The 125,942-nt window shown below is 31.7% G+C and overlaps 7 protein-coding genes across 7 annotated transcripts; 4 read left to right on the top strand and 3 right to left on the bottom strand.

Annotated features, from left to right (window-relative positions):
- The first annotated feature begins 5,144 nt into the window (after nucleotides 1-5,144).
- LOC116767271 (ubiquitin-protein ligase E3B) lies at nucleotides 5,145-17,543 on the top strand. The gene is made up of 19 exons (XM_061527225.1): nucleotides 5,145-5,568; nucleotides 5,713-5,952; nucleotides 6,391-6,643; nucleotides 6,743-6,931; nucleotides 7,034-7,225; nucleotides 7,688-8,004; nucleotides 8,422-8,546; nucleotides 9,014-9,185; nucleotides 9,431-9,549; nucleotides 9,883-10,055; nucleotides 10,857-10,937; nucleotides 11,208-11,406; nucleotides 11,720-11,883; nucleotides 12,562-12,708; nucleotides 13,025-13,140; nucleotides 13,507-13,636; nucleotides 14,011-14,175; nucleotides 15,150-15,261; nucleotides 15,915-17,543. The coding sequence occupies exons 1-19, from the start codon at nucleotides 5,408-5,410 to the stop codon at nucleotides 16,085-16,087; spliced, it is 3,228 nt and encodes a 1,075-aa protein (XP_061383209.1). The 5' UTR covers nucleotides 5,145-5,407; the 3' UTR covers nucleotides 16,088-17,543.
- An 857-nt stretch (nucleotides 17,544-18,400) lies between these two features.
- On the top strand, nucleotides 18,401-77,295 carry LOC116767189 (serine/threonine-protein kinase NLK). The gene is given in 11 exon segments (XM_032657386.2): nucleotides 18,401-18,969; nucleotides 51,229-51,358; nucleotides 51,879-51,934; nucleotides 63,955-64,061; nucleotides 68,368-68,536; nucleotides 69,749-69,875; nucleotides 70,222-70,392; nucleotides 71,364-71,583; nucleotides 72,203-72,296; nucleotides 73,832-73,860; nucleotides 73,863-77,295. Coding segments are annotated over 11 exon segments (1,344 nt in total). The 5' UTR covers nucleotides 18,401-18,772; the 3' UTR covers nucleotides 73,907-77,295.
- Nucleotides 77,296-80,891: 3,596 nt separating this feature from the next.
- LOC116767569 (integrin alpha-4-like) lies at nucleotides 80,892-91,534 on the top strand. The gene is made up of 25 exons (XM_061527186.1): nucleotides 80,892-81,025; nucleotides 81,360-81,498; nucleotides 81,835-81,935; nucleotides 82,196-82,251; nucleotides 82,549-82,567; nucleotides 82,672-82,779; nucleotides 83,667-83,753; nucleotides 84,149-84,223; nucleotides 85,142-85,230; nucleotides 85,384-85,584; nucleotides 85,759-85,858; nucleotides 85,942-86,115; nucleotides 86,228-86,325; nucleotides 86,573-86,651; nucleotides 87,295-87,419; nucleotides 87,837-88,036; nucleotides 88,517-88,718; nucleotides 89,051-89,214; nucleotides 89,285-89,363; nucleotides 89,690-89,776; nucleotides 90,033-90,171; nucleotides 90,317-90,395; nucleotides 90,697-90,808; nucleotides 91,108-91,173; nucleotides 91,296-91,534. Exons 1-25 carry the CDS (start codon nucleotides 81,013-81,015, stop codon nucleotides 91,335-91,337), a joined length of 2,634 nt encoding a protein of 877 aa, XP_061383170.1. The 5' UTR covers nucleotides 80,892-81,012; the 3' UTR covers nucleotides 91,338-91,534.
- A 47-nt stretch (nucleotides 91,535-91,581) lies between these two features.
- LOC116767570 (versican core protein) lies at nucleotides 91,582-93,746 on the bottom strand. Its single transcript, XM_061527188.1, has 5 exons — nucleotides 93,630-93,746; nucleotides 93,140-93,412; nucleotides 92,568-92,741; nucleotides 91,940-92,215; nucleotides 91,582-91,755 (listed from the first exon to the last, which is right to left on the bottom strand). The coding sequence occupies exons 1-5, from the start codon at nucleotides 93,673-93,675 to the stop codon at nucleotides 91,586-91,588; spliced, it is 939 nt and encodes a 312-aa protein (XP_061383172.1). The 5' UTR covers nucleotides 93,676-93,746; the 3' UTR covers nucleotides 91,582-91,585.
- Nucleotides 93,747-94,864: 1,118 nt separating this feature from the next.
- Nucleotides 94,865-102,498, bottom strand: LOC116767733 (integrin alpha-PS5-like). Its single transcript, XM_032658192.2, has 25 exons — nucleotides 102,343-102,498; nucleotides 102,118-102,262; nucleotides 101,906-102,015; nucleotides 101,323-101,387; nucleotides 101,185-101,230; nucleotides 100,828-100,956; nucleotides 100,617-100,700; nucleotides 100,379-100,471; nucleotides 100,232-100,308; nucleotides 99,954-100,157; nucleotides 99,626-99,725; nucleotides 99,365-99,535; nucleotides 99,198-99,292; nucleotides 98,845-98,917; nucleotides 98,629-98,774; nucleotides 97,935-98,128; nucleotides 97,665-97,863; nucleotides 97,297-97,454; nucleotides 96,983-97,061; nucleotides 96,534-96,629; nucleotides 96,120-96,270; nucleotides 95,976-96,054; nucleotides 95,577-95,688; nucleotides 95,198-95,269; nucleotides 94,865-95,119 (listed from the first exon to the last, which is right to left on the bottom strand). Exons 1-25 carry the CDS (start codon nucleotides 102,350-102,352, stop codon nucleotides 95,015-95,017), a joined length of 2,793 nt encoding a protein of 930 aa, XP_032514083.2. The 5' UTR covers nucleotides 102,353-102,498; the 3' UTR covers nucleotides 94,865-95,014.
- Nucleotides 102,499-102,752: 254 nt separating this feature from the next.
- LOC116767669 (integrin alpha-9-like) lies at nucleotides 102,753-112,196 on the top strand. Its single transcript, XM_032658099.2, has 25 exons — nucleotides 102,753-102,901; nucleotides 102,991-103,143; nucleotides 103,259-103,399; nucleotides 103,707-103,777; nucleotides 104,128-104,287; nucleotides 104,374-104,550; nucleotides 104,616-104,701; nucleotides 104,784-105,020; nucleotides 105,307-105,412; nucleotides 105,707-105,907; nucleotides 105,983-106,080; nucleotides 106,351-106,435; nucleotides 107,041-107,162; nucleotides 107,456-107,543; nucleotides 107,625-107,751; nucleotides 107,902-108,019; nucleotides 108,145-108,219; nucleotides 109,178-109,347; nucleotides 109,696-109,780; nucleotides 109,859-109,942; nucleotides 110,070-110,199; nucleotides 110,349-110,433; nucleotides 110,678-110,801; nucleotides 111,157-111,228; nucleotides 111,624-112,196. The coding sequence occupies exons 1-25, from the start codon at nucleotides 102,895-102,897 to the stop codon at nucleotides 111,693-111,695; spliced, it is 2,874 nt and encodes a 957-aa protein (XP_032513990.2). The 5' UTR covers nucleotides 102,753-102,894; the 3' UTR covers nucleotides 111,696-112,196.
- An 11-nt stretch (nucleotides 112,197-112,207) lies between these two features.
- On the bottom strand, nucleotides 112,208-116,026 carry LOC116767670 (zinc carboxypeptidase-like). The gene is made up of 9 exons (XM_061527187.1): nucleotides 115,821-116,026; nucleotides 115,454-115,584; nucleotides 115,249-115,327; nucleotides 114,636-114,798; nucleotides 114,310-114,470; nucleotides 113,707-113,794; nucleotides 113,079-113,281; nucleotides 112,670-112,757; nucleotides 112,208-112,564 (listed from the first exon to the last, which is right to left on the bottom strand). The coding sequence occupies exons 1-9, from the start codon at nucleotides 115,980-115,982 to the stop codon at nucleotides 112,380-112,382; spliced, it is 1,260 nt and encodes a 419-aa protein (XP_061383171.1). The 5' UTR covers nucleotides 115,983-116,026; the 3' UTR covers nucleotides 112,208-112,379.
- Between the last annotated feature and the right edge of the window lie 9,916 nt (nucleotides 116,027-125,942).

The raw sequence follows: 125,942 nt of genomic DNA, 5'->3' as shown, positions 1-125,942 counted from the left end.
TAAATGAATGCTCGCGAAAGTTTTCGATATCATTAGGTATATTTATTTAGAAATGTATACATCTTGAATGTAAAGCAAAATATTATTGAAGTTAAAAAATAAGGCAGTCCTAGTTGATTTAATGCTTAAATCTAAAAAAACCATATAATGCGAATCTTTTTTTCTGGGATAATTAACATTCGGCTTGGAGTAGGCTTTAAGTATTCTTCTTTACATCCGTCCTTGGGCCTTGTAGCTGATGCCGTCATATTATTGATACGGCTCAGTTGGTAGTAACCATGATCCTCACAAATACCTATATGTAGCAGGAGTTTAAGTTTTGTAACTAGACAGTTTCCAATTTGTCCTTCACAAAACTCTCCACGATCAGTATCAAAATTACAAAGAAATTTAGAAAGAAAAAACAGAAACCGTCTAAACTTAGTCTGACGATATAGACCCATGTTAATTTAACAATACATAAATAGAAGCAGGTTAAGTTATCCAATAAATCGAAAATAATCAAACAACACGAAGTTCACCGCGTCAGAAACAAAAAATAAATAAAATACTTTTATTAATTTTTGACCTTTTTCACAAAATTTCATTTTTGGGCCATATCTTAAATAATGTAGTAAGTCACACGAAACATCTCATCGTTCCATGGATTCGCCGTGCGGGTGCCGGGTCCATCGCGTTGCAGCTTTTACAGTGCCTGGGATTTGCGACCCAGGTGTAGTTATAACTATTATTTAAGAAACAAGAAATAAATGACCAATATAATAAAACTATTTGTTATAAGAATAAATAAATTATAGTTACTGATTAAAAAAATTACTCAGACATTATCATTACATGACAGCAATTAAAGACACATTTCCCTATATGCAAAATTGACGCTGTAATATATAGTAATAAATTTTGTAGCAATAGGTGTATGATTAAGGAATAAGTTAAATTTTAAAACATTATTAATTATATTATGTATTTAATAATAATGACTATATTTTTCTTGTAACTAAACTTTGAATGAGCTTCTTTCTTATATTTTTAATACAAGTAATTTAACTAGTTAAAAAAATATATATGAGAATGTTTCTAACTATCATTTTTTATTACAACATTATAAGATATCTATCTATCTATCTATCTATCTATCTATCTATCTATCTATCTATCTATCTAGATATCTAAAAAGATGAAATGACACATTTTTAGTAACTAACGGAGCAATGCAAACTACTTGATATATTAAAAAAAGTGATACTTAAGCACGTATTAAGAAAATATATAATCTAAATATTTTTTTGCACTCCACAGTCAAGACCTGTTAATATATCAGACAACCAGACAAAGTCGTGAATATCAATATGTTATTATATAGAATAAATTTTAATGCTTTATTTAGAAATCTTTAATTATGACAAATATAACTACTAAAAGCTTTGAATGAACATTGGAATGTGAACAGGTTATAAGGGTGAAAGATAATAAAAAAAAAATGCAGTGAAAAAAAAACTTGTAACAAAATAGTTCTTGATCAAAAACACTTAGAGTTGAAGTTACAAATTTCATATCGAATTAGTTGTTAATCAATTTCTATTTTCTTAGGCTTACATTTGTAGCTCTCTGTTTTCAGTACATATATAATAGGTATACATAAGGCCATAGCCTTGGGAAATTTTATATAAAACAGCCGTACAGAGCATGAATAGTGCATCAAGAGAAGTTTTCAATATACCGCAAAGAAAACTACGTTTATCAAACTTATTACATTGTTGTGTGTAAAATAAAATATAGTTAGTATCATTTAAATTGAATATTTGCTTAATGAAATGTCTTGTATCTTTACCACTTCAACTTACGAATATAGCATCTTGTACTGGTGCAAAATAATAATTATCCCATGTATATATATATATATATATATAAAATGGTATATATATATATATACATGGGATATATATAAAATGGTATATATATATATATATATATACCATTTTATGTATGTGTACACATTTCCATACTCACAAGAATACACAGACGCATTCTATGTTATACAATTGTAATCGTAAAATTATTTGAAATTATCGTAAACAACGTATTTTATAGCTTACATTTCATACATATTATTTATAAGTAACTAATGTCTAAACTGCAAACCAAACAACTTTTTTTTACTTTTAGACCGCTATTGTTTTAACTACAGGATTAAATGACTTCGACGTTGACCCAACCTTTTACAGATGCAATTTTTTTTCTTTATTTCCTCAAGACCTTTTTCGATATCAGTACAGTTTAAATAAAAAAAAATTCAAGGCAAAGTGAGTAAAGTAATATCATGTTATGTATAACTTAAAGTAATATGTAACAAATCTTTGAAGTTTTATACTTACAAAGGTAGGTACAAAATCGATCAGTAGCAAAAGGGTTAAAATATCGAAATTATGTTTTTGTGTTCTACGGGAAACGGTTCCTATTTCTCATGTAGTAAAATCCAAGGAAGCCATAAATACAATCAGTATATTCAGTAGAAAACCTTAATCCGGTTGTACACTAATTAAATAACGAGAATCACAGCTTATATCTTTAATAAAATGTGTGGGAGTCGTAGAACAAATGTACGTATAGATGACATATAATTTAAAAAAAAATGAATATAAGCAAAACGGCATCTCAAAAATCAAACACAGTTGTTGTGGAATGATTATTATCTCAATAACGTAGTTGTAGTTTTAAAATTTAAAAATTTCAAACATGTGTTAATGCATGCATGGTTTTTTAAATTTCGGCTTCAAATTTTAATAATTTCCGATGGTCCGCATTTATCACGCAAATAATGTTTTCCAATTCTGACTTTATTGCAAAATAATGTTTTAATATACCTACGTATAATATTCATATAAGACAGCTTCACATCGCAGACCCGTCGGAGCTTAATAGACGGTTAAATTTAAAAATATTAATTAATGTTTTTAAAATACTTTTATTTAGAGCGTCATGTTTGAGACTCATAATGGAATAATGCTGTGTGTATCACGCTTGAAGAGGTGGACAAGAGTGATACACACAACACTCAACAGACTGTCAAATTTTTACGTAACTTTGTATCGCAGCTTCGTAAGTTATATAAAAGTACCCGAAAATTCTACGAGATGGCGCTTTAATTTTTCTAACCATAATGTGCTGTTTTGATTTTTATTACCTATGTTTGTACATAAATTCCCATTCAATATTGTCGGTTTCTGTATTCGATGCATATTTATGGAACGTATTCTACCCCTCAAAGAAGCAGCTTTAAATGAAAAAGTTACAGATAAAATTATATTCCAGTGATATATTTTTATATGTTAACAATATATGAACATATAATAATTCATATATATATATATATATATATATATATATATATATATATATATATGTATATATTTCATTCTATCAAAAATTTACATTTATGTAGACTTCATTTCCGGCTTTTATATCTTCGAAATTCACTTTAATTGTAAATTCATATTAATATTTCTTCCGTGTTCTAAGGCTAGCGCAGATTTCGCGTACACTATAATAACCAATGTGAGACTTTACGTCATAATCATAAAATATTATGACTACTTCCCTTTATATTCCATCTCCTTTCAATTAAGAATGGGTTAAAGCTTATTAAAATTACTGGGAGTTAGGGCTCATAACTACAAGTAATCGAAAATCCGTTAGCCTTTCACTTCTTTCGGCCAGACAGATAAATTTTACTCAGCTTTTACCTCATTACTATAAATAATACAAGTATTATATTAAAGTTAAATATCCGTTATCTCTTAGAATAATTTAAAATTAATTCTTCTATAAACACAGAAAAAACTGAGAAATTTGTCACTTTAAATACCATTATGGTTAGCACAGTTTTGTAATAGTACGTACATAATATGTTCTGTGTGCAATAATTAAATAACCGCTTCTTAATAAATTCACTGGATGTATACTCTGTAATCTTTATAGCATTTTTTATACTTTCTGACCAACAAATTCTCTGTTTGTGTTTTTTTTTGCGATCATAACCATTTATATTCTAATTATTACAAGAATTTCTTTTGTCTTGTATGAAAATATTCAAATAACATTTTTATTAAATTTATCCTTATAAAAAGTTATATTTTACATTTCATACCCAATATTATTCCGTACCTTTTCAATATTTAATTTTAGTTATAAAAATTCAGTGAGACAAAAATATCAGCCAACGCTTTAAATATATTTAACCGGGCGTATTTAAGCTATTTCATTCCTAAAAGATAAATTTATAGGAAACGTTGATTAATATTACATAAGTATTTTAATGTTTACGTTAAAAATATCGTAGGTACACAATCAAAAACATATATTAATTAATAAAAAGTCCTTAAAACTAAAAATTTATATCTCCCTTTATATTTATTTAAATATGGATATGATGAAAATTAGAATACCTACTAATATTAATTTTATATTTTTTACAACAAAGTAAATTCAACAGAATATAAATATTGTGAATGTAGAATTAGCATTTGGTTTTTTTTTTTATTTGTTAAAAAAAAAATTATAAAATTAAAAGTATAAATTGATCCGTCTAAAAATAATTCTAATTAAAATTATTTATTTTTAAAGAAAAGAACTTTTTTTTATAACTATATAAATTTGACATAGGTAGCGACATCTTTACAAGTTAATTTTATACAACTAAGTTAAAAGCGGCGACGAGCTTTTCTTGATTGAAATGTATAGATGGCAGTACCAATCCGAAAATATTTAAAAACCAAACATTCCAAGTAAGACAATAATGGATTTTATGCAATACTACTTCAAAAATGTTCGTGAGCTTGAAGTTTGAATCCTATTGAACTTTTTATTGAATTTTAGGTTTTAATTCAGCTTATTATTTTCTTAAATGTTGAGCTGTAATTGTTAACTATTCATAAAAAATATTTAAAAGTCAAGAAGAATCTTGCATATTTCTAGAACCATAATTCCAATAATGCAGATATTTAAATAATATTACTGGTATTGTAAAAAAATATTTTATCTTCAAAGAGAAAAGACAATTTCTTCAATTGCAATTTAATCTGTAATCAGTTTGGATTTTTTTTACAATGGCAAGAACTAGATGTTATGTTATTAAATATGATATGTCAAATTAGAACTTAAATTTCTAATTTTGTCAAAACTGATATCAAAAAGTGAACATAAATGAATTATTTCACGATATGAAATAGCTAAACAGTAGTTTTTTCATTCCAGAAGTATATTAAACAATTTTCCCGGCAAAAATGGTTCCCGTACTTAGATAATTGTAATATTCCTAACATGTATTGGGATGCCTTTATATCGTGACAGCTTTAGAAAAAGGAAAACAAAATTATATTTTGCGTGCCATACATGAGACTTAGCGAAAATGTTTTCTAAGACCATAACCAGTAAAGATTCGTTTTTGGAACAAACAAAGGCTGCAAGGGAAGAACGTGCACTTGAAAAGAAACGGGAACAGTCAGCAATTAAAATTCAGTCTATGATACGTGGTTGGCTCGCTAAACAAAGATTTAATAAAATTATTCTGTAAGTATTAAGTTTTATTATCTTACAGTAACACATAATAATGGCAGATCAGTGACTTTACTGCATCATCATTGAAATTGTTATTGACGTCAAATAGTCTAGTTAGACAAAATTTATTGATATAAGTATGACTCCTTGTTTTAGATACGATTTTGATCAGCTATTGCCCGAATACGCAAGCCAGGGTTCCCAAGATGAACCCCAGCAACCAGAGTTGATCCAGGCTTTGGATGTATTTAGATTAGCTTGTCGCCTTTTTCTTGTTTTTAAACAACAGAGGGATAAGAAGAGGTTTGAAAAGCTATGCAAATATATCGTTCAAAGCCTACACTCCGAATCAGTCAAGATATCATATGTTGGCGTTTTTCTCAATAAAGAGTACAGGTAATTATTTAAAAAAAATATGACTAGTTCATTTTTGTTTCTCAGTTATATAGGAAAATTTCTAATAAAAAGTATGGATATAAATATATATATTTTGAAAAATAATTGGCTTTAGGTTTTGGATACATATATATATATAAGCTAAGAATTGTCATATATATAACAATTTATTGTTTGTTTACTCTAACTTCTTATTTCATTATCAACTTTCAATTACTGTCTGTAATGTAAAGTGAATTATTGTTCCTACATTTTTTTGTTTTTTACAACTTGTTACTGTTTTGTTACAACTTTTGGTTCTAATTAATTTTAGAATTTATAATGAGAATTCTTGTAATATATTTTTAGTTTTTAATATTATTGCTTCAAAACAGTATTTATTTTTCTGTATAGAGAATGAAAATTTTAATTAAAACAACCTGTTCACTGATATTTCAGTTTTCGTTGGATAGCTCACATAAAGGATTTGTTATACAAATGCTGTCAATATCTTGAGGAACTGAAACCAGAATCACCTCTGGACATGCAAAGCATTTTGATACACCTTCACACATTGCTAGCATTCACAGCTACAAATACTTGGGCTTTGACGAGGCTAAAAAACTTTGAGAAACTTCGAGGAGGGATGACACAGTTGTGTGCTAATGTTATGGGTTCATTGTTTCACAGAGGATATTATTTAACACTTAAGGTATACAATTAATATTTGTTTTTTTGAGAATAAATTTAAATATAGAATATTGTCCAATAATAATGTACAATGGTACTAATTTATGATCGAATTTTACAGTCATTACTTCTTCGTGGACTCTGCAGGGAAAAGGTGGCCCTAAAAAATATAGCTCTGACAGCAATAGTGACATTGGCCTTACGACCATTAGTATCTGCTCAGTTCTCAGAAAAGCTACTCACTATGTATATAATTCAAATACTATCTGTACCTACACTGGTTTTTCACATGCAACAGATATCACCTGAGGTTTGTATATATATAATATTCATATGAATATTCTTTATTTTTCATATAAATTTTTGTTTGACAATTCACCAGAAATACTATCTAAATAAAAGTATTTTTTAGTCTATGGCAGCATTCCGAACACATTCTATGTTTGACAAGTGCATTGAGTTTCTAAGCGCAGATCAGAACATGAGAATTGTATTTAATACATTGGAGGGGAACTATGCTTTGTGTTTGTTGGCCAACTTGACACAGCTGGCCTATACAGAGAGGGATTACGCTCAGCCTTCAACATACTATCCAACTTTTGTGGTAAGAATATTTTTTAATAGTCGCTTTGTCATTTAAGAGCTCCTATGTCTATAAAAATTTAAGGAATCCTTTTAATATTAAAAAATCAAAGGCATTTGTCCAATGTATACATGTGTCTTTTTCTAAGAATAAAAAAAAAAAATAATAAGTTACCTTATGTGCCTTTTGGAGTGTAATATTTTCTAACATGTGGTAGTTAGTATATTGAATTAATTGTTATAATCAGTCCATTACATAGAAATAAGAAGGTTCAATGACATTAGTAACTACACCACTGGATCTCCATGTTTCTAGACAAATAAATGAAAAGATTATCTAAATGTTTTAATTTTATTAAAATTATATTAATGAATATATATATATACATGCCTATACTAGGAAGTACATTGATTTGGGCTCATTGTTAAAAATAAATAAAAATATATAGTTAGTATACACTAATAGAAATGTTTTCTTTCACAGTTGGTAGTGTCACGTTTTCTAGATAGCTGTCAGCAATACGTCGTCTGCAAGAAGAGCAATCTCAGTAAATGGCATCCCATACTGGGCTGGTTTTCACAGAGTTTTGATATGTATTTACCTCTCGCTATGGGGAATTTAAGGACACAGTTGTCATTGTTATGGGGCGTACCAATGTTGAAGAAGTTACTTGGGGTCCCGTTGAAGGAGATGTTGGAGGCCGGTGTGTCGGATGAGGCTGGACCTTCGAATCCATCCACACCGTTACAGAGCAACCCCGCATCGTTTATAAGGAGGGCGATTGAGGCTAGGACTAACAGGTATATATACCTTGTAGTATTACAAATGAACATTACTTAGAGCTGAAACTGGTCAAAACTACCCTTCAAAAATTTTTCATAGTAGATATAGTGATAAGTATAGGTAATCTTTCCATCTTATTTTAAGCAACTAAGGAGCACTACTTAATACAATTAATAAAATTCAAATTAATATATTGTGTAATGTCAAGACACACACTCGGGTATGCTGAATGTGTTATATAAATTGTACAGACTTAAACTGTCCACTGATTCTATAAACATTTTAAGAGGATTCTAAAGTAATACAAACATCTGCTAGTATAGAGAAAACGTTAAATATCTGTTATAATATTTTCTAAGTATGACATGTCATTTTCCAAAGATTGTTGGTTGAGAGATATTTGTAATTATGTTTTTATTTTCTCTATTTTCCAGATCTAATTCGAATAAAAACTTCAGGAAGCTGGGATCTCCGGATTGCACTAAAATTGCTCTCATATGCTCTATGTACCACACGGCTCTTCATACAATGACTCAAGTTAAATTGGATATTTTGACTGGTGAGACGCTTATTTGAAGTTCCACTGAGCAGTTTTGGGATTTTTTTTGCGTTTTTTTTTAACTAATCATGATTTTTTTTTATTACTGTTTTTTAATTCATTTCGGTTCAATGACTGTACCTACTGGAAGTTCTGATCTCTATTAGATAAACGGTTTCCAAAACACAACTATGATATCAAAGTATACTATTCATTTAGAAAGTTATCTTCTGCGCCTGTGATCACAGACTATACAGAAATATTCATAAAACCTTATAGTTTAAAAGTAAAGTTTATTATTATTTTAAACTACATACACCCGACGTTTCGGTTACTTTGCAGCAACCGTGATCACGGGCGGACGAGATGAGAATTGTATCGCGTAGTGAATCCGAAAATATTAGTTTGATTTAAATGAATACTCGCGAAAGTCTTAGACATCATTAGTTATAAAGTACTTTCCAATAATATAATACAATATTTTCCAGGTCTTTGCAACCAGGACGAGATCCTGTACTCCCTGTGGCTGTTCCTGTGCACTCTGGGTCCGAACTGCGGTTTAAAGGCCTTCATCGACCTCCTGACCCTCAACACCAAGGCCACAGCACCGGAGTTCCAAATGCTCGTCCTATTCGCTGATTGTATGACGCACTATGTGACGTAAGTTGGTTAATAAGCCCATGATACTGATATAAAACTAATAACAATATATTTACATATTTTGCTATAACAAGGTGAATATTTTTATAAATAATTTGTATTAAATATAAATTTCCTACCTATATTATTATTTTTTTACATATAAATTAGCATTTTGATGTATTTTTTTTATATATGCCTGAAAACATTAATATTTTTATGTAATAAATCCGTATATTATAATGTGTGTTTGTAATTAATTTCAGAATTTTAGACGACCTGGAAATGTATGAGAAGCAAGATCCGTTTAAGCTGCAGGACTTCGTGAACATGTCGCAATTCCTGAACATGTTCATATACAAGTCGATCACGGGCCAGTTGTTTGGTGAGCATGTATCACTTGTTATCATCGGGAAATGTTTAAATAACTGTTTAGTCAATTATTATATGAGATCATTAAATTTGTTCCCCGAATATTATTTATAATTATATTTAAATATAAAGTAACATACAAAAACAGCTCTAGTTTATAACAACGCAAAGATATATAAATTTTTGTTAACATTATATATTAATACCACATCAATTTAAACTAACAAGCACTTCTTGAGCACAAACAAAGACAACCGATATAAGGATACGTCGACTGAGACAACTAGAGACAGCAAAAAAAATGACATCTAAAATTATATTAAATAATTAAATATATATGTTGCAGATCTCAAAACTATCCAGAACAACGAGGTTTTTACGTCGCTCCATACATTATTACTGGCGCTGTATAGACGCGACTGTCGCCGACCGTACGCTCCGCCCCACCACTGGCTGGTCAAGGAGATTAGGGACACGCACTTCATGGCTGACTTGGAGAAGGGGAAGAAACCTCAACAGGTCATAGAAATTTGCATAGAATTGGGCATTCGCATGAAAATGAATTTGCGAATAAAGTTCAGTTTATAAATTATTTGATGCGCATAAAATACATAAGTAAGATTGAAATTTAATTTTTACAAATAATTGTTAAATAAATAAAAGTGGTCCGATACGATACAAACATCACGTGATGTGAAACGTCAGGTGTGACGTCACTGTGCATATTATGGGAGTGTTTATAAAAACATTCAGTGAGAGGATCGGCGCGAACAAATTTGAATGGAATATGCACAATGACGTCACATACGCTAGAAGGAGCTACCTGTTGGTTAATTTTTTTTTATTGTTAAATTGTTTAAATGTTTATGATAAAATAAAAATAAAAAATCTTAAATAAAAAAAAATGAAAACCATGAAACGTAACTATTTAATGGATTGAAAAATCATGGAAAAACCCAATTGTCTAGCGTAGTAGATCTATTAGATAGATACATCTATTTTAAGTTTCTCTTCATATTGTGCAGAATTCAGTATCGTGCAGGGAATATAGCATGCTTCACTGTAGCTTCTATATAAGAAACACATTTTTAATCATCATAGAAATAATTAATGTTAAAAAATACAAAAAATTGTTTATTTTCAATATTAAAAATATATTTTGGATAATACAACATCGTATACAGGCATAAACAGTCTCCCGTGGTTATCTTAGAAATATAATATTATAGAATGATTATTTAGATATTTTTTTCCACTGCATGCGGAGACTGGCTGCTCGCCGTCTTGATCACTGTTTATATATTTTAATGATGTTGTCAGGTCCTGGTACAAAAAACGCCGCATATGATAGCTCACGGTGAACGAGTCCGGCTGTTTAGGAGAGCCGTTGCTGATGAGAAGGTGCCATACTTCTAGCATTATAACTTAATATGACAGGAAGTCTTAATGAGTCCTATCATTAGTATAGTTTTATTTAAATGTTTTATGACTTAAAGAAAAATAATTATTATATGTCATTTGATATTTCCATACAGAATAAAGTGAAAAAAAAAATGGACTAAAAAATTCTTCGAGAAGACATAGTTCGAACCTTGTTCTACCAGAAATTGGTTATCAATTCAGTTCGCTAACTGAGCTGTCGGGCCTGGCTCAAATTTCAATAATTCCCAGGTGGTGCTAGGTCTGACGGAGCGTGCGTGCGGAGGTCGATCTACGCTGGTCACGGTCCGTCGGACGCGTCTCGTTGAGGACGGATATAGACAGCTGGCAGCTCTGCCCAGCCGAGCTCTGAGAGCTGTGGTCAGGGTGAGGTTCATCAACGAGCAGGGGCTGGACGAGGCCGGCATAGACCAAGATGGCGTCTTTAAAGGTGTGCGACAAGAATATATTGACACCCGTTATTGTGATGATTCGTTATATCGCCTTCTCGTTTGTAACCATCATAGCTTCCAACTTCTATCACACTAGCAAGGAATTATTGGTATTTATTTGGCATTGTTGCGAACTAAAAATCATTTTGCTTATTATACTTTTCTAGAACATTTTTGGTTAGGACCATAACATGTTCAGTTACGACTAAAATAAACACTTTAAAAGTCTAGGTCGGTTTAACTTCAAATTATTTAAAATTGCATGTAGTTCTATATAATAATTGCTATGAAACATTCCATATAATATTGCAGAGTTCCTCGAGGAGACCATAAAGCGTGTATTTGATCCGTCATTGAATCTGTTCCGCGTGACGAGCGAGGAGCGTCTCTATCCCTCACCGACGTCATGCTTACAAGAAAACCACCTGCAACTGTTCGAGTTCATTGGCAGGATGTTGGGGAAAGCCGTCTATGAGGTTATTGATACTTAATGAGGTCTTAGACTCTAGCGAGCATTCATATACATGGATATTATATTTTCGGATTACAACGCGTTTATTAAAATTTTAAACTACATACACCCTTAGTTTTTATGAGAGATGAGAATTTAAAAAATAATAAAAAAACGCGTGCTCATCCGAAAATATTAGTTCCATTACAATAAATACATGCTCTGTTATATGAACTCGATTGTTATATCTAAAGTTGAATTATAATGCGAACTGATGGAAGCTAGTTCCACCCGCAGTCACTACAGATTCGGTTCGCTTATCACATTATAAGACCGATCTTGTATATAAATGAATTTACATACAACGAAAAGACAAAAAACTGAATATTCCAAACACAAGAGTTAAAGTTCTCACATAACACTAAATATTAGACACAAAAGTCTCAGTACTCCATGGGTTCGCCGTGCGGGTGCCGGGTCCATCGTTGCAGGGAGAGGAGCTTCAACAATTCCTGGGACTAGCGACCCAGGTGTAGGTTTAAGGGGAACCTAACTAACGCGCGTTAAATGCTCACCTCCACTGTCCAAGTTCCTTTCTCTGCCTAACCAAATTTGAAACGAGTCTGCTAGGGTTGCCTTCGAAGAATGTCCTTGTTAAAATCGATAAATTCATGTAAATTTTAAATTTCCTATTAATCATCAGGGTATAGTGGTGGATGTGCCGTTCGCTTCGTTCTTCCTGAGCCAGGTTTTAGGTCAGACGACTCAAGCTCTGTACAGCTGGATCGATGAGCTGCCATCGCTTGACAAAGACCTGTACAGAAGCCTCACATATATAAAACATTTCCAGGTGTTTATTTCTTCATGTTTAGTATAGACCTAGAATCATCTGTCCAGGTGTATTAAAAGATCTGTTGAGATGGAAAAATTTTCATCTGAACGGAAGACTTAAAAACTGTAGACGATAATTTTGAATTTTATTTCATTTTATTAAATTTTTTTTATCAATTATCTCTGAATTATTAGAAATAATCTATTTTGTTAATTTAAATCCATATAACTATTTTGATTTTCCTGTTTAAATTAATTTGTGACATTAATACTATTTCTTGTATATCATACTGTATGTATATATCCTTATAAGTGTTACAATGACTGTGTTTCAGGGTGACATATCGTCCTTGGAACTAACGTTTTCTGTGGACGAAGAGAGGCTAGGGGAGATCGTGACTCACGAACTGGTGCCAGGAGGGAAGTGTATACCGGTTACTAATGAGAACAAGTGAGTTAACCGACTCCACAAGTAGCCTTCCTGATCACCCCGCATCAGCTTGCTGTATTAGATATATGGAGAATGTTTTTTTTTTATTATAACTCCATATATATATATATATATATATATATATTGAGTAATAATTATTGTAATTCTTTTTTAAATAGATTTATATCTGAAATTTTACTAATTTATCAAAATACAACACCTTTATAACAAATAAAAGCACTCACCGAAATCCTAATAGAACAGACATGAGGCTAGAAGTGAATGAAATATTTATTCCATTAATAACTAGTAGCACAATATTTCGCACGAGCCTTATCTACATAGAAACGGAACATTCATTGAACATTATAATTTACTTTGTTACAGAATAAACTACATACACCTGATGGCTCACTTCAGGATGCACACGCAGATAAAGGATCAGACCAACGCTTTCATTGTGGGCTTTAGGACGATCATTAACCCGGAGTGGCTCTCGCTGTTCTCTACCCCGGAGGTAACTTAATAAACAGTATATTATGTTTATATATACATGTGTGTGTGTGTGAGTATAGGAGTGTATTAGTGTGCGTGCGTGCAAGCGTCTGTGCGTGTGCGTGTGTGTGTGTGTGTGTGTCTAGTACAGCGTCAACAATCATTACTGTTATAACAAAGTCGCATCATTACGAAATACGCAGTGCTTTCAGCTTTTAATGTTACGTGAGTAGATTTGTGAATGATAACCTGAAAGGGCTCCGTGTGTTGTAACACATTGTGTGAGGGCGCGCCGATTTAATTATTCTGTTCATTAAATCTCAATCGGTGTTTATTTTTTATCTGTATTCTATTGACGCTATCTTTCACCCGCGCGCGTCTGTCCGCGTGTTACAGCTGCAGCGCCTCATCAGCGGCGACAACGTGCCCTTGGACCTGCGCGACCTGCGGCGGCACACGCAGTACTACGGCGGCTTCCACGACTCGCACCGCGTCGTGTGTTGGCTGTGGGACGTGCTGCAGAGAGACTTCACAGAGAACGAACGAGCAATGTTCCTTAAGGTACTGAATAAAATGTTAGAAGCTAAAGAGATCTGAGACTTTCGCGATTACTACGCGTATTTTATTACTTAAAAACTACATATTCCTGACGTTTAGGTTATTTTGCAGCAACCGTGATCACGCGCAGACGAGGTGTTATAAAAATAATAAAGAGCACTATTGACTTCCGGTTAACATTCGCGTCATAGCCTATTAAAGTCACTCATTTGTTTAAGAAGAACAGCGTCAATTAAAAATATTACGGCTGAGAAATATAAGCTATACAAAACCTCCAGCCGATCACTGTCCGCCGTACAGCCGACTCAACATTTTAAAACCGATTGCTAAACAGTACAAGCAGATTGTTACACGTGTATTCTATGTCGCGTTATAACTGACCCTTATCATGAGTTCCATCGTCAAACTGAACACGAGCCGTTTCCAAGTTTGATAAATAAATTGTCTCCCGTAATAGTATCACGGCAGGGCTGTGATATATTGGCTTCACAACTTATTTAAAATTGCATAATATTTTTTTTCATATTTTATTCAGTTACGGCACAGACGGTATACGCCCCGTCGGTCAGTCAACACATCCACTGTTTCAACAGACTATATTCTCTTAGTCCAAACGAAGTCACTACCAAAAACTAGTATTTAACAATAGCCATAGCCAATAAGATAATTTCTTAATATATCATCGGTTTATAATGTATATGATTTAAATGTGACTAATGTTTTCCGATTACTACCCATTGCTTTATTATTGTAAAGACTACATCCTCCCGACGTTTCGGTTACTCCGAGAATCTCATCACATCTCGTCCGCCCGTGATAACGGTTGCTGCAAAGTAACCGAAAAATCGGGTGTATGTAGTTTAAATTGTAACAAACGCGTAGTAATCGGAAAATATTAGTTTCATTTAAATAAATACTCGCCAGTCTAAGATCTCATAATGTATATGATATACATATATATGTGTATTTGTTTATAGTTCGTGACGTCATGCTCCAAGCCCCCAGTGTTGGGCTTCGCTCATCTGAAGCCGCCGTTTTCTATCCGCTGCGTCGAGGTCGGTGACGACGAGGACACGGGGGATACTATTGGTGACTGTCACACTATTTTATTCATAAATTAATAATATTCTATTGTAAGAGAATTATATAGTAGACGTCGTGGTGGCCGAGAGGTTAGAGATCCGCCTCTCATACATGAGGGCGCAGGTTCGAAACCAGGCAAGTACCAATGTGACTTTTTAACAGTATTTAGACATAACTGATAGACGGTGAAGGAAAACATCAAAGGAAACCTGGACTTATAATTTCAAATTGTTAGTTTGAAATCGCCAACTCGTCTTGAGCGAGCGTTGTGATTAATGCTCTAACCTTCTCCATGTGAGAAGAGGCCTATACTCAGCAGTGAGCTCCAATAGGCTGGTGATGATGAAGTGAATAATATATAAGCTATTTTGTTGAAGTCATTCAAGATGTGTATTGAGCTATTCTCGACTCACACTAAGCAGTATATAACATAGGTTCATAACAACTAGTACAGCTTTCTTAAAGCAATTTATTTAATTTTATTGTTATATTGTCTTTATTTGTGTATTTAAAAATATTGCCGATAAAATATCTCCTTTTCCTTCGTTTAAATAAAATAAAATTTCCATTAATTTGTTGGAAATTTCTCATTATAATAAATTATTATTGGCCATTTCAATATATAAGTGATCATAATCTGTGTTGTATTTTAATTTCAGGGAGCGTTATACGAGGCTTCTTCACAATAAGGAAGAAGGACCCCCTGAACAGACTACCGACGTCGTCGACGTGTTTCAATCTACTTAAACTACCGAACTACCAAAAGAGAAGTACACTGCGAGATAAACTGCGGTACGCGGTTAATTGTAACACAGGTTTCGAACTATCTTAAAATATTAAAAAGATGCAAATGCACGAATTTATGTAAAATAAAAACATGAAGTATAGTCGCCACAAATGTAACATAGATGGCGCTGAACTTGTAACAATTTTAAGTTTTCAACGAAGATCTTCATTTTATGCCAAAACATATTTTTAAAAGCTCCAAATGTTCTCGGGGACTTGAGACAAACACATCACGGTTAGTCTTGTGTATATATTTTAAAAGGAACTTGTAATTGTACTGTTTTAAAATTTTACTTGTATTTTTAGTTTTTCTGTTCACGATGTGTTTGTAAGTCATAATACATGCATCTGTTTTTCTACACAATATTTTTATATATACTTGAAAAAAAATATATAACATTGATTAAGATGAATAATATAAAGTAAAAGTAAGATCAGAATTTATGTATGTATATAAATTGAATAGTTAAATTTGGACTGTCATTTACCATATTCAATGAAAGTGAATCCGTGAACTCGATGTTAGTCTTAATAATATATATTTTTTAATTTATTTAATGGCCAGTATGTGATGTACGCACTATACATAATTTTTAATATCTCTATATATAATGTATGTCGCTTTGTAAACAATGTATCATTTACCAAACGCTAGTATAAAATTCAAAGCTGTCACATTTCCAGTCCCAAAATAAATAGGTATATAGAAAATAAAATGTTATCTAAAGCTGATATTGTGTGTGAAAAATAAATTATTCTTATAATAAACGGTCGGTCACCTTTGAAATGATATCAGTTGTTAACAATTTTCTATATATCTTATACACACACACACATATATATATATGTGTGTGTGTGTCTAGTGGGCCTTTGGTGTTGTCAGCTACATATTAGCACATTTCGCTGTGTAATTGCAAAAATCGTAAAGTTTTTAATGACTCATGTTATATGTATATATGAATGTATTGTGTAATAGTTTTATAGAGCTTCAACAATGCGCATGGACCCTGTGTCGTGTCTTCAACTGATTATATCGGTTTCGAGATAAAGTTAGTTTCATATTAAAAGAAAAACAGGGAATCATTAGTAAATGTATCGAAAAGATGTCTCTCACTGTACAGGGAGGAGAATTATACGTCATTTTAGTGTGTTTTTTTTCTTTAATTTTGGTAAAACTTGTCTCAATCGATACGAATTATTTAATTCACTCGACATTGTAAAAATATATATTAATTTTTTTTTTTTTGAGAAATGTTTATTATTGTAGTAAAGTTTACGTTTTGTTGTTATTTTTAGTTAAATTTATTTCCTGATCTGTAATGTACTGTATATAGACGTGGGGGGAGGTGTTTTGTAGTGGTGTTCCCATTTTCACTTGTATCTTAAGTGTTTATTAATCTATACATATTTAGAACATTGTAAGATATATTTTGTACTAGCCACGTAAATATGTTGTATAACACAATGTGATTCTCTGTGATAAAATAATTCGTATTTATAAACGGCTATTTTATTTATCGACACCTATTAAAATAATATTATTGAGCTAAAAGTTTTAATTGAAAAAATTAATTCCGTTTCGTGACGATAGTTGATAAAATCAAGTTGGCTTTAAGTTTTTAAATGAAATGAGTATAATGACTAAGACCTAAAACATTTTCTTACCTCGGCTATTGTCACAGTTGGTAAAGTTTATCAAATACATATCATCTGAAAGTTATTTCGAAAATGGAAAACAATTTTTCATCTATAATTTAGTATTTTTAAGAAACCGAAATATACGAACATTCATAGTGTTTTTCCTTATTTTAAGCAATAAACACCAGTAAGTTTATATTTAAGAGGAGTTTTACAAATATGGTGGTTATTAATTTAAATTTACGGTTATCTGAAGGATTTTGCGTTTGAAATGATTAAAGACACGAAACTATTTTCAAACGCAATCGTGTTGTACGTTTTTGGAACAAAAGTTCAATAACTTTTTAATAGTTTAGAAAAAGAGTATTTAAGAATTATATTGTATCGTCTGCACATTTTTCAGGGTAGTGTTTATGTGAAGTAAAGTTTGATATAAAGTTTTAATTTTAAATGTTGTTAGTTTCGCTGCTACTCAACTAGCGTTTACTGCAATATAATAATAAACATTCTTCAAATTTATCTTTATTTATTATTCATTTTAAATAGAAGGAGGGATATAATGTTTAGAAAAAAATGGGTGGCGCAGAATTCTACGTATTGAGTTGAACACAAGGCATGCGAAGCAAGCCAAAGCCAACATCAAGCCGAGCAGCTGTTCTTTGCGTCGTCGCCATTGTTATTTCCTATCTCATTCTCTCACCGCTTCCTCCCCCTACCGAACCGAGACGAGCCAGTCTCGCTCGATTTTCAAAGCGTGCGGACGGTCGAGTTAGACTCGAGAATAATAATAATTTATTACGGTCCATCCTTTGTCCTGAAACACTTTAAACTTATAACCTAACTACCTCCACGCTGCAGGCCTTAGAAAACGATCTAGTATAACGTGCAATTAACGGGTGTATTTGACAGGTGTCCCGTTTTACCGTGTAGTGCATTGAGTGATTCCCGCATAGTCGTTCGAGCATGAATAATGAAGAAGTAAGAAGTGCTAGCGTCGCGTGTCAAGCTGGAGCGGTCTGGTGATCAGAGCTGGGGGCGCAGTGCGTGGGACGTGTGATGAGTCCGCGGTGACGGCTCGCCGTACAGCGGGTGGATGGCGGCTGTAAGCGGCCCCGCGCGGCACTCTCGCGTCTCCATGAGTGTGTCCATGTCGCTGATGCAGGGCGGTACGCAGAGCGCGCCGCAGGGCGCCATCCTGGCGGCGGCGGCGCCCTACTACCAGACGCCGGCCATACCCACAGACGTGCAGCCCGATCGCCCTATAGGCTACGGCGCCTTCGGAGTAGTATGGTGAGTCATGCTCGGTGAAACACTTCTTCTATAACATAACATTTCTTTATTTTTTGTCCTCAATCTGTAAAACAATAGGTAACACAAATGTAAACCTGAAAAGGTGGTCTGATAAATATTTATATCATCCCTTGGCCCAAGAATTATTCCTCTATATTAAGTAAATTCAATATTAGTTTTAAAGTTAGGCTTAACTGTTGCAAAACTTGCTTCCTTTCGGTGAGGTCTTTATTATTTGAGATCAAATAAATGAACTATATATTAAATATAACTATATAATAAATTTGCCAAAAACTTTACAATTATCACATAAATTTTGAGTAAAACAAGTTTGACATTAGTATTTTTATGAATATTCTTATTCTTGATTTCTTAGTATAACTGTATGTTCAAAGTTATGTATAATAAAAAAATTCAGGTCCCGCCACACCATGCTCTAGTCATCTGTCTGATGTCAAAAAAAAGTTAAAAGTTTGTATTTAAAAAAATAATTTTGTATATGAAGAGAATATATGAAAATCAATCAATTTCTTTATTGTTATATAACATGAGAAATGTCGCTTATGGTTATGACCCACAGGAATAACAGTGGCCATTGTCAGTTGTCACAATGCAATATGCATAGCACGACCAGGCATTCAAACACAATTGCTTATTAGCATTGCACCCATATAAATAAAATTCATTGTGGGGCTGCAAAAAAAATTTTATATATTTATTTGTTATTTGTATTTAAACTGGTATTCCAAAACGAAAAATATTCATTTATACATAGACTCCATATATTTTTTAATCTGTAGTCCAATTTAAATTGGTCATTTTACATAGGGGATATCAAAAGACGGTGTAAAAATCTAGTTCCAGATGACAATAAACTTGTCAAACTCTTTGATGTCAATTTAGAATTATGTCAACTGTACTGCAGCAATTGTATGACAGTCAGAGGAAACAAATTGAAATTTTAATCATCCCTAAAATTTTATTTCTCTGTTAATCAGAAATGGTTATACTGAAAATGAAATTATGCTCGGTTTTATTTTTGGTTGTATACATCTGTTTTAAGGGTCCAGGTGTTTGGTAGCCCTAGGGACTATTGGAATTATAAAGGAAAGAAAACGAACCATTTTGATTAGGGCTTCCGCACTCCTACTTATCGAAACAGCTGTAATGGCTTTACGCGATTCGATCTTTGTTGAGATCGGTATTCGAATGCGACATCCAAAATATAAGCTGGAGTTGGTGACCACTTCTGGGGTCCGCCACGTCGGAAATAGCTTAGAAAATTATAGTAATAATAGTATGGCTTACCTATAGAACATTAAACAATTGTAATGAAACGAGGTTGTGAAGGATTTATGTCTTGTAACTTCTTTGTCTTACAAATGTTTATACACAGATTGTTTATATCAATAGTTAACTAATTAGAAACCAACTATCCTTCTTATCGATTGACTTTTGTATGTAAATAAGCCATTGATAAATTCATTAATTGCGACAGATCTAGTTATTTAATTATGCCATTATTATGGAAAGTAATTAAAGATTGTGAAAAATTCAGTTGTAGTTCTCGTTAATTAAGGTAAAAACACGAAACTCCACCGCGGAAGAGAAAGCCTGCTGGCCTGTTACAGTTTTTAATCTATATCTTCGAACTGTACAGTGTCCGCAAAACTTTTACCGCCGCTTCATAAATATATAAATAACGGCGCGGAATATAAAAGTTTAAAGTTTGAAACATGTGCGCGGAATTAGGAACTTCAGTATTTCTAATCTGCACTAACTAGTGCCCTCTGTAAACACGTGGCGTTTGTTTGTGAGCCCGTCGAACTGTATTCGATTTAGTGTCAAAAGACATAAGGGTGATTTTCAATATTCATGCTCATTGCAATCGGATGCACATCGCGTCCTACGACAGCGACCCGACTCTGGCCGATTCTGCGCTTTATTGCTCCACATTTGTCTTGTTTTTGATTCGCTGGAGCAAGTTTCCGTTATAGAAATGGATGCAACGGCTGTGTGCAATGTAATAGTTAAAATTGTTCTTAGGTATGTCAGTGTTAAGGTCGATTTTGGCTTATCTGTGTTATGCACAAGTAGTGCGTCCTGTGAGGGTTGTTAGGTATGGGTGGATGCTTTGTGTGTGGACTCGACATGCGTAGGTAGGCCCCTCACGAAGTTAGGCGCTTCGATTGTGTGTGAACGACCGCAACGAGGGGAGGCACGCTTGATTATTCCGAGATCGCGTCGATCGTGGGTCGTGGCCCTAAAAACTCAACCCTGATTCTGGTCGGACCAAGGAGATCTACACGCATAGAATGCAAATAAGGATTTTTTTATTTACAAGATTATATTCTTTCGTACCGTTACTTTAATATATTCTAAGATCTTATTTTATATTTTGTATGTGGTTGTATGACCTTTTGTGCAGCAGTTCATTTCGTTTGCATTCCCACCGTTGTCTTGCTTTCTGCCAGTAACAAGATCACGTTCGAGTGGCATATAATGATATGCCTGTCGCTTAACTTAACTTCAGATTCAGCTAACATTCAGAGGTCCTCGTCACGATGGAAGTAGCTGGAGTATGAATAAGTAGTTTTGGAGATGAATTTGCGTGTGTTGAGTCAATATCGCTTCGGTATCGTCAGAGTTTCGCACGTATCTGGCTGTAAAGTTTTAGATCGTTCCTATAAATTAATTACATTGAGTGCGGTCCGTCCTGATTGATCGGGACCGGGGAGTGGCGGCCTCGCCTCGGGTTCCGCCCGTGTCTTCTCTAATTGTTTCGGAAAAATCCATGCTCCTAGCTTTATAGGTGTTGAAGAGTAGGGTTAGCGTTTACAGCTGGCTAACACTTACATATATGCAATACTGTTATATTTAAATTTACTAGTTTTACTATTAAGGGAATTGGAAAAACTTAAAATGTAAGAATAAGCATTTTATACGGACAAAATGTCTAGAATGAAACGCAATCCTACTCAAAATTAGGTAAATTGTCTATCGGTGAAACGTAAGATTCGTTAAATTTCGGTTTTACAAAGGTTCTCCCAAGAGTCTTACAGTGCGATATCTTCGTAGGCTTCACATTGTTGCTGGCATACCTGTGCTATATATTACCTGAGTTTCGATTGCTGATCTGCATATTATACCTACCTACGCAAACATCCCGAACAATAAACCACGGTTAAGCCGTGAAATCGTTCTCAGAATCACGACATCACTTAATACAAGGTTTCACCGTAGCCGACAGATATTGTATTGTATCTGTGTTTGAATTTACATTGCCATTCTAAATAATTTGTCTTAAAATACAAATGAGACGAATAATGATCTCTAAATAAGGAATGGACAAACGGTTTAGCCAAAAATAAGATTCAACTTAAATAATAGTAAATAAGCATATCATTTTATTTTCAAATACCCTCGTTTTTTACTTAAAAATACCCTCAGTATAATACTTTTTAATTAAGTTGTAAATTTTTTATAAAGTCCGTGAAATGTCGAATTTAAATATCCTTGTCAAATATTTCAATTAATACCCGGATTCATTTTAATTACAACACTTGTTCATCTATTAGGGTACATGGACGATTTGTCGGGCCAATATAAATTTATCTCATGTATATTTTTATGGACGAAAAATATTCTTTCTTTTGTCATATATTCGACAGTACATACTTTATCTGTTTCCTGAATATAAATTAATTAATTATTATAGATTTATGAAAAAAATCATATTAATATATACACGTAGGGTTGTTATTTTTCATTTATTGATTAATTAAGCATTATCTCATTTCAATAGACAATTAAAGGTTTTGTGCTGAAGGATGTTGGATTAATGTTATTTATGTTAGAAATTGTTAGAGAAGAATTAAGTAATTTTTTAAGCTTTTCGTTTATAAAGTGAAATAGGTTATATGTGCTATATACGCTATCAGCTTATCAGTAGTAATAGAACGTAAAAAAGGAGAGCTCACAGCGCTTATTCAATCAGGTCATGGAAACCACCTTACGTGGCGTGACATAATTTAATACAATTTGCATCTTATCTTCAAGCAATACGGTCTAAAATAACACGTTAGTCGTTTGGATAACTTAAAAAAAGTTTTTTTTTATTTCATTAAGTCACTTGTCTGAATTCGTCATTATTGAGTAATGTCTTTTAATGAGGTCTAAGATATTCGCTAGTATTTATTAAAATAAAACAAATATTTTTCGCGTATTAAATCCGGAAAAATATTAATTTTATTTTAATGTCTCTCAAGTTTTAGGTCCTTAGTATATTATTGAAAAAAAAAAAATCTTTTTTATCACAGAAGATATGAGCAGAAGGTACAAATTCAACGTCCTAATTCTGTTATCTAAGACACATATTTAATGAAGTCCACGGTATTTCTGGTTGGATTTCAACATTGATCAGGAATTTTTGTCATTTCTTTCAATTGGCTTCTGCTCTACGAAAGATTCAGTTGTATCAGTTTTTTTCTATTCTTAGTTACTATGAGGTGCCGGTTAGTTTTTTCTGCGGAGATGACGTTTTCTATTGCCGAGATTTTTTCTAAGGTTATTTTCATAAAGTTTTTATTATTTCTTTATATAATTCTAGATATATTATTAAGTGGCTATATAACTTTATGATTTAAGAGCTTTTTATTTTATTTATTTCATAGATGCAATTTCATAGTTTTTTTTTATTGCTGTTTCTTTGTCTTGGATGTTTTTTTTTTTATTTTCATAGATTGATGCTCATGTTTTACTTATCATATTAAAATAACTATCTAACATATTAAATTATTTACTATAAGTACATCCAGTTTGACATTATATATATTATTTTTACATCCCCCTTATGACGAAACTCGTACAAACCTAAAGATTTTAATTTCTTTATGACGCCAAAACAAATAAAATATTGCCTAAAATAAAAAAAGAAATATCTTTATAATTATTTCGCTAAGAAACTGGAATGTGATAAAAACTTTTATGTTTTAGACATGAGCACGTGTTCAGCTTGAAATAAATATTTAAAACGTTGGCTAAGTCACGTTTGTCTTAAGTACAATTTTCACTGTATTGTGCTAGCTTCAAATTGGCTAAATTTTAATTTAACGACAAGAAAATTAAAGATCAGTTATTGAAGCATAATATATTAAATATTAATCGTACTATTTTATGGGAGTATTGGAAAAAATCTATAACTTTTAGGAAATGGTAGTAGGGAAGGCCTGTGTTGGTCACCAGGCTGGCATCATAGAAGGGAATTAACTCACAGAAAAGAAAGGCTTTTAGGGGTCCTGCGGTCGGTATTAATAATAGTTCTAACGATTTAAACATGACATTCTCTCATATATTCGTAAAACATCATAAATATTTCTTAAATCTCTCTCCGTTTTAACTTTTAAGCTTGTCGATATAGAGACAGGAATTCGAAGAGCTTTGTTATTTTGTATAATAGATAGAATATAGAAGACATTATAAGTTAACTTTATAGACAGCTTCACCGTCCATTTTATATATATATGTAAGTATACTTCTAATATTTAATCCACCGCCTCCAGTCGTGACGTACTAGCTTGTTTGCCACAGAAATTGCAACGCGGTGTTATAGGTTCTAATACTCCTCGTATCAAAGAATTTTTTACATTATCTTTATAATTGTATATTTTTCATTAAGTTATGTATCTTTATGTACGAACTTAATTTTAGTGCGATAAAATTAAGATACATACCTTCAGATGATTTTTATATGAAAAGGCAGTTAAGTGTCTCTTCTATTACTACCGGTCTTAGCTTTAGGTTTATGTGAACTTGACGGCATTGGTTCGTATTATAAGTACGTTTTCTCTTATAATACTTAAATTCTTAGAAATATACTTATACTTAGATGAACACTTAATGCATATTTATCCTTCAATATCGGATGCCATGTACACACTACAGACAGTCCATCTGTTTTTTTTTTAATTTGTATAATCTTAAACTCTATCAAACCAGTCAGCACAATTTTTTTATTCTCATGTGCTATCAGCTGTTCTTAAATTGCTAGTAAAATTATATTTATCCATTACAAGTAAATTTATGAATATTTTTGTTACTTTATGCAAAAAATAAAATAAAAAATTGATTATTGTTTGTATTTTTAATAAACCATAAAACAAGCAAACCCCTGTGTTATGCTTAGTTTGACGTCCCAGTCAAATAGTTTCCGTGCCGTTGACATTGGGCATGTCGTTTCGCTTACGATGGAAATAGCGTTCGTCAGAATTGACAGCTTTTATTTAGCCGGTGGAATTCTGATCACTGTTTTTATAACCCACGTCCGAAAAGGAGGTGTAAAATTTATAGAATATATACATTTACTTGATTACTCACATGTTCTAAAGACCTAAAACCAGATGAATTTATAAAAATACGTATTATTTATGTATATAGACCTTTATTTTTAGTTTTATCGTAATGTTTATTTATATAAATAAATATTTGAAATCAAATGAACAGCAACGCTTTATTATAAGTACTATAATGTCAGTAAGGTTATCCTGGTATTATCCTCGCAGCCCCTGGAATAATGAGCTCAAGTTACTAAGCCCATATCTGTCATATGATAACCCGACCTTAGGTCATCTATCTAATAAAATGTAGGAAGGTTGTGTAATGTGATCTTCATCGAGGCGTATTAATAGCTCCACGACTGTCCATACTGTGGTCGTAATAGGTAAACATTGCTGCTATTTGCAATATAATTCCAAGTCAGTTATAAATTAAGTCCAAATATCCCATATAGATTACTATATACAAATATTTATGGAAGTAATTTAAAAACAGCCATAACATACCGTCTGCCAGTATAAAAGTTCAATTTTAGATATTCGTTAGAAATTTAGTTTTATATCCGCAATGACCTATTTGGGAAGTAGCTCACGTGATCCGGTCTATGATATATTTGCAGTGCCACCAGTACCGAGCTATAATTTTGTAATTCTAGTTTTCATATACGATTCATAAGAGTAACTAGCTATAGGTACATGAGGGTAGGGGTGAGTGATGTAGCGAATACAAAAACGAAACATCACCGTCTGAAATGTATTGAAGACAAAAAGTCCCAAAATATCCCCTCTTCCATTCCCTAACTATTGATCAGCCGTCCCGCCCCTGTTGGTAACGCAGGGTCGGCCGGTCCCAGAGCCATCGCCCTACGCCAACCATCAATCACTTCCTAATCGAGTTTATGAACGTTTGAGTGCCGCTTGTAAGGGTACCTAACTTGACCTTTGGGTCCGGCGTCAAATAAACGACGCCAGGTAGACGTGCTGCTTAGGTAGACTATTCGATTTCGATGGACGTTCAGCAACTCGTCCCTCGACACCGAATGCTCAGCCGAAAACTTCCTTTGAAACGTTCCGAATGAATATTTAAATATATTTTTCGTATATAACAGCGTTATATGTTCGCAATATCTACATATTCCACACATGACATATAATCAGCCGACCCCTCACTCTACGTATTGATTTTCCTTAGTCTCTATCCCTCTTAACATAGTATAATTTTTATAATTCATATACACTACATACGAAATTGTGCTAATATTATCTTCATATACATTCAAACACGTCACAACCGGGTATCATAAACGCTTTTCTATAATTTAGTAAAACAACCTTAATGTTAATAGAAAGTGTGATGTACAGGGAAATCTGAATTGAAAAATGGCCGCCTTTGTTTCTGAATTTTTTGTTTCTTTTATTTATGATCGCGGCGCGGAACTGTTTTTCTTCATTGTGTAATTACGTAAGTATTCCACTTTAACTAAACTGCCCGAATGAAGTTAAATAGCATTGTAATCCTGGTTTGTACGGTCGCTGTTCGTTAAACGTCTGTTGTTTGTTAACATTTATTTTATAATCATATTTTTGTAGAAATATGAGGATTTTTAATCATACAATCTAAATTATAATTTATAGGTATAAAGTTTCACTTTGTTACATTTATTTGGCATTAAAAGTCTCAAGTATTTTACCCAAGTGACATAGCTGACGGCCAATGCCAATTTGATATAACTTTGAACTTGAATATTTGGGATGTACTTTTGAAATGCTCGAATGTCGTCTGGATTTGGAACGAGACATTTAAAAAAAAATTATATAATTTTTTAATTCATACGATGTTTTGCATAAATCGTTACTTTCCTTAAGTAAAACGCTCGCAACACGATTGTATCGGACAAACTTCGTGTGTGGTTGGTAACGCAATGTGTTGTGTTGATATACTTTCTTCTTTATTTTTCTCGGGAAATTCAGTATGTGTATTATGCCATTAGATACATATATGATATTGTTATTAGGAGGAGGATATTTTAAAAGCACTCCTTTGGCTTGACCATTACGGTTATTGGACTCGTCTGGTATAGAAGGTCAAATCGTAACACACAATGTTATACTGTGTTAGAATCCAAAATTTTATTACTAAAGATCGTATTATTATTATTTAAATTCCGTGAATTAACGGTTAAAATGACCTGGTGAAGTGAACGGAAAAAAAAGACGTCGACCTCAACAACGTGACATCACGCATAACCAAATTAGATCATTGACCAGGCCCCAGCACCAGTGCGGCAGCTACTTACTAATATAATTAAAAAGAGCTAAGTCTACAAACATTGATAATACAACATTCTTATATTGCTCCAATGCCTTTACTTTTCACTTCCTCTTTGTGTATATATATAACAATAACGTAATTTTAAATTGTTTTATTGTGATTAATATAGAAAAGATATTTTTATACACTTTTCTATAAACTGTATTGTTAATATAAGATGTCTATAAAGTAAATACGTTTCTACCTTTTAATCTTTCTTCTTTTTAACTTCCATACGAATGACGTCAAAGTGCTTAGCCGAATTTGGCTTGAATTTCGCAGTGACGTGGTAAATAATCCAATTTAATATTCTAGGCGAACCTTATGTAGCCACTTTTAAAATGCTGGCTTAGCCGAGATACTTACTTCTGGCTTGACACTTGGTCTTTACAACTGCGAGCAAAAAAAGCGGTTCCTAAATATATCAATTTTTTTAAATAAAGTTATGTAGTACATAGTGGAATGCATGTTTCTATTTGTAATTCAAAGCTGTGTGAAAATTTCTGATTAATTTTATTGTAACTTGTTTGTACTTTTTTGTGCTAGTAAGAATAATCCCATGATAAATTGTAAATTCTCATCATTCTAAATTGTAAGCCTGCTTACTATTAAACCGAACGCTGTTATATGTAGTTGGTTATGAGCTTATACTTTGTAACACGTGCTCAGTGAACCGATAAGAATACTTTTTTATAGCAAGACCACACTCTTATCTACCAACATCAATACTTTGTTGGATAACTTACTATGGATATTCTTATGTTCTATATAAACTGAAACTTATTTACATATAAATATGAAAAGGGAAGTCAATCATTGTTATCAGCCTGATACGGGATTCTCGAATGTATATAGCAGTTATATAGTATATAAGCAATTACCCAAGTTACATGCTCAGTCGGAATTTTCCTCGGTGTAAATGTTCCAATTACTTTCAAGGATAGCACTTTCTGTAACGTATGTATTAACTATACCTTACTATGCTTAAGTGATTATTTATTAATATATTGTCGTGGTCTAAGCAAATGTTCTCGCGAGTGCTAGCATCTATAAGTTATACGCTACGAAATGAGTTCGTCATGTCGACGAGGGTGTAGAAACCTTAATTTATCGCTATCGCCCGGAGATGCAGTCGGAATGAGCTTCCCGACCGTGATTGCATTCGTGCCGCCTCCCGACTCCAAATTAACCGCCTTTGCGATTTATCTAGATTGCAGACTGCAGCTAAGATGCCTAAAAGTATTGATTCCGACGAAGTCTCTTTTGAATTGTATGTAACTAACATACTGAATAATATTCTATGAAAAGATATGAAGGATATTATTTTAAAATTTATTTATTTAATGGATTTTTTATTTACATGTGTTTGTTATTGTTTCAGGTAAGAACGAGTGTCGGTATAAGGAAGTGTTGTCAAAAAATGCGTATGTCGATTTTATAAATTAATATAATTTGATTTCGATTTTCCTGCTGTTCTCATATGTTAGGCTTTATATGAGATATATTATTTTTCTCTTTGAAGTTAGTTTCTTTGTGTAACGCGATTATTCTATCGTAGCAGGTGTTTAATTAATTACGGTGGGTACCGCCCTCAACCGGCCCGACAGCCCTCTAATTATCTCCTATAGACCTTCCGTCGTTATTCCGAATGGTTTCACAGCTACGTAATAAACCTAAAAAATAAATAAATAAGTAAACATCAGCAATTTTTCTTTATAGAGTAACCATTAGTCGTAAGAAAAATATTTTTACCGAAGCTAATAAAATCGGCATAAAAGTTGATAAAAAAATTCGATATAATGAAAGTCATAAGTATACAAGTTCTCTTATTATGGTCCCTCTAATATGGTAACCGTCTAAGATCAGTTAAATCCGGATCTGTCTCTATCTAGTTACTAAGTTAGTGTTGGGTTACACTCACAAAGGAAACTTGCCCTCACAATGTGGTCTTGATGTAACGTACACTCTTGCGCATGGAAAATCTTCGTAACCCATACAAATTGCGTTTACAAGCCAGCCGTATCCTTGGCTATGTGTGAATCCAATTTACATATACATGTAGTATATAAAACGTGTGTTATTTTCCTGTGCCACTTAAAAAGTAAAATCTAAGTGATATTTCATTTATTATAGTGCAAGCCTTTTTGTCCAATTTAATTACTTAAGAGCATAAAAACAATTTTATATTTTATATTGTGTGAATAGTATGATGAAGCATTTTATTAAGTTTTTTAAGATTTTGTTTTACGTTGATGATAATTTTGAAAATGTTTATAAAACGTCTATTTCATTGGATAGCCTAATTAAAATACGCAACGTGAAGAAAGTAGCGGTAAAATCTACCTGTCCTACTTTAGATTTGAGAGTCTACACTGAGCTGCAAGTGTATAGCCAGCTTAACGGCTCAAACGAAGCCAGGTTAGAGAAGTTGCGCGGCAGATGCGACTGGGGTCAGCGCACCCGAAGGCAGCTGGAAATTAAGCTCTACGTACGCTTTTTGTGTTTTATGTATCAAACCAGCCGCAAAACCTTACTCCTTTCAACTGTAATGTGTTTTTCCAAATTACTCTTTTGGTTTTTTTTTTCTTTAAAAGGACGTATAAGTCATTCTATTTCTCGCTTTTTGGGTAGCTTTTTCAGTGCTCAGACCTAATACGTTAATCTAGTTGCACTAATCTTTATTCCCTTACAAATGAATAAGATTTTAAAAACAAAACTAATTATTTACATGAATTTCAGTGTGATATCCGTACCCAGGATCATTTGTTTTGTGTTATGATTTTAACTACGAGATAGTTGAACAATGTGCTCTGTTACCGACAAGAATTTTATGTAATTTAATATCTGTTATGAAATACATGTGATGTTTTTCTTTAACTTTTATCTGTAACCGGAGCTGTTTCGTGACCTGGCCCATCTATTCGGCTTGGTGGTGTAATTTTCCCGTTTCGAGTGGTCATTAGTTGTAAGGGGACGGAGTCTTTGTCGCCGCCCATTAATTTCATATTATATATACCTGCTTGTCTCGAACATTAAGAGATCATTGTTATAAACGATCCACGTTTCAAGTAAATTTTTTATATAAATATAGATTCCTAATTCCGCTTATATAGTTTGGTCTTGTAAAATTTTAATACAATATTGCTCTAAGTAAAGCTTTTAAAGAAAGGGCGAGAAGTATAGAAAATTAATAATAAGAATTACCCTTCGTTGTTCACGCTGGCACTGTTAAGTTTGGGGTGCCTTGCCGCGATCGATGTTGGCTCCCTTGGTGCTAGGACCCGCTTAGAGGGATCTATTCTCCTTTAAAATGTGCTTTCTGTAATTGTTGCAATGTTGCGATTTGTTTTACAAAATAATTTGAATAAGCTTCACTATCTTCACTATAAATATATATAATATAGATTGGAATTAATACTAAAATTATCATTAAAATAACAGGTAATAAATTTGATATGTCCAGAAATATAATGGAACGGATCCAAGTTGAGCTTTGTATGTAGTATCCCATGCAAAATTTAAATATGAAGATTTGAAACTGCATGAGATAACGACTAACTGATTTGTATTTATTTCTTCGAACAGCGGACCGAACAGGTTTTAACAGGTAAGAGATCCAAATTTATAAGTAGACAAAATGGTCTCCACGAATTTAATCGTGGAAATAGACCTTTTTAAAAAGGTGCATTCCTTTGGCGTACGGCCCAACAAAAGGCGGGTCTGAAGTGTATTGTCAAGAGATTATAACGGGGTAGTATGCGAAGTGAGCCCGTAGCTATGGAGAGCGTTTTTGAATTTTTAAACAATGAATGGTACCCAGTCCGTTGGCTATCTACTTAAAAAACGAGGGACTAGTGTGCGCTTCGATGCTTGGAATCGATAATGGTGCTGTCGTGTCTTTTTAGTCACGCTTCGTGTGTATGGTATCGTCTTTGAATGCACTATATCCATCAGATTGTCTTCCTTTGTCCTTATTTATATGGGTTCCTTGGCTCTGCGTTCACCATCGATGTCTATATAGATAGCTCCTGGAATAAACTTGTTTTTATTATACGTATAAACATATAAATTATTCTAGAGAAGCTTTTGTAATGAGGGTTGCTTAGACATTATTCAATCTTATCATGGTGTGCTTTTTCTTTCTAAAGTTATTTGTAATTGCTTTTATGCCTTATTGTAATTTGTTCTCACGGTTCTAAGTCGATATAACGGTCGTTAGTTAAATTGAAGAGCGTTTGAGGTTTTACACGCAGAAAACATCTTGAGTGGCTTTTGTATGGTGATAAATTCGTTTATATTCTTACTTTGAATAAGTTAGGCGATTGATTTGCCACAATGTTTGAAATTTGTCAATACAAGTTTAAAGAAAAACAGGAATAAAATGTTCTTAAGTCTCAAAATTGTTGCTGTATAATTTAATATGCATATATTCATGATTATAATGGTTATTCATACATTTTAGAGAAATCAGTACCTTATCTAACGTACGTACTGTCATCGCTATGCCCGAAGGAAATCGCGTCAGGTAGTCAAGACCGAAATTCTTTTGACGCCCCCGATGTAATCATAGTATGCTATTTATAAATATCCTTTGAAAAAGCATATTTTTACCCTAAATATTATGATCGTTTTAAAATATGTTGACATTATAAAATGTTAAAATAACATTGTTCAAGTGACATTGCCGTTCCTTTTATCTTAATTTTAATTAAGATTGTGTGTAGCTACCTACTGCGAATTCGCATCCTCATTCCAGGGCTTATCTCAAATACGTTTTTGGGGTTGTTGATCTCGGTGGCGAGAAGGAGGGATTGGTAGGAGATGGGTGTGGGGTGAGGGGGGATCGGTAGGAGATGTGTGTGGGGTGAGGGGGGGAGTGGTGGAGTGCCTCGCCCGGGTCTCGAAAGCTGTATTCATCCCTCCGCCCTTAGCGGGTTCGCGACCTTTACGAAGAACCAAGGAAAGGACAAACGACTATTGAACGGAAATTAGGGATCCTAATGGTTTATCTTGCTCTTTTCATCGTCTTACTTTTTTCCTATCGTTTATGATAACTGTTTGAAAACGATAAATTTAGCCAGTCATGTTACCTTGTGATAAAAATCATAAATCATAGGAATTCTATTTGTGGTTCACGAATTTTATGGATACGTAGTTATTTTAGTCGCGTTAAGGTGAATAGCATCCTGTCCCTTAAATAATATATATATATATATATATAAATACATACATACATGTACATAGGTATGTAAACATACGAGATATGTAATTTTTTTGTCAATATGCTTCCTTGTTAGAGATGACTGATCGGTTTGTAATTGAAAAATTATCGAGAAAATATTGTAGAGACTAATACTTGTGATATATATATTTTTTAAATACTTTCCTGTTGGCGTCGCAAAAACTAAAAATCACTGAAAAAAGTGAAATCGTAGTTATCTAATCTTAACCAGTTCCTAATGTCCGTAAATTTGTATTAACTGGCGACTTTGATCTTTGTCTTTTCATCGAAAAAGAATAATAGACGATAAACACAATACAAAACTGAAATAAGGAGGCATTCACACGAACGAAGAAGTTGACAAGTCGACAAAAGCTGGCAACTTATATTAATAAAAACAAAAAACAAAAGAGTTCTGTTAAATACCCTTTATTTTTAATAAAATAATAATACTAAAATATTTTCGACTATCTTAAATGGTGATGATGTATTGTCGAAATATTATATTGTTGTGATCCGTTCAAGTGGAGATTAATCTGGTCCACGTTCACACCCTTAACCATGACGAAATTCATTTTTCTCAGTTATCCAGCATCAGAGTAATGTCCGTGTATCCGATGTGAAATAACGACTTGAAATTATGTACGGTCTGGGGAGCAGTAAAAGTGGTTTTGGTAATTGAGGTGAAATAATTTCTTCCCCGTGACGTGTTCACAGCTAGAAACGTATTAGGAACTCATTTCAGATTTTAAATCTATATTTATATTCATATCTTGTTCGTTTCGTCTTTTAGCCAGCACGTTGTTGCTAACTATATTTTTTGAGTAATTTTTTATGAAATTTTTTTCACAAACATTTGTATGTGTATTATACAATCACAATTTCGAGAATATATTTATTTATTTTTTTCTTAATAGATTTGAAGTTATTGTTTGAATACCATTTACTATTTGAGGACTTAATCTGTTCTTAGTTACATTACGTTAGTTATTAAAAACATTTTTTTATGAATTGTTACGTTTTACGTATGTTTATTAAAATATAATACGGATGAACATTCTTTTTTAACTTAGTTTAGATTACAATTACTAATAAGTCATGTCAGAGATAACTGGATTTAGAAGCCTTCGAAATATTGACATCAATGAGTCAGGGATTGGAGTGCTTGACTGCTCCGTACATACTTATAAGAATGCTGGTTTTGATATTGATCCGAACAAAGCGATAAATTATACTAAGTACAAATATTTTCGTTTTAAAGTGTGCTTGATTCGTCCTACATTAATTTTATGAATTTCTGGGTTTAAATAAAGGACAAGGTAAAAGTAATTACATAGCTTAGATTTGACGATAGTTGTCTTTGGTAGAATATAAGAGTTAAAAATAGGTTAATAGTCAAGCTCTGTTTGGATTAAGTGTCTCTTAGTTGGAACAGACGAGAAATAAAGAAGAAAATTTTCTTATAAAGGAATAAAAAATCATGAATATTAAATGTCTAAAATGAAATTGTTGTGATTAAAAAGAAGGTAAAAGGAACATTTGTAACGATTTAGGATGAATAAGATACAATATGGTTTAATAGGATTACAACTGCCAAATTTACGAAGGTTCTCAGTATATCCTATTTTAAAGTCGGTTGAAAAGAAGATTTATGTTCATGGCGCGTGAGTTTGAAATTTCAGCTTCCTTTGCTTGTATCGTACACAGAGATTGTGCATTATATGATACCGAAAACCGCGCACTCCGGCTCACTTTCTGTTTTCGTTACCGAAGAATGCTTTTGCGGTGCCATTAACATTTTCACTTTAATAGAAAACCGTTCTTAGCTACATAACTACATTTAATATTAGATTTATAAATATAATAACGAAAATTAAATTTATTATCTTCTGAGTGTGAAGAAACGAGTATTATCTATTAATATTTTTTTTATCTACTATGCGACAAGAATAATATTGATTATAGTATATTTTTAAACGTGTATTTTGTTGCGGAGTTAAACAAATATGATATGTTCATGAGATTTCAAATGACCGGCTATGTCAGTCACAATAGTGGATGTAGGTCGGCTTGGTTGGCAACTCCGTTCGACAAGATCGCTCAGCTGATCGAGATATAACAAAGGTCTCTGGGTTAATAGAGCGGTTATACATAGCACTTCCGCTAAATAACTTGCAGTTTTTACTTCAACGTATCAACCCTTAAGATATATTATCTGGATGTTCCAATTTTTTATTTCACGCATTCAACTTACTGTTTCAGAGTTACTGTTTCTGTTTAGTTATCTTTTAGACATTGACATTGTAAGATAATATATCGCCTTGACAGATTCATTCCATATTTTTATAGTGGGGTTCTTTATAGAGCAATAAACGTGACGTACACAATATACTTAAATTATGTACATACATACATGTTAATACATAATTGGACATAATTTCCTATTGATTTGAAACAGTGTACATTTCAATTGGAAAGTGATTTTTCAAGAATCACATCTCGTCTGCCCATGATCACAGTTGTTGCAAAGTAACCGAACCGAAAAGTATGTAGTTTTTAGTTTAATTTAAACGAAATAGCATATTTTCAGTCATTACCATTAAATGGTTAATCGAAATTTTATTGACTTTTGTAATAAAGTAATCTTTAGTTTTCTTTTTTTATTTTGTCAATATATATCCTTTTTTATTTACTTAATTAAATTATCTTAATTGAAAGATTTCAGCTTACTATAATCTATAATACAAGAGCGCTAGACTGCCTTTATTATGCTCACCTTATACATATTTATAAATGCCTGGCATAATTTATTCCTAGGCGTTTAAGTTTGATAAATTGTTAATCTTCTCGGGATGAGAGCGTACAACATATATTATTAGTATTAAACTGTGATGTGACCATCTGCGTTTAGGGAGCCATGGGATATTGCACGGAGAGATGATTGATAGCGTTACCAGAAATGTAACGCGGGTTGTTATACAGTTTTCACGAATGAATTGCTAAGTTACGATCTGAACGCAGATAACGTTCGGATCGTATGTCGTATAAAGAAAGCTTAAAATCTAATAAATTTTCATCGTAACAGTAAACTGTGTTTCTAATTCCGCTTCCCTAAACAAGAATTTCTTATAATTTCTCTTGTTCAATTTGTTCTCGATGTTGCTGAATATCTACGTACGTAATATGTTACTTGTAAAGTTTAGCGACGTATTTAACCTATACATAGATAAAAACTCCATGCGACTGTTTATTTTTGGTAAGATTTTTTTTTTACCGTTGTTCTTACAAGTTATTGATTAAACCTTGCATCTAAATGTACTTATTTTCATATTTCAAACATTACTTCATCGTTTATGAACTGTTCAGTTGTGATCGTTTTATTTAAAAAAAAAAGAAAAAAAAATCTTTTAATAATTAGCTATAATGCTTTTGTAAAATTTTAAGTTAATATTTTCATATTAAAAATATGTTTATTGTGAAGTTGGGTTGTATTTGTCTGTTATTGTGCATGTGTTCACGATTCATGTGAGTGACGAAATTAAAATAATTTCAAACTTTCCAAATACATTGTTATAATTACGCAATAATATTTTTAATGCTATGTGAACTAACCGCAGGCTGTGTTGACTTTTGAAAACTTCTTTTGCCTTTATAGTTGCATGGCAGACTTAATCTAAATGTGACATCATCGTCATCATCATCAGGCTTCACGATGTTTTCCTTCACCGTCCGTCAGTGGTGTCTAAATACTCTTAGAGGACATATGACTCGGAAAGATCACATTGGTACTTGCCAAGTTTCGAACCCGCGCCCTCACGTATGAGAGGCGGGCCTTTAACCTTCAGGCTACCACGATATTTTTTTTCGCTTTCCTTATAAGCATTTAGCATGATAAGTAGTAACTATAAAATATTGTAATAACACACACAATACATAGATAAACATACTTCTAATAAAAAGCCAAAATGCACCAGACTACATTAGTACCTACTTATAAAATATAATAAATTAATGCGATTCTATTTTTGTTTCTCGTCATTACAGTTTTTTTTTTGTGCTTGAACATTATAAGGAGAATATTTAAATGAGAAAATTATTAACTGATGCATTGAATATTCTTAGAAGCCTGTTCTTGCCACTAGGTGATTTATTACAAAAGGTCTCTACCTGAATTGGATCAACTTGCCCTCTGATCGTCACTAGTACGTTGACCTCAAGCAGCACTCCGTGGTCATAATTAATACTATTTAATATTATACGTTATTTACTTGTTACACTGAGACTATGATTGAGTCTAGATAGATTTAATTTTGAGCTGTTTGGACGTTAACACACGTACATAAGGGTAACATAAATGGTTATATAAATTATAAATATAAATATATATAATATATAAGAAATAGTTTGTGAAAGTACCAATAGGTACTATATGAAGTTTCCTTTCGTCTTCATTTTATTTACTTATATCCATTATATATAATGAAAATAATAAGTCCAACATTCAAAATAATTAAATATCGTTTTGGTAATTGCAATAAAATAAGTAACTACGTATAAGTTTTTGGATGAAAATTTAACGAAACAATTATAATAGGTCTCATTATCGAAGTTAATCGACCCGTTTTCAAACTAAAATTCCACAAAACATTAACAAACACACACAGACAGACATACTTAAAGCATTCCTCATTGAGCCGAGACTTGAAAACTGATATACACAAAGCCTATTTATTTAGATGGATTCAGATAATTTATATATGTCTATTTCATTAATCGGTCTCTAGTTATAATATTTAATATTGTAGTGTTTATTAATTTATGTCATGGACAATATAGTAAGTAGATAGGAACATGTTGTACAGCCTAACTTCACCAAAACATTTCATAATCTACTTTATGGTTATCTCATACCCTCCTTTACGATACGATTAGTAATAAAAGTCCAAAGTACTCCTGTCTCTTGTCCCATGTGCGGTTTTAAAGCGATGAAAAATATATATATTTAAGACTAACTTTTGATGCGGTGGCCGTCAGCTGGCGGGGCTACACCTGCCCCAGGCGAAACGACAAAAAACACGCAACTTGAACTAAAATCGTTGCTCAAATGTTAAATATCGTGTTTATGTTAACAGAAGTTTATTAGGTCTCATTGAAAATGCTAGATATATATTATTTACTAGGTTTATTTATAAATGATGCATTTTATTGTAAATGTTTTATTAGTACGCCATGCTTTTCAAGTACGTAATTTAATACCGCAGTTTATGCGATCAGCGATGATACGATAATATTATAACAATTATTATTTCAAATATCATTTTAATTGTACCTACTAGTTTTGACATTGATATGTGTTTGTTGAATCATATAATGTTATTACTTAATTAGTTCGAAATTCATTATATAAATTATATTAGCAGCAAACCTTATAAGCATTACGTTTCACGAATGATCGCTTGATCTCGTATATTTTGAAACTGTTTCGCCATGTTATATGAAACAAGGATCGTTCACACGGCTAATACCTGACTGTTATATGGAGCAAGGAATTACAGTTTATAGCCACAAATTCAGATAGTTGAATCGCAATATAGAAACTCGATCGAGGTGTTTTGTAATCTAGTAACAGTATCTCATGCTAACATTTATTGTCATCTATAATTTTACGTGGGAATTATTTTATTCTGTAATAAAAATATTTATCTAAACACTTCCATTTCATCATTCTGTACCTTAACCGGTTTTTAATGTTGGACGTCATCAAAATCTTGTGGCTCTCGTTTTTCCTACAATTGATACGTTTGAAATTATTTTTCCTTGTCCTTTTGTGTTATACCTATTGGTAAGTTTTTTTTTTTCAAATTTATGCACTCTTACCTAAACCCTGAACCATATGAAAGCATACCTTCTTAGTATATCGTGTGATTACTTCAGTTCCTGTCGCGGCAGCCATATAATATTTGTATGACTCGCTATAAAACGGTTATTTTGCAACGTGACATACGACAGTGGTTCTCACGCTGAACATTTTATGGGTTTGATGAATGGAAATAATTCGAGATGACGTCTATGGGGGTTATAGAGTTCAAATGAGCATTGAACGGACATTCACTTGCGTCAGAGGATTCGTCCGTCTTGAGCAATTATATTTCATCATGAAATTATCGGTATAATTGTATATTAGCTGTGACAAATTTGTTACCGAACTAAACTTTCTACAGAATAGATTACCATTCACTGAATCCTCGGCTTGTTAACTTAGACACTGCTAAGTTGTTGGATCGCGATAAATCAATCAGGGCTCAAGATAATCCCTCAGCTGTCATTAATATATGTATGTATTAACGTAATGGTTCTGCATGAGCTAATCGTGATTGGATTACATTCGGTATCATATAAACATAAAATTAAATAAAAATCTTATCATTTAATGTAAAATTTTCGAATGTCAACGACCGTTTACAGTGGAGGGTTGTGTTAGGGAATTTTCTGGTTTAGTCCATCGATTTTGTTTCCGAGGCGTCGCTACCCCGAAATGCATTTCCCAGCCGGTGCCACGTCGCCCAAGGCACGGCTATGTAAAGCGTGAATCATTAAACACTGAAACCTATTAAGGGAATTGTTTGCTTTAGTTTTATTACTACCAGAGTTATTTGTTTATAATTCTCTATTGCCAGCGCATTATTTTACAAGTTATAGTATATATTTAAAAGTTTCTGTTGGAATCATGTCTTTTTCAATTATTTAAATATTCTATTAATGGAATTTAGATTTTTATTTTTTTTTAGTTTAGTGAATTTCACTGACAAATATGTTGTAGTTTTAATTAACCTTTACTTATATTTGTATACAAATATAATCACGTCGTAACCGGTAGAAAGTGAATTAATTTTTTTACGATTAGTATGTTTTATGCTGTTAAATGTTAATTTAAACTTGATTGTTATATTGTAGGACAATATAAACGTTTGTATTGAAATTTTTTTGCATTAAAAATATATAATTTATTACCCACTTGGAAAGGTACGTGCATTACTAATTAATTGTAATCGATAATATACAAATCATTTAGGCAAATGTGTTTGAATAGCGGTTAATATAATATATAGAAATAGAACGATTGGGTTTAAACATCACAACGAGGCGTGCTATTAAGATACGTGTATCGTGGAGGCCGTTCCTTGAACTTTGACGATTAATTGCTTACCTGTAATCGAATTTGCATCACCGGCATTTACAATGTACGTCATAAATCTTTATTTGCATGATTGAAATCTTATTAAGATGTTTTCTTTGTAGTAAATAAACAATTTGTATGTATAATGTTGGGATAATTTTAATGGTAATATTCTTTGTAAATAACGAAACTGGTGTGATTCGATTATTGGTGTCTGGTGTTATCGCTGTATTTATTAATTGATTTTTATTAAGAGATAACGTCGCCGGTTTGCCGCGCCGAGGTTGCAAATTTCTTAACGCCCAGCCTTGTTTGTGAGGATGTCACGTTGAACACACCTCCCCCCCAAAAAAAAACTCCCACCACAACCTCCGTCGCGCACATCCTAACGTCTAACAGGCCTTAAGCATATTGCCTTATCTTTCTAAACTGATTTTAAATAAGTAAGCAGTAATTTTATTTTAAAGACTACTAGTTTAGTTTAGTTTAGTATAGTTGGTATAAATTGTAGTATTATTCCAACAGTATTTTGTATTTTTCGTATTAATAACACATAGTTATTAGCGTCATGATATATCAATTCTCTTATAACATGCATTTTATATGCATTTGTAATCACTATACTTAGGAGTAATACTTAGGAATTCAATGAAGGTTCTTTGTTACCTTAATTGGTTGCTGATTTAAATTACAAAGAAACGTTGGGACCTTAAAAAAATAACCATACCATACTTATGCTTCTATTAGTTGGCGCTCGAGGAGGGTTTTCCTTTTTTTTATTATATTTATATAGAAAATCTATATTAAACCTGAATTTATTAATATTATTATGAGAAAATAATCAATAATATCTAAAAAAATGTTACCGACATCAATGAAACAAATTTTGTTCAGATTCATTATATGTATTTTCGAAGATGAGAATCCAATGTTTGATAAACAGTACTACTGGAGAATATGTTTTTAAATATCGATAGTAATCAAAATAAGTTTTTTTTTGTTCACGATACTCGTGTAACTTAAGGTTGTTTAAACCAGTTATTTTCTTATATATATATTTTCTTATCAAGATTATTGATTCAATTAAACTTCACGTCACAAATCGTATCAGATTTACTGAAACTTTTTTACAATCTGATCAATTAGTTTTGTGTGTAAATCGTCATCCAGCAGCTGTTGTGTGAAAGTTGATGCAAGAATATATTTACCTAGCAGTGTTCAACACTATGTATTATATCTAAGAGTTCTATTCTGTGGCCTAGCTTAATATTCCTGTATCGTTTTTTTTATATGTAACCGTACCTTCCAACCGCCTCCTATTGTGTATTGCAAGTGGTTTGTACGAAGTCGTCTATTTGTAGGTGAACAATCAAGCGAGACGCAGGTGTTACGTTCTGTGACACGAACAGGTGTTGGAAACAGTTGGTGTGAATTTTTCTAATATATATAATAATACTATAATTGTATGTAAACGTCTGTTTAAATTTAATACGCTCATGCTATTATGTTTTTTACATTAATCCAATGTTCAACTATTATTTGATATCCGGAGGTTGCCGGTTCGACTCCTGCCCGTGCCTATGAACTTTTCATTCTATACTTCAAATTTAAATAAGGGACTAGCTTCCGTCTACGCTTTTTTCCGCTTGGATTTCGCAATTATTAGGGAGAAATTAAAGTTATGCTTAGTTAGTTTAAGATCATTATAGTAAACAAAATGCAACATTCAACGTTTGTCGGCATAAATAATAGTCTATATGTCAATATATTTGTGATGTTTCCGTTAAGAATAACAAAAATTGCTGTATATATTCTCATCGTCTGATTTATAATGATACTAGGGTCGCAAAGAGTTTTCTGTGTCGTAACAATGGTAATAAAATTTTATTAATTTAAGTCTTAGTTTAAAACGCGTTCACTTAAATAGTTTCTAAACTAATAACATCAATATTAAAGTTTCGGTGCTTGTTTGTTCTACACGTCCTGTTTCAGATATATTGCATAGACAGTAGACTGCTTCATACCAAACAGAATTCTCATTATGCTTAACTTTATTAGGATAATTTTTAAAATGTGTATGTGTCTTAGATCAAGACGGATGTCGTTCAACCAATACAAATAATAGTTTATGTTTGTTTGAAATTGTATAAAAATACAGTTACCGCTCCGTTCCTTAGTAACCGGTTAAACAAAGACGGATTTCTAGTTATTCATATTCAATCTCGTACTCCTGGAAGTGTACACGATCACGTTTCGAATCATAGATGTGAGTTGTTCCCTGGTAATTGTTCCCCATTCGCTTCGACGGCTAGTAATAGACACATTACTCATGTGATTGCCGACCGGGAGGCTCGCTGGCTGGATGCTGTGGTCGCACTAATTGATCAAATTTACTTACACACATACATTTGGTTTCGTATTATTCGTAATGACTGCCTATTCATCATCATAATATAAACACATTTTTAACTCACAGTAAAGACAGATGGATTGCTATACATTACTCTCAATAGCTGCTTTTGATGAATTATATTTGTGTAATTTTTAACAGTTAAGCATCTTAATATGATAAAGATTCGGCTAGAAATTCAGGTAGAAAATAATCATTAAAATATTGTCTAATAACTAGTCATGTAGGTGTTATTGATGAGGCAATCTTTAATTATTTTGATGTCACATGCGCTAACGAAAAAAGAATTAGGACAATTTTATAGGCACTGTTTCATAATATGTAAAACCCTATACAAAGTTAGCACATTTCGTCAGACCTACTTCCAACGGCGCGTAACTTCCAGCACATTAGCTGTCATGAGCAAAACAGCTGTTTGACCTAGATAATATAAGTATACACACAAGTCAATGTTTCGTCTCTTTCACTGGCTGGTGTTGACCCCGTTATTAATGACTTAACTGGCGCCATTTTTTCGTCCACTCAATTAAATCGAAAACAACTAACCGGTTTTTGTATCACGTTTTCGCATATTCGTAAAAATGGTTATAAATTAATACCTATACATTACGAGGAGGTTTTTTTTTATAGTTATTTTATTGAATATGCATTTTGTATTGTAATATAAGAATAAATGGTCGGCGTACGAGGCTATTGTCGGTGTTGTGACCACATAATTGGCCGATATTAAATCATTATCGGTTTCAATTGTTCGTTCGTTGATTGATTGATCCTTTTAGGCGGATAAACGTAATTGCGAACGAATATTAAATTTATTTGTGTTCGCAATTAATATAAATTTTTGCTTGTTTTGTACGGCCTGTATCACATAACCGGTTGTTGATGTGTCGGTGAAGCAGATTTGACATCACAGCAGCGTCGCAGAATGAACATGTCTAATGTCTTGTGACATGTTTTCAAACTATGAATATTAAAGCATCCACTAGCGGCGTGGGAGTTTACTATGATTTGTTTACAGCGATCAGCTGGAGTGACGTGTTTCACGACGGCATGACGCGCCTCTATCGCCTACACAGTTTCACTTATCATATAAGTACCGTTGCAATATATATCCTATTTATAATGTAACAAGATGCAATTTAATTTGGCTTCTAGGTTTGTCTAAATCGATCAAACGATTTTCCATCTTAGCTAGTACGTTTCTAGGTCATGTTTTTTGTTATATATTGTTGTTGTGGTGTTTGATTGGAAAATGAGTGAAGCTCGTTCGGTAAGCGTGTTAATAGTGTTTGTATACTGTACGCATTCCCGTCGGTCACGCTGAACTAAAACAATGTTATGTACAAACCGATTGATATCAATCACTTGGTATTTCGTTGTGAAGAATGTTTACAAATATGATATTTTTATGGCAACGTATGCTATTGATTATGAAATAATCTATCTGAATAAATTGATTGAATTGAACAATCCTTTGCTCTTTTTGTTTTGCTTGCATGTATTATGTATCTCGATACTTATTTAGTCGTTTTATAGAAAAATTTGCTTGTATCGTATATATAACGTTTTAATCTCATCGCATGTTCAGATTTCGTGTTCATTGTCTAGATAGTCGAAAACAAGTATATTACATATTTAAATAATCCTGGGATAATTTAAAATTTCCCAAGAGTTTTCTGGTTATTTTTAAAGATAAAGAATCTATTAATTGTTTATATCCGTTGATGTTCTGTAAAAAAAAAACCAGTTCTATAAAGGTCTTAGTTTTTGTTATATTGGTTCAAGTCTTAGCAAAGGCTAATGTATGGTCATTTAATATTAAATAGTCTTATAAGGAAACTTTACCTTTACCTTATAAACAATTATTGATATTCATTCTATCACGTGGTCTTATTAGTGTATAGATAGATATAACGAAAGATCAATCGATTGCAGACAGATGCGCATTCCTTAAAATGTTCTTACATGCTACAACTGAATACATTGTTGAGTTAAAAGAAATGTAACACAAAAATTCTAACCCTTTAAATAATCGTATTTTTGTACAGGCGGTGGTGTTAATCTGAATTTATGGGTTAAACAGAACTGGTGTCGTAATATAGACGAGATATCTAACAGCGTATCGAGACGGATGATTGTCTTTACTAGGCGATGGGAAACGTTGCATAGCGACCTTAGGATAATTATTTTGTGCTAAAAATATCCAAGGTACACCTTGCTATGCCCTTGGTTATACGTTGACCTCGTGTGACTAATATTATTTAAATAAATAAGAATATAACAAAAAAAAAAAACAGTTTTCGACACATCAGCGATAGCTATGTCTATGTCTCGTATTTGTGTTGGTTACTAACTGGTTACAATAGTCTCAAAACTAAAAAAGAAATGTCGGAGAAAAGTATCTGAAATTTAAAATAAACAATGGGACAATGTGTTCATTATTATTCATATAGCAAGGTTAGAACTAGACGGTTCTGTAAATTAGATAACATAGTTAATTTTATCTCCCACATGTTTTAATTACCTTGCACAACTAATTTGTTTTATAACGAGTTGTGCGTGGACGAAATAAGTTTGCAATTCATTTAAATTTAAATAACGTTTATTTTATTATGACTGACATCGTAAATAATAGTTTTCAACATAGCATCCAAGTTTTTCGGTTTTATTTGAAATAAAATGGCACAAAGGTCGTCTTTCTGGTTAACTTAATTATAAGAGTTATGGGATCTGTGAAGATAACAGTGAATATTTGTATTTTATTTACATTAATTAAATGTATTTCGTAATAATTGTTGATTAGACGTAATTTAATTATGATTATTGTGCTGAATATATTAGTTTTCCTGTAACAAAATAGTTTGTATTGTTTTGAAACTGTTTGTCTCGCTCCATGTTAAGATAGATGTTACGGAAATAATGTCAGTTCAATATATTTACGATAAAATATATTTAGTATTTTGATGGTATAAGGAAGTGCGATCCGTTTGACCTGTAACGCTTATTGTATTCTGTTGTGGTCTAAAAAGCGCTTTAGTTTCAGTCATAAATTGTCCACCATCCCTTATGTGGTCAATGCTAATGGACAGGTCTTCCTGTGCCGTCCTCTTTAAATGTTAACTTGAATTGATAGATACGGTTGTTTATTATGTGAACCTTATGTATATATAAATAAGGATTACATTTAAACATGAAGTACACACAGAAGCCCCACGTAGAGGTGAAATGAGGGCGTGCGTTGGTGACGTGCTAGACCTATTTGTGTAGGGTTGCCATATCTGGATTTTGATGTAGGAAATAATTGTAGATATTAAGTTGTTCGGAAGTCATATCAACAACTAGTTCTGGTCGCCCTAGTATTTAGATTCAAAATTTTAATATCAATTGCGTGTTTATACCGTAAAGATTCGTCGTAATGCAAAATAATTATTCTGATGATAATAATATTAAAATATACGGTGTAAAACAAATAATAGACTAGTATTTATACGTTGGTTACATTTATATTTAATTCGGCAACGTTTGACTGTCGTTCAAAACATTGCAACGGTCATGTAATCCTGGCCATTTTTAATCCTTCACCAAACGTGGCACTAAATCAGGGACAAATCCCGTGAAAGCCGGACGGATGGTGAGCCTATGTTAGGGCTAACTTAGATTCAGCGTGGGAGATATAAATAGACAAGTGGTCTTTTCGGTGTCTCGGGTTCGGTATGTTTTTTAACGAGATGGAACCTCCCGAATAAAGGACACCAAAGAATTAATGATGCCACTGAATATAATACTATTTTTGGTCAAAGCTATCTGCGCTACCAACGTTTTTACTGATTATATATTTAATTAATTTCAAAGTTAATTAAACATCATGCAGTTATTTTCTCAATATACTATATTTGGTATATTTCTCCTAACTTAGTTTTTACTAAACAAACTTCAAGTGAAGGTGTAAACACATTTTCACTTTCATTTTTTTCATAAAAATAAGAGCAATCGCGCCGTTTGTGTCACGTCGCAAAGTCGATCAAAGGCCGAATTGGTATAGTGGTTTTACAAAAATGGACTTTAACGGTTATATGTCAAGTTATTTTTTTATTCGTTCAACATCATAAAACTGACGTGGTTATTTAAAATAAAAACGAATGTATTTTGAGTTTATTTTAGTCACCTCCCGAATAAAATTCTATGTATGCAGCTTTTGTTTTTGCGGACACAATTCATAGGCAAATCTTGATTTATTGTAATCCGCTTACTATATAGATTAATTTCTGTTATTTATATTGATTTGTTCTTTTTCATTTAATATTCGGTTATGGTGTTTTAAACTTGCTCAGATCTTCTGAATTTATAAAAAAATCATGATCGATTCTAAATAAGTAATTCTTAATAAAAGTTTGAAGAAAGAAGTAATTGCACGTCGATTGTATCCGAAGTTTCCATACCTAGACATAGTTGCAACAATAAGTGGTGACGTCACATCTGTAATTAATTCCATAATATTAGGTCAAGCTCCGGCGCCGTAACTTCCTGGCGACCAATGATACGTTGCTAAATATAATTGGTATCAGTAACACATTACTCTATTAATACACCATGCCCCTCGTACCATGTATAGTGGAAAAAACGAAATATTCCCAACAAATTATCACTGGCTACGAATGACTTACGACATGCTATAGGCGGAATAGCTTCACTACTAATAACTGGATGACACACATATGTATTATATCGTCATTACTTCTAGAGACGCAGTAGGTCAGGTTCAATGTTAACAATATATCAACTTTCTACTTTTAATATGTAAATTTTCTGAAATTTTGAATGGCATCGACTTGATAGTTTCTATTTAATTTCACAAGTACAAAGCTTTTCGTAGGAAATGAAAATAAAAAAAAAATCTTGTATATTTTACACCACTCTAGTATGAATATTAAGGTTATAATTTCTTTGTGCTTTCTTCTGTCTGCAGTTCCTTAAGGCCGTTATAACAATAGTTTAGTCACTGAACGTAAACCGTTGCTCGTACAATTGATACATTAATACACCACCCAAATACTAACTCGACATTGAGAGCGTTCTAAAAAAAAATGTGTCAAAAACAACAGGCCCGACACAGGTTGACATTGACACAGTTCACCGGACTTCCTGCAGCTTCCATTTACAGATAGCGTTTTTTTTTAGTAATTCAGGTAAAACTTATATTAAATAATTTATCGCATTGCATAGACAGCTATAAAGCGAAGTATTTTATTTAAATATAAAAATTAAACGGGCGCCAGCGCAGAATTATTGAATATTTCATGGTGGTATTTTCCACGATGAATGTTGGGTTGTAACGTGCGAGTCGAGATAAAGCTGGGTTTAGTGCGCGGTCCGACGGGATTTCTATCGACCGCTATAAATACAAGAGATCGTCACGCCCACGGAAATTAGGTCCTCCCTATAAATGTGTATAACCATTGCTTATTACATGTAATTTATATCACGAAATATGCTCATATAAAAATAAATATTGTCAGCCAAATACTGAGTAACAACCATGCATCTATTCGGATACGTCCAACGAATTACGTAACTCTTAATAAAATGTTAATAGTCGTTCCTCATTATTTTACTGATAGCATAAACGCTATGCTACGTAAATATGGCATAATATAACCGAACATATCAACATCGAGACAAGCAATTTTTTATATGACATAAAAAACATTTTAACTTAAACGGTTGCCTAGCGTTGGAAAAATTTCAGAGCGTTTCTCAATTGAAAACTTTAAAGTTAGTCTATGTAGCAAAGTTTTTCCTTGCGATTAACTGAAGAGGCCGTGGTGTAGTGTAATTTGATATGAATAACTCGAAATTAAAGTTCGAGTACAACTTTAATTTCTATCAAAGATATTTTCGTGTAATATAAGTAGTGATGTATGTTATGTTAAAAGTAATAAATGAGGAGAGGAACGTGATAGTAAGTGGCCGTTGTCCACGGTAATCCGCACCTGATACTCAGATGTGTTGTTTCCCTAAAGACTGTTGGACTTATATGTGAAAACGGAAGGTTCAGATGGGATTTGGATAAGAGGAAAGGATGCCTTTCGTATTTCGGAGTTTCCGTTACTCTAATGAGCAGCGAAGATACAAACTAAAAAACCAAAGGCAGTTGTTACGGTTATTTGAAGCTAATCTTGTGTGAGGACAGTACTGCCTCAATCAGGCCAATTCAAACGAGTTACAATTGGCTACATATATTCTACCATCTTCAGCATATTGACTCCTGATAAACATTTAATCGTTTTTTAGTTTAAAGTATAATATGTTGAACTTGATCTGGCGTTCAATAAATAGGTATTTTTGACTCAAGATTTTTTTTTTAAATAAATTTGGGTGCTTGTTAAACATTTCTATTATTTTTGTAGTTTATATGGTGGGATGTATATAGTACCTATACTATATGTAATAAGAGTAACCATAATATATGTCTCCCAATGTTTTATATAACATAGACTGGTTTAAAATATATTGGTTTTTGGAAAAGATTGGTTTAAAATATACTCGTTTTGTTATTACAGTCTTCTGTATCTGGAACTGCCATAGCATCAATTAAAATTAAACAAGCAGTTTGCTTTTATTTCATTGAGAATGTTTAATCACCCTCAACTTATCTGAATGAGATTCAATTCAGTGTTCATAATAATCAATTCATCTTCTATTTAATGTTTAGAAAAAATATTATTTTTTGCAAATTTTATTGTTCGAAATGTATGTTATTTTAATTAAATATATTTAATTCTTTAATAATTTTTGATAAGGTATTTCTATTCGTTGCTATCAATTACGAAAATGTACTGGGGATTTCATGTTATCTACCTCGGATGTCGGTAGCTTGATACGAATTAGGATTAAATTTACAGCTATATATATATATATATATATATAATGAATGTCGTAAAACAAATTAGTGTAGAGTATTTATAAGATTTATTTTTATCTTCGTTTCAAAATTTCATTTCATTTTATTGCTTCAGCTGTGAAATGATTGTATCACAGATAAATTTGCTTTTCTCATTTACAATTTAGTATGTATATCAGATATTCATTAACTTGTAAATATAAGTTACATTAATTCTACTACTTATTTTAATTCTTATCTATAACTTGGGTTAGTAATGTACCGAAAGTTTTAAGCATCATACAAACGGATACAAAAATACTGGTGAGTTATTTCTTAGAAAATAAACTCAGGAAGCGAATTAAATATAAATATTTTCTTTGAGATATAAAAACTTCTCTGTTATTTTGTTCTAAAGCATGACAGAGTTTTAATATACATATATGGAGGAAGTTTTTAAGCTTAGATTGTACAGCATACAATTAATGTTCGACAACAGTCTGTTTAAAATTCAAACTCTGTCAACATTTCTCACTCACCGTGTCCAAATGCCTTAAATTCATTTCGAAATCAATTGTTCGATTTTCGTCATTTATGTTAACAAAAGCCCGTCCACCGCCGGGGGCTGTACAAACAGAAATGTGTACGATCAGCTTACTTTTATTGTTTACAAAAATTTTGTTTTTAAATTCCTCTTAAATTTAGATTGCTCAATCTGTTCCTCAGTAGCATTGGGTTCTACAAAATAAAAAAAGCTTTATTCAACAATAAGTCTGAATATTATTATATTGTATTGTTGCAATTCATGTATGTGTGTGGGTTTGATTAGGCTTTCTTTTGTTTTTAAATATTTTACATTTCAACATACATCCGCTAACAACACAAGGGTCACCACTTTACATATTACATTCTGTATCAAGAGCGATTGGAATATACCTAACGAATTGAAGGGAACCTAAATTTATTATATTGTTTACAAAGATATTGTGGAAATAATAGGAATAGAAATTTTTGTTTTGAAAATTATTTTTTTATAATATCGTTCAATTATGTGGAAGTTCTTCGACCAGCTGTCACGTAATCAGTTTGTTGCATCGTTTCCTGTCTTTGTGTAAAAGGTTTACTCAAAACGGTACTTCAATATTAACTAACTGACATTAACGTACAGTATTTCCAAATAATGTTTTGTATTGTTTTCAGAGAATATAACTGTATGCAATCTAACTAATATATTGATAATATTGTATAAAGTATTATTTTGAAGATCTTTCCAACTACTGCATAGAAGATATGCCTTACAATAACTAACAGTTTGAGTTTCATGAAACGTAGAAAGTATTTTTTGTCATCAAATAAATTTTAATAACACTATAAAGGCAAGAACGTGAATTACATGTCCGTCGTTTATTGTGGTAAATGAGTTAGGCAGTGTTAATTATGATAAAACGTGATTTACATCGATGTATTTGTTACCAAGATTGCGACACATTTTACAATACACGTATAAATCATATAAGAAATCAAAAGCAATCTTACGTTTGATGATGAAGTGTTATTTCAAGTTCAAAAAAAATAATCTAAACGAGATAAAAATGAAGGTGTAAAAGTAAGAAACTCGGTTCAGGAATCGAATGTCAGGTGAACGTTTGCATGTGAATGGTGATTTTAGACTATCTGAAAAGCGATTGTTATCGCCGCCTGAGTCGTTCATTGGAATCGTTTACTTTTTTTTTTCGCTCCGTGAAACGATCAAAAATGTTTCCCTTTCGTGTTTAAAAATAAATTTGGCGATTCGAAGGCCATTTATTTTCGGTTGTTATGTTTTGATTTAGTTATTATTAGTTTGTTTTAAGCACATTTGCATTTGCATCCTTTGTTGTCACGTTATGTGAATTATGTTTGTCTCTAATGTGTTTTATTATTTCCAGGGCAGTGACAGATCCGCGCGATGGCCGCCGCGTGGCTCTCAAGAAGTTGCCGAACGTGTTCCAGTCGCTCGTCTCATCCAAACGCGTCTTCCGTGAGCTTAAAATGCTCTGCTTCTTCAAACATGAAAATGTAAATATACATTCATATAACAAATTTATAATAAAACAAATATTTTGGCGTGTTAATCCTATCTAAGCCGTCTGTTGAGCCCTTCATTATAAATTTTAATTATCGAAGTATTTTAACCTGTTTACTGTCACGAAATAATTACAATGCGGTGTGCGATAGTGATTTATTCATTTTCCCTGTATGTATGGATCCGGGGTATTGTTTGCGTTTTGCATTTGTCGCAAGTCGAATGTTTTAACTATGAAGAATTTCATACGCAGATATCAGAGCAAAACACCAATCGAAATACAAACAAACCAATTGTCAGTTATTGTTCGGATTAAATTCTTACACAGAGAATTTGCCTCGCTTGTATCTCATGGCTTATTTCCTTTCAAATGTTCCATATAAGTTCTCCGTTTATAGTTTTTTGTATTCAATACCTAAGTATTTTATATTCATTCGTGAAACGTCCTTAAAAGTTATTGTATAAAAAGGCTGTGTTCGTGCAAATGGCATACTTGATAATGTTTAATTGCAGGTATTATCGGCGTTAGACATACTGCAGCCGCCAAGCCTCGACTTCTTCCAAGAAATGTATCCTTTTCACAAAATACATTGAATAATTCCAAAGAAATATAATTATTGCCTCGGAGTTTTTATTTTTGGTGGAATTTTTGGTGGAATACGATGTTAAGGAGAATATTGTGACAAAGGAATAAATTGTTTATTGTTCGATATATTCCCATACGATCTTATTTTATGTTACCGGCCATTCTCTAATGAGCGTAGGAGTATTGTACCAACTATATATTGCCAAAGATAGGTGCTAATGACCGCCTTCCAAGGGCACGATATAAGCATCTCGAGGACGATAGCCCTTCTTTGTCGTTACTTCGGATGTAAATTCTTATTTGAATTACTGATATTTGTGTAAATACTGAATAAAAAAAAAAGTGCGCAATCGAACGTCCTTAATCGGAAGCATGGCGATTTTCTAAAGAGCATTAAACCGAATAGGTCAAGGTCGGTTCTGAATGTTTTTCCGATAATATATTATATCAATGGTATTAAAATATCTCGGTGTGAACGACACGATGAATGAAGGACAAATAATCAGAGATGTCGGTCCGTCCGCGAGCTAGCCCCCAGCCCCGCCGTCCCTTTCTCGTCCTAAATACTAAAACCAAGGGAGTTGGGAATTTGATGTTCTTTTTACTTATTGCGCGTTTATTCAGAACGGTTTTAAACATGTACCGGTTAGATTTTTTGTTAATGTTTTATATGCAGCGGTACGTTACGACTGAGGCTAGATGATTTTGTGTACTAGGATGTATTGACTTATAACTACTTAAAGGATTCGTGTGAATTTTAAAAAACTGCATTTCTAATATCTACATAGCACTATTGTTTGCTATATATTTACGCCATACACTATTTTCTGTTGGAATAGCTTAGTAAGTTAATGTATAGTGTTTTGTAACCAATTGCGATGTAAGCGATCTAATGTAGACAAAATTTTAATTCTTCACTAGTTATTTATTTACAAGTTTCAATGATAGCAAAATAATTCTACTCAAAGATCATTGATAACGATAATTTTTCAAAACGAAATATCACTGAAGATCTCATGGTTGTGAGTCGTAGTAGTAAAGGCCGTGTTATCCTTTTAGTGTCACAGTTTATTATAATAATTTAAAGTGAAGCATTTCATTATATTATAATGTTTTCAATTACACACAAAATCGATTTAATAGTATCCAACTATATTTATCTAAGTTGATATAGTACTGTGAGGATGGAAATGTGATATTTACAATCGAAATCACAATGCAGATTTTATAAAATACTATAAATAATATCCTATAAAATACTGTTTATTTTTTATTGTGTAATAAAAGAGGCGTCGGGCGAAACGAAAAGCCATTAATAGCTATTTAATAGGTAGTGGATATAATGAAGCAATAAATTTAAATTCCTTCATACCGTACTCTGTAAGAGAAAACATTCGAAAAGACAATTTTCCGCATCGGAAATTTTAATAAAGGAACATCATCACGGGGAATAAATCAAGTTTTTCGTTCTGTTGTCCCACGGGAATTAGACTCGTCTAGGGAAACTTAGGACGGCAAGGAAAAAACAAGCTGAAACATGGTGACAGGATGAGGTGTTTACAAAGTTTATGTTACAATTGATAATATTAAAGTTGGTTTGTTCATAAACGAAAAGATTCAAGTAATAATTTTATTAACATCGAAGCGATGTGGTGGTAGTACTTAAAAAAAAAATATACACGCGCGATTCTAACCTGCAAACTCCCTCTCTATGTGATACTTTAATTTACTGACTCGAGTATTTCCAGCTCGATTACAGTTGGCATTACAGCTGGATTCGTAAAGCGAATGGAATGCGATATGACTGAGTTTTGCAGATTCGTGTCCTGATCCTGTCGAAGTATTTTTCTATTGTATATTTTCCAACATAAATATTTACCTTATAGTAAACATCTTAAAATTTCCGTAAATTGTAACAAGGATAAAACATTAGTGATTCAACTTTATTTACGTTGGTTCTTTGTTTAGAGCTTTCCGTGTAAGGAATGACAGAAATAGATGAAATGCGTTGCTGATCCATGTTTAGAGATAATGACGGATCAAAGTTATGCTACTGAATATTATTGTGCCGATATCAAGATAACTTTTTTGATCAGGTTCTTATACTGAACATGGAAACTACAAAGAAGTTTTTTTTTTAACTTAAAATTACTCCACACCCAAAGACGATTCAATGAATTTAACAATAACCTTATGTAATATCTTAATCGCTTTCACGACCTTCGGTGCCATTAAAATGTAAGGTGACTTAAAAGAAATCCACCCTTTTGAAATAAAATGTCTTTTCTCATCAATCCGGTCGTTTGAAAACAAAGACGTCGAATTGGCAGCTGGGAGGCACGGCTGAGCGATGATTGCACTAAGTACTTCTGACTTTACGACGCTTTTGTTGAAAAATTCCATTATTAGGGTTCAGCGGGCATTCTCTAGCCCGCATTCGGACCTTACAAACCTATTGTTTACTTCCATGCTTTATATATATTACGGATAATAGAGAGCTGTAAGGTATATAAAGGAGATCGTAAAAGAGATAGCGCGTTCGGAACATCGGGTTTCGCGCGGCCTAATGCTCCTCTGTGTAATAAATATGTTTCTTTAATAGTGTTCCAGCTTCGTAATATTTTGTATGTATTCCTATATGCATATTATTATAAAAATGACGAGACAAGACATTGTATAGAAGTCTATAAACTTGTAAAGCAAACGGGGTAACCGTTCGTATATAGTTTCGGTTTGATCGTGCGTGTGCTACCTAATTAGCGCTGGTTGGCCTGATTTAACCTCGCCTCGACACTGCAATTCGTGTGTTCTATATTGTATTTTAAATGCGTGGGCGTCAAATTCAATGAAATGAAACTCCTCTTGGTCTTGATATTGAAACTGATTCGTTAACATTTTTATAAGGGCCAAGGTAACATCTTTTATTATTAAAATATTCGTATATACATAATACAATAAGACGAAATAAGCCAATGTGCTGTATATAAACGATAACAATAAGTTTATATTCTATAATTTTTGTACATAATTTCTTTTTTTTTTTTTTATTGAATCTTCCCACTATTTATTTTAAGACACATTATAATTTTAATTCTCCCATGTCATTAAAATTTAGATTATCCTATTATTTTCTGAATATATTTGTCTTATGTACGTGCTGAATGCAAATTTTTATTTTAATTTGGTAGCTTGACAGCACATTTATCAACGAATTCTGGACATTTCTGGCACGTCGCTAAAAAGCATAGAAACAAAGATGCATTGTCTTTGTTTTCGCAATAATATTGTTCATATTTCGGCATACTAATTTATTGCGATTTCGGAGAGCTGAATTCAAATTCATCGTCAACAAAGGTGAAACGGTTTCGTAGTAAAATATAACCGAATATTATTTTAAGACACTGACACTCATCTTCCGCGTTTACGTACGATATGATTCATCTTTCTTTGTTCCATACGATACTTGTTAAAAGTTATCATTGACATGACAAACGTCCTTTCTTGAGTACAAATTTTTAAGTTTTGATAGCATTTTATGTCATGAAATTTTAATATCAAAGAATTTTATTTATACTTTAGATTTCTATATACACTAAAACATATTTAAAACAAAATAAATCGTGATAATACCTATAACAGCGTGTTGTGCGTCAGTTTATTACGCTAAGGATAGTTAACCCCGGTAATTGATATAAAAGTACGTAGGATATAATTTTGGATGTTTCTAATAAGATTCTTTTGAATTATTGTCACTGTCGCGTAAATCAGTTGTTTATAGGATAAAAAATCCACAATAGATAAAAGCGATGTTTTGTAATTCCTACCCCCATTTACGTATCCCCCGCAGGACTTGAGGTTTAATTACTAACTGAGCCTATGGGCACAGATTTGGGGGACCTGCGAGTGAAATATTAGTCTGCGAGCCTTTTCATGGTACGGACAACTTTTATATGCGTATATACGGGCAGATGCTCGCTAAACGATAGCGTTTCTGTATTCTGATTCTTTAGTGCTCTCTTTCAGTCGAGCATAATACACGGAAGGTTTATTTTATTTAATTTTTATTTAATACGGCAGTGGTATAATAAAAAATATCGACTTCACAGAATATGCATAAAAATTAAATTGTTGTTTATCCGATGTTTGATAAACAGAAGTTTACAAAATTAATTCACTTATTCGCAATTCATCTACATACCGTAAAACTCTCAAGACAGCCAAGAGCATTACCTCACACTGATTATTATTTTGATTTTTAATTTTAACAAAACCATCACTTTCCGAGTCTTGTATAGATCGAAGAAATTTGTTTAAAAATTAACATATGTTTTGTATTACACTGCTGGGTTTTATGGACATAGTCTTACATACATGGCATAGTCGTTGCAGTTAAAATGAAATCATTATTAATTACTCTTACTGTTTCCACCACTTTGCTCCTAAATTTTCTATTCACTACTGACAGTATTTTGATATAATCAACTTAAATAATAACTTAAAACACATCCTCAAATTATGCAGTTGTTATAATTCCATCTCACACGACTTTAATTTCGGCGGAGGCACTAATTCATTGCAGAACACACAAGCTCTGTAATGTAGGTAACGAAGTTGTTGCTAATAAGTGGCTATAATTAGTCTGTTATAAAACATTTTAAGTTTATATAAAATCAAATTATTATCACAAAGTATATATGTACATATATATCACAGTATATAGAGTAGAAATAGTGGAACCGAAATGAAAATATACATGTGAAAAGATGCGTTGCTTTATGACGAATGTTAAAGCGCACGTAGCCGTGTAGTGACGCATACAAGAAACATGAATTCTTTGAACTAAGTTGTAACTATTTTTTAAACGCATACCGCAGCGATGCTGTGTTACATGCAGGCTGCGTCCATCATAACTCATGTGAGTTTTAAGATGATATAAAAATTATTTATTCATTTAAATTAAAATTAGATTTATGAGATACAATATACAATCTATATTTATTTAAATAGACATCTCCTCTTATTTTTTATTTTTTTATTTATTCTTTGTGTTTTGTCGTCGTGGCAAATACCGAAGGGTGTCTGTATTGCTGAGTGTATCTTTTTCTATTTGTTATAGCCACGTTTTAATTTTCAACATGCAATGTCTCACTAAGTCCTATATACAAATTAAGCAATATAAATATCAAAAAGTATTGTGTTATTATGTACGATCATACATTCTCGGTTTCTTGGTAATTTTAATAACACTGGCGAGTTAAATCTCATTAGCTGACAGCCTACGTACCGTGGTAGAAACCGTAAAAATTTGGCACTAAACCTCATAAAACTGACCGTAAAACGTTTAAGATAGGCAGTAAAATCCGATAGCTGGTTTAGTGTTCGAGGCATGCTGTTGTAGGATCACGCGTTTTTATAAATCATAAAAATCCAATATGGCACAATACTTGTTTGCACTGAAAATAAAGACGATAGAATAGATATGCATTGATTGCGTCACTGTTGCTTTACCATTTGTCTAAGACGTATCCAAAATGGGGATGCTTTGCTATATTAAGAATGCCAATACATATATACTTATGTATTGGCATTCTTAAAATCCTTTCTCTATGTTTTGTTAAGGTTAAAGAATGTTGATCAAATTAACCACCTTTCGTTCCTGTCCTTCAATGTTTGGTATATCTGGTATGTGAAACTAGCATTTTTCTCGAAATGCTTGTATATATTAGTGCGTATATCGAAGGATGTTTTCGTATAATAATATGAATGACGCAATTTCTTCAAAGTAACAAGTAACAACAGACGCAGACTCCGTAAGTTGTCGAGAAGCGTCCCTTTGCTAATGTATTCGTGCAATTTCACAAACGTACACCCCCTCGGGATCCAACTCCCGGCTAGGGCTACATTAGATTCGTGCTTTTCTGTTTGTCGCTTTGGACATAGTTCGGAAGGTCTGAATTTATTTTGATGATATCCTTTTAATATTAATATCTGAAAATTACGTAGAAGTACGTTACTTTCTTTTTGTTGAAATATATTATCAATGGCCTCATTTAAGACGATAATAACTTAATATAAGTTCTATTTTCTACTAAATAAAACTAGTATTATTCGGATTTACTACGCGGATTTTATTATTTAAAAACTACATAATCCCGACGTTTCGGTTACTTTGCAGCAACCGTGATCACGGGCAGACGAGGTGTGAATGAAATTATGTAGTTTTTAAATAATAAAATCCACGTAGTAAATCCGAATAATACTAGTTTCATTTAAATGAATACTCGCGAAAATCTTAGATCTCATTCTATTTTCTACTATTTAAATAACGATAAAAAATATATTAAAAATTTCTTTGTGCGAAGTAGAAGTAGCTTCATATTATTTATTCGACTATTGGAAAATTTTAATCGAAAATATAAAATACATAGATTGGTAACGCTTATCAAAATATATCCAGAGTTTGTCTGTTAATGGTGTTTGAGATTGGATAATTATATTAAGCAACAGTGGGGCTAGGTTAAAACAATTTATGATGTAACAGAATGGGGTTCATAGAACCATATACAATTCCCACAGGGGCAGAGTGCGTCCGGACTCTATTTAGTTACAACTTCCGCTGCCTACTTGATCCTTCACCGCGGAATAAATACATATTATACAAAACATAGCGACGTAACTTGCAACATTTTAAAATTTATGTACATTATAACAACGATCTTTATAGTATTGTAAAGTTGCCGCTTTATGACGCTTCTAAATTTATTTTTGCTACATTCAATGTCGCTATTTATATACTTTTAGGTTTATATTCGTACAGATACGTACGTTTATATATATGAATGTCCTCATCATATACAAAATATAAATTTGTATGTGACGACGAAGTTAGATTTCTAAAATAATTAGAATGTATTAATGTAATTCGTACAGAATCAGTATTACAAATTCCGACATGATTCTCGGAAACGCATAAACTATCTTAGGGTGGTACTTGGCATGAGATGACCGGAGAGGCTTCTTGGCTCTGTGAAGATTTCCGCCCACCCCCGTCACAGAGCCTTGGAAACTTGCCCGATAGGCTTCAGATAAACGCGAGCGTATTGCGACTCCACTCGATTATATGCTACAGACTCCTTCTTATGAGTCATTAGAGATTTCAAGTTCGTTTTCGTTCTTTGTTCAAGTATAATTTTAATATCACATTATAAAGACATAAATTTCGCACGTGACTCATTTTCAGTTACAGTGAGAATAATATTATTTAACTTTAAAGACTAATTTAATGAATGCCTGTTCCGACCTCTTGTAATGACAACAAAATTTATCGCTTTTAATTATAATCTTTGATTCTAATTAAAATTCACATCCATGCTTTGTAAAGCAAAAAAAGTAGATGGCATTTCAAAAGTAAGGACACTTAAAAGAAGTAGTTACAATGAAAAAAAGAGCATGATTATAATATATCTAGGACAAAGTCTAATATTATACTGTGCGTTGTGGGTAAATAAAGCGTCAGTCCTGATGTAAATACCTTGTCAAGTAATGAAGGGGATCACAGGTCTCAATCAGTCGCTTGTGACGTACGCGACCTTTATGTATCCTTTTGCTGTATTCGGCAAAGGAATGTCAGTGGAAAAAATAAAAAATGTAAGTGTACATTTATATGTTGAGTTATATTCGTTGTTTGATTAAATTCATATCGAATACTATATTGAAATTACTTTTTATTGATAGACAGACGTGTCAGCGTCTCTTAGATTTATTATTTAATAGTAATTTAATAAACGCAGCATACTCTCTCATAGTTAGGTATAGATAAATGCGAATAACACTGATAGATTAATTATAAAAGGGACATATGGCAGAGATTGTTTTCTTCATCATTACTTTAAGTGGATTCCTTTGTCTAGATTAACATCCTGCTGATAATTCAACGGATAGACTGACGCCGTCGGAAATTTGTAGCTTTGCCATGCCGGCGCCGAGCGCGCTTACGTTCAAATAAGTTTTAAATTATACCAACGTTCGTCCTTTATAAATGATTTAATCTATATTTTTTTATTGTAATACTTATATTAAGATACTATATTGAAATATTGATAAAGTTTTGGACTCTCGTTTTTTTTTCTGTGTTTGTGACTATCCGGAGTTTATCGTGTAATTTCATGGCCACGTTATCAACGGGGCCGTTTCGACTTTTGTATTATACGACTAATGTTAGGAAGTCATAATTGATTTTTATAGCTAACAATAACACCATTAGGTTATATAAAATATTTCATTTTCTCACACAGTCTGAGTGTGATTCACATTAGCTGGATATATATCGGATTTTTTTTTCTTTGTACGTCATTAGGTTATTTGAAAACCGTTCAAGTTTTATGTAAATTTTATTACAATGCTCAGAACAGGTTTCGCTTCGTCGCTAATGTCTATGATCTATCAATGCCACTTTTCTACTTTATGTATAAAATGTTACCTGGACTGGGGAATTATGAAATGCAAGGAATTGTTCAGTGTCCGTGTTCTCATTATGTTCCCTGGATATTCATGATGCCATGACTAAGTCCGCAGCCGACAAGTTGAAACGGTCTTGTGTAAATACCCGGGTCTCAGTCAATGAGACAATGGCTTGGAACTGACGGTGGAGCTATGCGTGCATTTCAATTTCTCGGTTACTCTATAACAATTAATGTTAAGTAATAATTTCTAGGTAGCGTTCGTAAAGTAAGAGAATAATAGGAATTTGTGTTAATTAGTAATTAATTATATATGTTTATTACATTAGTCCTGATTACAAATAGATAAGGCTATACCCAAAAATAATAAAGAAACGCCTAAATTGTAGTGTATTTTTTATTAACAGTTATAATTTATTATTTCCATAATTAAATAGAAACGCCACGTGACATTATGCCTTAATATTTGAACTATACAAAAAGAAAATGGTGGAACAGGAACGGGTCACAATGATTTATCGGTCACGAATAAGATGTCCGATAAGCATATGTTTTCACTTTAATCGGCATTTAGATAAGGAGTTTTTATTTAACGGCCGGCAGCGAACGGGCCTAAAACTAAACAAAACTGTTCGTTAAAAACCGTTTTAAAATATAGAGCAATTAAATTCTATTGTGTTTCTACATACCTTTATAGTTACGATAGCATTCTGACTACGCTTTTGTAATTCGACTCCCATATTATCTAGATCATAATATTATAATGTTTATTTGACAAATTAAAACCACGACATCACAACAGTGATATTTAATCATTAATACGAAAAAGATAATTGAATCCGTGTAAATGAAATCGTTACAAACAATCCAAGGATTTAAATCAAATTCAATATTGTTCCAGAGTGTAAAAGGTTTTTTTAATGGGATCGTTGGATGCACAGCTGCATCGCATCCGGGCCCGACCCCGGCTGCCTCAACAAATACAAGTGTTCTAGCGTCACGGCCGACGTTAATTTGAGAAGTGTTTATCAGCTTTGTCTGGTATTTAGTATGTGCCTTAACTGAATGTTGAAGATTCTTATTTCTTCACATTGAAACTGATATTCCGTGTCCCTGAGTAGATTCGTGTATCGCTTTATGATAAAAGTTATGTCCAAAATTTACTTAACAATAAAGACCTGGTGATCTGAATTTTTTTTACTGCGCCGCAATAAAACGTGAAACCGTCGAAGACTGCCTGGGGTTTATCGTTCTTGTGAGACGAAACTAACCGGAGTTGTTAATGTGACTTTTCCGCTTCTTCAACTAAAACATGGCTTTGAAATTTATAACTAAGTAAACTTTTAACAAACGCTGATCAAAAGATATCCTGAGGTTTATGTACTGATGTTTGTTGTTGTTTACGACGTTATTTTTTTCTGCTATTCGTGACGCTGTTTCGTTTTATATTCTATATGAATATACGATGTTTACAGACAACTGAATAATTCTGTCGAATCGGTTTTGAGCTGGACGTGAGATTTCACTTTTTATAATATCTTATCTAACAATAATCTTGATAGTTTAAGAGTCTTTTGAGCGTTTGTATAATGGACGAGCCTTTGATTTAAAAATAATAAAAGAAATGTATGCGGCTTTTTAATCATTACTTATATGTATTATATTTCGTCGTTGAGAGCTGAACATCGTTTTAATAAAATTTACGTATTTCAGGTTACGTCCTAGAAATTAAAATACAAAACGTAACACGTTTAGTTTGTAGTATTTTTGTAAGATGGTGCCCCCCAGACCTAATGATATTTAATTGTATTTTGTTTCCTATGTTCATGTAAATAAGACATGCGCTTTGGAATCCTATGATGTTGCATGGGGGATGGAATCTCTGCCCCTCTGTAAATAATTACGTCTGCCCGTTGCGACGCCACAAGGGCTCATTTCAAACTCCCTCGCCATAACGTTTTTATGTTTCCTTTGCAAAGCTCTCCGAGACCCCCAAAATGTGGAGCTCCCATCTATATTCTTTACATTAATTATTCTCATTACTGGATGCACGAATTTTAATTGTCACCAATTGTGTGATCACACAATTGGTGACAATTAAATGATGTTTGATGATGTTAAATTTTCGACTCTAATTATTTGATGCAATTTTAGTTTATGGATATCAGTCATTATTTTATGTCAAATTTTCTAATAAATTTATATCGCTGTTTCCGCACAACGTTCTTAATGTAATCTAGAGAAATAAAATTGAAAGAAATTTTGGAATTGTATAACTTGTGTATTCTTTTCAAAGAGAGACAAAGCTATTCCTAATATCTTTTATATTCTAAACATATTTTTATTAGATGTTTGTAGATTGGTATATTGAATAAAACGTAAAGCTTCCGCTACACAGTACGTGCATTTTGCAGTCTCTTAGGAGCCGCTCCTTCTAGCCTCAGGTATTCTCTCTGTGTCGCAAAAAATAGGTCAAAATCTACCTGACTCCAAGTTATTTATTACTGCATGCAGACCATCTCTAGTAACGGGTCTTGTTCTTATAACCGCGTTCAGCTTTTAAATATACAATAAACTAAAGTTTTTACTGTAAGTTTTTTTATAGAAGTTTGTCTTACTAAAAATTAATCGTTTGTTTAAAAATTATCAATTTTAGTCTATGTGGTAAAATATAGTATTTGTTTATGAACTGCATAATTTTGATTCATATTGTAAAAAACAAGATTTTTATTAAAACGTATTTTGTTGTTGTGGTGTTTATTATTTAAATGAGTATCACTTGATTGATTCTGGAAAGAACAAATTCACAAGAGATGTTTTTGCTACATCGATTTTCAAATGAAACATAAGTATGTTTTATCAGGCGTACAGTTCAAAGAGTAACCGCAACAAGTGCTACGTCTATAATTTAGGTAATGGCCTCCCGCGGGTAGGAGATAAGCAGCGGTATTCGGATCCTGTCCACGGGGAGACATTCCGGACCAGTAGTCGTCAACCCCCTAGCGTGGGTGGTGCGACCCATCTAGAGGTCACCACTCGGTACATACATTAGAAGAACCTTATATAATATATTTGACTTACCATACCAAACATATATGTATATTATTCGGTCGACTTAAATTACTAATTTATTTTACCAATATAAAATTTATACTTTATATTGAATATTAAAATTTCGGTAAATTTGAAAAAAGAAGCATTTAAAAGTAAGGTTTTGTACTCATTAGCGTTTTGGTCGCAACGTGTTTGTTTGCGAAGTCCTATTTGTGTCGTAATGGCCCAAACCGCTGCGAATTAACGCCGAGCGATTATGCAATGTGCGACTGATGGTTGTACATCTATTGCAGAGATTATTATGCTTGCACGCTTTTAAAGTGATTAATACCATTTGTTGATTATGTGTTCATAATTTATTTGCATTTTACATTAAATATTTCAATTTGTTTGTTTTCGTTTTCTGTAATATTTTGTTTGGATAAAGTTGATGAATTTTTTATGAATATTTCAAGTCCAACAAAAACAAAAAATTCCTGAACCGTAACAGCTATGTGATCACGGAGCTCCTGCAGAGTGATCTGCACAAGATTATTGTTTCACCGCAACATCTGTCAGCTGACCACATCAAAGTCTTCCTCTATCAAATACTCAGAGGTAAGTATTTAACACCCCATATAAAATTATAAAAATTATATGAGCTCTAAATTATACTTTCAAAATGCGTTCGAAACTTTGAAATCTGTAAATTGAAGTTTAAAACAAACCAACTCCCCGGAGTCTAGCGTCCATGACCGGCTCGAAGTTAAGGCGGAATCTGCCTTTATACCGGCTTTTTCCATTTCCACCTAGCTTAAATCAATTAAAACTACTAAGAGCCCAAACTCTCCCCAACTAAATTAAATGCAGAAACTTCTCGGCCTCATTCCTACTTCAGTTTTTTTTTTTTTACTTATTACAAGCGGTTAAAATCATTGTAGAAGATAAAAGCGAATCCCTTTTTATCTAACGCCGTCACACGATTTCATATTATTAATTCCAGCAATTATTTCTGCTATGCTAAGAGATTTCCCTGGAGTGGAACGCGCGAAGGGAATCTAGAAAAATGCGGTCGTTAAGCTCCCGTCTCTCGCAGTTTAATTAAAAAGTTTAAAGTTGCTTCACTACTAACGTTCTGGGCTAAAGGACAGGCGTCCTTTGAATGCACCTTCTTCTAAATATCGCGTAACTCATTAAATTCTTCGGTTTATCCTGAAACGATACTATCTTCTTGTTGCATTTGATTTTTAACCAATGACATATTATACTAAGTTTCAAAGTTATAGTACTATAAAATTATAAAACAATTTTTTTAAGTATTTATATAACTATTTTATCTCATGTATATGATTACATTTTTTCGTATATCCTATGCCTATGGCTATCTGTTTCGTCAAAATATACAATTTTTAAGTTCCTATATTAATTAAATTGACAGTAATTATAACAATCTTCCTTTATTTCTATTCTGCGAAGAATACTTTGAAACGACTGAATGGATTTTCTTCTGCATAACAAAGCTTATGTTGTATCTTAGACTTTTGGAGACGCTTAAAATATACAGAACGAAAGTCACGTGCCATGGCTAGTGAATGACATACATATGTGGAGAGGTTTTTAGAATTTTGTAACAGTTGTAGCTGTCAAATAAAAAGTAAAAAAATATATCAACCTTCAAATACCATTTCGAGGCTTTTTCTTATCTGTTTATTAATGTACGGCATGAACATGTGGTAATTATGAATAAATTACCCTGAACGTTTTCAATGAAACCAATATAAAAGAATACGAAATTGCCGATCTAAAAGGAGTTAGGAATTTAGCAGTTCAGTTGATGTAGAATTTGTTTTTAAATTATGAATAGGAAATATAATTTAATAAGTATGTTTGTTTAAAAATACAGGATAACTAGAAAATATATTACGTTACCGGTTTGTTTGAAGTTCAAAACGATTATAAGTTGCGCATATATTTTTTTGTTATTTTGGTAACTTGAAATGTCAGTGTGTCAAATATCAACCAAAATTCAGTATAAATCAGTGTCGTGTACGCGGAAAATTTTACGCATCGATGGATCAAATTGTCAGCAGTGGAATTGGATGCGTAATAGAGAGCATGCTAATGTAGCTAGTATAGCGACTATTTTAATAATGTATGTGATGTCCCGGCTAGGAACCAACTTAACATAATGCACAGGTAGGCACATATACTATATATACCGTCCGCGTTGATCCTTGACATATTTACTGTTATGTATGCCGTCTTGTTTGCTTGATGTTGTTTTGATATGTATTACAGATATATATACAAAAATGTGCACGTTTTTTTGTTAGTTCTCTTTACTTATTCAAAAGAGTAAGCTGAAAGTCGTGCGTATTCCACATATTAAAGTCTATATTGTTACAAGTATTATTATACGAAAGCTTTTAATAATTTGTATAAAGCAAGTCTTTGAATGTTGTTAACTGTCCGAAATTTTAGTAATCTGTTCGTGCACGAGCCTAATCCGTAACGAGGGACGTTTAATCTTCTTAACGACATGTGGTGTGACTTAAATATTTAAGTTCTATAATATTTTCCTTACTAAATAATTAAAAAATAAACGAAGGACATACAAAGTAATTTGGCTTCGTAATAGTGATGTTGAATATTATTACCGTGATCATTATTTAGGTGAAATTTAAACTGTGAAGATAGTAAATGTATTATATACACCAGTGACAAGTTAAACCAACTAACCGGACAACCGCAGTGAGAACGCTGTGTAACCAAATATCTGAGAAAGGATATTGTGAGCGGTCCTCTGCAACGGTCTCTGTGTTAGCGTTAATTTCGAAAGGCTGACAATGTGCGTGAGAATGAATGTTTGCTACCCATGGTACTGTTATATATTTGGACTGCCGTACACTAAATGAAATTTTGTTTGAACGTGTCATATTCACTTCGACTTTATTATTTTTTTAATATACTTCATATTAGAGTATGAATTCATTGAATTGTGTTCAAGTAGAAAGGAACTATTGAATAGGGGTATTACTGTAAATGATGTATTGGATAGGTCGTTTTGTATTTACTATTAATTATGATGTATTTATAAAAAATAAGAATATAGCTGTAGTCCAATATAAGGCCTGCGATTATAGGTGTCGCTGGCTAAGTTTTAGAGGTGTTTAATGTATGTGGAGTTAACCGACGAGTAAAGAGAAGCGTCGGTGCATTGTCCAAGGACTAGCGGATGGTTTGGTCCCGGTTCGTTGCGCACGCGCTACGGACGACGACCCGTTCCATTAATAAGGCTGTGTTTCCACCTGAGACCTTTCAATATACATAGAAAGTCGATTTGCAATTTAAAAAGAATAATGTTTTACTTAGAATTGTCTTTACTATTCGCATACTCATAATTTTTTTGCGTTGTTCTACTCGATTATATGTCTTTATGCCTATAATATGTCTTGCTCAGATTTATGGTAAAGGTTGTTTAAATACGGGACTGCAAAACGTTTCATCCTATGATGGGATTCAAAATATACTTTGATATTAAATAATAAATACGGTTGCTAAATGCAGTACACTCCCGGAAGTGTAGTAGCGATTGCGGCTAGCTTCACATAATACGGTAATATATGGTGCTGTAAAGTTGCCACGTACCGTTAGCCTAATCGCCAGCTTTAGTATCACTGACTTAACTGACGACTGACGCATAGCATGAGATTGAATGTTAACCTCTCGAGGCTAGTTTCAAGGTATTGGAAATAACTGTGAAACTAAGCTAAAATATAACTTTCATGGTTAAAATAGTTCCTTTGTACGTCTGTTGTGTAATTTTTAAGGATGATATATTAGAGTTTGCTAGCAGTTTGTATCTTGGGATGCTAAAAGGTTTTTGTTTAATCATAGTTTTGTGAATTTAGACGGACCGTTTACAGCAAAGTCAGAGAGCCGTCTCGATTTGTGTTTGAAAACTGTACATCCGCTGGGAAATTAAACTCTTGGCCGCTGATGTGTCGTTAATATGTTTTGACGTCCCAACCAGGTAGGAAAGCCTGACTCGAGTTGTTCATCCGTTGAAAGTATATACAGATTTATATTCCACCCTATTCTGTTACCGTCGCGTTGAAAGGTTGGAAATTAATCAGTTTTCATTATTTGTTAATAGATAAATCAAAGTAACTACGCTAAAATCTGACTTCACTGAAATAATGAGCGTTTTTTTCATCTAATAAGTATGATTATAAAATCTGAAATCTGCAAGGAATGTTGGTTTCTACATAAAGAATAAGCCTTAGCGTTTACGAATAAGTTATCTATAGCACTATATAAACGTTATAACTGAAGAAATTATTGCGCATTACTTTTGGTCTTGTATTGAGTCGTAAGAGCGGGACAAAACAGATTTCGATATGACGAAATTAGATTTTTATTTGATCTGCCAGATGCGACCTGAAAGTAGTTCTAGGCGGTTTAATCGTCTCCTACTAAAATCAACACTTAAAATACTCATCGTATATAAATATGAAACAAAACTATCAAAACAATTTTTTCTTATAACTTACGTTGAATTTTTTCAAATACATAATTCTCATTGACTCAATACGTCTTCTATATACGTAGTTACGTCTTTTGAACATAACGTGTAGTTTGAAATGGAGAAAAACCAGCTGTAAATGGTAAACTTGACTATTTTCATGAGAGTATAAGAGATTAAATGATAGAGTATTATGATCACTGGACACGATTTTCTAGGAAATTATTAGGTGTGTTCTATGCACGATTCGCTTTGGAGATGACTAACAAAGGTTGTTATGAAGGTAACTGCCGGTCTCTATAGATATTCATTTCAAGCTACAAATGTTATACGAGAGAAGAACATGTTTAAATTGTGTATATATAAGTTTTTTCCTTTCATACTATTCTTTGTCATCAGGTTTGAAATACCTTCATTCCGCCCGCATTCTTCACCGCGATATCAAGCCGGGGAATCTTCTAGTGAACAGTAATTGTGTTCTCAAGATATGCGATTTCGGTCTAGCCAGAGTCGAGGAACCGGACGTCACCAAGAACATGACACAAGAGGTCGTCACACAGTATTATAGGTAAGCATTGACTAATATTTCTTTTAGAAATATATAGTATCGTATATTTTTTTCGGAGCTCCAATTTGAAATCTATTTAGAAGTTTTCATCCAGGAAGTCACAAAAGGATTCCAATCACGAACCTAATATGCTAATACGTCACAGTCAGCTCAGGTCATTGTCCAAACACGGATGGTCCATTGTCATCGAGGACAGCGAACGGGAGTTGGTCGTAGTTCGACAAACAAAATAATGTCATCCACAAAAAAAATATCGATATGTCATTTTACAGATTGTTTTTCACAAGTATAGAATTGGCCGCTATTTTTTATACTCACACATACCTTACGGATAGTGCAAAGCGAACAATACTTATAGAGTAAACGTATAAGTAATTCGATTTGTTCTCGTTCCAACCGGCACTTTCTTTTTCGCGTGTTCCTCATAAACCTCGTATTATATTAGTATTGTGGATGCGAGGATCGACCTTTATTATATTTGCTTTTATCCGGGAAGCTAATACATAAATTTCAATTTGTTTGGTTATTTTTTTTTTCTGACGCAAGACTGCGAATCATTTGTAACTGTCGTAAAGAATTACCCGTTTGAGTAAATATTCTGTGGTTTATGAAAGTAAATATTTTTTTTTATTATGGTTTGATTTTGGTTAATGTGTAAAATTTTAAAGTTTAGCTTATCTGTGTATCAAATTAAATTTTTTGTACTAGTAGAGAATTATAACTGAACCTTGAAAAAGAAATTTTATTATGCTATGTAATATTTTAATGCAAATTTCCTAATAAGTAGTCATGTAAGGTGAAGTGAAGGTATGCGTGACCTTTACACCGCTGACCACTATTTTGAAAGTGGGCCACGGCTAGCTCATCTAACTTCATATATTTTCGACTTAATATGTTTTCGTGATACCTATCCAAATTACAGTGGAGTGTGTTTGAAATGCGAAACTAGTATTCGCGACTCGCAAATGGATATTGAAATCTTGCCCGTAGAAAACACTTCGAGGCGAATTCGATATCACATGATTTGGCCGTAATCGAAATAAAAATATATATAGCAAAATTTGTACATATATGAATTAAATTGGTATCAGTTAAATTTGTTAAACTTAGAGTTATAAAAAACGATAAATACCGAAGAATTGGTCGTTATAACCGGATTATTTATAATAATTCATATAGAAATCTTCTTCCATGAGAATGTAATATTTTCAGAGCTCCTGAAATTCTAATGGGCGCGAATCATTACACGGCGGCGGTAGACGTATGGTCGGTCGGTTGTATTTTTGGGGAACTTCTAGGACGACGCATTCTGTTCCAAGCGCAGAGTCCCGTGCAACAGGTTCGTGTTATTGTATTATAAAATAATAAATTTGGTAATAAATGTTCCATATTAATAAAATATGTTACTAATATAAAATTAACGATGTCAAAGAGAACATGGCTTTCGCCGGATTTATTGTGACATTTACAGAATGCTTTGCGCGATGTAAATTGAAATTTTATCCAATATTTCAATATAATATTTAGATAAATAAATAGAATTTTTTTTTTGTATTATATTTATGACATTTTAGGTTTAAAAGTATTAAGAATGTCTGCATTTTTATGATTTCGATGAAGTGTTATATTAATTTTATTAATTAATTCATAGGTTTGTCATTCATTTTTCTTGTAACTCATTTCAGCTGGAGCTAATAACCGAATTGCTGGGAACTCCTTCGTTGGAGGACATGCGGTATGCTTGCGCAGGCGCACGTGCCCATATGTTGAGACGAGCGCCGCGGCCTCCAGCGCTTGCAGCGCTTTACACTCTATCCGTACAAGCGACTCACGAGGCTGTACATTTATTAGCGCAGGTAGGATATTTATTAATTAAAACTTTGACAACTTATTTTGTCATATTTTTTGGAATAAAAGCGTATAACTTTGAGAGGTATTTTGTTTGTCTCTAGATGTTTGAATAAATTTAAATATTTTCAGATGAATTAAACTTTACTTATTCATTGAGGGTGAATTGTGGAATGATTTATGCAATTAGTTAAGATACTTATAGATATATATGATTTGAATTTTAACAAAAGGAATAAATATAGTTTTCTGACTAGCAGAATTCTTTAACCAATAACACCGTTATAGTCAAAGTTACAGTATTATAGTCAAAGTTTTGCGAGAGTAAGTGGTTTTCTCTTCAAGTTGCTAGCTGAAGTATTACGTTCAGTTTAGTAATATCGAATATCGGAGATTTGGAATGTTTCCGACCCGTCAGTTACAAAACCACGGATCGCTATAAATATATAAGACTTGTTTCTACGGTTTTAAACAAAAATATAGACCTGTCACAACCTTTTCCCTTATACAGTTTCACTGTTCACATTTTTAATAAGACACATGCGCCCTTACACGTGTATCTTTAAGTCCCACTAAATTGGACACGTATACCCTCCGATGCGGAAAAATTTTAAATCAATCATGTCACGGTTTATTCATGTGGTGTAACATTTTGAATGAAGAAGCAATTATAATTTTCTTTTAATTTTTCCATGTAGTGTCTTATTTGTTATATAACGAATGCTATACATTTTACAAACATGTAATATCATAGGAAGTTACGCTACAGAGGTGTTAATTATATTGTTACAACCGCCTATTTTAGCTGATGTTAAAATTTTGCGTTTATGTCGAGTCTAGTCCAACCTAATTGTCTTAAACGGAAACAGCATAACAGAACGAGAATATAATCCCATCTATCTGATCTGTCGATTTGAAAAGATAGCAAAAACTTCGCTGACAGGATTCAAAGTCACCAACATATATTGAAATGTTCCAGATGCTTGTATTCGATCCGGCTAAGCGTATAACTGTGGTCGACGCGCTAGCGCATCCCTATCTCGAGGAGGGCAGACTTCGTTATCATTCGTGTATGTGCAAGTGTTGCTACAGCGCCCCGCCGGCCGCCAGGCACTACTCGCCTGACCTTGAACCGGTCGCACCACACGCCTTCCACGACGGCTGGGAGAGGAAACTCACTTCTGTACATCAGGTCAAAGGTTAGTCGAGAATCGGACTTATTTTTCAAGTGTTCTTAGGCCTATATAATATAGCTGGCGTTTTCGGATAGCGCTTCGCTGTTAAGATTCTCTTTTTTTGTGGAACCTATATATTTGGGTTCGATTGGGGAAAATGTCATTGAAGATTTTAATCCTTATCAAAGGTGACGCTCTTTGTATTTTTTTCGCGAAGAGGGAAAATAATATTTTACGTTATATAGGTTTTGTAGAAAATAATTTATTTTCTATTATTCTTCAACCACGCAACCTTTAATCACGCAACCTTCTTTAAAATTATTTTTTAGGGTTAATTCAACACAACTTATCACTGAAGTCCTCAGTATTACTCACTGATATAGTTTATGGAATGTTCTCTATAAGGAGATTACTGTACAAATTAAATCTATTTGTATACACGATTTCAAAGTCAACGAAATATACCTAAAAGGTATATCCCACAAAGAAAAAAATCGTGTAAACTGTCACATCTCCAACACTGTCTATAACGATGAAAATTTAGTCACATAAATTTTAATATTCCTACCGAGCCAAAATACTACCGTCGAATATGACATAGGAATACTAAACACAACACGTCAAAACCTGTTAAAAATTCCAGAAGAGATCCACAAGTTCATAGCGGAACAGTTGCAGACGTCACGCGTGCCGCTGTGCATCAACCCACAGTCCGCCGCGTTCAAGAGCTTCGCAAGGTAAGACGACGAGAGCGGAGACAAGCGACACTAGGTGATTTCATTGCATTATAACCTATGCTGAATGCTACGGCCGGTCGATAAATACTGGCTGGCTGGAAACTACCGCCAGGGTAAGGGAGGGAGAGAATTACCCGGTCAAGTTATCTCTAGTAAATATGCATCTATGCATTATTTTACATTAGTTTATTTTTATCGACCGGTCAGAGTGAGTAAGCGCGTTACGCTGAGCTATATAGCGACCACCCGCACTCATATTCGGCCAAGCAAGTTGACGTGTCGACAACACCTTATAATATATATATATATTTACATAAAAAATAATGATTGTACGTCTGTAACTACTCCGACTAATGTTTGGTTGTCCGCACGTCTCTCAGACGATAATAAAACGAAGTAATCATCACAACTCGTGGCAGCGTGTCAACTGTTAGTGCACGTCAGTCACCTGCCAGCGGTATATTATACTGTGTTGAACATTATATCGATGTTATTGATTGATTGCGATAGTTACATGGTGGTCGCAAAACTAAGCCCATACGAACCCCGACCCCCCCCCCCCTCCACCGTTATCCGTAGATTTCTTTTATAATGTTGGTAATTTATTTTGTATTGTAACCGTTTCTATTCGGACCTACCTCCGAGTCCGATTTTTATTTGCATGGTTTTTTTTCTGTTGACACCTATTCCGTTTGTCCGCTTCAGAGCGCGTTAACCACCGCAGTTGGAGCAATATCAACCCTCTTGAAATGGTGGTTAGGTTGTATTATTATTAGCATAATAACGTTCTGATTTTGTTTTCTGTGTTTTGCGGCAGCGTTAGAGCCAGTCCGAAGGCAAAAGTTTGTTCCCCTTTCAAGACCGCCGCTAAATATCTGCTGCTATCGCCAGTGATATTTCTGTGCGCCGCCTAGCGCGGTCACGCCAGTAAGAACGCACGCTATATTGTGATGTCCGATTATATCTGGACGCCGTTCGACAAGGCAATAAAATATATACAGACAGACTCGTCGGTCAATTTATTTTTTTTATTTTGGTAACCTGGTGGCGTGATTGCCTTCGCGAATGGACGTTCTAATTTCAAAAGGGTTGATCGTTGGATAGTGTCCGTCTCGTATTGGGTCGTTTTTGCATGTCCTATGAAGTTTTTGTCCAGAATGTTGTTTTATTTAAAGTTCTTTATTATGTATCATTTCAATATACCTCTGGAGCTTTTGTTTTCTTGCTCAAAAATCTAGTATGAAACAGAATTATGAATTCAGAATAAAGAGTTGCAATGTATTTACATTTTGTTATTGTTTGTTATTGAAAATGTTTAACGTTGCATCCGTTATAATAAATCTGGCTTCAGCTTTTCGTTACAACACGTAGTGCATGTGTAGTGATCGAGGACGGTGCCGACACGGTTGTGGTGATTCAGTAGATGTAGTTTTGAAAGTTTTATTATCAATGCATGGTCTAATATGGCCGCGTATCTGTGTGATACGCGGCCGTGTGGGTGTCACGTGCGGTGTGTAAGACGGCCGCTGTTGCAGCTCTACGGTCGCGCACCCATCAGAGCTGCCGCCGTCGCCGCACCAGTGGGAATGACAAAAGACCGCGCCCAATGACGCCAGGTGACCGCCATATTGGCCGACGTAGTTAAATGTCATCATCTGTCACATTCACCTGTCATAGATTACGTCATCGGTCAGTTTCAACTGTCACAGATTATGCCACCTGACAGTTTCAGCTGTCATAGATTACAAATGTCACCTGTCATAGACTATAAATATATTGAAGAGTTTTTTTTGGATTTGTATTCAGAATTATTTATAGTACTGGATTGGAATGTTTAGTAAAATATCATAAAGTGTATAAAATCGATGACAGTTTGTTTAGTAATATATAATTGCATTTCAAATCTGCTCAACTGTAAGTCTTATGTGTGTCTGTGGCTATATATTTGTCCAGACTCGACGAGTGTGTGATGTTCGTTAACACGATAGGTCTCCTATAAATTAAAATGATTTACGATTATATCTTGAATGTTTTGTATAAGAGATTATAAGTATAGCATTTAGAAGGATAGCGAGACATTGACGGTTGATTAGATGCTAAAAGTGTATTTGTAATTAACATTTGATGTATTGATTATCATACGATTTCTATTCATTATATATATTATATAATACGACCTCTTTTAAAATGTTAAATAAATTTATTCCACTTTTAAAATTATACGTCTTCATAATTAACTGTCACCTTCACAAATGTTACGCTGTTGACTTATGAGAGAATATAATAACTTGAAATGTTTAGTATGTACGCTATAGACTGTCAATGTGGTTCGCTCTTATATGGAGTACCTAATCTTAGACGGTTACAGTTATTTTTATATATCGCAGTTCGAAGATATTTCTTATCGAACAATAAGGAATGACTACCAAATATTAAGGCCTTTATAAAAATTAAAAAAAAGTAATAAAATTAGTCAAGTAGGTTATTTGTTAAATGCAAAGGAAGGTTCTGAGCCGGGATACGATTGTGACGCATTACGGGGACGTTCACTGTCGAATATAATTTCGTATGTTCGTACGTTAACAATGTGTTGCCAGTGAATGTGCCGTAATGAGTGTTTTATAGATGAATATATACAACGAAAGAGAATCGCAAGTTACATAGCAGAACATAACCTACAGCGTGTGAATCGATATACCTCGGTATGTGTAAATTGTTAAGGCTTCGTAGGTGATGAGCGTTCATCTGTATTTGCGATTCTATGTAGACGCGTGTGTCAGTAGGTTTGTGTGTGCCTGATTACGTATGGTGATTGCAAGCAATAAATGTTGCAATATTGTAATCTTATTCGTTTTGGATTTAATTATATTTGTGTTGTATTGTAAGGTCGTGTACAGACGGCGGTGTCCTACTTAATGTGCGCCATTGATCTGTCCGCCACGTAGAATCTCGACTAGCGGCCGTATGTACACGGCCTTAATATTTTAAGCTTACTATTAACACCATTGTATGTAACATCGACTGAACATTTTTACGTAGCTAGGTTAGATTATATTATGAATTGAAAGCAGACAAGTAATAGCTGGGTGATTTATAATAACTTTGGTAACAGTAACTGATACATATATTACAAGCATTTATAGCGTACTAGATTTATATATACAGGTGTCTTAGTGTGCGTGACTTAATGTATAATAGGGATATGTTTGTGAAACGATATCTACATATGTGTGTGTTTCATTAGCACGCTGATTTATAATATAAAGGTAACATGTGCGCGTGTGTGGAGACGTAGCCTTAAAACTAGTTCAAAGTTATATGAGATATTATTGAGAAAGAAATAGTTTTTTTTTTTTTTGTAAATAAATAAGTGCGTAGTTATAGTTAGGCTCTAGTGTGATTGATATAAGCCGTTGTAAAAATCCGCTCGTGTTGGTTAACTGTCCGCTGTATCATTATGCGTTCGGCTTTAAAGCGATTAGCGCTGGATTCAGCGATCGCGTGATGGTGTATCGGATATGTTCGATGGTACAAAATGGAAGCGTGTCCGCCGCCAATACAGCTGGAGTATTCAGGATTTCACTTTATTCTATATATATTTCAATTTGCGATAATGTTCACGTTATTTTTTAACATCGATTATACGATATAATAATCACTCGATGTTTACAATCTCGATGTCTCTCAGCTGATTGCGCGCGACTCACATAGGTCCCACCTTGCCTTAACTCAGAAAACTGTCGCTGTGATCCGTTAGGCGTAATTATTGGAATACCACAACATACACTGTGTGAATTGTATAGAACTATAATCCATTTTATTATTAGTACGTATGCTTAGAAACGCCTGTACTATAGTTATTATATGTTCGCTGACAGCGACGAAGCCGACTAAGTTGTAAATAAGTTGTGTTCACTATAATTCACACCGATTAAGAAAATGTCCTCTAATATCTATGTAAATGTGTTGCGTTTCCAGACTTTCAGAGATCTCGTATGTTTTAAGATTAATATCATTCGCAACTTGTCTTTTAGTTGGTAGCGTGATTTGATTTGTTTGACACGCCTCGTCGGTGACACTTGTGACGTTTTTTCATACTAAATGTATATATTAGTTAAAATATTAAGATTCATGACTTAGTTAATTTTAAGCCTGTGTAATTTTATTTGTGTTCTCTGTTTAATTTAATAAAAATGCAAAAAAAAAAAAGATAAAACTACGGAAGTAAGACGTTTTAAGACTTAAGATTTCATTTCGACTTTTTGTTTACCGTTCGTGTTGTACATAGTAGGTATTCCTGCACTGATGTTTGTTTTTAAGTTACTCTAACATAGTATTAAATAAAATGGCTGTATTGATATTTTTAATCTACATGTCCTTTTAATATTTTCGCTTCAGACGTGTACGATAAATTTGTTTTTCTACTTTAAACTAGTTTTCATTCGTTTTTCTTTTTCTAGTTTTGGTTTATTTCAAACGATGTAAATATATTTGATACGATTTTTTTTTTCAATACGGAGTTAGTTGCGTTTACCATTTTTGCAAACTGCCAAAACTAATTTTAATAATTTTGTAGCATACGCCACGGCGGCACGGATAATACACATCCTGTCTTGAAGTTGATGACAGTCTTAAAGTATTTTATATATAAAAGACATTATTGTTTCGTAATAGTATAGAATAGCTGTTTGTGTATATGTAACTAGATTTTCGGTAATTATTCATATGTAATTTGTCAGTTTATAGCGAATCAATTACGAACGTTCCTGTAGGTATCACCTATACGACAGTTATATATATATAAAAAAAAACGATATGTTTATAGATTCTAAATTTAAAATGACAATATTGAAGGTTTTATTTATTTTTTCTTATGGCAATGTGTTCGCTGTAAACTGACAGTGTTTAAGAGAAGACAGCTTGTTATTATCTGTGTAATCGGTAGTAGCCCCGGTAGAAGAGACGCGGGCCACATTAACAATAAAACTACTGCATAATTGATGTTGTCTCATTTTATACATCCCATCAAATTGTTTTATTTACATACTAAGAAACATCACATATAAGGCCAAATACACAAGATTGTCAGAAGATTTATTTTACCAATTTTTTAGACTTTACATGAAGTATTCTATAAGTAATTATCTTACTTTTATTTACAAGAAAATTGTAATGTGAATGTGATTTCTTGATACTATAAAACATTCTATATAAATGATCTCGGAAGAGATTTGTTTTTGTTTGTTGTTTTCCATCACGAAAACTGTCCGAAAAATGTGAGGTGATAGTTATATGCAATCTTTAATAATAACTTTGTTTTAGTACGATGTACAGAAATATATTAAATTTTTTGACAGAACCTAATAAATTATAATTTACATAATAAACATGTTAAATTTTTTTAACAATAACAAATAGGAATACATATACCCGATTGATATATTTAAAACTATGTATCTATCCTAAGTGATGTCTAGGAGAAGTATGGAAATAGAATAAAAGGTGTAGTTCTCAATTTTTTTTTGGGTAGAAGCTAATGGGAGCTCAGATAAAGTGCTTTCTAATTGGATCAAAGGCATGAAAGAAAATTTTACGTATTGAGAGTGGCACCACAATGTTTGAACTAAATACGAGGTGTGCACCATTACAATAACCATATCTAAGCTATCATTATTTTTTATAGTAAATTCTGCAAGATGTTAGACATTTTTTTGATATATGTTATACAACAAGAGTTGCAAGGGTTCGCTTAATATAAAATAAATTGTTTCTTATATGGACGTGATTGAATGAACAAACCAGTGAGCGACTAATTTTGAATTTGTCATTTTGATAAAACTATGGATTAATAAAGTTCACTTAAAGTAAATATTATATTTTAAATTTAATTTGCAAAAATCTCTTCCTCTTACTTCTAAAATTCGTTCGGTAACTTTGATAACATATTTGTAGCGATTTTTTTTATTATATTTGACTTGAAACAGCTTACTAGCAGATACAAATATGTCATCTGAGTGAAAAATCCACATTCTCATAAGAAAAAGTTAATTTTCTGTATCGTCTTTTTCCGTGGAAATCAACTTTCATCTACAAACGGAAAATCCATTTAAATCTCAATGCTGGGAACACATTTACAATATACTGTGAGTAAGACGCTGTATTCTCTGCTATCAAGATTTGCTTTTAATTATTTGGTTCCATATAAAACAAGTTTTGTTTTCGTGGCTGGCAACAAATTTTCCTCCTCCCAAAAATAGTAACGAATAAAGCGCTTTCCTTCTTACAACAATCCATAGCTTTACATTTATTGTGATTTATATTTTGTTGCCATTAAAAGCGTACAGTTTCCTTGGATGAGAATCACTGATGCGACCTTGGGCTGGAGAATTTGCAGGCAGACATTGCAGAGTTTCCGGTCGCATGAGGTGTAAAGATGTAACAGTATTACCATTTTACATATTATTATAATAATTAAATGACTCGAACTTTCCTACTGGATTGATAATAAGTTATGTGTGTCTAACAACACTTGCACCACAGAGAGCTGAACTGAAAAATTCCACGTAGTATGATAAATCATTTACTTTGGTTATTATTAATTTTGCCAAATTGCATTTTGACTTTTGAAAAAAAGGATTGTTTCATGTGCTGACCACAGTATATTTTCATTTTTGTATTTATTTATCAAGGTCACAATTAGTAGGCCACTAGATCTGTTTGAAGGTCAATTATAGTGCTTAAAATATATATAGATATATATATTATTTCTGTCAGAAAAGAAACTCTCAATAAAGTATTTTAAAGAATAATAAATGGAAATTGAAAAAAAGGCCTTAAACAGTATGGATTAAAGATTTTTGTTAATTCCCGAACTGTGGATGATGGATAGATAACATTCCTGACTGCCGTCTGTACTATATGGCTCAACGTTACTTGTAGCTGAATGTTAAGTCACTTTGTATTAAATTTAATACCTAATTTAGATACATAGTAACATGTAAATTTTGAGAAGTGATCTTTATTATACGTATAATGTATGCAAGCCTCTATCTACCATAAAGATGTCAAGTCATGAGATATTTGCCGTCGTAATTTCTTTTTTATTATTTCGAGCAATGCTAATATCTTGATATTTTAATCGGCAAACTAATAAAGTTGATTCCATGTTCATTAAAGTTATTCCTTATAACTTGTTGTAAATAATGACGTATAATTAGATCTAAGATTTTTGCTAGTATTTATTTTAAATTAAACTAATATTTACCGGATTACTACGCATATTTTATTATTTTAAATGCTACACACTCCCGACGTTTCGGTTACTTTGTACGATGTGAATGGGAGCATGTAGTTTTTAAAATAATAATAATAAGCGTAGTAATCTGAAATATATTAGTTTCATTTTAATTAATACTCGCGAAAGTCTTAGATCTCATTATGTGTTCACGTACGGACTGGAAATCGCCAACAAAATATGCCGGTTGGAGTGCGCCAAGACGACGAAGGCTAAATTATTACCATCCTTGAATTTCTTCAAGAGATGCCGGGATCACGACATCATACAAACATGTGTCCAAATATCACTTAAAAAAGACATCAAACATAGCGGCAGGATACTCGACCAGGCAAGTGAACGGTTACTTTGTCATCTTATTAGACAACATCGGTCGTATGCATTCACATCTCGTCTGCCAGTGATCACGGTTGCTGTAAAGTAACCGAAACGTCGGGAGTATGTAGCATTTAAAATAATAAAATACGCGTAGTAATCCGAAAAACGTTAGTTTCATTTAAATTATGATGTATGTATTTTGAAGTTTACTGTCTATTTTATTACACGTACCTATACTTTTCAATTAAGACTTGTCACTGCACCGATCTCTATTCATAAACAACTTTAAGTTTTCGTGCGAAGCTGAAACTATCAGCTTAATCTGAAGATGTTATGTAAATATTCTTTATATTATAACAATTTGTTCAGTGTTGAAAGGACTAGTATACATTTTATTTCAGTTTATTAAATAAATCTACTTAGTTATTTTTGACTGTGGCTTTTTCTTACGAAAACAATTTATATATAAGTTGGAACTTAATAAAATGTTCTGTTTTATTTAACGATTGATCTTATTTTATATTTGTATATCATTACTCGCTTAAGCTTGCTGTGAATGCAGTAAAATAATTTGGGTGTTTTGTCGTTTTCGATGTAGGTCTCAACCACTTTCATATTAATCGCCAAGTTTTTAACTTCTTTTAATTCTTAAATAGTGTTGATTCTTACAGGTTTCTTGTCAGTGTCTAAGTATTATCTAGTGATGGGACGTTATTTCATGAAAAAAGTATTTAAACCCGGTCACTGTATTCTAAAACAGTCGGAATGTCACCTTTATAATTCCATAGAACGTAATATAGTAAATATTCTTATTAGAAGTTACATTTATTCAGATTTAAAAAATGTGATAAAAATATTTTAAATTAATTATTAATTATATCTACATACACGCGTTTCGGTTTGATGATTGTATGTATGACATGTATCGGGTTAAAATAAATAAAATACAAGGAAAATATAATAAGGACAATACTAAGCTTTAAGATTATTGTGTTTTCAGACTAATTTGATTATGTGGTATCAGTTGTTTAATGTTACAAACATTGAGTGGCCGTCGGTCGTTCTGTTTTAACAGATACTAAAATATATTTTATTAACATTCAAATGAGTGTGATTGGTGAGTAGTAACAGTCCTCAATATTTACACGCTACAACTAACAAAACTGCATCTATTAGATCCAATGCTGAGTTAGATTTATTTAGTTAAATCGCTTTAAAATTTTAATTACCCTTTGAAAACTATTACCGTAGTAATATTGCTTAAGAGTTTTGAACTTATTTATCAGCTGAATATTTTTGACGTGTTTAAAAATTGAGAGTATTGAGACACCAAACAAATTAAACAGGCGACTAGACCGATGACTTAAATAATAACAATATTTCGACAAAACCGAACGTCTTTAGAGGCTTATGATTTCCCATTTGAAATAATATAAATCTTAATTTTCCAGGTGAAATTATTCTGATGCTTTTGAAAGTTCTACCAATTCTATCAGTTTATCATGAACCATCTATGATAGTCATCTCTCTACCAAACGGTTCACAACCAGATGCCATGTTGGGATTTAGTATGGCCTATTACAATAAGCAGTGTGTACACAAATTTTGTTATCAATTTGTTTTACCTTCATTGTTAAATTATTAATATAATAGAGTCTGCTATTCAAGTCTATTGAAAAACGAAATCTCTAGAATACTCTAGAAGACATTTTAAATAAAGTTAATAAAATTAACCAAGAAATAATGTAACTTTTTGATATTGTTGCCCGGAATTCTTACATATATAAAATTAAATGAAGTAATTGGAAACATTATCTAGATCTTTTTAAATAAATGCTACCACAACTATCTCTTTTTTAGTTATATAGATATATAAATTTGTTCATATGATTAAAATAACTTAATTTTGCCGTTTATATTTTACAGCCTATTCATAAGCGCTCCAAAATATGGTAATGGTAGAATCTTTGATTATGATGTTTTAAAAAATAAAAGTGTTAAAGAAATCTCTCTTCCTAATGTAGATGGTAAGCATATATATATTTATATACCTAACACTCCAATACAAAATAATATAACCAGTTAACCAATTCAAAAAGATTTATTATATCAAAATAATAAAATGAAAATTATTCAACAGAAGGATTTCAACGTTAGTCTTCGATATGATTTCCCAAGTGAACAAAAGCAAATAAAACTCTCATTTAGCCTAAACACACTTATCAGTTACTTTGTATATGGATAATGAACATTGATAATTTTGCTTATTTTTTTTTACATATAACAGACGGGAGAAGCTATTGGTTTGGAGCGGTTTTAAAAGCCGGCTCTGAATTTTTAGTGGTAAGAATTTTTTCGCATAGTATGGTATAAACTTTGAGATACATTTTTGTGTTTGAGATTATGTTTAGCAAATGTGCTCTGACACTATTCAAAGGTCGATTTAACCGATCAATGATGTTAAACTTTTGCCGCTGCATTTAATTATAGACAAAATCAAAGTCTAAAGACGTTAATTTCTATTTTATTATAACTTTCTGCGTACTACAAACAGATTGAATTGTTGCTATGAAGTGTTTCATTAAGATTTATAGCACCTTAGAAGTTACTGTCTATTAAATTACAATGATTGTTTTACAGACTTGCGCCCCGAGACTATGTAAGTATCAAAAGAACTAATATTTTCCTATCTTTTTATGATTTTTTTCATTTATTTAGTCTAAAATCTAAATAACTGTAAATATAAACTGTTTTTCTTAATAGGGTATCAAACTTATAACCATAAGACGAGAGGCTTGTGCTATTCACTTACAAACAATACTCTGCGGGAATTTAAGGATATACCTTCAGACCAAATTAATTATTATTCAAGTAAGTTATTTATATAACTAGCAGGTGTGTCGCGACGCTAGTTGTTAGGATTACGTAGTTGTTTTACATTATTCCACGTCATGTTCAACAAGAACAAAACGTGATAACGAGATCGCGATGTACGTAATGTTACGTAATTAAGAGCGTTAAGATGTGATATCTGATCTGACGGTAAAAAATTAGACTATATTAAATTACTCTTATGAACTAAACTAAAACAACAAAATTTTTTCTCTTTCAAGTATATTTATAAGTGAATTGTGGACTTATTGAGTATCGCTGTTAATACTCTGTTTTATCTTCGCTTTAAACGTCTTTAAAAAAGCTCTATAAAATCGAATGTTCACAATAATAATAAATTTAATCAAGAAAGTATCCAAAGATATTCATATAAAATACAAAATTATCGAAAATCTTAAATGTGTTTTATGGCTTAAGAGGCTTAATCTGCTAAGGTTAAATACCAACTCATATCTCCTTGGTATTGTTACAGTGGACCTTACACTGTTACGAAGATATTCATAGATATTTTTGCTTTTTTAATACATTCTTGTATGAAGTTTGTGATTTGTAAAAGTTCTTTCTATAAGTATACCATTTGCTGTGTCAAATCTATGTGCTACCCAAACCAGCTATATTATTTTGCATTTTTAATTCAAATATAGTAAACTGTAGTGTATTTGTAGAAATCGGTCGGATTTGTCTTCAATAAAATAGGAATTAATTTTATATATATATATATATATATATATATTTATATATATACATACATATATATATAAAGAATAATTAGTTTACATACGAATACTCACACGAAATACTTGCGATGTTTGCATTGACGTATTTGCATATTCTTCATTGTCTAGTAAGAAATATTTTTTATGCAGATTCCGGCCTTGACACAGCAGGCTGGAGCATAGAAGTTGACGCTGAAGATTTTGTACTAATTGGAAGTCCTGCAGTGAGCTTAAGAGGTAATAACGAGACCAATTTAATTAGCCATATCAGGCCATGACGTAATGTCAGTGGTTAAGAAGAATTTCACGCGATTCTTATTATGACAAAGTCAGTTCTCATATTACTTTTAAGTTTAAAAATTATGTCGCGTAAGTTTTAAAATATTTTACTTTAATGATATATTATATTTTAAAATTTACTTGTTACGTTGATCGACCCTATATATATATGTTATCAGTGATAGTTTTTCATAGAAAGCTTTAATATGATTTTATTATATTTAGGTATGATTATTTAAGATGTGTTGGAGTTCTAAATTTTCGTATTATTATCTTAAAAATTACATTAAATATGATTGTATGTTTGCTCATGACTTAAGTGACTTATTAAATAATTAAAAATTGTTTGATAGGAATCGTGAAATTTTACCACAACCAGAGGGCGCTGCCGAGAGTTTTTCTGAATTTGATTAAAAGTTATAATTTTGGTAAGTAAATCACATATATTTAAACAAACACCCAAACGTATGAATAATATATATATATATTTATTCTCTGATATATTCTCTGATTTTCTAAGAGATAGAGTAAGTACACTTACTACCTCTTAGAGAATCAGTAAGTATACGAAAACATGAAAAAAAGTTTGACAAAATTTACAATGTACAAAGTAATGATTGTAAATTTTAAATAAGATGTGTGCTTTGTGTGATTCTTTGCGAAGATATGCCATTTGCTATTCTTTATCTATTCAAAAAATAAAATAAAATATATATATTAAAACTAATTCATAGCATCTATAGTGACTTTCTTTGTAAAATTCGGATTAAATTACTCCTTAATTTATGTGAGCTTATATCTGAAACGTAAGTTTTAAAATATATATATCGTTTTATCCATATAACCAGTTTGTTGATGACCATCACTAGTTACTTAGTGAAGTGAATAGTAGCCGCTCGTAAAAAACACATTATCGGAACGTAGTAAAGATAATAGTGTAGTTCTATTTATCGAAGGCGTTTGAAATAAGAATCGATACATTTAGGGATCACGTAATTTTATATCGATATTCTATAATGAGTTAAAAGGTTTTTTGTCACCTCAACAGTTAAGATTTTTCTATGTAAGGTCCACTTAAATTTACATAATTTATTGCTTTATTTTTATTTACATCTTCCGTTTTATCAAGTTTTCTGGTGCATATTGGCTTAGAGCGGTTAATGAGGTGGTGATGCGGTAATGGAAGTTTATGACATAAGTGATTTTTAATCTGAATGATTGATTTTAAAATGCATTTAATTTAGTTAGGATAATTTCTGACAGCCAGAATGATAACAAGCAAACAGACTATCGATCAATGGATAAACAACTTATAGATTTTGACATATAATTTTCATCAAATTCAGGTTACGCCATCGCAAGCGGAAACTTTCTATCAGATAACGAAATATGTTATGCAATTAGTACAACTTTTGGTGATTTTGGAGAAGGGATGGTAAAAAAAACTTAATTATTTCATTAACATCTGTTATATATTGTTATTATAGTGCTAACGATCTCATTGCTTCAGATGCACTAAGAGCTTGCATTTGGTTATGTCATTTGTTTTTTATTTATAATGTGGTTGTAACAAAATGTAAAATTTTAGGTCTTTATCTTAAATAAGGACAACAAAGAGTTGCTCAGGCTATCTGGCACTGAAGTAGGCGGATTGTATGGAGCTGCTTTGTGTAAAGTTAACTTGTATGGATCAAGATCCAGTCTTCTTGTTGGATCTCCTACATTTTCAGAGAGATCTGACCCTTATGACAACGGCGCTGTGTATTTGTATGTGAATGAAGGGGCTAAGGTATTTATTTTTATATTCTCAATGCCTTTTTTCATTCAAATTCAACACATGTGGTTGATTTTTATTAAATTGACAATACATCGAACATACAACTACAAATTGATAAAAAAAAACACAAATATGACTCAATAAATATTATTATTAAAATAAAATATAGAATCTGAAATATTTTAGGATTTGACATTAAAAAGAATTATAAAAGGAAACAAAAACGGTGGATACTTCGGTTTCGCTATCGCTAGTTTAGGAGACTTGGATGGCGACGGACGAGAGGGTAGTTACATATAACTGAGAATATTTAAGACATTTATTGGGTAACAGAAATATTTGATTATAAAAAATATATTAATGTTTTAGAAGTCGCGATAGGAGCACCATACGAAGACGACTTGAAGGGTGCTGTGTACATATATACTGGAGCTAGTCTCTTGTCTGGGAATACGTGGTTACAGAAGATTCAACCGGAGGAATATCAAACCATTGGACATAGTCTGGTTCCTTTAGATAATTGTTTTAACAGCGGATGTAACGGTACTTATAGACGAATATGTATAATATAGTTCAAATAATTTAGATCTTTTTCTTGCTAAAACAAGCTGTATAATAAAAATAATAGTAATTAATAATTATTAATTACTTTTAGAATTAGCAGTTGGAGCACCATTTAGCGATAAAGCCTTTATATTGAAGTGCAACAGTCATATTACAGTAAATTTAGAAGCATTCTTTCCAAACATACAGGTAATAAGTGATAATATCTAAGAGTTTAGTTAGTATCTATTACTATGCAGTCATTGTGATCACGCCAGGCGCGGTGGAAGTGCCGGAGATGAAGGTTACCGCAAAGTAATCGAAACCTCGGATGAAGTGTCGGATGAAATAAAATATTTAAAGTATATCCGAAAAACAGTCTTACGTGATAACGTTTAAATAATATATGCGTGTATATACATATATAACTTTACAGCAATGTTAACTTTATTTTCAGATGAGAACGAACAGAACATTTTTTGTATTCGCTGTTTGTACTAATATAGAGTATCCAAAAAAACATAGCATAAATTCAAGTAAGTTGTATATTTCATTTCCTTTGCTGTTTTTACAAAATTTATAAATTTTTACACTTCCATCTGTCCAGTACACTTTCAATTAAGATTTGTGTTTTTATAAGAAATAATTTTACTTAACTAACTTAGCGAAGAGAATAAATTATAATCAATTAAATATTACAATGACGCTTAAGTTATAGAACTTTAGGGAAACAAAGAAAAGCCTACCGAGGGCAAGAAAATTATATAATTAAAAGCTTGCTTATCTGTTGTTCGTTTCATACAAGTGCTTGTGATTAATCATAGAGAGAGGAACTGATCTTCAGGAGCATCTGTTATAAGGAAAGTTATACGTCAAAACTAAATAAGCTTTCGAAAAAATGAATTGAAATAAAACTAATATTTTTCGGATAAACTACGCGGATTTTTATTATTTTAAAAAACTACCTAATCCCGACGTTTCTCGTCGACGGGTCTCGTCTGCCCGTAATCACGGTTGCTGAAAAGTAACCGAAACGTCGGGATTATGTAGTTTTTTAAAATAATAAAAATCCGCGTAGTTTATCCGAAAAATATTAGTTTCATTTTAATGAATAAAACTCGCGAAAATCTTACATCTCATTATGAATTGAAATTGTAAATAATGTAAAATGATTACCAGGTATCTCCATTAAGGTGGATATAAATCACCCGGATGCATCATTGGAAAATGAAAATGGTACGTTTGCGTTTCCCATTGGTTCTGACGTATTATATTGCAAGAACGTCACAGTCTTAACGCCAATCGTAAGTATAAAAAAACCGGTCAGTTATATATCTAGTATATTATTAGTCCAAAAAAGTTTAGCTTCCATTTCTTAGACTTCCAAGTACGTTTACTCCAACTAAGAATAACGAAAAATCACTGAAACTCTCATTAGTCTCATTGCTAAGGCTTTTCTCTATAAATACTTAGTCTCCATAATATCTGCAAAAATCTCATTTAAACTTTCTACCCTCTTTTAACTTAGTGAATTGATTCCGTGATTCCGCTCTTAGTTGAACCGTTTTATTCTTAACCTTTATGTTAAATTAATGTCAGATCATTATTCAAATAGTTCTGACGACTCTGTAGTAGGCGAGTAGCTTTATAGCTACCTTCTTTATAATGTCATCGTCTTAGCAAATTAGGAATCTATGAAACGAGAAGATTGTTAATTTCAGGAAGGTAATTATGATGAACTGATAGCGTACAAAATATCAGCCTCTTTAATCAATGTAGCGAACAATGAATACTCAAGCTCGCGGGCTGTGCTCAGCGAGAGGAGCAAGGTTGAAATACAAGGACAAGTGTCTGCTGCTGACTGTGAGGGCCGAGAAAGATGTGTTCCTATATTAACCGCTACATTACAATCAAATATTACGTAAGCATACGTACAAGTGTTTGCTATTCATTATATATTTTTATGTTAATTGTGATTCAAATTTATCTTACGGGTTAAGTTTCATAGCCATGTTACAACACTGCGTGTGTCTTTTCTAATCAAATTGAAGATATTCCTTTATTAAGAACAATTAATACAGAAAATGATGGAACAGTTTTACGTGCATTGTAAAATATAATTTGAATAATAATAGTAATAATATTAATGAAACAAAATTGAAATCAAACACGGTTTTTTCAAAATAAAATTAAAGTTAAACATATGCAGAAGTCGAAGACAAAGAATTAATTTTGCATACTGCATACGACAATGCCTCTTAATACACGGGCGTTTTTGATAATTCTTATATATATAAAATATTCTTTGTTTTACTAACGTAATAAAACTAATGTATAGAAAAAGGATAGTCTAATTAGTATGTATTATTGATGCAAAATACAATATTCGATCGATCTCCAGTGAACCATTTGTCGTTGGTTCAGACAACGCGAGCTTTTCGTTGTCCTTGCTCAATTCCGGCGAGTCTGCTTACTCCGCGTGTGCCCACGTGCTCGTGTCCGGCGCCCACGTGTTCCGACACCCGAGTACTTGCACACGCCCTGATCAGACCGAACAAGTCATTTGTAAGCCGGCGAGACCTATAACCACTAATGATGTTTGGGTACGTTTTTATAGCATTCGGAACTTATTATTTATTAATGAAACTTATCAAAACCTTACATATTATTTTTTATTTTGAACTAGAATAGAAATAGTTTTAAAAAGTGATTTAGTACTACACTACCTTTAGATGCATAACTTAAAAATAAATTCAATACCGCACATTGTTTATATGTTACACCATTTCAAAAGAAGCATCCGAAAAAAAACATCTATAAAAAAATATTATACAAAATCCCAGAGGCAAGTTCATCTTAAGTATATAAAATAATATAAGTAAACATTTTTAACTAACACCAAAGAAGTTGTAAGGAATTAAATGATTTTATTCAGAGAATCGGAGAAATACAAATTGATACCGATACATTGACGAGCGAAGACGAAAACATTACCATAACATACGTCGTATACAGTCATTGCAACAATCACGAGGACAGACAAAGATATGAAAAAATAATCCGTCTCGGTTACGACACAGAAGGAATCGTTGTAAATGGGTGAGCTATAACTTAATTTTTATTTAGAACAAAGAGAACCTATAAAACCTAGTTAAATTTTTTGTTTTAGTATATCCAATCCTAGTGATTTAGTAAATTTTACTTCAGAGGACGCCGCAAAGAAACAGCAGTTGGAACATGTCTATTTGGTGAGATGACATTATTACATTTTATGCAAAAGTACTGTCCAAGGTACAGTTTTTGTCTTGATCCTTAATTTTCAGTAATACTTCCAGTAATATATATATATATTGCAATATGGCTGAAGCGAGTGTTTATAGTTTTCAAATACAAGTTCATACTTAAATGTTGCCATTACATAATTACGATGGTTCAATTAATTAAAATCAGTCACAAAAATAATGCTAAGGATTATAGTACATTAGAACCAATACGGCACAGATGGCGCCACTTGTAACACTACTTATATGCTTATAGTGCGTATTTATTGATACCTAATTTCGTATTATTACAGATCACAAATAACGGCTTAACTCATTGGGTTGGTGTAAAATGTGAAGTCTTACTTGAGAAGAGTCCCTACTTCAATTACAGTGTGTCTGTAGGTATTACGATAAATATCGATAAGTAACGTAATTACTCAAATTATTCTCGTTTCAACAACAGGCAAAAACAACATTTGTTTTGTTTTACATCTATATACTTATACTGTTTGAAAAGAGTTTTTTTTTTTGGTTATTTGAATTAGGTTTTTCGCGCCACAGATGCCACAAATACATTTCTTAATTTGACATTCGTTATACGTATATAGTCGTGATTATTTTACATGTATGTACTATTTTTGTCAATGAAACCAGATCGTTGATAAGACAACGGAGTCTTGTATTTTAAACGAAGGTGAAACAAATCTAACAGCTACCTGTGACGTCGGTGACTTGAAACATAACGTTGTGAAAAATATTATTGTATGCATAGAATTGCATCCAAATACGCTAGGTACGTACAATGCTTAATATTACAAGCGTCTCGTCATTGGTTATAAATATTTATTTATGTAAACAAAAGGTTGCATAATTTTACATTAAAATTTTAATCAATACAAGATTATTATTGATGACAGTCAATAAACACGTGTTTACAGATGACATCATACGCGCTGGAAACGCTTACGTCGTGACTAGGCTTGCCGTTTTACTGAAACAAGAACGATTAGTCCAGAGGTATAGCGACTATTCATTTTTATAAAATAAATAAATTTAAACCAATCAAACGTAACGTTTTATAGTAATATATTTCTGAGAAAAAAATAATTTTCTTTCTCCTTATATTCCATCGTTATTTAAATGAAAAATAGTTACGTTATTCAAGATATTTGAAATGCATATGTGAAAATTTTATTGTATCGAATTTATATTAAAAGTATGGATATAAGCTTATCTTCTATATTTATAAGACTGTGACTACTGACCGAGAGTATTGCTATTGACTTAAGTGACTATTTATTACGTGTAATTCTTTCAGGTTAACAACAAAGTTAGCTCTAGTATCCACCTCTGCTCCCGCTTGGATAATTATCTTAGCCCTTCTATTGGGGCTAATCATTATATGTTTAATAATATATGTTTTATATAAGGTGAGATATTTTTTTTTTATACGATATATAACATTAACACTTACACAGTATATAGATTTAGTTAATTTAGAATTTCGTATTTTTAAAATATTAATGTTGAATGATTACTAAGCACAAAGGATTGTCGGTTGATCGACTTTTGATATAAACGATAGTCTTTTTTAAATCATTCTTGTGTACACAGAATCTCATTCAAGTCTTACACGCTACAATCTATTTTATATAATAATAGATTTATTCTTATTGCCATTAATAATATAGTTTTTACGATTATCGTACATATATTTTTTTAATTCCAGAAAAAATGTTTTCAAAGAAAAAATAAAAAGAAACTGAACAATTTGAAAGCATCACTTTATATTAAAGTAAGTATGTAATAAAGTTATATATATATAGGTGTATATAATCATATTGGTCAAAATTATATGTTTCTTGCAATTGCATACATTTTCAAACATGTTCTAACGCAGGTTTTAAATTGTTTCAGGATCGGGGAAATAGAGACGATTGCGATTCAGATTCAAATTAGGAACAAATAGTGTTGTTACATAAATTACGGTTATGAGTTTTGAATATATATATTTTGTTTTATATTCAAAATGTGTTCCATTTTTCAATATGAACGTATTTTGTTGCATCTTTTTTTTTTAATTTTTAGACTGTAATAAGCCATTTTCTAAATTTGAATAAAATGACAATATGAATAAATTTATTTTACATTTCGACTCTTATTGATGTTTGTTATTAATATATGAAATAAATAAACATACACATAATCTATACATTGTCTATTTCCTTTTCGCAAATAAACGCGTAATAGTCGGAGCAGTCGACATCGTTGTATTTGCCATCGTTTTTAAATATGGTCCCACAGTACTCATTGCCTAATGAATTGTTTGGCTCGTTGGGCGACCATTCGTTATAGCCAGCTTCTTCTAATGTCTGATCTAAAAAATATAAATACATATATAAATTTTATATGTACATTTGCGCTAGTTCTTTTTTAGCTGCAAAGGTATCAATTGATATGTGCTTTACTGCAAAATATATTCATTTTAAACATTTTAGACATCAGCATACATTAGTATTTGTTTCTCAACTATTATATCAGAAGTTTTTAATTCTACTTACTAAAAATAGTCTTAAAAACTAGTGCAGATCCATCCGTTGCTTTTTGCGCTCTTATACCAGCTATAAAAAACCACTCGGTTTTTGGGTGATACACAGTTGCAAGAGAGTTTTCAATCTTATTCAAAATTTGGTGACGAATAACGCTGTGTTCAGCTTCAGAGTTCAACACTGCCAAGTGAGCTCCTTGCGATTGGCAATCAGCATACGCTTGATTCCAGGAATAAGATATCCTAGGTACTTTGTAACAACTGCCCACAGTTTCAAAATATTGGTAATCTGCGATAGAAATATTAGTTAATGATTCCATGAATAACTCCATCCGACAATAATTTGGAGGTTGTCGTCTTTGTTAATAGGTCTTGATCATACAGCACAATACTTCAGTTCCAATTTTTGATATATTTTAATGTTTAACGTGATTAAGGTTATGTATGACTAACCTTTAAATGAAACTGAGTTTTTCAGATAAACAAATGAAAATTTCGCTTCCCTCGATAATAACGGCTCTTGTAAAGGAACCGAAACGTCGCAATCATGTACGTATAGCATCATAAGAAACGCGTAGTATCCGAAAAACCTACTTTTATTATGTATGATCGCGAAAATCTAAAATATCGTTATGACTAACCTTTACCAAAGACCTTACAGTGAGGATCATAGAAAGCGTTCCTGGCTTCAACTTTACAGACAAAAGGCAATTGTCGATAACAATTGCAGCCGTCTACCTTCCCATCTCTTTGGATGACATCACATTCGTCATCTTTTATATTTTCTTGTGCTTCCACTACGTATAAGTTTTCCACTGATAAAGCGAAATTATATATTAAAATTAATACTTATTTTTATATGTTTAAAAGAAATAGGACCAATGTATCGGGTGTGACCATATGATTGGCATATAATAATTGCTTGAATTATATCCCAGTATAAGAATACTGTAAGGAAACTTGTACACCTAAGAAGTTTAAGATATGTTTCTTTGGTGGGCTAGGTTCTAAACCTCTGTCACTCACGCTATATCGAACACCTGGGGTCGATGACGACCTGCAAGTGTTCTATAGGTGTTTATTGGACAAGAAAACTAAGAGAACTTCTACTTAAAACCCTTTATATATTCATAAGAGGAATTGATATAATCAAGAAGAGGTTAAATAGGTTTTTTCATAACTCTAACTAAGTTTAAGCTGCTTTTATACTTACAGTCAATGATGGGTTTCAGCTCGGCGGAATCGTGTTGTTTACCATCACCTGCTACCCAGGCGTAATTGTCAAGGTCGGGATATTGTTTAAACATTTCATGGACTTGGATGACGTCGTATTCCGAAGTTAGCACCAAGATTCCCGCTCCCTCATATTCACATACGGTTTTCGCTTTTCTGAATGTGAGAGTTTCTGTATGTAACTTGTAAAAAGAATCCGTTTTCTTGTTGTAAGTGTAGTCATTTCGGTATTGTTTGGATAGAACGTAGCTGTCTGTACTCAATACACAAAATATTTTGTTAAAATGTATTATCACTATAGGTACTTACGTCGCTACTCATAAAATGCTTATTCATATATCACTTAGGTCCTTGTATTGCACATATCACCATTTATATAGTTTTTAATTGAATTAAGTAACATGAATACATCTTGGAAAGTTTTAATCGAGAAAATTTGGATAAAAATAGCTAACACTAATTGCACTTACCGAAACAGATACAGAATAAAAAAACAGAGAACAAAAATTTTAACATCTTGAGATGCTCACATAAAACTGTGTTATTGATAAGTGTTTGCAATCGTTTCACTCAATTACTCTGATAAGAAATATAATTAATTTGCATATCTGGACCATAAACTAATCGTAAACAAAATGTTTTTTAAGTTGAAACGGAACAATAAATACATATATTTGAAATTCACGACAATGATGGTCGGATCAAACATAGGTGAAAAAAAAAAAGTCCTTAAAAGAAATACTTGCTTTAATATAACTCACTTCATAAGTTCCATATCTAATAAACACGTGATGTTTTTAAATTAATTATTGTTTATTTATATTAATTTTATCGGTGCCCTATGTTAACTTGTTTGTTTCCTGTGAAATAATCATGGCTATTGAATTATCAAAACAGCATTATTATTAATGTATACGAATATTCTTTATATACAGATACGAATTTTTCAAACATTATTCAAACTATTTGTCATTTTAACTTGTATTTCTATATACATTTAACATAATAATATTATCAGTCAACTGTTATATTCGTACAGAATTCTCAGTTAGTTTATTTTATTATCATTTGTTGGCTTTTGCCAGACGTCTTTGTCTTTACTACCTACAGTGTTAGTGGTTCCAATTTAAATTTTAGTTTGCACACAAATATGCTAACTAGAGTGCAGCAAACGATGCCATCTATAAAGCCCCTTCAAAAGCAACATTTGTTTCAACTTCTTTTTGTTTTCTTAATAAACGGGAATTTGATATATAAATTATTCTACATACAAAGTTATCGATCGTCTAAAAGAGTAATTAGGATAGATTAAATTTATAATTAAAATTTTATATAATAGTGCTTTTCGTTACAAAATACTTTTCTAACGCGAGATATTTTCCCTGCGAAAAATATGAACGAGATATCAAATTATTATCAGCGTGTAGTCCATGAAATAATATCAAAAGCACTCATAAATTTCTCTTTAGGACCACCTTTTATATGTATCAAGTTTCAAAATATAAACGAGAACAGGTGTTAAAAATGTATCATTTTAATTATTCAATGAAATAATTTTTCTGATAAGAATAAAAAAAAGATTTTTTTTTTGTAACGGAAGTCACTTCTGACACTTTTCGAAAATAGTTACAAGAAGGTTAAAAATTCCGAATGTGTCATGTTATTATAATAATACTTATGATATTTATGTTGAAATAAGGAAATATTGGTAGTTAAATAATAATTTATTATGAATCGAAAAACCGATAAAACAGTAATATGACATATACATGACACAGTCTTTGATTTTGATACTATACATTATTTGTCATATTTTACTCATACAGGTTAAAGGCAGATTTACGATATCTTTTTCTTAAAAATCTGATTCCTGAACGACTTCCTCCATCAATATATCGTTGTCCTCTGCACTCCTTCTGTTGATAGCCGCTCTCATGCTCTCTCGCATCATAGAACGGCGCTGTCGATATCGTTATTGGTAATTAAAAAACTATTATGATTAGGGATGACTTGTATTAGTAACAAATTTATAACTTACCACGCTCTGTCTGTACACCTCCTTTTTAGTTTCATTTAGTTTTTCCTTTGTCTTTCGTTGAAGAAATCCATACTAGAATGCATATTTACTAATAAATTGTACATATTCTTTAAAATAATTGAAACAATATTTTGTTACCTGTATTCTATATGGATATTATATATGTTATTTTAAAAAAGGAGGAAAAGTAACTTGATTGAGTAGATGTCGTTATTTATAGTAATTTTATGTCCGTGTAACTATTACCAAAAATCAAGTTACTAAAGTCCACGAGACATTTTGGAATAATACTGCTTATTGCAACAAAAATTTAAATAACATTATTTATATGACATGTCCTTGATGTAAGATAAATATGTGTAGCCATTGATAAACTTACTTCATATAAAATATATGCAATTATAATGAGAAGAAAGACGCCTAGGAAGGAGGATGCGAGAGTCACCCAAAGAGGAACTGTGGCCGCTTCGAAAGTCAGTGTTGTATTCAAGCTGAAAAATGAACTTAACACTATAAATAGTTACAATATATATTAAATATACTTTCCATTCTGGTTTTTTCCAAACGTTTGGATTTTACTTTGTAAGAAGTATAAGGTCGTCATTGTAGTTGAAGGTATTTTTACTTTTTAAGAGCGTCAAAAAAATATATAAGATTCGTTTCATAACAATCTCTAAGTAGTGCACGATTTTTTTGTTATTTCAAAAATGTTGTGTTCTTTACATAATATTTTTTTTAGGTTAAATACTTTTAATAGTACCTGTAACTAAGGCCTTACCTTAAAAATTTGTTTCCATCCCGAAGCAGCAATTCCATAGACGAGGTGACTGTGATATTCTGATCTTCACTGTCGAATTCTGAAACATGCAATATGAGTCCCTAATCTCAGATAAAATTAATAATCGTATAGATTTATACATACTTAAAGTATCCCTTGCAATATTCATGGCAACAACGACAACAACTTTTTCTTGTCTTCCCAGGTCACCTATTTTGCATAACACTCTTATTTTTTCTTCGGATCGGTTTTTATTGCCAATTTCACATTCGATTAAAGATGTGTATGCGTAAACCTACAAAAATATATTTGATGTATACAAATGTTACTTTTTGAATCCTGACTTATTAAATAGGCGAGGGGTGGGTACTATAAACAAAGGTATGTACCAAAGACATACATTTTGAAGGCTTCAATATTTTAATAGTTGTTAATGATTTAGATATTGTAATCGTAATCATTGCTTGCAAAACAACTGTTGTACTTATTAAAATTATAAGTTATTATGACATGATTAAGATTAAAAATTAGTGGTTAAGTGAGAATGTTATTTTTTACCTTTATTGGTGCATCTGAGTAGTCGATGAATTGGGAATTTTGTAAAACGATCTCACTTTGCACTCCTACCCAGTTGGTGAGACCGAAGTTGTATATCTAAGATAATATTTTTATTAACTTAGCTCAGAGGAAAGATCGGTTTATTAATAAACTAACTTTTACTCTACTCTCAAAGCTTTCAATGTTTTTAATTCTATCAGAAAACTTATAAAATTTCTTGGGAATAGCTACTAGCTATTTGACAAATTTGCATAATTTACAAGGTATGATTTTATTATATAGAAGAGTCACTATGCGTTGTTGATATATGCTAAAAATATTGGCACTAAGGTCAACGACTTATTTAACAGCTAACATAAACCGTCACAGTTTGGAATTAAAATAAATAGTTTTATATTACTATAAATATAATAGCAACAACAGTAATATTAAAATATTAGTCGCCATACCGTATACACATGATCAAATGATTTGCCCGTATGGAAATCATCAACAGTGATTGGTAACTTTTCATCAGGATTGGATTGGCTGAAAAAAGTATTTTATCTAAAGCTATTTTGAGAATCAGGTCCTTAATAATGACACCCCGGATTCTTACCTATTTGTTTTAAATGCAAGGTTTCAAAATTGAACTTATGCAGTCGTAGAAATTTTGAAGTTTAAAGTTTTTTCTTTATTCTGTTAAATTTTTCAGTCTGATCAAAATTGAAATGAAACATAAATAGCACTTCAGCTGATAGATGCAAATAAAATAATAACTCACCCCGTAATTACGACCATATAGTTGTAAGGTTTTAATTCGATAATTTTTTCGTAACTTGATACATTTTTTCCGCCACATTGTGGATATAAATCACAACGGACCGTAAGAGTGTCATGAATACTTGTCAAATAATCTGTTTCTATTAGAATTTCATTTATCTGTAAATAATAAATATTGCTAAGGAATATAAAACTGTATTTTTTGTTTCATTTAATAAGTATAAAACTTATAGTTGAGTCTAATTTAATTATGTAGCTATAGGAAAAGCATATTTTTCTGTCTTTTTTTAATGAAATCATATTTGAATTGTCCATTTTAAATCTTTCGCCAAACTGTGATGTTTCAAAATTGCGGTTATATTAACAAACCCAAAAGTCATTGGTGTTGATGACATGGTTGTGTCTGCAGACTAATCTGTCCAGCTCGCGTCTACACGAAGATGGATGTGCGATGACTCGCGCTCCTTCCACTACCAGATGCATACAGGCCGCATGTGCTGCACCACCCTCGTTTAATACTGCCAATGTAAACGTTTCTTGGTACGAAGAACCAATCATGTACGGTTGTCTGAAATGTGTAAAAAAATATTAATCATAAATCCAATACACTGACATCTTAATATCACTGAACTGATTTACGCCATTGAAGTAGATATGTTGAGGTGAAATTGCGGTTCTTGTAACGATGTATCGTCTTTCCACTTCTGTCCTTGTTGTTTTAAAACACTTTCATCACTCAAGAGGACTCTTGATGGGTCAAACTCAAGCGCTTCTTCTGGATCTTCTTTTAAAGATGCAGTTACTTCGTATGACATAATTTCGTAATCGAAACCCTAAAACCACATTTCATCTGAATAACTTATTATCATGATTCCTAAATATAAGTCACGAGTTGTTTAGAAAATTTTGCAACTAGTATTAGGTGTACCTAAAGATTTTTTTTATTATTATTATGTGTATAACTAAAACAAAGAGATCCGTTATTTACATATCTAAATAAAAAGACTATCGTTGTTACATTTCTAAACTTTAAGCTAAGCTAGGATTTATAATAATTATATTTTTGGTTCTTAATTATTTAAAGATAAGAATGAATTCATTAATCGAAACCTTTTCAGATCAAGAAAATAATGTTATTCTGTTTTTTTACACTACAAATAGCTTGTAATCATTTAAAAAATAATTAATTTGTGGTTTTTAATACAATCATTCTCTAAAGTCATATTTTATCACCCTACATTCAGTAATATAGCACCTATTCTGTTGCTAGCTATAACGAGTAATACTTGTGTCCAGGAATAAAAATATCTAATATGTAAAAAAATAATAATACTTTTTCAGCATCCTCATGCACTTCGAGTGTGAAGTTTTTACACAGCATCCTCTTTTCGGCCATGGAAACCTCGTATTGATACACACCATTTTTTGAGGTGACCGTTGTGAACGCTGCGTTTTTTAATTTCACTTCAATTACTATATCTGTAATAAGTAATGAATGTAGATACTCAAAGAATCATTAATGTCATGATTTTTAAATTAATTTTGTTACCTGCAGTTATATTTTCTGGCTTCAGAGGATAGACTCCATCGATACATGACGTTAATACAAATTCTTTGTCGCTCTTAAAACAAGTAAGATAATTAAAAATATTAATAATAATGTAAAGAAAAAAATTACTACTTTAATTTTCTTCACTATTCAATAAACTTGAACATCTACATAATAGTCTATAAGACTATATTTGCACGAATACCAATTCGTAATACCAAAATTATAACCATATAACTATTAGCAAGTTAGTTAAAAGAAGAGTTGCATATTTCTTGAAAAATTTCAATCAATTGTTTGACTCGAACAAGGTACGTTAAAAAGCTAAGTATTTCAGGTGACAAAATTCTTACCTCTTGATTTAAGTCTGCTTTCAGTATTACTTTAATAAAAGCGATAGTTTTGAAAATAACCACTTTGTTATCTTTGGGAGATCCTACAGCTAGTTCTATAAGAAAATATAAACACGTGTATTTTGTCTCGTGTATAAATTTTAAAAAAGATAAGGTTTTGAATATACCTTTACAACCGTTCCCATCCAAGTCTTCCAATATTGTTAGGCTGAATCCAAAGGATTGGAAACCCTTGGGTTGAATTTTTCTCGGTTGAGATAATCCATCCAGAACACCAGACCCAGAGAAGAAATACACTGCACCGATTCCGTCTTCAAAGGGTGCTGCTACGACAATCTCTGGAAAAAATTAATTTGTGTTGGAAATTTTCCCTTAATTAGTACAAATTTTTTATATTATGGTCTCTTTAAAAAGTGATTTTATCTTACCATCTTTATTATCTCCATCTATATCACCAAGACTAGCGATAGCGTGACCAAAGTAGCTTCCACTAGATAAACCTTTGATTTTTCGTTTTAGGAGCATTTTCTGAAATTATTATTTAAATATAACTAAAGCTTTTTACGACCCTTTCCCTTTTAGTCGGATACTATCAATACTCCCGACATTTCAATAGTTGTTAGGTTGGTAAATTGGTAATTTGGTAATCTTAGTATCAATAGGCAATAGCTACTCGCTACGAGGTGGACTGCAGGCTATTTTATAGTTCTTTAACATTATACCAAATATTTCTTTGTATTATCCAATATAACATACCTTCGAACCTTCTTCTGTTTGATCCAAATAAACGTAGACGGCTCCCACATCGTAATTGTAAGTTTTGTCGAAATACGCTGGAGCTCCTACCAACAAGGCTTTCGTTCCTAGATGGGCTGGACATAGAGCTGCGCCGAAAATCGAACCAATTTCTATATCTTTTATAATACCTATATTTTGAAGCTTCGAGTCAAAAAAATAAACCTGAAATAATTTTATAGTTATAATAGCGTTATTTCACATATGCGCGTTATTTAAAATATATTTTCTATTAAAACCTTTCCAAATCCAAACGTAGCACTGATTGCGTAGACTGTGCTCTGATCAAAAAACTCTCCTATAGCTAAGCTGTAACCTAAGGATTGAAAAAATATATATTATTATGAAATTATTCATCTTTCAAAACTTTAAAATCCATTCACTACCGTAATTATGACGGGCTATGTTTTCTTGGTTCATTTTATATATGAGTTTAGGGAAGTCTTTGCTGTAAGGATCTTCATATAACACCACACGACCTTAAAATATAAAACAGTGAATGTTAATTTTATTTTACGTTTAAGCATAAATGTAATTCAAATGACGTGAAGAATATGTATAATCAAAAAATTATAAACAAGTTGTCCTAGTATACTAGAAGTAAATTTTAAATAAATGAGTTACCTGTCAACATCGCTGGTGATCCTATTAGGACTTGACCAGAGTTTGCTAGGTCTATACTCCAACCCATGGAGTCAAGATTTTCTCCTGGAAAATATTTATAACAATATGAGCAATCTCGTATGAAATTAAATTTAGTACGTAAAAAATTACAATGTCATTTTTATTAAAATTCTTATTTCCTTTAAACAATATATTTTAGTTGTCAACTAACCAAATGTTTTTGCTCTTATGGATCGGTCTTCACTACTCATGTGTGCGAGTCTTCTAGATATATATGTATCCGAATCCGTATATTCAAATAAGACACAGAGCCCTAGTGTTGCTGGGTATTGTGTACGAACTGAAATCCATTATTTTGTTCAATTTATTCGCTATAAATATTTTTTTGACAATATACAAACGAAATGATATACTCGTAAATAATTGTTTGTTATGAGATATATTTCAAAGTCATAAATCTTTAAATGTAATGATGATATAGAGAATGAAACGAATGAGCGAAAACATGAAGAATAAATGAACAAACGAATGAATGAAGAAATTTATATTTATTAATTTTGTAAGTTACTTGGCTTTCGGATTGTCTTCAGTTCTGCGTATCGTGGGGCGCATGTCTGTAAATAATGGCATTTGAATAATTTACGTAAATAGTCAATTATTTTTAATCTTATAACAGACAGATCAATACATCGAAAAATTTACTTACAACAAAGAAATTTGAATTAGCCTTCACTGTAGCACCGAGCCAGAAGTTATGTTTGATAGTTGGCGCTAAAAAAAAAAATTAAATGCGTCATGGATGTGCCGAAATCAGAAAATCTTTAGTTTAATTATCAGGTACATAGAGATTGATTTTGAGACCCTAGGAAAGTTACTTATGGGAGGATATCTGAATTACTTTTCAATCTTAAACGTTTCGGTTTAAGTCTTAGTGGTAATAAAATTGAACTAAAAAAATTTTTTGAATCTGTCTGACCTTTTACAACACCCATCTTAATTTAGTATCAGGAGATGGAATAATAACGAATTAAAAGTTATTTGAACGTCCGTGGCAGACAATATGAATCAAGGCGATGAACGTAGGACAAAATCAGTTACAGAATCTTGTTATAGCAAACTGTCTAAAATGTTCCCATTATTAAGAGATGAGATTGAGTGGTAGCAATACATATTTGGTCGTATAATAGTTAATTTATTATTATATATTAATTGTAATATTTTTATTTAGGTTTAAAATGTTCTAAAGACAAAAATATGTATCCGTTACGTTGTAAAATAACTGTTCTTACTTCGTGGTAGAAGTTTTGGGTCCAGGGAAACAGTTTCAATTTTTGAAGAATTCAAGGACATTGTAAAAACTTGTCCATTCTCGTTTTCAAGCGGTGACGAGATAATCAATCTGAAAATAATAATTATAATAATTGGCAATAAAATAATTGAGTACGTTATATTTTAACGTAAACTTTCGTAGCAGTATTTTTTTTGTATTTTTGTACGATACCTTCGAAACCCTGATTGGTAAGCTAGGCTGTAGCCAAACAAAGAATTAGTTTTGTTTGTATCGTGTCGGTAAATCTTCATGGAGGCGAGATGGATGTAGCCTTGACATACTGTTATTATATATAGAACGACCAAATTAAATATACCTAGAAAGCAAACAATGTCTATTCATGAAATATGTTTAAAAACAATGGTAAATTATCTACGAAACGACAATACTACTAACCGAAAATCATACCGACGTTATATCACTATTAGTAAACGTTTAAAATGACATCTCATGATATAAATTTCAAAGCAAGAACAAAAACTGAGTAATATCAGTTTATAATTTACCGGATTGTAATAAGTGTTGGTTTTCCTTAGCGTCGGCTCTGAAAATAATTACGTTTGTGATAAGAGTTAGTACCGAAAAAGCAACCATAATTAATATCTTATACTTTATATGTTACATTAAAATTAATTGTATTATTTTAGTATAAATATATAAAATGATTTAATTGAATATTTAGATGCCTAAATGAATATTGACAGAAGAATAACATTTTATATGTCAAAGAATTATAATGAAATCTCCTAAAACAACATTAGTGTTACAATGGAAGTAATGTTTTTTCGATTGAGGAAAACAGCATTATTTTTATCAGTGGCTCTGAAGCAGTAGCTTTTGTGAAGCGCTGTTTAAATATTTTCCTCGAGTCGAGTATATAATTTTAAAAATACATTACTGAAGTATTTATAATCTTCATAGTTTTGTCGGGATTCAAATGATTTTATTATGAAGGGTGAGTTTGAAATCATTTTTATGTACCAGAATATAAAATTCTCTACATCTTTTTTCCCCCTTCATCCGCTCATGTAAAACATTTTTCAGGCATATATTTAATTATTTTCAATCTGCTATGTAATGAGGTTTCCTCCGGTGGGTATTATTTTCATGAACCTTCGTATATTGAATTGACTTCATCCGGAAAGGACTTTGATTTCGGATTTTCACTTGATTACCAAATTAAAACTAATAGTTTAGGTAAGTTTTATTTCCCAGTTTCAATAAAATAAATACAAAGTGAAATTTAAGTTTCTGGAACATGTGTAATTATGATAGTTTATTAATTTGTTACTAAATTGCATTCGGATATTAGTGGTTGGTGCACCCAAGAGTGATTTGGACGGAAAAGTTTTTACATGTCCTCTGTCAAATATAACAAACAGCCGGAACGGAGGTGTAAAATGTCAGGAAGCATCTATTAATATGGACAGAGTTGCATCAGATTTCAGAAAACGTAAGTAGGTTTTAGTTACATATTCAGATAGGAAATATATTTCATAGAAATAAATGAGAAAGCTCGGTTAATTTGCTCTTATTTTATAATGTTTATTGCTTTTATACATATCTTTTTCTTTCAAACTTCTTAAATCATATTGGAATTGTATATGTCAATCCTTTAACATAAATGTTATTTAATTGTACACGTGTAACAATAATGATCAAACTACACCATATTTTTATGGTTTGATAAATAAAAATAGTAATTATTTATGTATCAAAAACAATATGTAATATAATAGGCGGAATAATTCATTTTACAGCCCCAAGTGGAGGGAATGAACACCAATGCCACCTTGGATCATCTTTGGCTGTTACTGACGCTTATTTTTTCGTAAGTTAAACAATATTTTAAATGTAAGAAAATGTACCATGCATGTATCTCTGTTTTTTTTTTTTTTTACAATTAAGCGCTGAGGTAAATTTTTAAACCATATTAAAGTAATATTGTAATTCACGTAGACAGAAGAATTTTGGTTTCGGTGAACGGGTACAAAATTTGAAGATAAATCATATTATCTTAAGCTACGCCTTTTTTTTGCTGTAAAGTTTAAATAATTTATAAGTTATCAAGCGGGAGGGTCTAGAGACTTTGTGGTAGTTTGAGTTATTAGTTAGAAATAGGTTAAACTTCTCCAAATTATTTAAATAAACTATCTAATCAAACTAATTTTAACTCTATAGACTTGTGCTCCTTTGTGTTCAAAATATCTTCGATTATCAAACGGTTCTTTAGTGTTCGGAACTTTCGGCACATGTTTTGTGTATGATGGTGAAAATGCCACGAGATACTGTGGTCTTCTCGAAAAGTACGAACATAGAATAAAACCTATAGCAGCTGTTGGTAAGTCTTACTTATTAAGTTTTTGGTACGAATTTAAACCGCTTAATCTATTTGTCACATATTTTTAAACATCTCGTTACTTTTAGATAAATTTTATGGAGGTGTAGGATGGACAACATTTTCGGATTACAACAATAATATTATCCTAATAGCGAAGTCTATTCTAAAAGTAAGTAGTATTACTTACATAGAAATGGACTCTCCTCTTAATCCAGTCGAAGAGGTGCCAATGCATAGCTCGTTAAATATATTTTATTACAAAGGTATGTAAAGTTTTCTAAGCGTATCATATTTGAATTTGAGATTCATGATTAATCACTGTTTGTAGGTCGAGCTTTTGCGACTGGAAAATTTTTCAATGATAAAAGAAATCTATATGCGTTCAGTATGAAAAAAGAAAAGCAAACAGGAGCGGTAAGAAAAACAAACTTGATATAAAGAAACGAACAGAAATATAGTTAGTTACTAAGAGAAAATAATCATGTACATATTTCAGATTGCTTTCCTATACTACGACAAGAATCTTCCAAAGAAATTACAAGTGTTAAAAGATAACAGAAATCCTATTTTAATCTTAGATAACAAGTCTGTGTCAATGTTTGGTACTTCCTTGCATAGTGTGGACATAAATGGAGATGATTTCTCAGAGCTTATTGTTGGGGCTCCAGGCTTTTCTCAGATAGATGGTGGCTATGAGAACGGTGCTATATATTTATATGAAGGTGGAGGGCCAGTAAGTTACATTTTCATATTATCAAACAAGGCTATTTTAAAGTATCTGAATATTATAAATTACCCAAATCACATAAGTATGATATTCTACAGCACAGAAAATAAAATTATGTGAAATTATAGCTAAAAGCATCGATAAAAAAAATATAACCGAATCAGTTCCCATAAACTGGAATTATAGGCACATACATTGATACATTAAAGATTACGTTAAAAAGTACTAGTAAATGGGAGAGTAATAAAATAAAAAAAATTATAGGATCCATTTTTTCTGATGGTTATTTTAGATTATGGAGAGAAGAGAACCGACACATCGTATTAAAGGAACCAAAGATGGTGCTCGCTTCGGTTCATCCATAGCTTCCACTGATCTGGACGAAGATGGTTTACCAGGTAATAGGTTTTCCAGCAGCCGATCCAAGTCAGCTTAGGTTTTGAGGCAATAGAAGTAGTAGAATAATGCAGCGTAGAAGTGTAAGGCGGCAAACTAGCTTTGGTAGTGGATAGTGCATATTGTTTTGATTATTTTGAAGGTTTGTCTTTTGTAAACCCTAAAAAAAATTGTTTGGTCGGAACAGATATTAAGTTAAATCTTTTAAAAAATATTTTATAAATAAATACGAATAAAAAATAAGTAACTTATTTTTTATTTACTATATTTAAATATAAAGTAACGAAAAATTTCAGAAATTTTCGTGAGTGCACCTTACGAAAATGGAGGCGCTGGTGCTGTATACATTCTTTTAGGATACGAGGTCAAGAAATTACTTCGGAGTACCGTTAAGGAAACCTCATTATCTAGCTTCATGTATTCACAAACATTACAAATATCCGAATTTAAATCCTTCGGCTACAGTCTTCATGCATTTAACAGAAACGGTGTAAATTGTGAGTTAACCTTTTTATTAATCATAATTCCCTATTAAGCGTGTTTGGAATCAATTTTTTTTTATTACGTTCCAGTTTTAAGTGTGGGTGCGCCAGCCAGTGGTCAGATTGCAATATATCGTAGCATATCCTTTATCAACGCTACTTTATCAATGTACCTAGAAGGGGATAGGGTAATAAAATATATAATATAACAAAAAATACATATAAACGATCCGACCAGCTTTTAGTTTATACAAGAACAGTGTTTTACATTATTTTAAAGCAGCTTTTATTTATAAATTATGCTTCAATCTTCTATTAAAGCTTGTGTTAGGAACAATATATATATGTTATTCAAATAACAAAAATCTTATCTTTTAAAGATTTAATTTACTTAATAACTGGTGATACATTACACTCATTTTAAATTGATAAACAAATAAAATGAAATAAATTTACAGGCAGTTCGGGAACAAGATGAAAATTTCATAGCCGTCATAAAAATTCATCTGGGCTATCCCGAAATTATATTAGATACAGATATAAGTGAGTCGCTAGTGTTATTTGGTATTGTGTTTAAAGACTGTTTATTTTTATATATGTTTTAAAATATTACTTTTTAAAAATATACAAATTCTAATTGTCAATTTTTGATGAACTCTATGTGATTAAAAACACCACTTCATTAATGCACAAACATTAAAAAAGGGGGAATATTATTTACCACAAATGAACATGATTGTTAACCCAAAATTTAAAGCCAAAGATTGACTATTAAAGTAAAAATCAAAGCTCATATTCATGCAGGCTTAACCGATATAGATATTCTATTTGAAATTCTAACTGTTCCAATCAATGGAGCTCTTTGTCTTCTAATAATCTCAAGGGATAATTAAAGGTATGTGCCCTTTCTTCGTACCTTGATTCCAAATATCTAGAATTCAAATAGAATTGGATCTGTGACTGCACATTTCAAAGGCATTTTTAGCTTCCTACTACCATATAATGCCCCAAAAATAAGTACCTTGATACACAAAAGAATGCCTGTCTAAAATATCCAAATCTGAGGAACCTTCTAACCAAAACTTACTGGAATTCGAAGTCGTGGATGTTAATTGTTGAACACCTTAAGATATACAGTTTATTTATAGAATTATTCCTGTGTACGGAGCTGTCTGGAGACGAAGCTAAGATTCAGAATAAAACAATTATCGAGTTCAATTTATCAAAGGAAAAACCCACCGAACTCAAATTTAATATTGTCGTATTGTTGGTAAGTTTATTATTATTTATTAAAGTTATATCATCAATTTTAATACAGATATTCTAAGGATGACATATAACAGTCAAATTTTAGTTTTCTAGCTAAAAATAGACACAGCATTCCCTTATTAATTAATATTTTAACGAACAGTTTGTCTAATGGATGTTAGATGTCAATATTTATCTTAAAGGATAATTAAATATGCCCATTAATTTATTACTAAAAAAAAATTATACTAGTAACTAAAATATAATGTTTTTTTTTATTAACTTAAGCATATCCTTGAAAAAAACATTTTTTAGGCTAGGAGAGGCCCGGGAGATTATAAGATCACTGCCAAAGTGAAAACGGATTTGGAAATGTCTAAAGAACGTAATATTATACCAAAAGGTAAATCTAAACTTAGCATTTTAGATGTTTTAAATTTTGAATTTTCCGCTTAGTATTAGTTATATTGTAATTTGCCTATAGAATTCAATAAGTCATTAGTGATGATAACTCCGCAAAGTAATAGAGAGGCTGTTTTGGAAGTGTCGCGACACTGTAAGGGCGATGAATGTGTTCCCCAACTGTCTACTTATTTGGAATGGTCTGGCAGGTACAGATATATGTAAATAATAATAATAATTAAAAATTTCAAATAATAATTCCTTAAAATTCAGAGTCAAAGTTTAGGTAAAGTAAATAATGAGATATTGGATTTAGACAAGTTTCAAAGACGAATAAATTAGACATAATATCTTTGTAGGTCACCTGACACATACCTGTTAGGTTCGAGTGTGAAAGAGACCATGAGGATAAGTATTTTGAACGAAGGCAGCAATACGTACGATTCTTGTGCTTGGATAAAAGTTACTGGAGCTCAGGTTAGAAAAATTTTATTTTGATAATTCCATGGTATTTATCAGAGATCTTGGAAGTAGTTTTTCAGAAGACCTTATTCCTTTTATAATTTATTTCTGTTACCCAGAAAAACAACTTTTTTTCCTAGGTTGCAGTATTAGCATGTGTCCAAATCGATGACACTTGGTATAAGTGTGATTTACGAATTGAAAGGGATGCAACGGTAAGTGAATAGAAGATTCTAATTTTAATATTTTCAAAGTTTAAAAAATATGTATTCAGTTTCGTTTATTATCATTTTTACTATCTTAGAAGTTAGTATGTTATGGTTATCCTTAGAAGTTATTTAATATTAGTCCCCTTTTTTAAACTTCTCTCCCTTGATTTTTTACTGTCTTCTTAAGTGTTTCTCTGGTAAGATGTCTAGTGCTCGACCTGGGAATCGGGTGTGGGTTCAACGATCAAGAAAATTTGGTGAAACGATTGTCTGCTAGCCGCCCACACGAAACCTATTCTCTGCGTTTATAACAAAATTGAACGACTTAAAAAGAAAGAAAAAGTTTTTTACAGCGGCTTGCCCTTCTAAATTTGGGGTTTTTGCAATACTAGGAAAAAGTCTTTTATAAAAAATCAAGAAAGACTCTCTGCCTAATGCATTGTAATATTTAATTTACCCCATTTCTAATCTCAAACGTAAATAATCGAGAGGTTCCGGTGTACATAGAATGTATTAATGTATATACGCTATATAGGCTCTGACAGACTAGGCTATTGCTGCTTCCTCAATTTCGACGACGGTACTCTCTATGACAGCTCCATATCAGGATGAACGTACGCTACTTTAAATCGGTCGTGATGTGGATGAAAAAAATGTTATGAGCCCCAATTGTTTTAAATTGTTAAAGATATTTCTATATTTTTCCTTCATGTTGGAGAAAGAAAAAATGCAACTTTTAAATAAACCGATGACCAAAAAAGAGTCATTGTCCTACAGGAGAGCTGAAATAGTTATAACATGTCTAAAATTTATACTAAGTGACGAAGTTTTGAATAATAAAAAAACTTTCAAATAGATTGCTTCCTGTGTTAAACAAACAGTTTCTTGTCTTTGATTTTCAATAATTTCCGCGATAGCTTGTCTTTGACCACTACATTACTCAACCAAAAACTCTTTTTTCTAGAGTACTATTGACATACAGTTTGATTTGAGCCACCCCACTAACATGGAAGAAAGCCTTAATATCAAAGTCCTTTTATTCAACCACTGTGCGTCCTTAAGTTCGAACGCAACTTCAGAAGAAAACAAGAAAATTACTTACAAATTAACTTCTGAAAACCTATACGTTGAAGGGTAATATATTTTTTCAATTAACCTACACCGTTTAAAAGTTTCCATTAAATATTAGACACTGAAAAAACGTGCCGTGTACGTAACTATATACATATATGTATATATTTGTGAACATATTTTTTTTATTTTTTTAACCAGTATAGAATAGAATTAAAATGATATTTTGATAGAATTTTTATACACATAAAAGAAGAGCAACAAAGATAAAAATACTAGTAACTCTCCAAAGATTCCGAGATATGGCAAGTTATATAGTGAAGGCAAAAGAGGAAAACTATGTTAAATTATAGCAATTAAATAATTTTGTCCACAAAATAAGTATTACTGTCACACCGATAACTATTTTAGGTCGTCCATGGATCGAAACTTCACAGAGAGTGAACTTAAAGATTTGGGAACAAATGATACTATAAGCGTTCACGAAACCTATAAGGTGAATATTTTTAATACTGAACATATTTTTAATAATAATAATGTTCATTTGCCTAACGAGTCTTTGTGTTTATTTTAGATAACGAATAATGCTTCGATATACTGGAAGTCTGTGAAAGTTGTACTATCATTACCGAATTTGAATTTCATGCAGGATTACTTAGTAAGTAATTTTTCACATCATTTTATATTTTGCTAAAAAATTTATATTTTCATTGTTAGTTATTAATTTTAAAAAAGTTTGTTTTTGTATTTTAATGAATAGCAATCTTAATTTGTGCCTTTTTCAGATTGTGGATGAAACTAATTGTAAAACGAACAAAACGACTGAAACATTGAAGATACAATGCTTTATTAATATTGATTCAAACTCGACTTATTTCATACGGACTATTGCTAGTTTATTTAAATCAAAAATGAGTGAGTGATAATAAATTATTGTCTGTAGGTTTTTTATGAGAACGTGAATGAAAATGTTATATAACTATTAGATTTAAGCCTCACCATTACTTTATTTTTTTTTTGCCACAGTTATTGTGTTTCATATTTTTTGCCTAATATACTTTTAGGTTCACACTTTGAGAAAAGGCAGTTGATTTTGAATTCAACTCTCATGCTTTTTATGTTACCAACCACAGAAAAAAAAACTAACGGGTAAGAATTATAACTTTATGTGAGAAACTTCAAATTTTTAAATAATTCTCTTATCAAGGACATAAGAAATATAGAAGAAACAATAATTTTAACAAATTTTAGGAGATTTGAGTGAATTCTAAAGTTTTATGTGTTCTTGGCAGTTGTTGAACAGACTTAATTGAATGTTTTTTTTTCAAAAATTTATTGTTATTTTGTAAAATCCGAACTTTTCATACTTGAATAACCTATTTTAATTACGCAGATTTTCAACGAGAATGTTTTTGCAAAAAGATTCTGAATTTTGGGAAAGCGAAACATTCATAATAACCGTATCTACAATAGCGGGCTTAATAATAGTGGTCATTATAGCTGCGATTCTATTTAAGGTTTGTTATTTTTGTTTTAATTTGCTTTTGCACGATATATACATTGCATTTCATTTTATGACCAGCTTATTTAAATCCTAATTATTGATCGTAATCGACGTTGTTTATCCATAAAAAAATCTAATTTACCACATCTTTTTAATCAAAAGAAAGGTCAATGCTCAATATTCGAAATATTGTGAACTCCGAATATATCTTAAATATTTATAGAAATGGTAACCCTGAGATAAAAATAGTTTTAAAGATAATGCAATAACTTTAGAGTTTACGTGTTTCCCTTTAAAGTTATAATAAAAAGATTTTATCTTTGCTTTTGATTTAAGTAATAAGTTAATTGAAAGATCGTCGCTTTCAGATGGGCTTCTTTGTAAGAAAAGAGAAAAAGAAGTTAAACAATCTCAGAGACTCAATAAGGAAAGGAACGTTTGTAAGTAGATTTGTGTAGTTTTTTCTATTATTTTATTATTATTAAAAATACATTTCGGTGATTTTTTTAGGTTCGTTTAAATTTATCCTCCTTTCGAATGTACTGTTAGATGTAAATCGTTCATACTTTTTAAAATTGCATAACAAAATGTGATACATAATAAGTTATTTGTATGTATATTGCTGTATTACCTTCGGGCAACATTCATGAAGATTAATTAACTATATCTTATTTATCCTGACATTTCACTTCAATTAAGTTATGACAATGCAATGCGATTGACATTCTGATTTACAAATCTATCAGTAACGGCTAATTGATTAAAAATATTGTTGACAATGAAAAAGTATTATGTCTATGTATGTATTATATTACGTATAATTTTTGTTTTGTAGCGACGTCCTTCTGCACCAAATAGTAGTGAAGCAAGATGTTCTTCAGCAGAAATACAGACAAAGGAAAATTAGTAATTCCATATAACAACAATATTTATCATTAGTGTTCATAATTTATCTAATTATGAACATTATTTTTAATTAGTGTTAACATTAAAATACTATTTAATTCCTTATATTAGGAATTGACACTTTGCATAATATTTTTTTTATTAATAAGATGATTGCCTTCGCTTACAGTGGATAAGTTTCAGTTTGTTTGTTTTGTAATACAGATGTATATTTGTAAATAAGTAAGTATATTATTAGTTTCGAAATTGAGTAAATAAAATATTAAAAGAGTGATAGATGTTGGTCAAATAAATGTATTATAAATTAAAATAAATGATTAGTTATATGTTGACAATGTTTATGAGTTATGATAAAATTAGTCAGTTACATTGAATGGGACGGTACAAACTGAATACAAATAAACTTAGGGTTAAATAAATAACAGTAAAGTTGGAAACTCGATATTACATTTTGAGAATATTACTCAAAAAACTTTATAAAACATGAGTTAACATAAAACAACGGTGGTTTCTTATTTCTTTTAACCCTTTAACTTTTAAACTTATTGATATAATCTCCATACTTAAAAATAAGACGTGGTTTACTATATAACGAATAATAATATTCGTATTGTTTTAAATTGAATCGATCGAATATGGTTCACTTATAATCAAAATGTAAATGATGCGAATTTAACCGCGGTTTTTAATAGTAACCTAGGTTGCGAGCTTCTTTTGATAAGCCGAGCATCATTTGAGTGACTTCCTCTCCTTGTTCTGGGATCTTTGACGGTGGCCAGTGGAAAGAACTGCCGCGTAACTCGTATGTGAAAACGAGCGGTGTATTCAATTTGTTACGAACCCAATCCATGCTTCCACCTGACGCTTTATCTGTTCAAAGCAAGTAACGTAATCATTATAACAAATTTAATCAACGCCCGAGACCTATTATATGACAAAAATCTTTGTTCAAAATATATTTGGCTCTGCACGTACACAGGGTCTCCGCAGCGGTGCCTGGTCCATCATATCTTTTTTGATTCACCTTGTATCCGTATTCAAGTGAAACGTTACCGATTTGTACCTGAGAGAAAAACAGTCTAAATTATAATATAAGTTTTAATAACTTAATAGATTTTAAGCCCGATTTCGCTTTCTTGTTTAAAATATATCATCGAATGCCTAGATTTTACATCTGTGAGATAAGAAATGTATTATTTGTTTTTTCAATTTACAGTGAGATAATGTCAATCGTTTTTGACAATGTACATTAAAGTACAAATAGATACTGATAATAAGAACATTTCCCCTTAGTCAACAATAAGTAGCTAAAAAGGCAGGTTCACAATTAAGTTTAGGTAATTACAAGAGAAAAGTATAAGGTAATATTAAATATAGATCTTACCAAGTCATCATAATTGTCGATGTGGTCTGTTGAATCTGAGTACGGAACCAATAACAATGACGCATAAGAATGAAAAGCCACATAAAATAAAAGGTTATCGATGTTTGAGATATATGATGATAGGGTTCGCGTTTCTATTTCTGAAAACGGCTTCGAACCAGCATACAGCTGATAGTCACACGGATTTTTTGATGATGAATATTCTGAAAGAAAGGGAAAAAAATATTACAAATATATATATATTTTTTCGTGGTGGTCTGGGGGTTAAAGGCCTCTCATACGTGAGGGCGTGGGTTCGAAATTTGGCAAGTACCAATGTGATCTTTTCCGAATCATATGTACTTTCTAAGAGTATTTAGACACCACTAACGGACGGTGAAGGAAAACACGTGAGGAAACCTGGTGTTATAATTTCAAATTATAAGATTGAAATCGCCAATCTGTCTTGAGCAAGCGTGGTGATTAATGCTTTAAACTTCTTCATGTGAGAAGGGGCCTTTGCTCAGCAATGGGCTCCGATAGGCTGATGATGATGATGATGATATATTTCTTCATTTATTACGACTAACACAATGAGTTTCGAAAATAAATATAATATATCATTAATTAATCATCTTAAATAACTTACGTCCCCAATTATAGTCCCAATTTCTGTTAGGATCAGCACCTATGCATCCGTTTTTGGAAAGTGAGCGAGTTTTTCTCCAGTAACGATCCTGTACATAAATTTTTACTATACTGTATATCTTTCTTATACATAAATACAATTTATTGAACAAACTAATCTTTAACTTTATAACTTCATGATTAGGTCATAAGCATCTAAACTGACAAGCTAATAAACAATATGTCACGAAAACATTATTTTCAATAACAAAATATATTCGATATCATAAATTATAATTTCAGCTCCGAAATTTGCAAATGATCGAAATTGGAGATATTATTATTAAAAGTAACTTTGATCATTAGATTTCTTTAGGAAAACGAAAATGATTTTGCTTTTAATAAAAGAAAACATTTCCTTTCAGTGTCTGTAATTGGAGGAATTGGCAAGAGGAGTTGTATTTTAAAACATTAATATTTATTCGGAATAAGAAAACTTTAAAAAACTTTGGATTAAACTTGGCTACGTTCTGACAAGAAATAGCCAACTTAGAATTCTCTTCGACATTATTTAATAAATGTTTAAAATATTCAATTATTTGCGTTCTGATTTAACATTACTCACAAATATGTAGCTGTAATGATATCCATCGGGATTAACAGTGGGGAAGATCCGCCAGTCAAATTGATCCCTCAATCTTGTTACATTAGGATCTTTGCTGGTAAGCAGTTGATTGATGAAGTACGTAGTCGTGGCTGGAGCTATCCATTCTCGTGCGTGTATTCCTAAAGAGCAACTGTCAATATCTTATCTTTCGGATTTAGTGATGAAACGCAAAATATACAAAAGCCTTTTTGTTTAGCTACACGAGACATGTTACGGTAGAATAAAACAAAAAGTTCGTCTCACGTTTCAGGCAGTTGAAAAACTAAATCTAAGCACTTATTTACCTGATTCGATAAAAAATACAGGCTTATTCGGATTATCGTCACCGTCGACCGGCGTATTTATTCTGAGCCCTCGTATTTCACGTCCCTCGTAACTCTTTCCGCCCACTATCACCTCTGCCCATTCTGGATGCGACCTACTTACGTCTGCAAGGTACGCGTATATCTGAAAATTATAGCTTTATGACTTTTTGGAATATTCCAGTGTTTAATTTATCAAGACTTAACAGTGGATAAACATAACTTTACTTAGACATGCTCCCAAATTTAGTGATTTTTATTTTCAATGTCTTCGTTATCTCTTTCTTTTTTTTTTATATTTTTTCCGTTTAGATGAGATCACAATAAACTTGTGAATGCATTTGTCGCAAGAATGAAAGTATGTAATTACTTTGACGTCATAGCCTCATCATAACAATTTATGTGCATGTTAATATATAGCCACGTTTTGTTACTAAATTAAAAATTGTAGTCATAATAAAGAATGTGAGAAGTATAAGGAGGAGAAAATTATAGGTCAGCTCCACAACTTATACGGTAAAAATTTTAAAAGGTTCCTTTATTAATGGTGCTTTGATATTTTTTTTAATTGGTAAATGTAATATAATATACTTGCTTGATTAACATCGTAGTAAGCATTCCAAGAATATCTATATATTTTTTGTGTTGTTGGTGGCTTCTCTTCTCGAAGAACCCTAAAATCGATCAATCATCTTTAAAAAAATGAGTCTCAAGAAGGTTCTCTCCTTTTTAAAAGTAATAAATTAAAAAGCGATTCTTAATAACTTGTAAATACATCCACAACAACAATATTGACTTACTCAGAAATGTCATTATGAAGGAGCGTAGCGTTTAATTTAACTTTTTCAACAATTTCTTTAAAAGCGGCTTCCAATTCCGGAGCAATCAATAATTGGGTTGTTCTTTTATTGTCTAAATAAATTAGAGAATCCTGTGAAATAGAAAATAGTAAGTTTTACCAATAATAGCTTATACTTAAAATAAAAATGAATTTTATGAGCATATAAATTTTTGTTTAGTATCCAACAATAGAAACAATAAGTTTAAAATTTCTTTTAATTATTGCTCAAATACGAACATTTTCATTAAAGGCACAACACCTTAAAATTACCTGAAGTTTTTAATTTGGTCATTTAATTATTTAAATAACACGCAAATCACACTTACATCTTTCTCTTCTAGTAAAGTTTTTAAGCGTTCCAAGGTGCTGCTACTGCCTTTTACATCGTAGTATTTGTAGTTTTTGTACTCCTTAACTTTCTCGACAGTAAATGTCCTTGTTAATCGTACAAAGGCAATGAATACAAAAATACGTGTCACCCACATCATTCACTTGTTAATAGTTTTTAGTTAAGTGTAGAAAGCCTCTTATTTATAATGTTGTATATAGAACTATTTACAAGTCCTAAACAAGTAAGAAATGTTCCACACCGATAGCTATAACTAATCAGCAAATCCAAATAATTATTGTTATATTTCGATTTGTCAATTTATTGTTTGTTGAGTTAGACATAAAGGCCAATTTTATTTTTATTTTAAATTACTTACATGCAATGAAAGGATTAAAGAATGAATATACAAATAAAAACTAGAGCTCTCTAGCCGGTCGCACATGGGCAGGAAACTACTAGATAAATTTTAACCACTTTCAAATTTTGATATCTCCGACACTTATTATATTTATCTATATATATTTTATTGGTTATATATTATTGTATCATAAAATAATTGAGAGGTTTTTAGAGCTTCTATTTTAATATGCAGTAATTGTTCAGCGATGTGTGCTTTCTTGAATATAATAAAACTTTGGTAATATATCAAAAAAAAACGGACGAAATTGTGATAATCAATTAGTTATTATAATAATAATCCCCTCTTATATTGACGAACAACTGTCGGTGTGCAAAGTCCTTGCAGTTAGGAATCTTGAGAATGTTTGATTATCGTAAGTGCGGGTGCTTACTATTTACTGATAATTCTATCACGTTGTATAATAATGATTGTGATGACTTGACAATTTAAAACATATACAGTATTTATATATAAAACAGTTAGATAATATCCATCAAATCTGTATGATATTTGAACATCACACATGTCTTATACATTATATTGATAATTTGTTAATAGAGCAAGCGAATTAGGAGCTCTAAAAAGTCAGGAATGTATACCTATGTAGTGAAAATATATTTGTATTTTTACACTACTATTCGCTTTTTAGTTTTCCTCTCTACAAAAATAATTGATTTTAGACTATAGCCTGTTCTTTCTCTCTTATGCGTATTTAGTTAGCCATAAATTATAAGGCTCATAATTTTCTAAAATGATGATGTTGATAGGAGATTTCAAACACGTGCAGAGAAAGGTGGAAAATCTATTGTCAATGATATTGTTCTCAATAGATCATTCATTCTTTATCAGATAAAAGTCAATGGAAAATATAGCTCTAGGCGTATTACTTCACCTGAAGGAACATGTTTGGTACAAATATCTTGAAATGAAATGAAAACACAGATTAGACTTTATCAAAAAAATATCATATAAAAGTAAAGGCAATATCTCATTGTATTTTTTTTTTAGGAAAATACATATTACTTTCGGTATAATTTCAACAATATAGTACTATAATCAAGTAAACTTATTTATAATCAAATGATTAATTTAAATAAAAAAAAGGATAATAAAAAAATTAAAAACGTTTTAAAATAAGAATCTGTATAAAATAAATACAGTCCAAAGCATAGTGAAATTGTATGTAATGCCTATTATTTTGTCTAAATTTACTAATTTGCAGGGAATTTACAAAGGTTTATTTAATAAGCCCGCTTCATCTCTTGTTAAACTCACAATATATTACAATTATGAGATCTAAGACTCGCGAGTTTTATTAATTTAAATGAAACTAATATATTTCGGATATACTACGCGTGATTTATTTTTGTAAAAACCTACATACTGGGTGATGACGGGCAGACGAGATGAGAATCACGTCAACATATGCGAAAAATATTAGTTTTATTTAAATATATTATATATAATTATTATATAATAGTGTCTTAATATTTCTTCTATAAACAATTTCTATATATATATGTATACATAAAGAAAATATATAAAGCAATCGATAGTTCATCAGCTTTTCAGATATTTATCATTACCTTTGTTATTTATTTCTACTAAGTGGTAATAATAATAAGTACATTGATATTCAATAGTTTATTAAATTACTACTACACAAAAGCCTACTTATCATTATCACATTATCTTTGACTACAACTCTAGCCTGTGTCAGACGGTTTTTGCTAAAATTTTAAGTTGGTTAAATGCTTATTTCTTAGCATAAGTACACCTGGTCATTTGATAGACAAAATCTAATAGACATCACCTACTTATTAACTTCCATTCTTGAACATTTCTGAGTAAGAATTCAAACACTTTCGGCATAGAGGTATGAATCTAAAGAAAAAATCATAGTAATTTTTTTTATTACAGTTTAGCCTGTATAACGTAAACGCTTTTTAACAGTATGTTACATTTATACAATCCACATATGTTGTAACGCTGCATATACAATCAAGATTAATTATAATTGTTTTATAGGAATATTTTATACAGCCACTGAAAGACACGCACATAAATTTGAATGGAACAGAGAACAATTCAAAATTATTTCCCTTCATATGCACTTCAATGTGACATTTAAAATCGTATTTATTGTATGTCCGTATGACTGAATGCAATTTAGAAATTTCTTTCAATGCTATTCATTTCATTTCATTTGTTTCGGAATGTTGAAGTAAATGTATATTTGTTTAAGCAACATTTTATTTTAACCTAACAAACACACAATCTTTTTAGAATTGTTGTTATCGTGTTTTTAATTCAATTTGTTTGAAATGTATATATTGTTTTATACTTTAAAAACATACATATTTAAAATTAGCTATTAATTTTTTTATACAACAAGGAAAATTATTATTATCATTCTTTTCGCTAAACATCAAAAAAAGGTTAAATTCTGATACAAAAACAGTCATATTATGTAGATTATATAGAGAATAAAATTTTCACGAAATTTCAAACAATCATGTAAAGATACGAGACACATATTTTTTAACGAATGTCTGAGAACGAGTTCCAATAAGAAAGTTTTGATGAGATAGGGAAAAGTAAGATATAAGTTCGATTTCTCTTTGTTATCTGAGTTTTCGATTAACACAGAATTGTAGAAGAAAAGACAATCAATTAAGAACTTGATTATTATAAGTTTATACGATCGGTTTCATAAATATAATATGATAGATACAGTGAGTAATACAGATCGTTGAATTGAATCAATATAATATCATAAAATTCGATAAAATACATGTTTTTTTTTTGTCTTTCGAATGATTTTTATGCATAATAAAGTTTATTTACAATTATAATAGTAGGGATAAAAGAAACATTTATTAAACCATAATCATCATCATCATCATCAGCCTAAAGGAGCCCACTGCTGAGCAAAGACCTCTTCTCACATGGAGAAAGTTAGAGCATTAATCACCACGCTTGCTCAAGACGGGTTGGCGATTTCAATCTTATAATTTGAAATTATAAGACCAGGTTTCCTCATGATGTTTTCCTTCACCGTCCGTCGATCCACAATAATTTTAATTAATTTTCCTTTCCTTTGCTTATGAAATTAATAAAATTGATGAACGTAGTCATATTTTTTAAATATGTAAGCAGTAATATTAGAAACTCAAAGTAATAATGTCAGACCACTATAATTTAACCACGTTGTATTTATTTCCTAATCTTAAAATATAGAAATAGAAAAATGTACATAAAAGGGTATAAAATTGTAATGATTACCTAAATAAGATACTAAATAAAACTAATATTTTTCGTATTATACTACGCGTATTTTTTATTTTGAAAAACTACATAATCCCGACGTGTCGGTTACTTTGCAGCAACCGTGATCATGGGCAGACGAGATGTGAATGTTTGTCAGTTGGTCTTGTTATTTTTCATCTACCGCAAACGACTTCTTAATTTTCTGGTGTACGGGCAGAATGCGCTTACGATGTCACAAGGTTCTGCGGTGTGGTCACGGATATGTGATTTTATATTTTTAAGAAGGGGTTCCCAGGTGTTGGATACGCCAGAAAATTAAGAAATCGTTGGCGGTAGATGATAAATAACAAGACCAATTGACTGATATTCATATCTCTAACCGAAACGTCGGACTATGTAGTTTTTTTAAATAATAAAATACGTGTAGTATAATCCGAAAAATATTAGTTTTATTTAAATGAATACTCGCGAAAGTCTTAGATCTTATTAAATAACATACTACACAGACAGATAAAGAATCATAATTTCCTTGATCGGAGACTACAACACCGCCGCTGGAGTCAAAAAAATCCCTCAATCATAGTTACACCTATTGGTGGGATCGTCGAGGATAAGACTAGACACTTGTTATTTGAGACGAGATACGCCAAGATATTTTTAATGTAAGGTTCTTCATCATAAAGGGTAGAAAGGTCTTAAAATAGCTGCTTTGCTGGCCTCCCTTAGTCAGAAGCGAGCTCATTAAGTGGGCTAGCCGCTCATAAAAAGCTGCCTTGCCAACTGTGTCGGTTGCCGACCGGATGAGAAGGCCTAATTGTGATATCTAGGGGATTTTGGCATCCCTGTAGGCTGCAGATAAAGCCTCTACTGGCACAGCGAGTCTGGGTGTGTATAAATCAAATTTTTCAGCTTAATAAAATTTTATTATTTATGAACGTATACAGCATACAAAAAATGTAATTTATGTTAAAATATCTTAATACCTAATAGTCAAGAGTTTCTGTTATCTAACGAAAGAAGTTTTAGGTTAAAAATTGAAGCAAGCCATAACTCAGCGTAATTATTTCTTCGCACTTCTCATTATTTTTAGTATCGCAATCCTGTACTTTTATCTTTTTTGTTAATTATAGGTACGTATAATATTTTTAACATAAATAGTATGTAGGAGTGGTCTATGTTGTGAGTAGGATTTACTTGTCAAAGATTAAAAAAATATTTTGCAATAAATTATCTTTATTATAGGATCAATTAATTCCTACGTAGGATGGATTTTTACTTAAACTGTCCTCATTTACGTATGAATAATTTATATCGACATATTGTGCCAGTGGATAAGCCAATTTGGATAAATGTAAGTATGCCAGCGAATTCCTTGATTTTTTTTGTAATAGTATAAATATAAAGATTTTTTTGTATCACTTATCTTAATCCAAATTATTAGTATTTTAACTTCGAAAATTCTTTTCGGCTTAAATAAATTTGCAGTATTGTTCGTTTATAGGAAAATGAAAAAATATTCAAGCCATGGATTTCACCTCAGGCTATTATTTTCGATTGCGGTTTATCAAAAAGGATCAAACGATCTGCCCCTTACCTTTGAGTATGGTTACATGATCAAAAAAGAAAACACAAAAAGCCTTGAAATGTTCTCACATTAAACCTGTCAAAGTGCAGATTACGTTATTTACATATTTTTCATTTATACGCCCTCTCAGTGGCTTTATAGGTCAATCCAATATTTTTAGGAATTTATTTTTGGCACAATTTAATTTTTAGTTTTTTTTTTTTGAATTGTGTTTTGTTTCATAATTATTTGAAACTAGAAAATGAGTAATATTTTATCATGCAAATCTCAAAAAAAAAAAAAATTATCATCAAAATCTAGAAAGTAGGGATGTTTTCAGAGAGATGTTGAATAATAAGCAATTGTAATACAACCTGGGTTCAGTACTATAGAACTCAAAAACGTTGCTATGACATAGAATTAAAATATCTATTAAACTTAAATAACGTGGAGTAGATAAATAAGAACTCTGTGGTTGAATTTAGAATAGATCGCTTTTACTGTAGTACAATAAACATAAACTTCCATGTCCCTCGGTATACAAATCGTTTAGTATAAGACAGTCAACAATAACCACTGCGTTGCACGTATCAAATAGAGGTTCGAATTATTGTAGGCACAATTCAGAACCTTATGATATCACACAGATTGACACAAGTGGAACTGGGGAGTAACATTCTCAGACCATTGCAAATTGGAGTTTACATCTTAAAAAAATAACATCAATAAACATCAACGAGATCAAAATTTTTCTTCAAATAATACGTACATTGTCTGTCTCGGTGAAATAACTTGACTCTTTTGAACGATGTTTATCATTAGATAAAAACATTGTAATATTTGTATAGGAAAATTTTGTTAGAATGTAAAATAATATAAGGTACAAAGGTTTTCTCATGTTTGTTTAGTAATTAGTTTCTAATTTATCACGTGCTTCGAGACTTGGAGTTTCTTGAGAGATTTAATTTGCATGTATTGGGAAAGTTCTTACAGAGCTATGTATCTTCGATAGGTTGCCTGAGATTGGATTGTATTTCAGTGGTACATTTATATCTTTATTATAATTTATGTACAAAATTATATTTTTTCCAAAAATTTCATACGTAGATATGTTCAATGCTCATTATTTATATGCTTTTCAATAAGTATATATGGCAATAAAACATAAAGGTCAAACCGATTTTTGTACAAACGTTCTTGAACAAAATATCAATGAGGTGTATAATGTTTTAAGGTAAAAAGTGCATATATATTTGAAATTAGCTTTGATTGTTGAAACAACTCGACTAATCCATGATTATTTTCTAACCATTATGTCTTCATCGGATCAAAAGATTGATGTGATAAAAAAAAATTGCATAGTCTGTGATTGCGGAGAAATGTTTAGTTCATCGTGGGTCCCCGATCCTTACACGTGTTCTGAATTGAAAGGGTTTTACACGAAACGATTTACTGGGTGCTGCCATTGCACATAAATATATCTGGGGCTTATTTAAATTCACCGAGTTAACTCAATCAGTGAGACATGTAGTAAAGGAAAAAGGGTCAAGAACATCATTCAAAATTTATCATAATACAAAAAACAAATGCTATGGAGTTATATAATGATAAAATAATATTTTTCTGTGGGCTTGGTTTTGTTAGTTTTATTACAAGTTAAGTTTTCCACTGTAAAGTCAATAAAGACTGCTAAGAGGTGGGATATTTGAAAATGCATGGTTTAATTATAATATTTTATCATTTATCAGTTGGTATATAACTATAATAATCTAATCGAATACTTCCAAATGGTTTAAATCACAAATTTCAAAAGCTTGGAAAGAAACATATCGATGTGAAAGAAGTATTAATTTACACAGGACATTTGTAATGTTAGTTTACATTATTAACCTCATCGCTTTAGAGTTTAGTCAATATTAATCATATTTTTATAGCTAAAGTAATGGCTTTATCGTTTTGTTTGATTAAATAGAATGAAAAATAAAACTGAGCAATTATATTAACTTGTGTATATAATTTCTAGTCGTATTCAATAATCTGATATTCAAGACAATTAACATCGTCTTGAGAGAATATCAATAGTTACACAGTAAATGTTATACCGTGTCAAACACAATACGTGTTTTGGGTCTCTTAAACGGTCGTTGTTTCCTTAATAGCTGTACCATAACAATTTTCATTCAATCAGTTCACATGGGGGTGAAGATGAGATTAGAAGCTTACATTTGAACAATATAATGTTTTTGTAACAATTAAATTCTAGAGTAATGTATGTATATTAGTATGTTTTATTTGTATGCCATTATTTGTTAAAAATTATTATATTAACTAAATTTTATTTTTTTGGGAATAAAAAATCACGGTAAGCTAAAAATTTTTGTCGGTTTCCGTCTTCAAATAGTAACAAAACATAATTTATATACTAATAAACCCTGTGAGACAGTTGCATATTAATGTTGTTCGCCACAAAGGTCAGATAAATCGGTTTAGAATCGTATATTTTTCTAAGCTAAATTGTCTATAGAAAATGTCAGCTGATCAGATTAAAATCAACCTAAAACTTTAAATAAAAACGCTTTTATTGGGACACTAACACTACTTGAAATACTCAAACTAGATCTGTGACCTGTCGGAAATGGATTTGTGGTTTCTCAAGATTATTTCAATACTAACTCGTGCGTCACAGATTCGGAACAAATCTTGCAAGGATTTCCATGAGCTGATCATTACGTGCCTTGAATGCGAATTAAGTTTTCTAGAAAATTGTTATATGATACTTAATTAAATACTTACGTTTTAAAAGTACTTGATTTGTATTAATGCTATTAAATGAGAACATAGGCTTAAAACAACATATTAAATGAATTTGTGTCACATTTTTTAATATATATTATTACATATTAATTCTAATAGCCGTCCATTTTTATTCAAACTATTAAGTGTCTTAAATTTTTAAGGATAGCTAAAAAAAATTAAGATAAATAGGCAAATGCACTACACATTCACCCAAACATCTCTGTCGTTCCTAGGACAAAACTGAAATTTAAATAAATAAAACAAACAAGTTCCACAAGCTTCATATTATTTCAGACGTAGACAGGAATATCTTTAAAAATAAAAGAATTAATTTAATATTGGAAAAATTTATTAAGGATTTTATCAAACAGTTCAATGACAATAAAATTCTCTTGAGGATAAAAAAATATAGTACAATTTTTCATTTTAAAATCATTTCTATCTGAATTTTAAGTTGTTTATCAATGTATTGTGTATAGTAACCGAATGGGCTTAACACTGTTTACCAAAGTGGAGAGAAACGAGCTGAGAGAGTCAACAATTTATTAACTATTAAAAATATATATATATAAAACATTTTTGAAATAAAAAACTCCAAGTTTATTTAAAAAATATTCGGAAATCAAAGCTGTTAACTCATTCCTTTTTTGTCTCTCTCCTCCTAACTGATTTATTAAAAAAATATGTTTTAAATTCATGTTTCTATTGGTAAATATATAAGTGAGCAATTATGAACTTTTCGATCAGACTTAGATTTTATACTTTAAAAACTTTCATATTCTTATAATAATAGCATAAAAAATTATACCATTTACTTGAAAATGAAAATTTAACATTAATTAGAAATAATTATTTTCCCTGGTTTATAACTACGTATATATTTTACGACATCAAATTATATATTTATTTCTTTGATCTTGAAAAATTTATCGACAAAAGCAGAAATCGCTTCAGAAGTTTAGGCTCCATTATCACCAAAAGTATTGTACATTGATTTGAGTTTGTATGAAGTAGTTTTTACCCTTAAAGGTCGTCGATACGTTTTATCAAAGGTAAATTTTAATTCAACATATATAAAGTCTCTAGAAGTGACGAGTTATACACTATAATAAAATCGAGTAATCATATTACTAGTTGGTAAGAGTAATATCATCAATCTAACTTTTGAAATTACACAATTATGAATATCTTTTGTAACCTTGAAAATGACATAGTGTAGACTGAAATACGTTACCCTCACTTTACTTAGGGTTTGGGTACTTTTGTTCTAAATACGTTACACTATTTTATCTACCATCTGTGTTACCAAGGTCGACCTGGCTTTCAAGATAAAGGAAAATGTTAGTACAAAACTCACCCAAATTTCGGGGATATACTTTAATACTGTCAAGAATAATGGTCCTTTTAAATTAAATCATTCAAATAAGTAGATGAAACACTCTCATTAAATTGCTTTACATTTAAAAATGTTTGTTAAGAAAATGTCTAATGATAAAACGTGCAGCGCACTTGTTTACTAAGTAAAATGATAAAATAATGTGCTACATATAAAAGAGTAAATATATCTTTTTTCTGATTGTGTTTGTGTAGCGAGATGAAGAATATTTCCCAAGCGGCCAATTCGGATCTGATTGAAGTAAGATCTAGGAGGTCTTAATATTAATTGAATGACAACTTTATAACAGAAAGTTTATTTAAACTAACAATATAATAAAATTTATTGTAAGCGTTATCAAGGACTTGGAGATATAATATCACATATGTATAGGAATGTATGAATCTTGTGTTTAAGTCAAATTACTTCATACTTTTGATATAATATAACAAAAAACAAAAACACCAACTTATCGGCTGCAGGTTTCAATAATAGTGAATTCAAACTATTAATTCATTTTTCCATAGAGAGAATTTTTTTAAATTGTGTAAGTTTTGTATTTTTCTTTTATCTATTAATAGTTATTGACCTTGGTGGCTTGGTCTTTGGGGATGTTGGTTTCCCAAGGAACCGTAAGCTCAATCAACTCAACCCGCTTTAAAATTTGCGAATACAGAAATAAATATATTTGGTCTGGATGCCGACGCACAAA

Source organism: Danaus plexippus (assembly GCF_018135715.1).
Source record: "Danaus plexippus chromosome 9 unlocalized genomic scaffold, MEX_DaPlex mxdp_24, whole genome shotgun sequence".
In the NCBI taxonomy this organism is placed as follows: Eukaryota; Metazoa; Arthropoda; class Insecta; order Lepidoptera; family Nymphalidae; genus Danaus; species Danaus plexippus.
Note: the sequence above shows the minus strand (reverse complement) of the source record. Positions and strands in the feature narration are given on the sequence as shown.

What these genes read in the sequence shown, in the direction of transcription:
- LOC116767569 (XM_061527186.1), top strand. An exon ending in TTTTAACAGCGGATGTAACG is followed by an intron (nt 86,116 to 86,227) that starts GTACTTATAGAC and finishes AATTACTTTTAG; the next exon opens with AATTAGCAGTTGGAGCACCA. An exon ending in ATTGCATCCAAATACGCTAG is followed by an intron (nt 90,172 to 90,316) that starts GTACGTACAATG and finishes ACGTGTTTACAG; the next exon opens with ATGACATCATACGCGCTGGA.
- LOC116767570 (XM_061527188.1), bottom strand. Translation starts at nt 93,675, where the DNA reads ATGTTAAAATTTTTGTTCTCTGTTTTTTTATTCTGTATCTGTTTCG. An exon ending in GCTGAAACCCATCATTGACT is followed by an intron (nt 92,742 to 93,139) that starts GTAAGTATAAAA and finishes TCGCTTTATCAG; the next exon opens with TGGAAAACTTATACGTAGTG. An exon ending in AGTTTTTAAGACTATTTTTA is followed by an intron (nt 91,756 to 91,939) that starts GTAAGTAGAATT and finishes TATATTTTTTAG; the next exon opens with ATCAGACATTAGAAGAAGCT.
- LOC116767670 (XM_061527187.1), bottom strand. Translation starts at nt 115,982, where the DNA reads ATGATGTGGGTGACACGTATTTTTGTATTCATTGCCTTTGTACGATTA. An exon ending in TGTATTTTTTATCGAATCAG is followed by an intron (nt 114,471 to 114,635) that starts GTAAATAAGTGC and finishes GTTGCTCTTTAG; the next exon opens with GAATACACGCACGAGAATGG. An exon ending in TTGGGACTATAATTGGGGAC is followed by an intron (nt 113,282 to 113,706) that starts GTAAGTTATTTA and finishes CCTTTCTTTCAG; the next exon opens with AATATTCATCATCAAAAAAT.
- LOC116767271 (XM_061527225.1), top strand. Translation starts at nt 5,408, where the DNA reads ATGTTTTCTAAGACCATAACCAGTAAAGATTCGTTTTTGGAACAAACA. An exon ending in CATACTATCCAACTTTTGTG is followed by an intron (nt 7,226 to 7,687) that starts GTAAGAATATTT and finishes TTTCTTTCACAG; the next exon opens with TTGGTAGTGTCACGTTTTCT. An exon ending in CCGGTTACTAATGAGAACAA is followed by an intron (nt 13,141 to 13,506) that starts GTGAGTTAACCG and finishes ACTTTGTTACAG; the next exon opens with AATAAACTACATACACCTGA.
- LOC116767669 (XM_032658099.2), top strand. An exon ending in AAATATATTTTATTACAAAG is followed by an intron (nt 104,551 to 104,615) that starts GTATGTAAAGTT and finishes CACTGTTTGTAG; the next exon opens with GTCGAGCTTTTGCGACTGGA. An exon ending in ACAGAAAAAAAAACTAACGG is followed by an intron (nt 110,434 to 110,677) that starts GTAAGAATTATA and finishes TTAATTACGCAG; the next exon opens with ATTTTCAACGAGAATGTTTT.
- LOC116767733 (XM_032658192.2), bottom strand. An exon ending in AAACAGAAGAAGGTTCGAAG is followed by an intron (nt 99,726 to 99,953) that starts GTATGTTATATT and finishes TAATAATTTCAG; the next exon opens with AAAATGCTCCTAAAACGAAA. An exon ending in GGATGGGAACGGTTGTAAAG is followed by an intron (nt 99,293 to 99,364) that starts GTATATTCAAAA and finishes ATTTTCTTATAG; the next exon opens with AACTAGCTGTAGGATCTCCC.